Here is a 114,341-nt window from a genome sequence, read left to right on the forward strand (position 1 = left end):
CTCTCTCAGGTGGTGGTGGCGCTCTCTCAGGCGGCGACGCTCTCAGGTGGCAGCGCTCTCTCAGGCGGCGGCGCTCTCAGGCGGTGGCGCTCTCTCAGGTGGTGGCGGCGCTCTCTCAGGCGGCGGCGCTCTCTCAGGTGGTGGTGGCGCTCTCTCAGGCGGCGGCGGTGCTCTCTCAGGTGGCAGCGCTCTCTCAGGTGGCAGCGCTCTCTCAGGCGGCGGTGCTCTCTCAGGCGGCGGTGCTCTCTCAGGCGGCAGCATTCTCTCAGGTGGTGGCGGCGCTCTCTCAGGCGGCGGTGCTCTCTCAGGCGGCGGTGCTCTCTCAGGCGGCGGTGCTCTCTCAGGCGGCGGTGCTCTCTCTGGCGGCGGCATTTTCTCAGGTGGTGGCGCTCTCTCAGGTGGCGGCGCTCTCTCAGGCGGTGGCGCTCTCTCAGGTGGTGGCGGCGTTCTCTCAGGTGGTGGTGCTCTCTCAGGTGGCGGTGCTCTCTCAGGTGGCGGTGCTCTCTCAGGCGGCGGTGATCTCTCAGGCGGCGGCGCTCTCTCAGGTGGTGGCGGCGCTCTCTCAGGTGGTGGTGGCGCTCTCTCAGGCGGCAGCACTCTCTCAGGTGGTGGCGGCGCTCTCTCATGCGTCGGCGCTTTCTCAGGTGGTGGTGGCGCTCTCTCAGGCGGCAGCACTCTCTGAGGTGGTGGCGGCGGTCTCTCAGGTGGTGGCGGCGCTCTCTCAGGTGGCGGCACTCTCTCAGGTGGTGGTGGCGCTCTCTCAGGCGGCGACGCTCTCAGGTGGCAGCGCTCTCTCAGGCGGCGGCGCTCTCAGGCGGTGGCGCTCTCTCAGGTGGTGGCGGCGCTCTCTCAGGCGGCGGCGCTCTCTCAGGTGGTGGTGGCGCTCTCTCAGGCGGCGGCGGTGCTCTCTCAGGTGGCAGCGCTCTCTCAGGTGGCAGCGCTCTCTCAGGCGGCGGTGCTCTCTCAGGCGGCGGTGCTCTCTCAGGCGGCAGCATTCTCTCAGGTGGTGGCGGCGCTCTCTCAGGCGGCGGTGCTCTCTCAGGCGGCGGTGCTCTCTCAGGCGGCGGTGCTCTCTCTGGCGGCGGCATTTTCTCAGGTGGTGGCGCTCTCTCAGGTGGCGGCGCTCTCTCAGGCGGCGGCATTCTCTCAGGTGGTGGCGGCGCTCTCTCAGGTGGTGGCGGCGCTCTCTCAGGCGCCGGCGCTCTCTCAGGCGCCGGCGCTCTCTCAGGCGGCGGCGCTCTCTCAGGTGGCGGTGTTCTCTCAGGTGGCGGCGGTGCTCTCTCAGGCGGCGGCGCTCTCTCATGCGGCGGTGCTCTCTCAGGCGGCTGCGCTCTCTCAGGTGGCAGTGCTCTCTCAGGCGGCGGCGCTCTCAGGTGGTGGCTGCGCTCTCTCAGGTGGCGGCGCTCTCTCAGACGATGGCGGCGCTCTCTCAGGCGGCGGCGGTGCTCTCTCAGGTGGCAGCGCTCTCTCAGGCGGCGGTGCTCTCTCAGGCGGCGGTGCTCTCTCAGGCGGCAGCATTCTCTCAGGTGGTGGCGGCGCTCTCTCAGGCGGCGGTGCTCTCTCAGGCGGCGGTGCTCTCTCAGGCGGCGGTGCTCACTCAGGCGGCGGCATTCTCTCAGGTGGTGGCGGCGCTTTCTCAGGTGGTGGCGGCGCTCTCTCAGGCGGCGGCGCTCTCTCAGGCAGCGGCGCTCTCTCAGGCGGCGGCGCTCTCTCAGGCGGCGGTGCTCTCTCAGGTGGCGGCGGTGCTCTCTCAGGCGGCGGCGCTCTCTCATGCGGCGGTGCTCTCTCAGGCGGCTGCGCTCTCTCAGGTGGCAGTGCTCTCTCAGGCGGCGGCGCTCTCAGGTGGTGGCGGCGCTCTCTCAGGTGGCAGCGCTCTCTCAGGCGATGGCGGCGCTCTCTCAGGTGGCGGCGCTCTCTCATGCGGCGGCGCTCTCTCAGGTGGTGGTGGCGCGCTCTCATGCGGCGGCGCTCTCTCATGCGGCGGCGCTCTCTCAGGTGGTGGTGGCGCTCTCTCAGGTTGCGGTGCTCTCTCATGCGGCGGCGCTCTCTCATGCGGCGGCGCTCTCTCAGGTGGTGGCGGCGCTCTCTCATGCGGCGGCGCTCTCTCAGGTGGTGGTGGGGCTCTCTCAGGTGGCGGTGCTCTCTCATGCGGAGGCGCTCTCTCAGGTGGTGGCGGCGCTCTCTCAGGTGGCGGTGCTCTCTCATGCGGAGGCGCTCTCTCAGGTGGTTGCGGCGCTCTCTCAGGCGGCGGCGCTCTCTCAGGTGGTTGCGGCGCTCTCTCAGGCGGCGGTGCTCTTTCAGGCGGCGGCGCTCTCTCAGGCGGCGGCGCTCTCTCAGGTGGTGGCGGCGCCAACTCAGGTGGTGGAGCCCTGTGTACTACTGATGATCGTGTCGCTATAGTTACAGTTTCAACTTTGTTTCTGTGTTAAACTACGCTTTTCGACCATTATATCTTTGCAATAGCAGTTGCTAAACATTGTGACAATATCTCTTGAAACGGTCTTTCAATAGGGTTATTATTTTAAAGATAAGAGATGGGTCAAACCGAAGACATGTCCCGTGTGTGCAATGCCAATTATAATGTCGTTTTTCAGCTAAAGAAACACGTGCACAGCGTGGTGAAAAACCATGTTTAGTTGCAGTTACACTCTGCGTCCTGCATAAAAGCGCGGCGCTAATGATCTCATATAAGAACCTTGCTATCCTGGCTTCTAAAGCTGCTGCTGAGATCAAAGCTTTTCGTGCCTTCGACGGTTGAAACATACCAACGATCTTCAGGACTGAGGCTGGTCTTTTTTCACGGTTATCACGGATTTCACAATTTCCGTGAAATGTACCCATTTCTGTGTAATATGTAGTTCCCAGTGAAAAATCCCATTTCTGAAATAACAGTGTAAATGGGCTGCACATATTTTTATTAAAATAAATACAGCAAACGTTTGCCTTTAGTTATTGACACTCTACCTGTTACATTAAATCTCTTAACCTGGCAGCTGGTTTGGTTTGCTTCAACCAAAAAGACACTGCGTCACAGATCGGAACTATTTAATATCGCTCTGTCCAGGTCAGGACAAAAGGGGATCTTTCACGTGTCTGTTGTTATTTTTACATTTATTTATGTTTTTTTTATTTTTATTTTGTTTGAGAATTCACTGATGATGAAAATAGAATGTGTTTAAAAGATGGACATAAAAAACTAGATATTCTACAATTTAGTATTTCACGTTTTCAGGTAAGCATTTAAATATGTAGGAACTTTTGTTCTGTAATAACTGTATGACAATGCAATAAAATCTTTGCTGACCGATATTTGTGCTTGAGAATTGTGTGATTTTATCAAATTTAATTGTTTTTTTTTTTGTTTTTTTTTCTTACTGCTGTAGTGTGAACCTCTTGGCCAGGTCGTTATTGTAAATGAGAATTTGTTCTCAACTGACACACCTGGATAAATAAAGGTTAAATAAATTAAAAATGAAATCATGGGCATGGGGCTGAAGGTGTATAGATAATTAACAATACCGGTTGATATGCTGCTTGTAATTTCCAGATTTGAAAATGTTTAACAACCGGGCTAGTCAAACCCTTAGAACAGTGGTTTGCACCTTGCTAATAGCATTGCTGATATAATTAAAAATAATTCAAACATTCAGAATACATTCATATGTGTTGCACTATTTTGTTGTGTTTTTGCATTGCCACATTTAAGTTTAAAACGCCAGTTGAAAATCTTCAGCTAAATGTAATTTTTGTCAGCTAGTCAGATTAGCCAGTCACAATTTCTTCAAATCAGTCGTAAAACCTAAATTCAACTGTACCTGGGTAACATTCCGGCTTTTTTTTTTTTTTTAATATAGATATACCAATATAAGAAATGTATCTGAAGTAAAAGCAAAACATGGTTTCTGGTAATTTCTCTCTTTTCAATCTGGCATGTGTAATGTACAGTGTAATCTTGTGTGCTTGTATATCAGTGATCTCGGAGCTGCTGGTTTTATTCACCCAGGCAGATGTTGGGTTTATTTCTAGCAGAGAGCTGTGTCAGGGTTCTTAATCATCAATGTGGAAGAATAATATTGGAAATGTACAGGAAAATATGAAAATGATTTAACAAAAAATTATTTAAACATTATACTGCCTTGGAAAAACACAAAATAGTCCTGGGGCTGATGGGTCTATCAGATCTCTATGTCATTTTCTACATGATGTTTCATTGTTTTAGTATAGTATAAAAGATTCCTGGAGATCGGTCAATTTATCAAATAACCAAGTCCATGGGTGAATGTATAAAGCAACAAATAATATATTATATGTACAAATGTTAATTGGTTTAATACTACTACTACGACTACTACTACTACTACTAATAATAATAATAATAATAATAATAATAATAATAATAATAATAATAATAATAATAATAGCACGTAAAAATATACTTGTATAAAAATATTACAATTGAAATGCAACAGATTTCATCTCTAAATGATTGAATAAGCTTGACTTCAAAATTTTTTTTAACAAGGTCTTTTATTTAAATTATGTGAAATTATGTATTTGTGAAGGCAGCCTTATTCAGTCATTTATAGATGAAATCTGTTGTGGATCTGTAAAACTGCATTTACATTATGAGAGACAGAGATTATTATATAGGTACTGTAACGGTACAATGTGTTATTATTATTATTATTATTATTATTATTATTATTATTATTATTAGTTGTGATTAAGCAGTAACTTATACTAAACACTTCCCTGCTCATATACTGTTGTTATAACACGCATATTGTTCAGGTAGAAAGGAGCTGCTGTGTGTAGAAACAAACAACGATGCAGAAAGTTATCAGCAGTAACATTAGATTCTTACCATATTTTAAATGCTGAAAACAAAACTATGGCTGGAAAAATAAAAGTATATTGGGAAATATTCATATTTATATTTGGGGACATTTAATAAATACTATAATGTGATTTAAAAAAAGAAAATAGAATCAATGAAGTAAAGATTATTTCATCTTCCCTCGTATTGCTGATTTGAGAGAAATCAAACCTTAATACGAGCAGAAATATCTCTTTACACAACCTCGCCTACCTGACGTTTTATCTTTATATATTTACACTCTATTAACCAACATTTCCTCTGTCATTTTATAAACGGATCCAGCAGTATAATGTTTATTTATTTATTTATTTATTTATTTTTGTTTTCACATTTTCCTGTACATTTCCAATATTATTCTTCCACATTGATGATTATAGAACCCTGACACAGCTCTCTGCTAGAAATAAACCCAACATCTGCACCTGGGTGAATAAAACCAGCAGCTCCGAGATCACTGATATACAAGCACACAAGATTACACCGCACATTACACATGCGATATCTGAAGGATAGAATTACATAATTAGATGGATGTGTAAGATCCCTTAAAACATTTTTTTTAATCTCATCCAGCGTGTTAATTAAACTTGACGTTGTCCGTCATAAAATTAAACATCTATCTATCAATCACAAACACACACTGAATAACCAGGGCATAGGCAAACATGAGCAGAGGAGCCCTGTTTATTTCCGCTCCAGTACTGTATCTGATCACACGCTTTTGATTGATTTCAAAATGTTACCAATCAGACAAATCTCACTGGGATGCAACTCCATCAACAAAACAAATCAATACACAAAAGCGACAATTTGAGGAAGCAGCAGTGAGAAAATTACAGCAATACAAGATATACAAATGAACCCCATAAGACATCATGTAGACGGGTCGTGCGCCAGCACCGTGAAAAATAAGACTGTAAAACACTGACGTTTATAATAAAATTATCATTCACCATGTAAAATAATAATAATAATAATAATAATAATAATAATAATAATAATAATGATAATAAATACAACTTAATAATAGACCACTTAAATTACAGGGGCATCAGATATAATTCAGCTTAAACAAATTGGTCTCAATGTTACAATTCAATTTTTAACATTTTAAACTGCTGCAGTACAACTTGTTCTTCAGTTCAACAGCAGCACTGCCTGACTATTCTGATAGATTAACACACTATAATCTAGAAGTTACATCTTTGTGAAGTTGCAGGCTCACCATCAGACACAGCCGTGGCACCATGAAGTGTTATTTCTGCAATGCAACACAGCTGGAAATACACTGTGCTTGAGCAGGGACTTTCTTTACAGTGAAACAAATTCAACTTGCACAAAATATACTCAGTATTTTAGATCCCATTTTACTGCATAGAGAAGTTACTGTGTCCACATGAACACCAGTATCCCCTCACCTAGGCTGGGTTTAGGCAGGTTTGCAGGTGGAACCCAGCCTCCAGAATCTATACCTCTACAGTTCTATCCCAGTTAACAAACTCAATAAATCAATCAATAAAAACAGCCTTGAAAGGAAAGCATCCTAATGGGCAGTTGTACCCACCAAGTCACTCAGTCCCTGGACCACTGAACCGGACTCCCTGTCTCAGAATAAATAACCGACTTCATTAAAAAGCTGTAAAGAAATAACAGCGTGGAACTTACTGGCTGGTGAGTGCAGAAGCAGGACAGTGAGACAGAAGATGGGCATGCAGCTCTCCATTGTTGTAACCCGTCTACTCAAGCCTGATCTATGCCTGCAGGCTCAAATTGAAAATACCTGGAGACCCTAAGTTTTCAAACGTATCACGTGGACCCTGCATGCATGGAGACTGACTTTCAAACTTATCACGTGAACCCTGCATGCATGGAGACTGACTTTCAAAAACTATCACATGGACCCTGTGTGCACTGCAGGTGACAGTGATAATAAAGTCCTCCTCTTATTGTGATTTATGCCAACAGTGTATATTTGCAAGACGCACGACACACGCCTGACACCCCAAGCCTGCTACCCTTATAACTCCGCCTCTACAGTGACGCAATTTCCAAGCCCTCACGTTGATGCACTGATCCCGCACAGGTGAAGTCGTCAATGTCGTAACATGTAATATGCCCATTTTATTTATGTATTTCAAATAATGAATACATTGAAATTGCGTTCTAAATAAACCATTTAATCATCATTACATTTGTAAATGCAGTATTATTTAATGCGCTTACGTTTCCATATAATATATACAAAAGCAGGAATCGTTAACTATTTGCGGTATGATATGTATGTAAAAAAAAAAGACAAATCTGCAAGCATTGTTGGGAATGGTCTTGATGTCAGCGTATTTTAAAAATATTGTTTGATACTCTCTGATTAATATCCTGCCCTCTGCTTCTTTGAAAACTGTTCAATTATCCGTTTGTTTCTATTGCAACAATACTGTTAGAACGGAACCCTATGTACCACTGGATTTTGGAACAAGGTACGATGGTATCTGTGAAAGTACAATTGTATTGTATAACATAGTGTAGCGTTTCACGCAGGAAGCAGAACAGAAGGAGACAACACGCCGCTTTCAGGTTCAAAGCTTTATTTATGTTAACTCGAAGCACCCTACAAAACTCATTGCTCTAGCTGCAGCTTGCCCTGGAACAACACAATCAGCGTGCAACGCCCCCCTTTTATAACTTAGCTCCCCCCTTTATGCTAATCGGGTGCCGGAGTGAACAGCTATCCCATTGGTCCTCAGCTGCACACTGGGACCAATGGGCACACACAACCAACAGCCAATGACAGGGGCCAGAGCGCACCATGCGTGCAGGATAGCTCGCACAGCCACAGGGACAGAGCGAACCCACAACTACAGGTAATACGGAGGGGAAGGGGGGGGGGGAGGAGGACACAATACAGCGGTATTAACAGCATACAGACAGTGGAATCAAGAGGGAATACAGGACACAAACATAATACACGGATCGCTACATTACCCCCACCTTAGCCTTTTTGCCCCCAAAAAGTTCACAGGGCGCCATGCAGCATATGACCATGATCGGCAACCTCCACCCCTGAAACACAGACCCCCTCCCCGCATGTCCAGTTTTCCCTCTAAGGGCTTTGGTGGGTGGGCAGGCGGGCCGTGCTGTGAGGAAGGAAATCTGCTTTCCTCTGGCCTGAGTAACTCTCTGCACCCCAGTATCAGGGGCACCCTCAGGCAACAAGGGATCTCTCAGGCGGTGGCGCTCTCTCAGGCGGTGGCGCTCTCTCAGGTGCTGGCGGCATTCTCTCAGGTGGTGGTGCTCTCTCAGGTGGCGGTGCTCTCTCAGGCGGCGGTGATCTCTCAGGCGGCGGCGCTCTCTCAGGTGGTGGCGGCGCTCTCTCAGGTGGTGGTGGCGCTCTCTCAGGCGGCAGCACTCTCTCAGGTGGTGGCGGCGCTCTCTCATGCGTCGGCGCTTTCTCAGGTGGTGGTGGCGCTCTCTCAGGCGGCAGCACTCTCTGAGGTGGTGGCGGCGGTCTCTCAGGTGGTGGCGGCGCTCTCTCAGGTGGCGGCACTCTCTCAGGTGGTGGTGGCGCTCTCTCAGGCGGCGACGCTCTCAGGTGGCAGCGCTCTCTCAGGCGGCGGCGCTCTCAGGCGGTGGCGCTCTCTCAGGTGGTGGCGGCGCTCTCTCAGGCGGCGGCGCTCTCTCAGGTGGTGGTGGCGCTCTCTCAGGCGGCGGCGGTGCTCTCTCAGGTGGCAGCGCTCTCTCAGGTGGCAGCGCTCTCTCAGGCGGCGGTGCTCTCTCAGGCGGCGGTGCTCTCTCAGGCGGCAGCATTCTCTCAGGTGGTGGCGGCGCTCTCTCAGGCGGCGGTGCTCTCTCAGGCGGCGGTGCTCTCTCAGGCGGCGGTGCTCTCTCAGGCGGCGGTGCTCTCTCTGGCGGCGGCATTCTCTCAGGTGGTGGCGGCGCTCTCTCAGGTGGCAGCGCTCTCTCAGGCGGCGGCATTCTCTCAGGTGGTGGCGGCGCTCTCTCAGGTGGTGGCGGCGCTCTCTCAGGCGCCGGCGCTCTCTCAGGCGCCGGCGCTCTCTCAGGCGCCGGCGCTCTCTCAGGCGGCGGCGCTCTCTCAGGTGGCGGTGCTCTCTCAGGTGGCGGCGGTGCTCTCTCAGGCGGCGGCGCTCTCTCATGCGGCGGTGCTCTCTCAGGCGGCTGCGCTCTCTCAGGTGGCAGTGCTCTCTCAGGCGGCGGCGCTCTCAGGTGGTGGCTGCGCTCTCTCAGGTGGCGGCGCTCTCTCAGACGATGGCGGCGCTCTCTCAGGCGGCGGCGCTCTCTCAGGCGGCGGCGCTCTCTCAGGTGGTGGTGGCGCTCTCTCAGGCGGCGGCGGTGCTCTCTCAGGTGGCAGCGCTCTCTCAGGCGGCGGTGCTCTCTCAGGCGGCGGTGCTCTCTCAGGCGGCAGCATTCTCTCAGGTGGTGGCGGCGCTCTCTCAGGCGGCGGTGCTCTCTCAGGCGGCGGCGCTCTCTCAGGCGGCGGCATTCTCTCAGGTGGTGGCGGCGCTCTCTCAGGTGGCGGCGCTCTCTCAGGCGGCAGCATTCTCTCAGGTGGTGGCGGCGCTCTCTCAGGTGGTGGCGGCGCTCTCTCAGGCGGCGGCGCTCTCTCAGGCGGCGGCGCTCTCTCAGGCGGCGGCGCTCTCTCAGGCGGCGGCGCTCTCTCAGGTGGCGGTGCTCTCTCAGGTGGCGGCGGTGCTCTCTCAGGCGGCGGCGCTCTCTCATGCGGCGGTGCTCTCTCAGGCGGCTGCGCTCTCTCAGGTGGCAGTGCTCTCTCAGGCGGCGGCGCTCTCAGGTGGTGGTGGCGCTCTCTCAGGTGGCGGCGCTCTCTCAGGCGATGGCGGCGCTCTCTCAGGCGGCGGCGCTCTCTCATGCGGCGGCGCTCTCTCAGGTGGTGGTGGCGCGCTCTCATGCGGCGGCGCTCTCTCATGCGGCGGCGCTCTCTCAGGTGGTGGTGGCGCTCTCTCAGGTTGCGGTGCTCTCTCATGCGGCGGCGCTCTCTCAGGTGGTGGCGGCGCTCTCTCATGCGGCGGCGCTCTCTCAGGTGGCGGTGCTCTCTCAGGTGGTGGCGGCGCTCTCTCAGGCGGCGGTGCTCTCTCAGGTGGTGGTGGGGCTCTCTCAGGTGGCGGTGCTCTCTCATGCGGAGGCGCTCTCTCAGGTGGTGGCGGCGCTCTCTCAGGTGGCGGTGCTCTCTCATGCGGAGGCGCTCTCTCAGGTGGTTGCGGCGCTCTCTCAGGCGGCGGCGCTCTCTCAGGTGGTTGCGGCGCTCTCTCAGGCGGCGGTGCTCTTTCAGGCGGCGGCGCTCTCTCAGGCGGCGGCGCTCTCTCAGGTGGTGGCGGCGCTCTCTCAGGTGGCGGTACTCTCTCAGGTGGTGGCGGCGCTCTCTCAGGTGGTGGTGGGGCTCTCTCAGGTGGCGGTGCTCTCTCATGCGGAGGCGCTCTCTCAGGTGGTGGCGGCGCTCTCTCAGGCGGCGGTGCTCTCAGGCGGCGGCATTCTCTCAGGTGGTGGCGGCGCTCTCTCAGGTGGCGGTGCTCTCAGGTGGCGGCGGCGCTCTCTCAGGTGGCGGTGCTCTCTCAGGTGGCGGCGCTCTCTCAGGTGGCGGCGGCGCTCTCTCAGGTGGCGGTGCTCTCTCAGGTGGCGGCGCTCTCTCAGGTGGCGGTGCTCTCAGGTGGCGGCGGCGCTCTCTCAGGTGGCGGTGCTCTCAGGTGGCAGCGCTCTCTCAGGTGGCAGCGCTCTCTCAGGCGGCGGCGCTCTCTCAGGTGGTGGCGCTCTCTCAGGCAGCGGCACTCTCAGGCAGCGGCACTCTCAGGCGGCGGCACTCTCATGCGGAGGCGCTCTCTCAGGTGGCGGCGCTCTCTCAGGCGGCGGCGCTCTCTCAGGTGGCAGCGCTCTCTCAGGTGGCGGCGCTCGCTCAGGCGGTGGCGCTCTCTCAGGCGGCGGCACTCTCATGCGGCGGTGCTCTCTCAGGCGGCGGCACTCTCTCAGGTGGCAGCGCTCTCTCAGGTGGCAGCGCTCTCTCAGGTGGCAGCGCTCTCTCAGGTGGCGGCGCTCTCTCAGGCGGTGGCGCTCTCTCAGGCGGCGGCACTCTCTCAGGCGGCAGCACTCTCAGGTGGCAGCGCTCTCTCAGGCGGCGGCGCTTTCTCAGGTGGCGGCGCTCTCTCAGGCGGCGGTGCTCTCTCAGGTGGCGGTGCTCTCTCTGATTCCCTTTTCTCTTTTTAAAGGCGGTGATGATCTGAGGCTGGTGAATGGAAGCAGTCCCTGTGCTGGGAGAGTGGAGATTTTTCATGAGGGACGGTGGGGGACAGTTTGTAGTGCTGGGTGGGATATAGAGGATGCAGGAGTTGTGTGTAAACAGCTGGGCTCTGGATCTGCTCTATCAGCACCAATCGACGCTTACTTCGGAGCCGGTTCTGGAACCATCTGGCTGGCGCTTGTTTCCTGCAATGGCTCTGAATCTGCCCTGCGGGACTGTGGGTCATTGGGGTGGGGTGAGACCTTTTTCTGCACTCACGCCAGGGACATTGGAGTGATTTGTTCAGGTAAGAGACACACATTCCATCACAGAAACACTTACTCAATATACAGGGTTCAGACAAACAGGACCACCTGCCCTCTGTAGCACTCCTCCAATGTGCAGCTCATCACACTGATTTATGTGTCATGCAAATGAAATCCCAGACACATATTCAATAATACATAAAAGCATCTTCATGGGCAAGACATTAAATATGACAGACTAGAGACATGCTCGGTTGGCAGGTGCTTCTGTAATTAAAACAATCAACACAGATTACTGCTATTTCTGCCATTGTCTTCATCTCTGACACTGCGTATTTAAGATTAATCTCCTTCCAATTTTTTTTTATTTTTTTTGAAAAAATTGTGATCCAGTTTACAAATGTGTTGCACTTTGTGTGGATGTATTACAGGTTTTGAGATACATTTGTAATCTATCAATTTAGAAATCATCAGATTGTAGCAGTACTTAAAGGGTAAGTATCTTCAGGTTAACTTTCTAGTCTTCCTTTGATTGACAACCCCCTTCCCTTTGTATGATGCTTGCAATCATTCCGAGTCGTTCTCTTTGCAATCAGGAAACTCAAATACTACGATTATACAGTATAAATATGTGTGTAAACACCAGACTCTTTTCACTTTTCATCAGAATGATTATTTTCATCAGTAATTCTGTGACACTGTGAAGTGTCCCCTGTTTCACAATATTAATGTAAACTATGAATGTATGTGTTGTGTGTTTGTGGTGATGGGCTGGCAGGGATTGGGTTACCTTTTCCTATCCTTGCATGGAAATTGTCTCCCTAGTCAGGGCTGGATTAATGCGTAGGCAAAGTAGAACTTTACTCCCTGACACTGGCACTGTTTCAACACAGTCATTTTTTTTCTTGTCAGTGTAGGCAGGGCAGTCTCACTTGTGTTGCGTGCAAAATCACCACCTCGCTTGATTTTGATGACGTTATAGATGATTTTGTGTCTAAAAAAGCAGAAAAGAAGCCACTTTAAAGTGTATTTGGTGCTGCGGTGCCGATGCGGGGACCAGAATAGTCCTGTACTGGAGTTATAAAACACATCTAGCAAGCCAGGCCATGTAAACAAAGCAACCACTTCTACAGTAAAGCACGTATCAGCAGTGCAGTGTTTCGTATGCTGTTGTGTTTTTTACATTGGTATTCACTTGTTTTAGTAATTGTGTTCCCAAGTCTCTATGTTTGTGGGTGTGCTCTGTTTCCTGTCAGAATCCGCGTTTGCCTGGGAGAGGCGGGCGCTCAGGATATCAAATTTGCTTTCAATATGTTTAATTGAAACCAAACTTTGTTGTGGACCTGTGTTTCAGTTTTGGAACTTGCACATGTTAAAAAATATAAGTGTCACATTTTTAATGGGATGACAACGTGGATTAAAGCTGTCTACGGTCCCTGGTTCACATTCGACCTGGTGTCTCTTTTTGTTCAATACATTGGGAAACGTGGTTATCAAGCTCCTCTACAGGATTAGAAGTAGGCTTCAGGGTTTATTTTTTAATGTATTTAGCACACTGTCTTCAATGGGACTGTTTCTGTCAGGTTCACTCAGTCGTTCAGTTCAGAACATTGCGTGAAAGTTTCGTCAAAATGAATTCATCATAATGCAGCATAATTCACAGATTCTGATCAAAACCATGAATGCTATCCTAAACCCTTGTGAGAAAGGAACATTTTGCTCTACAAATTAAAAAAAAAATTGTAAAACAATACTGGTAAACCAGCCGTGCGTTCAATAGCAGAGCGCTCTCTAGTGGCGCCCTGTAACCTATGTTGGCAGTTATTGGACGGTCTGTTAGGAGCGAGCCGTTTCACAATAGCAGCCAATACATCGCGGTGTATTCAAACAGTTGCTTTAAGCGAGTTTTGCCATTTTTGTGTGTGTTTAGCATCTTGAGGCGCAAGTCATATTTGTCACGTTATAAATAGTCCATATTTCTTTTTCTAATACAATCGTCACATAATCAGTTTTAAAAAGCCAAAAATTACAACAAAAATATTACTTATCACACATGTGTTAATCACATAAAAACATATTTGAAAAATATTAATTTGCAGCCACCGCACTGATAATGCAGGCTACCCTTTTTGGACCTCCAGCGAGGCAGCTCTGAGCTTGACTCGCTACTGTTAGGCAGCGCTCTCAGCATGCAGGTCGTTCAATTAGAAAGCGCCACGTAACGCTCTGGAGATCTCTGCCTATTGAACGCACCCCTGATCTTAACAAATGGCACGTGTATGGGAGTAAGTGTAAACGTGTGTACATGTCTGCTGTTTGATGTTATTCATGTTAGAGGGTAGGGCCTACAAGTGTATGTTTGCCTAGAGTCCAGTGATGGGTTAATCTGGCCCTGTCCCTAGCTCCTTCCATTCCAGCCATGTAAGACTGCGGGACCCTGATTGGTTGACCAACCAATTATTCAATATGGTCATTGATTGAAGGCAGGTGAATATAAAAGGATAGTGTCCTCCTCATGCAGGTGAAGAAGTACACATGAGGCGAGTTGCTGGTCCCTAAATACAAAGTGCTGCAGTCTGTCTGTCTGCCTGCCTGCCTTAAAGAAATCTTTTATTTAAGTTTAATTTTGTTTATTTATTATCATTACAAAATAGTGGGGAAAGTGAAGCCTCGTGAAGCACTGAACTCTTTAAACCAGTGGTTTGGTGAAAAGCTCGCCGATCTGAATCTCATGAAGCTATTATGCTGTTTGCACATGTTAAACACAAAATAGTCCCGAGGCTGATGGGTCTATCAGATCTCTCTGTCATTTTTAACATGATACTTTATTTATCAAATAACCACGTCCATGATTAAATGTATGAAGTAATCAGAAAATGTATAAAGTTACCGGCTGCTGGATCGGTTTATAAAATGACAGAGGAAATGTGGGTTAATAGAGTGTAAATATATAAAGATAAAACGTCAGGTAGGCGAGGTTGTGTAAAGAGATATTTCTGCTCGTATTAAGGTTTGATTTCTCTCATATCAGCAATACGAGGGAAGATGAAATAATCTTTACTTCATTGATTCTATTTTCTTTTTTTAAAGTCACATTATATTATTTTTAAAATGTCCCCAAATATAAATATGAATATTTCCTAATATACTTTTATTTTTCCAGCCATAGTTTTGTTTTCAGCATTTAAAATATGGTAAGAATCTAATGTTACTGCTGATAACTTTCTGCATCGTTGTTTGTTTCTACACACAGCAGCTCCTTTCTACCTGAACAATATGCGTGTTATAACAACAGTATATAAGCAGGGAAGTGTTTAGTATAAGTTACTGCTTAATCACAACTAATAATAATAATAATAATAATAATAATAATAATAATAATAATAATAATAATAATAATAATAACACACATTGTACCGTTACAGAAAATTATACCTATTTAATAATCTGTCTCTCATAATGTAAATACAATTTCACAGATCCACAACAGATTGTATCTATAAATGACTGAATAAGGTTGACTTCGCAAATACATCATTTCACAAAATTAAAAATAACGTGCACGAGCAATAGCCAGGTGTCTTTGTTAATCGAGCCTGAAGAATAAAGTAGCCCGTGTCTTAAATTCGAGTACAGTATAGTGATGCGTGCATTAAAATCACCAACAAAAGACAAGACTACCTTTTTTACACAGAGAATTGTGAGGGTCTGGAACCAACTCCCCAGTAATGTTGTTGAAGCTGACACCCTGGGATCCTTCAAGAAGCTGCTTGATGAGATTCTGGGATCAATAAGCTACTAACAACCAAACGAGCAAGATGGGCTGAATGGCCTCCTCTCGTTTGTAAACTTTCTTATGTACTTCTTATGTTCTTATACAAACAAATAAAACATTTCATTTTATTACCTGTTCACCAGAAAACAGGGATTGTGACCCTTTTGTCTTCTCCAGATCCACACAACGTTGTGGTATCTGAACCCAGTATTATTATTTTTATTATTTATTTCTTAGCAGACGCCCTTATCCAGGGCGACTTACAATTGTTACAACATATCACATTATACATTATTTCACATTATACAGATATCACATTATTTTTACATACAATTACCCATTTATACAGATGGGTTTTTACTGGAGCAATCCAGGTAAAGTACCTTGCTCAAGGGTACAACAGCAGTGTCCCCCACTGCGGATTGAACCCACAACCCTCCTGTCAAGAGTCCAGAGCCCTAACCACTACTCCACACTGCTGCATTATAAAATGCATGTTTCAGGAAAACAATGTAGGATTCTCACATTGTTTCATTCTTCTTATGAACTGGAATATGATACTAGACAATGAATGATAACGTATAAGGGCAAGGGCAATTTATTTATTTACAGAGTTTCAACCTCTTTAAATAGATGTACAAATTACCCTCACTACTTTTTGTAATAGGCCGTTTTAACAGCTTGCCTGCAGGATCTTGGCAGAGGTTAGTGCTGCAATGTGTCCGCTAGGTGGCACCAAAACACTGTTCAAAGTTTTTACATTCCAAAGGTCAGACTAATACATCCTGTTTAGCTGCATTAATTGCTGCATTGATCAGTGAAAAAAGAGCAATAATTAGGCCTCCTTTGCATCCGATCAAAAACTTTTGTTATCCTCCTCACTCAACAGCTTCCTTATTAGAAAGTATCAGAACTCCGTCACATCTTTTTTCTGATATGGCAGGGCAGCTTGCTGATCTTGTCGAAACAACAATACGAATTCACTCCATTGTTAATATGAGCTAATCTTATATTGCTGCTCTTTCAACTAAGCTCAATGTCCTTTGGATAGGACAGGAAGTGTGTTGTTTGAATAAACAAAGACAGAAACTGACGTTTTAAATTACCAACCCCACACTGCTACTTGTCACTAATGACGGCTTTGCTCATTTCACATCTATAGACTACTGCACTGTGGCAGCATAAACTGTTCACTGCTCTGTATATACAGTATATAAAACAAGCATGACTACAAACAAAACAGGAATAGGCAGGGCTTCATATTGTTGCTTAATAATGGATCATCTAAAAGCCTTTCAGTCAGTATGTGATTGTAACACAATACAAAAATGAACCAGAGAGACAAGTGAATCAGACTTGTCAGGTGCCCAGAGTTTTATAATGAAGGAAATAAAGATGTTTAGGTGGCAGCCTTACTGACAGGATCCTTTATTGCTTTATTGAACTCTCTGATTCAAAATATGTCTTCTTGCTATCTTGCTACATCAATGGCATATTATTTACTTTTAATTTAATATATTTGAATTACCATGTCATGTTTGTTTGAGGTTCAGTGAAAGTACTAACTGAATAATAACACCGTGTAACAATTTTTTATTTTTTTTTTGGTTCCTGGGTAGTAAGTGTTATTTCCTAATTGCTTATGCCTCAAAAGTATAGAAAATGGCTATTATTCCCCACAAACTTTGCTTTTGTGACCAGGACAGTGATATTTTGAAATTTACCTATTTTCCAGAACATTCCAGATAGATTCAGTGCTGAGTAAACTTGGAGTAACTTCTAGAACTTTCTAGAACTTTCCAGTAATATAAATAGTAGTATAAATACAGGGGCCTTAAGCCCACCAGTTCAGTTTAGTTCCAGCTGCCTAAGTGGATACATATCTGCATTTTTCTGAGATGGCATCAAGAGGCTGCAAGCATCCGGCAGACGCATTTTGCTATGTCTGCGGCCAATTTATCAAGACAAGAGCGAAAAAGTACTCCGTGGAAGCATCTGCTAAGATGTGTGAGGCCTACAAGGCATATTTCGGCATGCCTGTCGGGGATCAAGACAAACCCTGGGCACCTCATTTCACCTGCGAGCACTGAAAAAAACTCTGGAAGGTAAGATGGACAATTGTTGCTCGGAATTTTATGTTATAAAATTTGTTAAAATTTTTTAAATTGTAAAAGTTTTTAAAATGTTTTACAATTTTCAATGCTATTGAAAAAATATATCATATATGAAAAATGTTGCGAGAATCTCTTACACATTAGTCATGGGTGAAATAAATGTATTTTTGTAGGATGGTACAGAGGGGAAAAGAGAGCCATGAAGTTCGCTATCCCAAGAATTTGGCGGGAACCCACTGACCACTCAAGCAACTGCTACTTCTGCATGGTGGACCCTTCCAAACGTCGGACTGGCAAGAATGCACCTGCTATCACGTATCTGGACCTTCCTTCATCCATCGCCCCGGTGCCACACTGCCATGAGCTCCCCGTACCCACTCCTCCAGAGAGAGCAGCCGTCTTTAGAAGAGAGCAGCAAGTCAGAGAGCGAGGAAGACGTTGTAGATCCAGATGACAATTTCAGAGGTGGAGCTGAGGAGAGAAACCCATACTACCCCAACCAAAAAGACCTCAATGACTTGATTAGAGAGCTTGGTCTCACCAAGTCCAATGCCGAGCTTTTGATGTCTAGGCTCAAGCAGTGGAACTTGTTGGATGAAAGTGTGCAAGTCGCAGATCAGAGGAAGCGTCACCAACTTTTTTCCAGCTTCTTCACCCGTCAAGATGGGCTCTGCTTCTGCCACAATGTGACCAGTCTGTTCGAGGCAATCAGAATCGCCTGTAACCAGAATGAGTGGTGCCTCTTCATTGACAGCTCATCCAGGAGCCTCAAAGCCGTGCTGCTCCATAATGTTAACAAATACCCGTCTCTTCCCCTGGCTCACTCGGTGCACCTCAAAGAGGATTACAACAGCATTAAGACCTTGCTGGACGCCTTGAAGTATGATGAGTACGGCTGGGAGGTCATAGGAGACTTCAAAATGGTGGCATTCCTGATGGGTCTCCAAGGCGGTTTCACCAAGTTTCCCTGCTATCTTTGCCTTTGGGACAGCAGGGACACCAAGGCGCACTACCACAGGCGGGACTGGCCACAGCGGACCGAGTTCTCTGTGGGGAGGAACAACATCAAGTGGGAGCCACTGGTTGACCCCCGGAAGGTGCTGATGCCACCACTGCACATCAAATTGGGCCTTATGAAACAATTTGTCAGAGCTCTAGATAAGGAGTCGGCAGCCTTCAAGTACCTTCAAGACTTCTTCCCTAAGCTGTCTGAGGCAAAGGTCAAAGCCGGTGTCTTCATCAGACCACAGATAAAGAAGATCCTGGAGTGCAATGAATTCCCCAAGAAGCTCACTAGTAAGGAGAAAACGGCTTGGAACAGCTTTGTCGCAGTGGTTCGGGGCTTCCTGGGCAATCACAAGGCCGAAAACTATGTGGAGCTGGTTGAGAGTCTGGTGAAGAACTACGGCACAATGGGCTGTAGGATGTCCCTCAAAGTCCATATCCTTGATGCTCATCTTGATAAATTCAAGGAGAACATGGGAGCGTACTCGGAGGAGCAAGGCGAGCGCTTCCACCAGGATATACTGGACTTTGAACGCCGCTACCAAGGACAGTATAACGAGAACATGATGGGAGACTACATTTGGGGGCTGATTCGTGAAAGTGATTTACAGTATAATCGTAAATCTCGAAAAACTACTCACTTCTAAATCTTTTGTAATCATTTTTGTATTACTTTAGTATAAATACATGTTAATTTGGATTAATATGTTGTTTTTTTTCTGACTTTATGTGAACGAAAAGACACAAATTCGCCCGTTTTCTCATTGGAAATAGGTAAATTTCAAAATATCGCTGTCCTGGTCACAAAACAAAGTTTGTGGGGAATAATAGCCATTTTCTATACTTTTGAGGCATAAGCAATTAGGAAATAACACTTACTACCCAGGAACAAACATTGTGTTACATAGTGTAATATTCAGATGTTTTCCAAGGTTTGCCCCCAGAGTCTAATGTCTGCAGTTTTGTGATTTCAGGACATAGAACAGTGCGGTTAAGTGGTGGCAGCGATCTCTGCTCTGGGAGAGTTGAAGTACAGCATGTAGAGACCTGGGGAACGGTCTGTGATGCTGACTTTGACTGGCAGGATGCAGAGGTTGTCTGTCAGGAGCTGAAGTGTGGAATTCCTAAAGAGGTGCTGGGAGGAGCCCCTTTTGGAGAGGGGCAGGGTAAGGTCTGGTCCGAGGAGATGCAGTGCCAGGGAAAGGAGTCCCACGTCAGTAGGTGTTTGACTTCAGCCAGCAAGAAGCAGAGCTGCACACACAGGAACGACGTGGGCCTTGTCTGTTTCGGTGAGTCTATAACTTTGTTTATTAACCCGGGGCCATAAACATTATGGGTGGATATCAAGCAAGTCATTTAGATAAATGTTTCAATGAGAATTCTGTATCAAAGTTTTTACAATGTGGGCTCTGTGATTTTGCTTTAGGAGGCTCAAGAGTAAAAGAAAGTAAGACATGCAAAGTGAGAACTTTTTTTAACCAGACAGCATGTTTATATTACCCCTGTACAGCCTCATTACATTGGTTATCAGTGTGTGAATGGCCTTGCTCTGCCTTATCTGTCTGAACTGCTCTCTCTTTACATCCCTATCCCACTTTGCATTCTCCTGACACAGGGCACTTGCAATTCCTTAGCAAAGGGAGAAGGATCCCAGGGTGTCAGCTTCAACAACATTACTGGGGAGTTGGTTCCAGACCCTCACAATTCTCTGTGTAAAAAAAGTGCCTCCTATTTTCTGTTCTGAATGCCCCTTTATCTAATCTCCATTTGTGACCCCTGGTCCTTATTTGTGACCCCTGGTCCTTATTTGTGACCCCTGTTTTACTGTGCTTCTTTTAAAACTGCACAAAGGAGACCTATACAACTAATGGAAGCTCACACCAGGACATATGGAAAGTAATAAATACAGGGAAGCTCAGGGTGCTGAATAGCGTTTGAAATGTTTCTCCCCTGGACAATGTTCATACGGGAATAGGTTTTGCAGCATTGTGAGAGGTAAATGCCTGCCTCAATTACATGGTAGACTATTTTTATAAATAAAATGCCATTTGAAACTGTAATAAACATCCTGTATATGTCCAATAAAATCTCAAGAAGCTTAGCATACCATAAAGAATTTTTATATACATTGGAAACAATAGAGTCAATTTTTTAAATAGAAATTGACCAGCTTGATACCACTAGCTGAATGCTGCTTCATTTTTGGCAAGCCTGTTGTTGATCATATACCCGAGGGTGTGAGGGATTGGGTTGTTCTAGATGAGAGTCACTCTTCAGAAGTCTGTAATTAAATAAATACTGGTGCATAACTATTAGAACTATCTACTATCAGTGGGGGACGGTCTGCGATCGCTATTGGGATCTACAGGACGCCACAGTTCTCTGCAAGCAGTTGAATTGTGGGTACGCTGTATCAGTCCCAGGGCAGGCCTGGTTTGGTCAAGGCAGCGGTGATGTACGGGCTGATATATTCGACTGTGATGGCAGTGAGACACACATATCAAATTGCTCCATCTCTGCATGGGGACGAGGTGCCTGCACTCATAGCAATGATGCAGGAGTGAATTGTTCAGGTGAGTAGTAATCACTCTAATGGGTGGAAGATTGAATAGGTAACTTAACATCCTATCTGCTAAACATATCTCGGTATTCTAGGTATTCAGATCTTCTACTGCCATCTGCTGGGATTGTAAATTAAATCAATTTACTGTTACAGTATTTTTTTATACCCATTAGTATTGATTAACTGTTCCCATATTTGGGGTGTATTAGATGTGTACAGTTTATGATATTTTATACATTATGTATGCATACAAATAAAGCAAACGGTCCCACATTTAAGCTTATATAGTTTGAAATGCTATTTATACTTTTAATTAAGTTTTCAATTATCCATGTTGGTTCTGAGTTCTAAAGCACTCAATACCATTATGCGTTTATTCATTTCTCTATAAAGCTAAATCTCTGAATAGCTTTGAGCTTGCTCCAGGTGGAAGAACAGACAGTGCCCAAACAACAGAATTACTCTGAAACCATGTTTATGTTTTAACTGATTCAACATACAAGATAACAAACTGTAGACTGATGTAGAAGCTGTAGATGCAGTAAATAATGGTGCTGTTCCTTCAGCTCTAACGTGTTTCATTCCCCCCTGCTTACTCTTATTATCTTCAGGTCCATTGCTACCAGCACAAGCAGGTCGAGTCGGGCCTCTACCAAGTAAATGCAACACCAGTTATGAAGGGACCACGCTCTGCTCAGGTTAGTGCAATTCAAACTCTTGTGTTAATAAGTTATTTCAATGTGACTATACTGACATTACTGCCATGGGTACAGTCTGTGACAAGGATACTTATCTGAAAATTGGCATGCATTATCATAGGGTTATTATTTATATTATTACTAACTGATTCTGTGCCTAAGCTGCAGTGATTGTGTTATTGATGTGTGCTTGTGATTCTGTCCCCCTAGATCACACGGCCCTCAGGCTGGTTGGGGGAGGAGGTGCCTGCGCTGGGAGGGTGGAGGTTTATCACAACGGCTCCTGGGGGACGGTCTGCGATGACTCCTGGGACCTGGCAGATGCTGAGGTGGTGTGTAAGCAGCTCCAGTGTGGGACGGCACTCAACGCCTCAGTGTCAGCCTCCTTCGGCCAGGGGACCGGACCCATCTGGCTGGACGAGCTGCGCTGTCAGGGGAACGAATCGACTCTGTGGGAGTGTGACTCAGGAGGGTGGGGGCAACACAACTGCAGACACAAGGAGGACGCGGGAGTCGTGTGTTCAGGTACAGGACTGTAATAACTCACTATACCTAACCAGCCCACTGCCAGCCCCCACAAAAATAAATGCAAAATTCTCATTTAGTATGCTGATGTATCAGTCACTACTGTGCCATCTTACTACTGTGACTCTTTCTATGTTACACATGACTCTGTGAATCACACCCTTACACTTCAATTCAATAACTGTACCAATAGAAAGCTGCAGCAAAGTAATCACACAAACAAAACTCATTTTGTGTCTTCATACATGCACAGGAAATGAAACTACAGGCTATGCTCATTAAAATTAAACATTTGCATTCACTGTATGCACATGTAATAATGTAAGTTTGACACACAAAGCGTCTCTCCTAGATACCCTCAAGTTTCTTCACAATTGAGTAAGCGCTTCTCCAGATAAATGTAAAATAGATGAAGACGGGTAATTGGTTTTAAAAGAAAGGGAAAAGGCCAGTTGGATAAGACTTTACCTTTCAGTTTAACAGCAGGATTTTGTAAGGTGTTAGTGAGATATGAAAGTTATGAAGGAAGCAATATAAATGAAAACATAAACACACAACAATGGTTTTAAAATGTTTTGCTTGAGCTGTTTGTATTTATTTATTGTCATTTCATTTGTGCTTATTTTGATTGCAATTTGTTTAACATTTCCAATAATTAAGAAATGTACCAAGGAGTATGTATGCTCGCCTCCACCGGGCAGGGGGTAGTTAATCCATTTCATGATTTCACTTTTACTGAAAATCTTTTAATGAAGCAGAAGTTTTGTAATCTGGAATGTCTACATGCATCTTGCTAACGTATTTCTATTGTTTGTGACGCAGAGTTCAAGAAGCTGAGACTGTCTCGGGGCTGTTCTGGACTGGCAGAGGTTTTCTACAATGGCACCTGGGGCAGCGTCTGCTATAACGGCATGGATAAAAACACAGTTAAGATGATATGCCGTGAGGTCAACTGTGGAGAGAGTTCTGAAATATCAATGCCACTTCCAGCATCTAGCACTGCGCGCAAGTGGCTTGTGTGAGACAGCAGGGAGGGGGTTAAATTCCCCCTGCAGGAAAATATGTGCTTAGGGACATTTTGGTTTGTTTTGTTTAATTGTTTAATTGTTTTATTAATTGTTATTATTAATCATTACCCGCACCTGGCTATTATTGAAAATTAGAGCCAGGTGCAGGGTTTATAAGGAGAGCAGTCAGCCCACTCTGGGTGGCTGCTGAAGAGGGTAGAAGCCTGACTGTGCTGGTGTGTGGGTACAGCAGTAATTTAAAAGGAAAAAGGTAGAGTGAAGCCTTTGTTTTGTGTGCTGTTCTGTTTATATTTGTTTTCAGGTAAACAGCTTAGCTGTCCTGTCTTTTAGTTTAGGTTCCTGTTTTGTTTTAGTTATTGCTCAAAGAAGAGCTAGGTGTTTGTTTTGTTTATTTTGCTTTTGTGTTTATTAAAAATTGCACAACCGCACTTTAAAATATCCATCCTGTGTGTGTTGGGTCGTGTTTTTAAAGAGACAACGAACTGCGGAGAGGGGCGATTCTTTTACACTTGATAATGTTGAATGCAGAGGGCATGACTACACCGTGGCAGTGTCCATTTTCATCCTGGGGTCAAAACGACTGCCTGAATGATGAGGTGGCTGAGATTGACTGCAAAGGTAAAGATCTCTCTCTGTTTTTCTTCTGCTGGTGACCTAATGGCTCAGCAGCTAAACAGCCACCCGAAAGACCACAGCTTTAAATCCTGTTCCAGTGATAACCGGAACATGCCTCCCCGAACACCAGCAATACAACGTGAAGTTGTGTTATTGGAGGCACTGCTCTTTCTAAGAGGGGTCTAGTTGATGTCTCCAACCCTAGAGCAGCAGATACTGAGCCCTGACCAAACTCACTGTAATACCCACCACACCGGAGAGTCCAGAGCAGGGCTGTGCTCAGCTACAGTGTTATTTGTTAATTGATTTAGTTATTTATTCAGGATTAATGCACTACGTATTCCAGCTTGTAAACCCATTGCTTCAGTATGAGTTTACAAGCTGAAACTTTAGAGATACAAGTTGGCATACTGCACCTGTGAGCTTCCCTGTGGACATGTCTCCACTATACTCCCCACCAAGAGACACAAAACATACCCATGCTTTAGCAATGTGAATAAAACACAATTTTTTTGTTTGTTTTTAGCAGTGGAAAAGAAGCTGACTGTCCCCAGCATACCCAAGACCTGCTCTGAAGACCTCACTCAGGAGCACTGCTCAGGTGGGTTCGTATTTCATTGACTTGACCCTTGAGAATTATTAGATTCATTCTAACTGATATCACACATAGAAATATGCAATTGTAAAAGTAATGCATACAATTAGTCATTTTACAGAGACATACTGTGTTAAGTACAGGTAGGGAAGGGTATCCAAACATGTCAAAGATGTCTTATTCCTACACAGTTGTGAATTGTTGCCTGTTTACCGTTCATCTGAGCCAAATTTGTAATTTTCTGCTGCAGTGCTGATTAAAATTGGCGATCTCATAGTTTCCAATAGTAAAGAGACTACAAAGCAGGTCAACTTATAACAGAACTTAAGGGAAAGGTATGTGTCTTTTTTTAAGTGAACAATGCATTCCTAGATGTGAATACCAAGCCTACCTCTAATAGTCACACAGCAGCCTCTGTGCTGAACTGATTCAGTAAGCCCTGCTGTTTTATTCCAGAGCCAGCAGAGCTGAGGCTAGCTGGAAGCTCAAGTCCCTGCTCCGGACGGGTGGATGTGTGGTTCAAGGGGTCTTGGGGGACAGTCTGCGGTGACTCCTGGGACCTGAAGGACGCCCAGGTGGTCTGCAGACAACTAGGCTGTAGGGCAGCGGAGAGCACAGGGGGGGGTGAGGCTACGTTTGGACAAAGGAACGGCACCATCTGGCTGGACGAGGTGAACTGCAGGGGCAGTGAGATGCACCTGTGGGACTGCCGGCACTCTCCACTGGGACACAATGACTGCGACCGAAGGGATAAACGAAGGGAGGACTCGGTTAGGGCTTTCCTATGTAAGCAATGTGAATACATATTGTGTTTTAATAATGGTCTGTGTTCCCTCTTTCAGCCTGTAATTCTGGGGATCTGGTTTGAAAATGGATTGTTTTGAAAGTTTATAGTAAAGTTTGGACTTGGAAAATATTCTGTAACCCAACTCTTGACAGTTCCCATTTGTAAATCATTTAGAGCGTGTTGTACAGAAAAAATACACATTTAAATGTGTATTTTATTATTTTAATATGTCTGTTCTGTTTTAATGTACCCTTTCTAAGTGTATAGTATTGCAGAGTGTTCAATGGCTTGAAGGCTGTATTAGCCTGTTTTTAAACAATAATCTCATTTAACATCTGACTGATGCCATGTGTTTATTGAAAATGTTTTCGTGCAATTGATTAAAAAAAAAAAAAAACTGATGTAAAAATAAGCAGACATGAGAAATGTGAATTAACAGATGTAGTTTTTAAAATTATTTCACATTGTGTTTTTTGTTTTTTTTTGTTTTTTTTTTTATATATAAAGACAGCCAAAACGTTTCAGACAAGGAAATATTTATTTTCTAAAGAAAACATACCAGAAACAGAAGCAGTTTCTTGGCAGACGATGTACTTGTTTCTACAACATATGAGGCTTGATCCATAAAATCTAGCAAGAGTCTAAGCAACTTTTAAAAGTTTGGGCACTTTTTTCAAACAGCTTGAAATTGGGAACTAAATTGTAAGTTCTGGACATTGATAAGATTGCTGCTGGCTTTTATAGTTCAGGCCCACTGTTAAATAAAGTAAAACAAGATATACGATCACATTGAAACGCATTGTACTTTCCTGTCTTCAGTATTGTTTGAAATTAATTTCATTGTAATGAATATATAGTACTTCTCCACACCCCCAAGGGGTTTCACCAAAGCTGGTGTTGCTAAAACTGGAAATCCCCCCCCCCAAAAGAGACATGTACAAGTAATAAGCTTTATACTTGTGTGTTACTCGGACAAATGGTCATCTTCATTACTGGTACCCAACTATACTTGTCAGAAAGCACACCCATGATGATTTCTAATGAAAATCCCACATTCCTGCTTATTAGAGCACAGTTTGCCTCGAGGAGAGGTAGCATCGCAGAGAATAAAAGCAGCCCAACGAAGCACTTTCATAGGGACACAAATGCCTGTGGACTGAGCGCTAGCAAGAACATTGTAATTGCAAAGCTCTCAAAGCTAGCATTGTTGTTACTTGCAATGCTCTTGGTCTCGGCCGTGCGAGATGACATCCTTCAATCGGGCAGTGATGCTGTGTTTTTTTTCACATTAGCATTCAAGACCGAAATCTTGTTTCTCTGAAGTAATTTTTTTTTTGTTTTTCTCTTGAAAAGGAATATTTTAGTTCCCGGGATCCAAAATGCCACTTCAAGAAGAAAGTTTGCATATAATTAATGCTGTTTCCATTTGTTAATGTAATGGCTACATGGTGATGGATGCAAAAAAGTCCATTTATTAATTTATTAATATGTCATGCGGCGACTGTCGTGTTAGGCTTCATGTGTTGCAAGCACTTAACCACTCTGTGTTTATCATTACTAATCTGGACACCAAGGCAGCCTCGCTATCTCTTTCTAATATCTGACTTGTACAATGGCTGCTGTAACGTTTACATTTCCTAAAATATACCTAAGAGCTCATCCATAGTAAAAGTGTGTATTCCATCTATATGTAAGGGTTTAGATTTTCATAAAGCTCACCTTTATATGTCCACATGTGTCAAACTATACTCAAAGAAAAAAGAAAAAAAAACGTTTTCATGTCTGCTTTGTCGAGGTAATTTAATTCATTATTTTGTGTCTTAAACATATTAAACACTCACCTGCTGTGTTTATAAAATACATCATTTAATACATGCGTTTTCCTAGGAATATAGCATATAAAATAAGATAAACAGGTGGGTCCTTGAGTTTAGATTTTGGTTGCCAACGTAGAGTGTTTTTTCTATGCTTTGATGTCCAGTAAGTCTTGTCAGAAACTGCATGGCGTCCTTGTGTTCTGCAGGCTTATGTAATTCAGTTTGTAGTTTGTGGATGGACGGTTATGACATGTCACCATACCTAAGAACATATTTAGCCTGTAGTGTGTTTAACATAGGAAGGGCCAGTGAATACTCAAGTTTGTATCTTTAAAGCTGCGCCCTAGATTCTTCAGTTGGTAATTCAGTGGGTCAGCCAGTTATGCCAGAGCTCCAGTAATAAAGTGTTCAACAAGAGAGGTTGTCTCATAAAATGTTCTGTCAGGGAAAGAGGTATCGGTGAAACTTGCTCAGTGAATGTACAGCTATGGTCAAAGGTTTTGCATCACCTAGAATTTTAGAACTGAGACTATATTGAAAACTACAAAGCGGTATGCAAGTCAATATGTCAACATAACATTATTCAGCAGGTTTCATTCGACTTTCTGAAGCAAAATGAGTTAATTTTATAGGATGATGCAAAACCTTTGGCCAGTTATTTTTTGTGACAGAGTGCAGCCTTTTTTTGCAGGCTGTTGCACGTATATAGTAACTTCAGTTAAAGGAACCTTGAATACATTCTCTGTGTATTACATTAACCATTTTTGCAACAAAAACACATGCCATCCACCAGATGATAAATTAGACTTTATTGTTTAAAAATAGAATACAGCCATCAAGCCATTGCACACTCTGCAAGAAATGCTATACGTTTAGAAATGGTACATTAAACAGAATAGATATATTCAAATAATAAAAAACAAACTAACATTTTAATATAGAAATCATTTTTTATCTGCACACCTAGCTCCAAATGAATTACAAACAGGTTAACTGTCAAGAGTTGGGCTACAGGAATTCTGTAAATCCAAACTTTACAATGGAATTTCAAAACAATTCATTTTCAAACCAGATCCCCTTTCAAACTGCACACCACCACAATTACAGTCTGAAAGAGGGAACACAGACCCCTATTAAAACACAATCTGTATTTAAAGACTATGGACTTTAAAGAAAAGAAAACCTGACCAGAAGAGACATTGCTAGAAAAAAACGGATACAAAATACACAGACAGCAGACTGCCAAGCGAATTTCCTTTACACATTCTAACCTTATAAAATTGTTGGATACATTTTGGAAATCTGTATCTACCTTCATAATTGTGAGGGGGGAGGAGGTTACACAAATACCATTGTTATAACAATGTGTTTCCCCAAAAGCCACCCAATGGCTATTAGTTACATTTCTGAACTCTTTGTTACTTTGTTAGTGGATTTTTTAAATTATATATATATATAATTTGAAATTGCTTTGCAACACTCATAATTTGATGATTTTATTTTTCTTAGGAAAATATAATTTCTTAGTTTCTTTCAAAGTTCAATTAGCATTCGAGTCTTGGTTTACTAATTTGATGCTTGTTTGTTACAAGATGCAATTTTGCAGCATAAAGGGAAACATTCATATTTGAAATGAAGCACTTTTATGAGAAGCCTGCTAAATATTCAGCCAATGGAGTTTCACATTGAAATCCCAGAGGAAGGCTGGAACTGCAGTGAAACTGTCTGGCAGGTTTACAGTTAATGGCGCTCTTACAGCTCTAGAACTCTAGGGGTCTCCAGCTGCCCCTCTATTCTCCTCCAGACACACTGCCAGCCTCACAGCGCCCCACCCTCTCCTGGAGACTCCTCCCCAACATCATCGTAGTCAGTCCTGTCAGGTGCAGCGGGTCCTTCTTCAGGGGGCAGTGCGGCCCCGGCACTCTCCTCTCCAGAGGGAGTGAGGGGAAAACCTGCCAAAGAGAGACACACACAATCAGGGATTGGTTGGGTTTACGCAGTGGGAGGGTTCACACAGATCTGGGGTCAGGGATTGGTTTAAGCAATGGGTGTGATTAGAGTGCCATGGGTGTTTTCTGAGAGATTCAGAACTTCTCAAACTCCACTGCCTGGTAGTGACACCTGCTGGAAGAGGTGGGAGTAGGGCAGTTACAGGCTCCCCCACAGCGTGCTGCTCCTGGGGCAGGTTATCTGAGGGGCCCTCCCAATCTCTCCCCACTGTAGACTCCAGTCCCCCTTACCTTGGATGGGGTTCCCCTCACTGTCCTCCACATCATAGTAGCCAGAGGGAAGTTTGTCGGAATGGAAACTCCCTAGGAACAGGAATCAAGGTTAGCTCTGGAGTTTGACCTGCTTTCAACCACAGCATATTAACTCCCTCCTATTGTCCACTAACAGTTACAGGGTTCAGAGTGCTAAATAAAACTGTTTAGATTAAGACTGATACATCAAATGTAGAAAAACTACTTGGCACTCTAGAATCAAACCCACTCTACTGCTCAACGGGCATGGCGGGGGATGTTGCACAGTCCTGGGACTTACCTGCACAAACAATATGCAGTGACTGAGGGTTTGACAAACGTGAGCTAAATTAGGAACCTGATTGAATACATTTACTTTCTCCAACACTGGGTTTGGTGCAGGGCTTCTCTACAGGGCTTGTCTTCAAGAACTCACCTGATAAATCTTCTGGGTTACTGTTCATAGGGACGGCATCGTCATAGTACCCCGGGGTCTCTCCTTCCAGAGAGGGCATCGATTCACCTAAAAGAGACAGAGAACAGCATTGGTGTTACAGACCAGAGAGAGCACTGCTTCACCTAAACCAGACAGAGAGCAGAATCGGTGATACAGGTGAGAGAATTGTTTCTTCATAGGTTTGTAACACAGCCCCCCCCTTTACCTGGGATGGGGTTCCCCTCACTGTCCTCCACATCATCATAGTCAGAGGGCAGCTCATCAGAAAGGAAACTCCCTGGAACAGGAGACAGGGTAAGTTCTGCCTTTTTTCACTCTGCAAATTCACCTGCTACTTGTTGCACACTGACTACTATTGTAGCTGTTGTTCAATGTTTGGATTACTTAATTCAGGATAGGAAATTAAACAGTGGTTTTGTGATCTACACCCTAAGTAACTACATATTATCTACTGTTTGCTGCTCTGGTCCAGTCTGTCTCGCACTCTTTGTAGTGCTTCCTGTGATGAGAGGTTTACAAGTCTGCTGCTTTGAGTCATGTTTGTGGATTGTGTGACAGTGTGATGTGTGTGTTGGCTCTTGTGTGACAGTGTGATGTGTGTGTTGGCTCTATCTTTCTCCACTCCCCCTCCCCTCTTACTCACCTCTTCTGGGTGCACCATAGGGTCTCTGTCTGGCCAGTTTGTACTCAATCTCCTCGTAAACGGCTTCATGGAAGGGGTCAAGCTCCTCCTTAGCAATCCCTATGGGAGGAAACAGGCTCTCATTCACAGTGACACAGCTCTGCACACACTGTACTGAACAGCACAGCCTTCAGTGATCCACAGTGCAAGAACACTGTTTCTTTTCTTTATTTAAAACTGCAATTTTAACAGCTCTTTAATTAATGACAGAACTTGTCAAGATTGTGTCCTCTGCTGCCCCTACTGCAGCAGGCTGGTATTGCACATGTGGGTCAATACAAGCTTTTTTCTCTAACCAGATCATTAGTAAAAGAAAATGATTTATAAATTGTCATCTGAGATGCACAGAACAATGATCGTTGCTATAAAGGATCTGGGTAGTGCATTTGTGTTGTCTGGAAAGCACTGCAGATTTAAAATGCCGGTGTAGGGCATTACTGAATACAATCCTAGAACAGCGCACTAGGACCTGAGTGTGTCACCTTCCTAAGCTCGCGTCTCTTTAAAGGGATTTGTTCCCTACCTCTCCTCAGCATCCTGTTGTGCTGCAGCTGCCTGGCTAACAGGACCAACACCACAAAGAGCAGAGCTCCCAGCACGATGCAGGCTATCACTGGGATGGTCATGTCTCTCTGTGGCTGCAGCCTGGATGGAGAGGCTTCTGTTGGAGAGGAAGACAGACAGACACTTCTGTAAACAGTTGGGTACTGTACTGTAAATGAAGCAAAAAAGCTGTATTCACATTGCTTACATAGGAAAGCCCTAACTGAGGTCTCCCTTCGTTTATCCACACGACTCCCAAATTCAGAACGCTACACAATAAGAAACATGTCCCCCTAGAGCTGTGCTTTTGTGTTTATGTGTATAAGAGAGTAGTGTCTGTGAAGTTTAAAAGGTGCTGCTTTTACCTGTTTTCAATGGAGAGCTGATAGTAAAACAAAATGAAATGACTGTTAATATTTGCAATGTAAGCAAGTACTCCCTGCCAAACACAACAGAGCATCTCCCCAGTACAGCTAATTCCCCATCTCCCCTGCTCAGATAACCCCCTCTCTCACCTGCACAGGTAACCCATGCGTCCTCTTTGTGGTCGCAGTCATTGTGTCTCAGTGGAGCATGCCGGCAGTCCCACAGGTGCATCTCGCTGCCCCTGCAGTTCACCTCGTCCAGCCAGATGGTGCCGTTCCCTTGTCCAAACGTAGCCTCACCCCCCCCTGTGCTCTCTGCTGCCCCACAGCCTAGTTGTCTGCAGACCACCTGGGCGTCCTTCAGGTCCCAGGAGTCATCGCAGACAGTCCCCCAAGACCCCTTGAACCACACCTCCACCCGTCCGGAGCAGGGACTTGAGCTTCCAGCTAGCCTCAGCTCTGCTGGCTCTGGAATAAAACAGCAGGGCTTACTGAATCAGTTCAGCACAGAGGCTGCTGTGTGACTATTAGAGGTAGGCTTGGTATTCACATCTAGGAATGCACTGTTCCATTGTTCCCTTAAAAAAAGACACATACCTTTCCCTTAAGTTCTGTTATCAGTTGTCCTGCTTTGTAGTCTCTTTACTATTGGAAACTATGAGATCGCTAATTTTAATCAGCACTGCAGCAGAAAATTACAAATTTGGCTCAAATGAACGGTAAACAGGTAACAATTCACAACTGTGTAGGAATAAGACATCTTTGATGTGTTTGGATACCCTTCCCTACCTGTACTTAACACAGTAGCCACTGTAAAATGACTAATTGTATGCATTACTTTTACAATTGGACATTTCTATGTGTGATATCAGTTAGAATGAATCTAATAATTCTCAAGGGTCAAGTCAATGAAATACGAACCCACCTGAGCAGTGCTCCTGAGTGAGGTCATCAGAGCAGGTCTTGGGTATGCTGGAGACAGTTGGTTTCTTTTCCACTGCTAAAAACAAACAAAATAAATGTGTTTTATTCACACTGCTAAAGCATGGGTATGTTTTGTCTCTTGGCGGTGAGTATAGTGGAGACATGTCCACAGGGAAGCTCACAGGTGCAGTATGCCAACTTGTATCTCTAAAGTTTCAGCTTGTAAACTCATACTGAAGCAATGAGTTTACTAGCTGGAATATATAGTGCATTAATCCTGAATAAATAACTAAATCAATTAACAAATACCACTGTAGCTGAGCACAGCCCTGCTCTGGCCTCTCCGGTGTGGTGGGTATTACAGTAAGTTTGGTCAGGGCTCAGTATCTGCTGCTCTAGGGTTGGAGACATCAACGAGACCCCTCTTAGAAAGAGCAGTGCCTCCAATAACACAACTTCACGTTGTATTGCTGGTGTTCGGGGAGGCATGTTCCGGTTATCACTGGAACAGGATTTAAAGCTGTGGTCTTTCGGGTGACTGTTTAGCTGCTGAGCCATTAGGTCACCAGCAGAAGAAAATCAGAGAGAGATCTTTACCTTTGCAGTCAATCTCAGCCACCTCATCATTCAGGCAGTTGTTTTCACCCCAGGGTGAAGATGGACACTGCCACAGTGTAGAGTCATGCCTTCTGCATTCAACATTATCAAGCCACTTGCGCGCAGTGCTAGATGCTGGAAGTGGCATTGATATTTCAGAACTCTCTCCACAGTTGACCTCACGGCATATCATCTTAACTGTGTTTTCATCCATGCCGTTATAGCAGACGCTGCCCCAGGTGCCATTGTAGAAAACCTCTGCCAGTCCAGAACAGCCCCGAGACAGTCTCAGCTTCTTGAACTCTGTGTCACAAACAATAGAAATACGTTAGCAAGATGCATGTAGACATTCCAGATTGTGAAATCATGAAATGGATTAACTACCCCCTGCCCGGTGGAGGCGAGCATACATACTCCTTGGTACATTTCTTAATTATTGAAAATGTTAAACAAATTGCAATCAAAATAAAAATACAAACAGCTTAAGTAAAACATTTTAAAACCATTGTTGTGCGTTTATGTTTTCATTTATATTGCTTCCTTCATAACTTTCAGTTCTCACTAACACCTTATAAAATCCTGCTGTTAAACTGAAAGGTAAAGTCTTATCCAAATGGCCTTTTCCCTTTCTTTTAAAACCAGTTACCCGTCTTCATCTATTTTACATTTATCTGGAGAAGCGCTTACTCAATTGTGAAGCAACTTGAGGGCATCTAGGAGAGTCACTTTGTGTGTCAAACTTACATTATTACATGTGCATGTGAACGTAAATGTTTATTTTTAATGAGCATCGCCTGTAGTTTCATTTCCTGTGCATGTATGAAGACACAAAATGAGTTTTGTTTGTGTGATTACTTTACTGCAGCTTTCTATTGGTACAGTTATTGAATTGAAGTGTAAGGGTATGATTCACAGAGTCATGTGTAACATAGAAAGAGTCACAGTAGTAAGATGGCACAGTAGTGACTGATACATCAGCATACTAAATGAGAATTTTGCATTTATTTTTGCAGGGGGGGCTGGTTAGGCATGGTGAGTTATTGAAGTCCTGTACCTGAACACACGACTCCCGCGTCCTCCTTGTGTCTGCAGTTGTGTTGCCCCCACCCTCCTGAGGCACACTCCCACAGAGTCGATTCGTTCCTCTGACAGCGCAGCTCATCCAGCCAGATGGGTCCGGTCCCCTGGCTGAAGGAGGCTGACACTGAGGCATTGAGTGCCGTCCCACACTGGAGCTGCTTACACACCACCTCAGCATCTGCCAGGTCCCAGGAGTCATCGCAGACCGTCCCCCAGGAGCCGTTGTGATAAACCTCCACCCTCCCAGCGCAGGCACCTCCTCCCCCAACCAGCCTGAGGGCCGTGTGATCTAGGGGGAAAAAATCAGAGTCAGTGACCAATACTCAATTCAATAATAGTGTGTTGTCATACTGACTGAATACCATGTGATCTAGAGGAGGGGTGTCAAATTCCAGTCTTCGAGGGCCGTAGAGTCTTCTGGTTTTCATTCCAACTTAAGCTCTCAATTAAAATAATTGATCTAATTATTTGATGAATTTGACACTTAATATTTTTCAAGGTTGTGGCAGGATGGCTTGCAGTGGTGAAGTGTGGTGACGTCATGGACCAGGAAGTAACTGAACCAAATCAATGGATGGGCGGGTGAAACTGAACGCAACGGCGTTCAGCTGATTTTATTAAATAAATAAACAAAACAAAAGATTTAAACAAACAAAACACAACAAAACAAAAGGGCACGTTGGCCAAACAAATAGAAATAAACAAATAAGCAGATACTTAGCAGTTGTTTCTCTTATTCGCCTCGCTCTCTCCGCTCCCCGTACTCTCCTCTGTACACTCTCTCCACAGCACGGACAGCTGCAGGTTCTTATACTCTGGCCGAGGGGTTAACTAGCTATTAATTATCTTATTACCCCTCGGCCACAGTCTGCACGCATTTAATAAGGATGCGTGACTGTCAGCTAGTTAAATAATCACTAGCTGATCAGTCATGCATCCTCACAAGGTTTTAAATATAAAAACAATAACAAAAGACGCGGCACTTTTATCTGCGCCGCAAACAAAAATACAAATAATAATAAATAAATACATAGGGGCGGGACACTCCGCCACACATGCCCCCCCTTGTGCGCAGCACACATGGCCTTTTCGGCCACCTCCCCCCTTAGTCCCTAAAGTCCCGGCTAGCAGTCCTGGCCCAGGAACAGGGGAAGCAAGGTGTCTCCGGGGGCGGCCATGGCGGGATGTCCTCCTCCCACCCCAACAACTGTAGCGTCCCAGTGGACCACGCACAGGCCGGCTCCTCCGGCCAAGGAAATTTTGTGGGTGGTCTCCAGACCTGCCCCCCCTTCTTCATGGCCGGCAGCTCCCCTCCGTGGGGCTTCGGCCACCCTTTCTCCTGCAGCGAAATTGCTGCGGGGGGAGCTGGTCTCCTGACCCCCCCCCCCCCCCCTTCTTCATGGCTGGCAGCTGCCCTTCATGGGGCTCCAGCCACAGTATTTCCTGCCGCGAAAGTGCGGCTGGGGGAGCTGGTCTTCTGACCTCCCTCCCCTTCTTCGTGGCCGGCAGCTGCCCTTCATGGAGCTCCAGCCACAGTATTTCCTGCCGCATGGCAGGACTGGTAGCGACCTCAGACAAAACAGGACCCTCGGAAGGCGACGGCAGCAGCAGCAGTAACGGACCCTCGGGAGGCGACGGCAGCATCAGCGGACCCTCGGGAGGTGACGGCAGCAGCAGCGGACCCTCGGGAGGCGACGGCAGCAGCAGCAGCGGACCCTCGGGAGGCGACGGCAGCAGCAGCGGACCCTCGGGAGGCGAACTCGGGAGGGGAGCCCCTGGCCATGGAGGCGGCAGCGAGAGCTCCACTTCTCCCTCGTACCCTGTAACTGGTGGCTCTCCAGGCGATGCAGAGCAACAGGCAGCCCCAGGCGATGCGGAGAAACAGGCAGCCCCAGGCGATGCGGAGAAACAGGCAGCCCCAGGCGATGTGGAGAAACAGGCAGCCCCAGGTGATGCGAAGCAGGCATCCTTGGGCGGTGCGAAGCAGGCATCCTTGGGCGGTGCGAAGCAGGCATCCTTGGGTGGTGCGAGACAGGGTAGGAGCAGTCCTTCCCATGACGGTGGAAGTGGAACCAGCAGGTATTCACCCTCTGCTGGTGGAGGTGGGAGGGGCAAGCAATCCTCCCACGGCGGTTGAGGCGGAACCAGCAGGTATTCACCCTCTGCTGGTGGAGGTGGGAGAGGCAAGCAGTCCTCCCACGGCGGTTGAGGCAGAACCAGCAGGCATTCACCCTCTGCTGGTGGAGGTGGCGGAGGCAGAGGCAGCTCCTGCTGCTCTGCTCCTGGCGATGGAGGTGGTGGAGGCAGCTCCCGCTGCTCTGCTCCTGCTGGTGGAAGCGGTGGAGGTGGCGGAGACAGAGGCAGCAGGTATTCTTCCTCTGCTGCTGAAGGCCTTGGCGCTAGATGCACGGGCTCCAACCCTCTGGGCGCTGGATGCACGGGCTCCCCCCTCTGGGCGCTGGATGCACGGGCTCCCCCCCCCGGGCGCTGGATGCACGGGCTTCCCCCCTCTGGGCGCTGGATGCACGGGCTCCCCCCTTCTGGGCGCTGGATGCACGGGCTCCCCCCCTCTGGGCGCTGGATGCACGGGCTCCCCCCCCCGGGCGCTGGATGCACGGGCTCCCCCCCTCTGGACGCTGGATGCACGGGCTCCCCCCCTCTGGACGCTGGATGCACGGGCTCCCCCCCTCTGGGCGCTGGATGCACGGGCTCCACCCCTCTGGGCGCTGGATGCACGGGCTCCCCCCTCTGGACGCTGGATGCACAGGCTCCCCCCCTCTGGGCGCTGGATGCACGCGCTCCCCCCCTCTGGGTGCTGGATGCACGGGCTCCCCCCCTCTGGGCGCTGGATGCTCGCGCTCCTCCCCTCTGGGCGCTGGATGCTCACGCTCCCCTCCTCTGGGCGCTGGATGCACGCGCTCCCCCCCTCTGGGCGCTGGATGCACGCGCTCCCCCCCTCTGGGCGCTGGATGCACGGGCTCCCCCCCTCTGGGCGCTGGATGCACGCGCTCCACCCCTCTGGGCGCTGGATGCACGCGCTCCCCCCCCTCTGGGTGCTGGATGCACGGGCTCCCCCCCTCTGGGCGCTGGATGCACGCGCTCCCCCCCTCTGGGTGCTGGATGCACGGGCTCCACCCCTCTGGGCGCTGGATGCTCGCGCTCCCCCCCTCTGGGCGCTGGATGCTCGCGCTCCCCCCCTCTGGGCGCTGGATGCTCGCGCTCCCCCCCTCTGGGCGCTGGATGCACGGGCTCCCCCCCTCTGGGCGCTGGATGCACGGGCTCCCCCCCTCTGGGCGCTGGATGCACGGGCTCCCCCCCTCTGGGCGCTGGATGCACGGGCTCCCCCCCTCTGGGCGCTGGATGCACGGGCTCCCCCCTTCTGGGCGCTGGATGCACGGGCTCCCCCCCTCTGGGCGCTGGATGCACGGGCTCCCCCCCTCTGGGCGCTGGATGCACGGGCTCCCCCCCTCTGGGCGCTGGATGCATGCGCTCCCCCCCTCTGGGCGCTGGATGCATGCGCTCCCCCCCTCTGGGCGCTGGATGCTCGCGCTCCCCCCTTCTGGGCGCTGGGTGCTCGTACTCCACCTCTTCGTATTGCGTGGGGCATATGGCCAACGTGTGCCCATATGCCCCACAGCCAGGGCACAACTCCGCCACGAGGTTCACAATATAAACCTCCCAGCCATCCTCCTGCTGTTGCATTTTTTTTTCTTCCCCAAAACACACAAAAAAAATACTTTTTGAAAAAAGAAAAAAAAAACTGTCCTTTTCCTTCCTGGTCCGGCTGTTGGAGGCGTTGTTTTGTCCCACGCAGGACACCATATGTGGCAGGATGGATTGCAGTGGTGAGGTGTGGTGACGTCACGGACCAGGAAGTAACTGAAACAAAACAATGGATGGGCGGGTGAAACTGAACGCAACGGCGTTCAGCTGATTTTATTAAATAAATAAACAAAACAAAAGATTTAAACAAACAAAACACAACAAAACAAAAGGGCACGTTGGCCAAACAAATAGAAATAAACAAATAAGCAGATACTTAGCAGTTGTTTCTCTTATTCGCCTCGCTCTCTCCGCTCCCCGTACTCTCCTCTGTACACTCTCTCCACAGCACGGACAGCTGCAGGTTCTTATACTCTGGCCGAGGGGTTAACTAGCTGTTAATTATCTTATTACCCCTCGGCCACAGTCTGCACGAGTTTAGTAAGGATGCGTGACTGTCAGCTAGTTAAATAATCACTAGCTGATCAGTCATGCATCCTCACAAGGTTTTAAATTATAAAAACAATAACAAATACGCGGCGCTTTGAACTGCGCCGCAAACAAAAATACAAATAATAATAAATAAATATATAGGGGCGGGACACTCCGCCACAAAGGTCTTTTACAGTTGTTGGTTTTAAAAATGCACTTGATTCAAGGTGCACTACCTATGAAACATTTTGAGGCCTGAAGAGTTAAATGTGTCCAGTTAATCAAATAATTAGACCAATTAAGTAATTGAGTGCTCGGGTGGAACGAAAGCCAGAAGACACTGCGGCCCTCCAGGAACTGAGTTTGACACCCCTGATCTAGAAGGACAGAATCAGTGATTATTATTATTCATTTCTAAGCAGACGCCCTTATCCAGGGCAATTTACAATTACATCACATTATTTTTTACATAAAATTAACCCTTGCTACAGTTGGGTTTTTACTGGAGCAATCTAGGTAAAGTACCTTGCTCAAGGGTACAGCAGCTGGGATTGAACCCACAACCCTCTGGTCACGAGTCCAGTGCCCTAACCACGTCTCCACACTGAATCAGAAGCATTAAGATCAACCCCTTTCATTATTCAGTCATGTTTCCAAAGAATTTATTGTGAGAGGAAGCTAATAACAAAAATAGATTTTAAGTAATCTAGCTACAAAAGGGCTTAATATAAAAGCTGAAACATACATGAGAAGTGTCCTTGTATTACAGGATGGACACCCCAATACATATGGGGATATTTTATTTATGAGATCATGTTTTTGAAATGCACTCACTGGAGCACAGCACAGCCGCACCGTTACTGGTATTGCAGCTGACTTGCTGTGGAAGGCTGCAGTTTATCAGTTGGGACTCGTCCCCGGTGCAGCGAATGCCTGTCAGGCACACATCACTGTCCCCTGTCCCGTATCGAGAGGAGTTAGAGACTTCCATTGCAGAGCCACAGTCCAGCTCTCTGCACACCACGGAAGCCTCTGTGATGCCCCAGGAGTCGTGGAGAACTCTCCCCCAGGTCCTGTTGTAGTAAACTTCCACCCGGCCTTCACAGCGACTCGGTCCGGCTGCCAACCGGACTCGACCTGCCTGTGCTGGGAGCAAAGGAGAGCGAGTAGAGTCCATGAACCACAAAACAGAGAGATTGCTATATATGGTACAGTATGTACAAAAACTAAATGGTTAAAATTGTTCACTTGGCAATGGAAGTTATAATGCAAGTTCATTCAGGAAAATGGAAGACCTACATTTCAATACAGAGAGTTAGTCAGTGTGATTGCAGTGTTATGATATTCAGATATGGGAATAGCGGACTGGAACTAGAAATGAGACATCAAAAAGGTTTTCTCTTATTGTGAAGTAAGATCTGAAAAGGCACACTTCATGGTCACACGAGAGGGGTTCCATCTGAATATAAATCAATAGACCTTTTCAGCATCTCTCATGAAGTGAATACTACTCACCAGTACAAATAACACCAGCATCATTCTCATGAGTGCAGTTACCTCGTCCGTATTCAGAGGCGGGGCACTTAAATAAGTCAGCCTCGCTGCCCTCACAGTTAAATTTATCAGCCCAGATTTGACCACTGCCTTGCCCAAAATGGGCCTGTCCAAGGACAGCTACAGCATATCCACATTTCAGCTGCTGACAGAGAACTGTGGCATCTTGCAGATCCCAATAGCGATCGCAGACCGTCCCCCAGACTCCTTCATGATGCAGCTCCACTCGGCCAGAACAGGAATCAGAGCCATTCACCAGCCTGTACTCTGAATAGCAAGTATACAGACAGTAAAGTTAGTGGAGTCGCACCCTATTACCTTTGCAGTGCATACATACCTGTTGCTAGTTGTAAAGCACTATCAGGTAATACATTAGTTCTTGATTCCTGATCATTGGAAATCTGTTTTACTAATCCGATCCTTGAGTCACATGTTCAGTGTATTTTTATTTAAAAATCAGTAATTTACATGACTGGTTTTTCAACTGAATAAAAATACAGAATTAGCTCAGTATACAAAAAATTTATGCAAGATGTGTTTTTCATTTCCTTAAGTGAAACGTTTGTCTTCTGGACTACAGTATTTTTAGCTTTATTCACTGTAGAGATGCCCTTTACAAGATAATGGGTTTTCATAACTGTGAAAGAGGATGTGGGTGTCAAGTCGTCACGTGACAGATGGAGAGGTACTCAAGATGTGACGCTGCAACGCCGCCCAGGCATTTATTTACAATGATTTTAGCTGTAGTTACAGGTAAGCGCCCCCATGGATTCAAACACGGGGTCGCTGGGGTCCTGGATCCAGGAGGGTCCGCTTCGACCCATGGCTCCCCTGGGTCCACCCCGGAACCCTCCCCGCTCCCCATGCCCAGCACTCTTAAATCAAATATCTATTAGAACATTTTTGAAGTTTGCTGGAAAGACCTAACAGAGAAACATAGAAGTGAGGGTAGTGCTATTTGTTTGCATTGTTAACAGGCTGTTCATCTATATTCGCCCTCCTTGTACTCACCAACACAGACAAGGCCCACATCGTTTGCATGTGTGCAGCTTGGCTGCTCCCTGGATGAGGTGGGGCAGACATGGAGCCCGGACTCATTTCCACTACACTGGATCTCCTCTGACCAGACCGGACCCTGCCCCTTACCGAAACGAGCGGCTCCCAGCACCTCTTGATGAATTCCACACTGCAGCTGCCGACAGACAACCTCTGCATCCTGCCGGTCAAAGCCAGCATCACAGACCGTGTTCCAGGCGCTCCCACGCAGTACTTCAACTCTCCCAGAGCAGAGATCGCTGCCACCACTGAGCCGCACTCCTTGACCTGGAATCATAAAACTGCAGATATTTAGACTCTGGTGCCAAAGCAACAACCTGTAAATGGTTTGCAGATTTAAATCTATGGTGAAGATCATTTTGCATGCAGTAAATGTGAAGCCTGTTTGAGATTCCATCATGCACAAGTGTATTCCTAAACCTTGTTAATTAGACAATTATAATTGCAGAAGTGTCAGGTTTTTGGTACTTGTGTCCTAGTTTATTTGTGTCTATTATTCACTTCATTTCTTAATTAGTAGTAGTTAGTTTCACTATTTCAGTAGTTGTGTATGTATTTATTTTTGATTTTCACAATTATTAGTCATGATTGTTGGTTTTGACTATTAGTTAATTGGCACGTCTGTGGAAATTGCATGTATATTAAAGCTGGCATGTTAGATGTTAGCTCCTTTTAGGGGACAGTAATTAAAGTTATAAATGGGATATACATTTGCATAAAATTATTTTAAAATACTACAGATAACAGTTGCATTTGTATTGTGTAATTAATTAGCTATCTACCTGCAAATATGCTTCATATATATATATATATATATATATATATCTATATATAAGTTACTGTTTTAAAGGTATCCCTGACTCATTGTTTTAAACTAGCAGTGTGGAGTAGTGGTTAGGGCGCTGGACTCTTGACAGGAGGGTCGTGGGTTCGATCCCAGGTGGGGGACACTGCCAAAACAAACTCGAATGTTTCGTTTTACTCAAAAGTTGCTGGAAAGCAGTCTAATTTTAAGTTTTAAATCGGCGTTTTGGTTTGTTTCAGTGGTTGCTATGGAACTCCTCCCGTTGCTATATGACGTGCGCAGGGGAAGAGAAGTTTCAAGCCGGGTCCACACCTGAGCGGTCAGTTGCGCAACCCAATTGCTCCCAATGCTGTGTCCAAGGTTCCCGCGTCTACAAGTTTAATTTTTTTATGATAACTGAGAGTAGTTTTTTTTTTTTTTTTTGGTTTTGACAGCTGAGTTGACACGTTTTTTTTTTCTTTTTCCCGTGTCTACAAGTTTAGAATTTTATTTATTTTATTTATTTATTGACAACTGAGGTGACAGTTTTTTTGGTCAGGTGGTAATGTGTCCAGTAATTAACAAGGAAGAGTTGGCTGTTATTTTTTCAGCTGTTGTTATTTTAAATGCCATACTCCCTAAAGAAAAAAAAAACAATGTTTCTTAAAAACTGGACGAAACCGTTTAATATTACCGCCGACATTTTTAAAATTGGAGCAGCTTCATGACAGGTATGCAAGCCCTTCAGTCAGCATTATAAGAACCAATCAGAGCTCTCGAATTGCCACGTGATCGTGATGTCTGCAGAAGTCGCTCAGGCGGTTGTTTGGAAAGTAGAGCCCGGCTCTACTGCAAGCAGCTGGTTCAAGTTGCAGGGACGTCCACATAAGCGACTCAGGTGTGGACCCAGCTGAACAGAATCAGCATGGCTACGCAGGGAGCTAGCAAGTGTTTGCAAACAAAAGGATGTTGAAACCTCGGAGAGTGAAGAAGATGACATTTTTAAAGAGACTTTAGAAGAAACATTATTTAACGCCGAAAATCCTAATCAATACGATCCAAACCACGTCAGTTTGACGTGTAGCCTTACCTTTTGTATCCTTGTATACAGCGAGATTACTTGACTTTCTGTCTTCAGTCGCAGAAGAAAGTATTGGCGTCCTTCAATTGAAACAATGGTATTCACTAATTTATTTAGTTTAATACATACTGTTAATTAAACTATACTTATTTAACAGTGATATGTTTTGAAGTTTATTGAACACTCGTGCATCCTAGCAAGTAATAGTAAAGATTGCAGGTACATTATTTGAGTTCAGACAGGGAGTGCCAATACTTATGTCTGTAACTCAGTAAGAGCCCCGATTGTGAAATATGATGGTATCTTGTTTTTATGAAGGTCCCTTTACTGTATTACTACCGTGTTAAATTGTACTCTTACCAACGCTTTTGTAAGGCAATCTCTATTTCGGTGTTTGGACTGCTATCTGACATCTTTCTACCCCTACACTACACCCTGCTGGAGGAAATTATTCTGATTCAGCAGTGTCCTCTACGCTATCTTAAGCTGCACTGTCATTTATGCTTTCATGATCTTTACAAGACTCTTGCAAGACCTGTTAAAAATAAAATAATTTATAATAGAGCTAACAATTAATCGCACACATTTGTAAAACTTGCTGCCATCTAGTGGAGTAATAAGGTTATGTATCATCTGGAAGCTGTGTTTTTATTTTTAAATACATACCCTTATTATTCCACTAGATGGCAGCATAAGACCACAAATAGCTGGGGGAATCATTATATATTCAGTACAGTACAACGTCGCATATCCGACCCCCTGTGGACTGGGGTATAGGCGGTATGTGAAAAAGTCGGGTTTGCGATCATCTATAGAAAAAGCATTTACACATCCATAAATAGGTTAGTGAACAAAAACAACACGCCAACTGCTTTAAACATGTGCACATGTTTTGCTTTAAAAGTTAACAAACATAAACGAGATTAATTAGGCTACAAATACACAGTGTTGCTATGCGGCTTGCTATAAACCATCTCCACGCAAAGCTTTTTTTTTAAAATTATTTTTAAAAACAAAACAAACGGTAAATGTACAGTGACCTGCAACTGATGGCCTCTTTCTTAACTCTAGAAGTCCCTGCCTCCCTGGTTCTGCTTTCTTAATATCTCTGTCACGGTATTTTGCACTCTTTCTTGATATTGCCAACAGCCGATAAGCAGCTCGGTTGAATATTGCTTCGGCTATTTTAAACAAACGTCCGGTAAGCTTTGCGTTTATGAAGCTTGCTTTGTTTAATTCAAATGCATTTAAATGCTACAACAGCACGCTGCCAATGTCTGCAAGCGTGCGCTCCATCATATAAACACATTGCACAAAAGAAAGCTTTCTCGACTGGTGTATTGAAACGTCACTGCTACACCCAGCTGACTGACACACGCACACAGCCCGCCTCTCTTAAAGGGGAACGCACCAAAAGGCTGATTGCTATGACGCTTTCTTTCTGTTTCCATCGCGGAAGCTGCATTTGCTGCCAATGCCATTACTCTCGCAGCCTACTTTTAATATTTATTTATTTAGCAAGGCGGTTAATTGATTAGGGCGGTTATATGACGGTTGGTTATGCTACGTCCCACTGTATAGTTTTAGACGGCTACTATCATTTGCGTGATTTATTTTAATTGCAAATATATATGCTGCCCGTTATTACAGTCTTGTTACAGGATTCATTAGTTTATCTGTAATGTAATCACAGTTTTACATATAGACTGCGCGTTCTCGTGGTTCTGGGCCAATTTGGTTTTCAGAGAACGTCCTAAATTCTTAGCCGATTTGGTTTTCAGGGGAAGGGGAAGTCCCAAATTCTGGGCCGATTTGCTTTTATAACGTCCTAAATTCTTAGCCGATTTGGTTTTCAGAGAACGTCCCAAATTCTGGGCTGCTGACACAGCCGGGTTTCTAAGTCATGCATGCTCAGTTTACCATAAAAAGATACACGAGAACTGAATCGTGAATTCTTTTAAGAGTAACCCTTAGTACACGAATCAAAGTTAATGTATTTTTTTACTCTCATTAAAACGTTATTTTTTTATGAAGAAACAGAAATAAAATGTAAATGTAAAAAAAACGTATTTCTTTATTACAATGAAGAAACTACATTGCACTGAAATAGACGAATATTCATGAAAGCAGTCGTTTTCCTTTATTAAAAACTAACATTCACACACATTTTTTGGGGGGTAATTACAATTATACTGTTTTAATGTATTGGCTGCTATTGTGAAACGGCTCGCTCCTAACAGACCGTCCAATAACTGCTACCATAGGTTACAGGGCGCCACTAGAGAGCGCTCTGCTATTGAACGCATGGCTGGTTTACCAAGTATTATTTTACAATTTTTTTTAGGATAGCATTCATGGTTTTGATCAGAATCTGTAAATTATGCTGCATTATGATGAATTCATTTTGACAAAACTTTCACGCAATGTTCTGAACTGAACGACTCAGCGAACCTGACAGAAACAGTCCCAGTGAAGACAGTGTGCTAAATACATTTAAAAATAAACCCTGAAGCCTACTTCTAATCCTGTAGAGGAGCTTGATAACCACGTTTCCTAATGTATTGAACAAAAAGAGACACCAGGTCGAATGTGAACCAGGGACTGTAGACATCTTTAATCCACGTTGTCGTCCCATTAAAAATGTGACACTTCTAATTTTTAACATGTGCAAGTTCCAAAACTGAAACACAGGTCCACAACAAAGTTTGGTTTCGATTAAACATATTGAAAGCAAATTTGATATCCTGAGTCCCCGCCTCTCCCAGGCAAACACGGATTCTGACAGGAAACAGACCACACCCACAAACATAGAGACTTGGGAACACAATTACTAAAACAAGTGAATACTAATGTAAAAAACACAACAGCATACGAACACTGCACTGCTGATACGTGCTTTACTGTAGAAGTGGTTGCTTTGTTTACATGGCCTGGCTTGCTAGATGTGTTTTATAACTCCAGTTCAGGACTATTCTGGTCCCCGCATCGGCACCGCAGCACCAAATACACTTTAAAGTGGCTTCTTTTCTTCTTTTTAAGACACAAAATCATCTATAACGTCATCAAAATCAAGCGAGGTGGTGATTTTGCACGCAACACAAGTGAGACTGCCCTGCCTACACTGACAAGAAAAGAAATGACTGTGTTGAAACAGTGCCAGTGTCAGGGAGTAAAGTTCTACTTTGCCTACGCATTAATCCAGCCCTGACTAGGGAGACAATTTCCATGCAAGGATAGGAAAAGGTAACCCAATCCCTGCCAGCCCATCACCACAAACACACAACACATACATTCATAGTTTACACTGATATTGTGAAACAGGGGACACTTCACAGTGTCACACAATTACTGATGAAAATAATAATTCTGATGAAAAGTCAAAAGAGTCTGGTGTTTACACACATATTTATACTGTCGTAGTATTTGAGTTTCCTGATTGCAAAGAGATCGACTCGGAATGATTGCAACCATCATACAAAGGGAAGGGGGCTGTCAATCAAAGGAAGACTAGAAACTTAACCTGAAGATACTTACCCTTTAAGTACAGCTACAATCCAATGATTTCTAAACTGATAGATTACAAATGTATCTCAAAACCTGTAATACATCCACACAAAGTGCAACACATTTGTAAACTGGATCACAAATTTTTCCAAAAAAAAAAATTTAAAAAAAAATTGGAAGGAAATTAATCTTAAATACGCAGTGTCAGAGATGAAGACAATGGCAGAAATAACAGTAATCTGTGTTGATTGTTTTAATTACAGAAGCACCTGCCAACCGAGCATGTCTCTAGTCTGTCATATTTAATGTCTTGCCCATGAAGATGCTTTTATGTATTATTGAATATGTGTCTGGGATTTCATTTGCATGACACATAAATCAGTGTGATGAGCTGCACATTGGAGGAGTGCTACAGAGGGCAGGTGGTCCTGTTTGTCTGACCCTGTATATTGAGTAAGTGTTTCTGTGATGGAATGTGTGTCTCTTACCTGAACAGATCACTCCAGCGTCCCAGGCGTGAGTGCAGCTAGAGGTCTTACCCCACCCCCATGAACTACAGTCCCTCAGGGCAGAGTGAGAGCTTCTGCAGTAAACTCCAGCCAGCCAGATGGTTCCAGAACCGGCTCCAAAGTGAGCATTGAATGGTGCTGATACAGCAGATCCACAGCCCAGCTGTTTACACACAACTCCTGCATCCACTATATCCCAACCATAACTACAAACTGTTCCCCACTGTCCCTCATGAAGAATCTCCACTCTCCCAGCACAGGGACTGCCTCCATTCACCAGCCTCAGATCATCACCGCCTTTAAAAAGAGAAAAGGGAATCAGAGAAGGGAGTCTGCACAGGCCCTGCCACAAGAGAACACAAGTTTATAATCACACACTGTTTACACTGCATGGAGTTGTATTATTCTCCATATCACAGATCTTCCCAGCAGTAAAACTCCTCTAAAATGATTTCCATTACACAAGAGTAGATGTTAAAACTTCATGCTGATTTGAACTCGGCTCTCGCCAAAATAAGCACCAACTAAGACGTAGCTTTACAGTAAACTAATGTGATCCATATGTGTCTCCATCCATTTGCGTTTCCTTCCATATGATGATGTAGATATCCTTCTGCCTGGTGTTGGTGGCTGAAGTGTAATTCTGGCTCCAGGGATCAGCTTATTTGCCTCCCTAGCGCATCAGCACACACAACGGCTGCGATGCTGGCTCCGGGGATCAACCACAGTGCGGCCTCCCCAGCGCATCAGCATGACAACCGTCTGGATTGAGCTTAGTAGGGTACATCTCTGGGGTCTTCAAGTGGGCACCTTCCATCCTTAGTGTTTCGTCGACTAGCCCACGACACCTCAAGAGGGCTCGACGGTGATTCTGGCATCCCAGCATCACCCCCCTCCGTCTCCCACTCAACTCAGCCCAGCTTACTTACCCGTACATGAGCGTTTCTTTCTTTCTGTTGTGCTTGAGATCCCCAGCCAGACTCTTTCCGTCTCAACCACAGCCAGTTGCTGCTCCTCTCTGCTTCTTCAGATAAGTTCTTCACTGTGCGACGCAACTCTTGGCCACTGAATCCGACGTCTCTGAGAAACCGGGTTGTAGAGTGTGCCACAAATCCTCGACAACCCACTTCCACTGGGTAAACCCGGACTCTCCATCCTCGCTGTTCTGCTTCAGTGGCTAGTTGAGCATACCGCAGATTCTTCCTCTCATACGCCTCATCTACAGCATCCTCCCATAGCACTGTTAACTCTACCAGGTGAACAAGGCGTGCTGATCAGGACTACAAGACAATATCTGGTCGAAGGTTAGTGGTGGCAATCTCCGGTGGAAAAATAAGCCGTTGACCAACATCTGCCAGCATTTTCCAGTCTCTAGCAGCTTCCAGTTGTCCTGGGCGAGGCTTGGTTTTAACACCTTTTCTTGGTGGTTGCTCTCCTGGACGGAGGAATGTTGTCTTTTGTGTGTAATGTTTTGATGGAACTGGTGGCAACTTATTGGTTATGTTACGCTTGTCTTCCAATGCTAAGGCCAAACATCACAGCACCTGGTCATGGCGCCAAGTAAACCGTCGGCTAAAAGCCACCTTACATCCTGTCAAAATGTGCCTTAATGTTGCAGGTGATGAACACAAAGGACATGAGGGATCCTCTCCTACCCAGAGGTTTAGGTTCTGTGGAGATGGGAGAACATCATATGTTGACCTGATGAGGAAACTGATCCTGCTCTGTTCCATTGACCATAGGTCTTGCCAGCCAATCTTGCGTTGTTCCACACTCTCCCATCTCATCCATTCTCTGTGCTTGGCCTGGGAAACGGCCTTTACACACCTCATCCTCTTCTGCTTTTGCATCTCGTTGACTACCAGCTTCCTCTGTTGAGCTGGGGCTGCCTTGTGCCATGTAGGACAAATAAATATGTGTGAAGAGCTGCACATTGGAGGAGTGCTACAGAGGGCAGGTGGTCCTGTTTGTCTGACCCCTGTATATTGAGTAAGTGTTTCTGTGATGGAATGTGTGTCTCTTACCTGAACAGATCACTCCAGCGTCCCAGGCGTGAGTGCAGCTAGAGGTCTTACCCCACCCCAATGAACTACAGACCCTCAGGGCAGAGTGAGAGCTTCTGCAGTAAACTCCAGCCAGCCAGATGGTTCCCGAATCGGCTCCAAAGTGAGCATTGATTGGTGCTGATACAGCAGATCCACAGCCCAGCTGTTTACACACAACTCCTGCATCCTCTATATCCCAACCATAACTACAAACTGTCCCCCACTGTCCCTCATGAAGAATCTCCACTCTCCCAGCACAGGGACTGCCTCCATTCACCAGCTTCAGATCACCACCGCCTTTGAAAAGAGAAAAGGGAATCAGAGAAGGGAGTCTGCACAGGCCCTGCCACAAGAGAACACGAGTTTATAATCACACACTGTTTACACTGCATGGAGTTGTATTATTCTCCATATCACAGAGCATACCAAGTAAACATCAGCAGTAAAACTCCTCTATATATATTTCATGTATAGAAATGTTTTCATGATGTTCACACGCTGCATAAGGCGTGTGCTAAGAAGGGTTTCCACCAAGTCTCTGAGATAACACTACAGCAGGTAAAGTACCTGACAAATATTAAACTTTTCTAGAAGCGTAGCACAACCCTGATAAGCATGCATACATCATATATAATTGTTCAAATACAAGCTTACTATTGTAGGAAATGTCATTGACATGTATTTGATGCTTCATATTTGGAACTCATAATTATGGTTCTGTTCGTTCTAGCAGTTTTATTTGTATATTTAGAAGCCTGTTCATAATATTTGAGAGACTCTTTATAGAGATACCTAGTTAATGTTCCGCCCAGGTGTTTAGCATCAATAATACAGCAATAAGGGCTGTTTCTGAGGACATTGTAGTGCTTAATGACACAGAGGTGTTACTCTTGGTCCAAAGAAGCAAAGTGAATGACAGAATAAAAGGCAGCAATGGTACAAGAAGCTCTACAATGCACAGAACAGCGATGTTATTACATCAACGTATTTCAAATTTTTATCAACGGCATGGGATTTTTTCAAAACTATTTATTAAACATCATGTCATTAGAATTACACAGCAGTGCGCATTACAAAATGCAGTGAGCAGTATTGTGTAGAATGAGTAACATCCTACGGCATTGCTTTTGAATGCTACACAATGTAAAGTGCAGAGCGCAATTACTGAGTAATGGAAACAGAAATACCAGACATCAACTTTCCATACCCATCTGTGTACAACATGCAAGTCAGCAGCTTTATTTATTCATTTCTTAATACATTCAAACGACACTATAATAAACACATAAATGATCTTCTCCACACATATATTCACAATGCAGGAGTATCAAGTTCTTCCAGACAATGTTAAGGATACATGGAATACATTTAAATTTCAAGTTTCAAATCGAGAGTTTCTTTTAGTTTTCTTTTTATAGAATAAACACGAGAGTCATGTTATAACAGCAATAAGCCACTCCTCGTGCCTCACAGCCCACCCAAGTGTGCAGTTATTAGGAACAGCACCAAACAACATGGAACACAACCAGAACACTATACAAGTGGAACGGAACACAACCAGAACACTATACAAGTGGAACGGAACACAACCATAACACTATACAAGTGGAACGGAACACAACCAGAACACTATACAAGTGGAACGGAACACAACCAGAACACTATACAAGTGGAACGGAACACAACCAGAACACTATACAAGTGGAACGGAACACAACCAGAACACTATACAAGTGGAACGGAACACTCCTCGTGCCTCTCAGTCCACCCAAGTGTGCAGTTATTAGGAACAGCACACAGTATATATGAAGATCAGATTATATATAAAATGGGTATGCTATCATACCAAAGTACATGGAATACAAGTGGAAAAAAAATACATTGATTTATTAAACTTTTTATTGCATTTTAATTATTTAGGAGGCAATAACCAAACACACAGTAAACCCTGTCTAATGCTGCCCCTCTACACACCAGCATTCTGTATCGGCATCATTTTTTAGGGTCCCAGAAAAAGAGATTTACCTGGTTTACCAACTACAGCATGATATAAAAGTAATTACTACATTTCACAGCAGCTCCCTCTATCAAGCAGCACCCTGTATTGGGCAGCACACTTTTCTGGTCCTATGCGATGCCGGGTTAGACAGGTTTCTCTAGACACTCTTGCAGGGCTTCTCAAACCCGGTCCTCTGGACCCGATGTGTCTTCTGGTTTTCATTCCAACTGAGCTCTCAATTACTTAACTACAAACGCTTAATTCAACTTATAATTTGTTAATTAGACCTTTTTAATTGTTCTCAGCTCCTAAAAAGTTGCAGAATTTAAGTTAACTTGAAATCTCCAGGTGTTTAAGAGCTGAACACAATTAAAAAGGCCTCATTAAGTGAATTATTAGTTCAATTAAGGGTTTAGTTAAGTAACTGAGATCTCGGAAGGAAGACTAGAAGACACTGGGATCCCGAGGAGCGGGTTTGAGAGCCCCTGCTCTATATGATGCGACGCATTCTGTAACAAAGCAATACTGAAAGAAACTAGAATTCAATAAGAAACATTTCGACTAGAAGTCTTTTTCAATGTCTTCAGTCCGAACAAAGAGTTCTAATCGAAAGGATCCTCATTTATTTATTTATTTATTTATTTATTTATTTATTGTATTTCTTAATTCAGCACTGTTGAGTGTTTAATAGCTGTGGATGGATCTCTGTAATATGTTTTACAAATGCTCCATTGCTGACTGACTGCTTGTTGTATGAAACACATTTCATATAAAGATATTTAGCTGAAATATTAATTGTTAATGTTTATAGATATAGATATTTCTTTTCAATTTTATTTCAATACTGGAATGTTCCAACTGTAGGATTTATTTTCTTCTTCAGACATTGTTTGAATGAAGTGCAGCAAAAAAAAAAACCCTTTTTGAGTGTTCGTGGAAACACAATGTACAATAATAATAATAATAATAATAATAATAATAATAATAATAATAATAATAATAATAATAATAATAATAGAATGCATTAAAAAAAAATCTGGGTGCTCCCGAGTGGCGCATCCAGTAAAAGCACTCGCTAGAGTGCAGGATGCGCGCTATAGCCTGGACGTCGCCGGTTCGAGTCCAGGCTATTCCACAGCCGGCCGTGGACGGGAGCTCCTCCCCGGGCGACGCTCAATTGGCCTGATTCTACCAGCAGTAAAATCAATAAAGAGATTCTGCAGTGAAAAAGCTTTTACTGCTTGAGCCACTAGGGGGCATGCTGCTCCTCATTAAAAAGTTTGTTTCGTGTCATGCAGGCTTCTGAATAGCAGGCTGTGGTTAGAGCCCTATTCTGACACACAGTGTGGTTTTGGCAGCATTTACAGATCCTGTACTCAGTAGGTATTCTGTGTTATGTACGGATTAGGAATTCGTATAGAAGTGGGGCAGTATAACTAATACTATTAAAACCTACAATACCAGCAGTGAGAAAACCAGAGGGCCCCGCTACACTTTTCACAGTTGCTAACAGACTCACTTTGATCTTCTTATAAGTTAAGTGCCCCTTCGGACCTGCCTCCTCAGCTCTGCATTGTTAGGAGAGTTGTACAGGCCTTTCAGCCAATCAGAGAGCTTTGCTTGCCAAAGCAATGTTATAATGGCACAGTATACCACTGGTAAATGCATTGTTTTTTTTGGAACATTACAGTATGTATGATAGTTAATATTATACATAGTACATGTCCCATTGGGAAATTGAGGTGTATCTTGTTACAACTGAAAGTACAGTTCACTATTGCTTTTCATTCATAGTTTAATGATTCCTATTATAATATTTGTATAAGGCTCTACAGGATCTTAATGAGCATTAAAGCACTCCATATACATCACCCAGCGCTGTACCTTCAATAGAACTAAAAGATCCCATTCTCAGCTCTCTGCATCTTCTCAAGCACTAATACTCTCATTACACTGTCTCCCTGTGCTGTTACTCTGTGCAGCAGTTATCAGCAGCTTCAGCACACAGACGACCACAGCTTCACGTCACACAGCTGCTTGTGAAGATGAGAGCTGTAAGCTCCCAATCTGTAGTGACAAGATCTAAGGAGAGGGGACTTACAGAACCTCAGAATTGCCTGCCTCTATACTTACCACCTGTTCTTACCCAAGATTTACCCCCATTTCTGCCAAATAGGAGCAGTCACCATGGCATAGACCAGATCAGATAAGTAATTTTTTCACAATTATTGCAATGTTAGCCTTGTTGCCAAAGAAGTAACAGAAACTACTGCCTATATAACCTGGTGTGTATCTTACATGTTGAAAGCATCCTACAGGACAGGCATGTCTGCCAATTCAATACAGCTTTTGATCCCGCCCCGGCCCTGTACAGACAAGGCTCTGCTGTGTGACGGACAGGGCATAGAGAAATAGGGATACAGAATTGGGTATTACAACGGCTTCATAAACTTAGCACTGCTCTGGAAATCCTAAGTTTCAATCACACAAAAACAGAAGACATCCCAGAAGAGATATGCAATGCAAGAGTATCGAAACCCAGGCCTTTAGGCAGAGTGAAGCCTGGCTGGGGTCTGAACCCAGAGCTCAGAGATAACTACTAAGTTCCTTGCTCTCTGCACACAGCTTTCTCAAGCTTTTCATAAATACAAATTTAAAAATATGTTTTTTTTTCTAACTTTTCAGATCTCTCCCCCTTTCCTCCGTATTGTGTGTTTCATCAATGCTGGGCAGTCTGGGAGGAAACAGTGATGTATTAGTGATATATATGGATAGCACTGAAAAGAGCCCTCTGATTTGTCAACACACCTGTTTGAAATCTTCCTGTTTTCTGTCTCAAAAAGGCCATGCTGAGTGTGATTGGTGGGGTGGGGGGCTGTGTTTCTGCTGGTGTTATGAGGCGTTGAGCACCCTCTCAGTTGCTGTGTTGGCTCAGGGGGGTAAGCACAGGTCTTGACTTCGCTCAGAGGAGGGTTCATCTGTCCTGATAACAATGGAGAGCTGCATGCCCATCTTCTGTCTCACTGTCCTGCTTCTGCACTCACCAGCCAGTAAGTTCCACGCTGTTATTTCTTTACAGCTTTTTAATGAAGTCGGTTATTTATTCTGAGACAGGGAGTCCGGTTCAGTGGTCCAGGGACTGAGTGACTTGGTGGGTAGAACTGCCCATTAGGATGCTTTCCTTTCAAGGCTGTTTTTATTGATTGATTTGTTGAGTTTGTTACCTGGGATAGAACTGTAGAGGTATAGATTCTGGAGGCTGGGTTCCACCTGCAAACCTGCCTAAACCCAGCCTAGGTGAGGGGATACTGGTGTTCAGATGGACACAGTAACTTCTCAATGCAGTAAAATGGGATCTAAAATACTGAGTATATATTGTGCAAGTTGAATTTGTTTCACTGTAAAGAAAGTCCCTGCTCAAGCACAGTGTATTTCCAGCTGTGTTGCATTGCAGAAATAACACTTCATGGTGCCACGGCTGTGTCTGCTGGTGAGCCTGCAACTTCACAAAGATGTAACTTCTAGATTATAGTGTGTTAATCTACCAGAATAGTCAGGCAGTGCTGCTGTTGAACTGAAGAACAAGTTGTACTGCAGCAGTTTAAAATGTTAAAAATTGAATTGTAACATTGAGAGCAATTTGTTTAAGCTGAATTGTATCTGATGCCCCTGTAATTGAAGTGGTCTATTATTAAGTTGTATTTATTATTATTATTATTATTATTATTATTATTATTATTATTATTATTTATTTTTATTTTTTTTATTATTTTTTTTTACATGGTGAATGATCATTTTATTATAAACTTCAGTGTTTTACAGTCTTATTATTCACGGTGCTGGCGCAGGACCCTTCTACATTATGTCTTATGTTGTTCATTTGTATATCTTGTATTGCTGCAATTTTCTCACTGCTGCTTCCTCAAATTGTCGCTTTTATGTATTGATTTGTTTTGTTGATGGAGTTGCATCCCAGTGAGATTTGTCTGATTGGTAACATTTTGAAATCAATCAAAACCGTGTGATGAGATACAGTCCTGGAGCGGAAAAAAACAGGGCTCCTCTGCTTATATTTGCCTATGCCCTGGTTATTCAGTGTGTGTTTGTGATTGATAAATAGATGTTTAGTTTTATGACGGACAACGTCAAGTTTAATTGACATGCTGGATGAGATAAAAAAAAATGTTTTAAAGGATCTTACACATCCATCTAATTACGTAATTCTCTCTTTCCAATCTGGCATGTGTAATGTGCAGTGTAATCTTGTGTGCTTGTATATCAGTGATCTCGGTGCTGCTGGTTTTATTCACCCAGGTGCAGATATTGGGTTTATTTCTAGCAGAGAGCTGTGTCAGGGTTCTTAATCATCAATGTGGAAGAATAATTTTGGAAATATACAGGAAAATATTTAAACGATTTAGCAAAAAGTTATTTAAACATTATACTGTCTTGATAAAACACGAAATAGTCCTGGAGCTGATGGGTCTATCAGATCTCTATGTCATTTTTAACATGATACTTTATTTATCAAATAACCACGTCCATGATTAAATGTATGAAGTAATCAGAAAATGTATAAAGTTACCGGCTGCTGGATCGGTTTATAAAATGACAGAGGAAATGTTGGTAAATAGAGTGTAAATATATAAAGATAAAACGTCAGGTAGGCGAGGTTGTGTAAAGAGATATTTCTGCTCGTATTAAGGTTTGATTTCTCTCAAATCAGCAATACGAGGGAAGATGAAATAATCTTTACTTCATTGATTCTATTTTCTTTCTTTAAAATCACGTTATAGTATTTTTAAAATGTCTCCAAAGATAAATATGAATATCTCCCAATACACTTTTTCCAGCCATAGTTTTGTTTTCAGTATTTAAAATATGGTAAGAATCTAATGTTACTGCTGATAACTTTCTGCATCGTTGTTTGTTTCTACACACAGCAGCTCCTTTCTACCTGAACAATATGCGTGTTATAACAACAGTATATGAGCAGGGAACTGTTTAGTATAAGTTACTGCTTAATCAAAACTAACAATAATAATAATAATAATAATAATAATAATAATAATAATAATAATAATAATAATAATAATAATAGCTTATAAATCTATAATAATCTCTGTCTCTCATAATGTAAATGCAGTTTTACAGATCCACAACAGATTGTTTCTTTAAATGACTGAATGAGGTTGACTTCACAAATACATAACTTCACATAATTTAAATTAAAATTAATTAATTAATTTAAAAAAAGAAAATAAAAGCCCTAGTTGAAAATCGCTTGCACGTCCAGGTGTCTTTCTTAATCAACCTCGAAGAATGCATTTTATTTTAATCGTAACTGCACGATTTTGTATTTGTAATATATGAAGTCAACCTTATTCAATCATTTATAGATGAAATCTGTTTTGCATCTGTAAAACGTGCATTTATATTATGAGAGACAGAGATTATTATACAGGTATATTTATCTGCTATTATTATTATTATTATTATTATTATTATTATTATTATTATTATTATTATTATTAAACTAATTAACATTTGTACATATAATATATACAGATATAAAAACTTCCCAGAAAACAGAATCTTTGCTTTTGCTTCAGGTACATTTCTTATACTGGTATATCTACATTAAAACATTGTGTGAAATGCTACCCAGGTACAGCTGAATTTAGGCTTTACGACTGACTTGAAGAAATTGTGACTGGCTAATCTGACTCGCTGATAAAAATACAATTTAGCAAGATTTTCAACTGACTTTTTCAACTTAAAAAATAAAACAGCAATACACATATGAATGTATTATGAATTATTTCAATTATTTTTTAAATTGTGTCAGCATAGTTACTGGCAGAGTCAAACCAGACATAATCTTATAGGTCTACTGCAGGGTTTAATGTTTAGATTTTTTTTCTTAATTCATTCTATTATTATTATTATTATTATTATTATTATTATTATTATTTCATGTTATGCTACATTGTGTTTCCTTGCTGACCCTGGGTGTGTCAGGGTATTACAGTGCAAATGCATTTAGGGGCAATAGGAAAAGTAAAATAGCGCAGTTTATTTTGAATGTTTATTTTCCTAAGAAAAGCAAAACACTCAAAAAGGCTTTTTTTTTTGCTGCACTTCATTCAAAAAATGTCTGAAGAAGAAAATAAATCCTACAGTTGGAACATTCCAGTATTGAAATAAAATAAAGAAATATACTATATCTATAAACATTAACAATTAATATTTCAGCTAAATATCTTTATATGAAATGTGTTTCATACAACAAGCAGTCAGTCAGCAATGGAGCATTTGTAAAACATATTACAGAGATTCATCCACAGCTATTAAACACTCAACAGTGCTGAATTAAGAAATACAATAAATAAATAAATAAATAAATAAATAAATGAGGATCCTTTCGATTAGAACTCTTTGTTTGGACTGAAGACATTGATAAAGACTTCTAGTCGAAACGTTTCTTATTGAATTCTAGTTTCTTTCAGTATTGCTTTGTTACAGAATGTGTATCATCATATAGTGCAGGGGCTCTCAAACCCGCTCCTCGGGACCCCAGTGTCTTCTAGTCTTCCTTCCGAGCTCTCAGTTACTTCACCAAACCCTTAATTGAACTAATAATTCACTTAATGAGGCCTTTTTAATTGTGTTCAGCTCTTAAACACCTGGAGATTTCAAGTTAACTTAAATTCTGCAACTTTTTAGGAGCTGAGAACAATTAAAAAGGTCTAATTAAGCAAATTATAGGTTGAATTAAGCGTTTGTAGTTAAGTGATTGAGAGCTCAGTTGGAATGAAAACCAGAAGACACATGGGGTCCAGAGGACCGGGTTTGAGAAGCCCAGCAAGTGTGTCTAGAGAAACCTGTCTAACCCGGCATCGCATAGGACCAGAAAAGTGTGCTGCCCAATACAGGGTGCTGCTTGATAGAGGGAGCTGCTGTGAAATGTAGTAATGTACCTGAAAAAGGTATAAATGACAAACTAAGTTAACACTTTGAAAATCTGTAGGAGTTCTGTTGATGTAGGACTATACCCTGAAATTCTAACTTTACAAAATTACTTTTATATCATGCAGTAGTTGGTAAACCAGGTAAATCTCTTTTTCTGGGACCCTAATAAATGATGCTGATACAGAATGCTGGTGTGTAGAGGGGCAGCATTAGACAGGGTTTACTGTGTGTTTGGTTATTGCCTCCTAAATAATTAAAATGCAATAACAAGTTTTAAAAAAATAATCAATGTATTATGTTCCACTTGTATAGTGTTCTGGTTGTGTTCCGTTCCACTTGTATAGTGTTCTGGTTGTGTTCCGTTCCACTTGTGTAGTGTTCTGGTTGTGTTCCGTTCCACTTGTATAGTGTTCTGGTTGTGTTCCGTTCCACTTGTATAGTGTTCTGGTTGTGTTCCGTTCCACTTGTATAGTGTTCTGGTTGTGTTCCGTTCCACTTGTATAGTGTTCTGGTTGTGTTCCGTTCCACTTGTATAGTGTTCTGGTTGTGTTCCGTTCCACTTGTATAGTGTTCTGGTTGTGTTCCATGTTGTTTGGTGCTGTTCCTAATAACTGCACACTTGGGTGGGCTGTGAGGCACGAGGAGTGGCTTATTGCTGTTATAACATGACCCTCGTGTTTATTCTATAAAAAGAAAACTAAAAGAAACTCTCGATTTGATACTTGAAATCTAAATGTATTCCATCTATCCTTAACATTGTCGGGAAGAACTTGATACTCCTGCATTGTGAATATATGTGTGGAGAAGATCATTTATGTGTTTATTATAGTGTCGTTTGAATGTATTAAGAAATGAATAAATAAAGCTGCTGACTTGCATGTTGTACACAGATGGGTATGGAAAGTTGATGTCTGGTATTTCTGTTTCCATTACTCAGTAATTGCGCTCTGCACTTTACATTGTGTAGCATTCAAAAGCAATGCTGTAGGATGTTACTCATTCTACACAATACTGCTCACTGCATTTTGTAATGCGCGCTGCTGTGTAATTCTAATGACATGATGTTTAATAAATAGTTTTGAAAATATCCCATACAGTTGATAACAATTAGAAATACGTTGATGTAACAACATCGCTGTTCTGGGCATTGTAGAGCTTCTTGTACCATTGCTGCCTTTTATTCTGTCATTCACTTTGCTTCTTTGGACCAACATTAACTAAACATTAAAGTTTAATATTTGTCAGGTACTTTACCTGCTGTAGTGTTATCTCAGAGACTTGGTGGAAACCCTTCTTAGCACACGCCTTATGCAGCGTGTGAACATCATGAAAACATTTCAATACATGAAATATATATAGAGGAGTTTTACTGCTGATGTTTACTTGGGAAGCTTTGTGATATGGAGAATAATACAACTCCATGCAGTGTAAACAGTGTGTGATTATAAACTCGTGTTCTCTTGTGGCAGGGCCTGTGCAGACTCCCTTCTCTGATTCCCTTTTCTCTTTTTAAAGGCGGTGATGATCTGAGGCTGGTGAATGGAGGCAGTCCCTGTGCTGGGAGAGTGGAGATTCTTCATGAGGGACAGTGGGGGACAGTTTGTAGTGCTGGCTGGGATATAGAGGATGCAGGAGTTGTGTGTAAACAGCTGGGCTGTGGATCTGCTGTATCAGCACCAATCGATGCTCACTTCGGAGTCGGTTCTGGAACCATCTGGCTGGCGCTTGTTTCCTGCTCTCACTCTGCCCTGCGGGACTGTGGGTCATTGGGGTGGGGTGAGACCTTTTTCTGCACTCACGCCTGGGACGCTGGAGTGATCTGTTCAGGTAAGAGACACACATTCCATCACAGAAACACTTACTCAATATACAGGGGTCAAACAAACAGGACCACCTGCCCTCTGTAGCACTCCTCCAATGTGCAGCTCATCACACTGATTTATGTGTCATGCAATAATACATAAAAGCACCTTCATGGGCAAGACATTAAATATGACAGACTAGAGACATGCTCGGGTGGCAGGTGTTTCTGTAATTAAAACAATCAACACAGATTACTGCTATTTCTGCCATTTTCTTCATGTCTGACACTGCGTACTTAAGATTAATTTCCTTCCAAATTTTTTTTTTTTTTTGAAAAATTTCTGATCCAGTTTACACATGTATTGCACTTTGTGTGGATGTATTTCAGGTTTTGAGATACATTTGTAATCTATCAATTTAGAAATCATTGGATTGTAGCAGTACTTAAAGGGTAAGTATCTTCAGGTTAAGTTTCTAGTCTTCCTTTGATTGACAGCCCCCTTCCCTTTGTATGATGGTTGCAATCATTCCGAGTCGTTCTCTTTGCAATCAGGAAACTCAAATACTACGATTATACAGTATAAATATGTGTGTAAACACCAAACTCTTTTGACTTTTCATCAGAATTATTATTTTCATCAGTAATTCTGTGACACTGTGAAGTGTCCCCTGTTTCACAATATTAATGTAAACTATGAATGTATGTGTTGTGTGTTTGTGGTGATGGGCTGGCAGGGATTGGGTTACCTTTTCCTATCCTTGCATGGAAATTGTCTCCCTAGTCAGGGCTGGATTAATGCGTAGGCAAAGTAGAACTTTACTCCCTGACACTGGCACTGTTTCAACACAGTCATTTTTTTTTTCTTGTCAGTAAAGCACGTATCAGCAGTGCAGTGTTTCGTATGCTGTTGTGTTTTTACATTAGTATTCACTTGTTTTAGTAATTGTGTTCCCAAGTCTCTATGTTTGTGGGTGTGGTCTGTAGCCTGTCAGAATCACCACCTGGATGTTGGTTACATCTTCCCGGTTCCTTATTCGCGGTGTACTTGACAAAGCGCCTGTCATTTTTCTGTGTGTTTTAACTCACTTACACATCTTGCTCAATTAATATATTGCCACTATTAAAAAAATAATCGCTCCTTCTTTAAAATAAAAAAAAAATGAAAATATTAATAACAAATTTGTATCAGCAGCATAGCGGTACCCTATATTACCCGCTTGTTTCACCCCATTTACCACCTTAGACGCCTTGCTCACAAAATATCGAGGTATCCCAAGATAGGTTATGACCCTGTGACAGGATTGACCGAGGTTTGAGACTCAGAGACAGTTTTAAAGTTCAAAAATAAAGTTTTAATAAACAAAAATACAAAATAAACCAGCACGAGGGCCAGACAAAAAGGTTTCAAACACAAAATACAAACACAAAACAAAAACTTACAAAATAAAGTTTCCAGGCTGGGCGTTGCCTTCACTGGAACAGAAAACACAGCACAAACAAAACACTCCTTCTCCTTCCAGAACTCTCTCTACAACTCTCTCTCCTAGCCAGGGCCTCTCCCCTGGCTTTTATCCCCTGTGGCTGGAGCCCAATTAATCAATAATTGCTAATTAGTCAATTAGGGCTCCAGCCACATTCTCACATGTTTTCCTGGCAGGGAGGAATTTTAACCCCCTCCCTGCCAGTCCCAACCATGATCATAAAGACGGGGCAGTCCCCAGTCACATATCCCCCCCCTTGTGCCAAGCACAACATGGCCTAAATGGCCACCTCCCCCCTCAGTCTCAGTCCCGGAAGAGGGGGAAGCACAGTGTCCATGGGGGTGGCCATGGTGGGACGTCCGGCACCACCCAATTCTTCGTGGCCGGCAGCTCCCTCTTCCGGGGCTCCGGCCACACACTATCTTGCCACGAAAGTGCCGCTGGGGGAGCTGGTCTCCTGACCTCCCTCCCCCTCTTCATGGCCAGCAACTCCCCTCCGTGGGGCTCCGGCCATAGTGTAGCGACCCCAGGCGAAGCAGGATCCCTGGCAACCCCAGGCGAAGCAGGATTCCCGAAGACCCCAAGCGACGGCAGCAGCAGCGGACCCTCGGGAGGCGACGGCAGCAGCAGCGGACCCTCGGGAGGCGACGGCAGCAGCAGCGGACCCTCGGGAGGCGACGGCAGCAGCAGTGGACCCTCGGGAGGCGACGGCAGCAGCAGCGGACCTTCGGGAGGCGGAGACGGGAACGGCGGCCCGGCTCCCTCTGGTGGCGGAGGCGGGAACGGCAGCCCAGCTCCCTCTGCTGGCGGAGGCGGGAACGGCAGCCCGGCTCCCTCTGCTGGCGGAGGCGGGAACGGCAACTCATCTCCCTCTGCTGGTGGAGGCGGGAACAACGGCTCGTCTCCCTCTAGTGGCGGAGGCGGGAACGGCGGCTCGTCTCCCTCTAGTGGCGGAGGCGGGAACAACGGCTTGTCTCCCTCTAGTGGCGGAGGCGGGAACAACAGCTCGTCTCCCTCTGCTGGCGGAGGCGGGAACAGCAACTCGTCTCCCTCTGCTGGCGGAGGCGGGAACAGCAACTCGTCTCCCTCTGCTGGCGGAGGCGGGAACAGCAACTCGTCTCCCACTGCTGGCGGAGGCGGAAACAACAGCAACTCGTCTCCCTCTGCTGGCGGAGGCGGGAACAGCAACTCGGCTCCCTCTGCTGGCGGAGGCGGGAACAGCAGCTCGTCTCCCTCTGCTGGCGGAGGCGGGAACAGCAGCTCGTCTCCCTCTGCTGGCGGAGGCGGGAACAGCAGCTCGTCTCCCTCTGCTGGCGGAGGCGGGAACAGCAGCTCGTCTCCCTCTGCTGGCGGAGGCGGGAACAGCAGCTCGTCCCCTTCTGGCTCTCGGGACGGCAGCTCCTCCCCTTCTGGCTCTCGGGACGGCAGCTCCTCCCCTTCTGGCTCTCGGGACGGCAGCTCCTCCCCTTCTGGCTCTCGGGACAGCGGCTCCTCCCCTTCTGGCTCTCGGGACAGCGGCTCACCCCTCTCTGGCTCTCGGGACGGCGGCTCCTCCCCTTCTGGCTCTCGGGACGACAGCTCCTCCCCTTCTGGCTCTCGGGACGACAGCTCCTCCTCTTCTGGCTCTCGGGACGGCGGCAGCAGGGGAACCAGCAGGCATGCTCCTTCTGCTGGTGACGGTGATGGAGGCAAAACCAGCAGGAACTCTCCCTCTGCTGGTGGATACCTGGACCGTGGACGTTGGGCCTTCCCCCTCTTGGGCTCTGGACGCACCGACTCCCCCCTCTTGGGCTCTGGACGCACCGACTCCTCCCTCTTGGGCGCAGGACGTTCGGGCTCCTCCCACTCAGGCGCAGGACGTTCGGGGTCCTCCCACTCAGGCGCAGGACGTTCGGGCTCCTCCCACTCAGGCGCAGGACGTTCGGGCTCCTCCCACTCAGGCGCAGGACGTTCGGGCTCCTCCCACTCAGGCGCAGGACGTTCGGGCTCCTCCCACTCCAGGTTTGTGTCCTGTAACACCTCCGGGCAGTGGTGCTCCTCATGCCCGTACTGCATGCACTGGGTGCACCACTCCTCTTCCTCCCATGTCTTCTCCCCTCTGTTTGCGTGGGGCAGATGGCCACTGTGTGCCCATATGCCCCACAGCCAGTGCACAACTCTGCCGCGAGACTTTTTAAAAACAACTCCCCGTCGTCATCTGCCTCCTCCTGGGCCAGGGCGTAGGGGCGTCCTGCCCAGTTGTGGCCATAGACTTCACCGCGCCCACACCAGTCTGCTGGTAGCACTTCTGGGCAGGATCTCCATCCATGGTCCAGCATCCCGCACCATGAGCACCAGGGGAAAAGACTGGCTGGGTCCTCCAGCTGGGGTGGCTGTTGTTGCAGCAGCCTACATTTCTTCGGCTGCTGCATCTCCTGCCTTTGCCGCTGTCTGCTCTTTTTCCCCATTTTCCCCCCCAAAACAAAAACTCCCAAAAAAGAAAGAAAAAAAAATTACTGCTCTGAGCCTCCAGGTGGCGCTATCCCACTTCTGAACACCAACTGTGACAGGATTGACCGAGGTTTGAGACTCAGAGACAGTTTTAAAGTTCAAAAATAAAGTTTTAATAAACACAAATACAAAATAAACCAGCACGAGGGCCAAACAAAAAGGTTTCAAACACAAAATACAAACACAAAACAAAAACTTACAAAATAAAGTTTCCAGGCTGGGCGTTGCCTTCACTGGAACAGAAAACACAGCACAAACAAAACACTCCTTCTCCTTCCAGAACTCTCTCTACAACTCTTTCTCCTAGCCAGGGCCTCTCCCCTGGCTTTTATCCCCTGTGGCTGGAGCCCAATTAATCAATAATTGCTAATTAGTCAATTAGGGCTCCAGCCACATTCTCACATGTTTTCCTGGCAGGGAGGAATTTTAACCCCCTCCCTGCCAGTCCCAACCATGATCATAAAGACGGGGCAGTCCCCCGTCACAGACCCCCTCTTTGCAAAAACACTAAAGATTTTAGTGAGCAAGCCGTACGCCACGAACAGCAGCACCCCAACATGTAGCCGATTATAACCAATACAGAAAGCATGGGGGCACGTCTTTTGATGCCCCATATACCCCCCTTAGACGGCTTGCACACTAAATATCGAGGTATCCCTAGATAGGGTATAACCCCCTCTTTGCAATAGTCAATAAAATATACAAACAAATAAAACATTTCATCATATTACCTGTTCACCAGAAAACAGGGATTGTGACCCTTTTGTCTTCTCCAGATCCACACAACGTTGTGGTATCTGAACCCAGTATAAAATGCATGTTTCAGGAAAACAGTGTAGGATTCTCACATTGTTTCATTCTTCTTATGAACTGGAATATGATACTAGACAATGAATGATAACATATAAGGGCAAAGGCAATTTATTTATTTACTGAGTTTCAACCTCATTAAATAGATGTACAAATAACCCTCACTACTTTTTGTAATAGGCTGTTTTAACAGCTTGTCTACAGGATCTTGGCAGAGGTTAGTGCTGCAATGTGTCCTCTAGGTGGCACCAAAACACTGTTCAAAGTTTTTACATTCCAAAGGTCAGGCTGCATCCTGTTTAGCTGCATTAATTGCTGCATTGATCAGTGAAAAAAAGACAATAATTAAGACTTCCTTTGTTTACGATTGAAACCTTTTGTTAATCTCCTCACTCAGCAGCTTCCTCATTAGCCTCCCTGTGTTCTTGAGTTTGAATAGGGTACAGAAAATGCCTCTGTGACAGTTTACTGACTTCAAGCACTTCCATTATCATCCAAATACTCCTAACATTTAGAAAGTATCAGAACTCCCTCACATCTTTTTGTGATATGGCAGGGCACCTTGCTGATCTTGTCAAAACCACAATATGAATTCACTCTATTGTTAATATGAGCTAATCTTATATTGCTGCTCTTTCAACTAAGCTCAATGTCCTTTGGATAGGACAGAAAGTGTGTTGCTTGAATAAACAAAGACAGAAACTGACGTTTTAAATTACCATCCCCACACTGCTACTTGTCACTAATGACGGTTTTGCTCATTTCACATCTACAGACTACTGCACTGTGGCAGCATAAACTGTTCACTGCTCTGTATATATATAAAACAAGCATGACTACAAACAAAACTGGAATAGGCAGGTCTTCATTTTGTTGCTTAAAAATGGATCATTTAAAAGCCTTTCAGTCAGTATGTGATTGTAACACAATACAAAAATGAACCAGAGAGATAAGTGAATCAGACTTGTCAGGTGCCCAGAGTTTTATAATGAAGGAAATAAAGATGTTTAGGTGGCAGCCTTACTGACAGGATCCTTTATTGCTTTCTTGAACTCTCTGATTCAAAATATGTTGTCTTGCTATCTTGCTACATCAATGGCATATTATTTACTTTTAATTTAATATATTTGAATTACCATGTCATGTTTGTATGAGGTTCGGTGAAAGAACTAACTGAATAATAATATTCACATGTTTTCCAAGGTGAAGTTTGTAATTATCTGTTAACTGTTGTTGCTTTGCTCCCAGAGTCTAATGTCTGCAGTTTTGTGATTTCAGGACATAGAGCAGTGCAGTTAAGTGGTGGCAGCGATCTCTGTTCTGGGAGAGTTGAAGTACAGCATGTAGAGACCTGGGGAACGGTCTGTGATGCTGACTTTGACTGGCAGGATGCAGAGGTTGTCTGTCGGGAGCTGAAGTGTGGAGTTCCTAAAGAGGTGCTGGGAGGAGCCCCTTTTGGAGAGGGGCAGGGTAAGGTCTGGTCTGAGGAGATGCAGTGCCAGGGAAAGGAGCCCCAGATCTATAAGTGTTTGACTTCACCCAGCAAGAAGCAGAGCTGCACACACAGGAACGATGTGGGCCTTGTCTGTTTCGGTGAGTCTATAACTTTGTTTATTAACCCGGGGCCATAAACATTATGGGCGGATATCAAGCAAGTCATTTAGACAAATGTTTCAATGAGAATTCTTTTTCAAAGTTGTTACAATGTGGGCTCTGTGTTTTTGCTTTAGGAGGCTCAAGTGTAAAAGAAAGTAAGACATGCAAACTGAAAACTTTTTTTAATCAGACAGCATGTTTATATTACCCCTGTACAGCCTCATTACATTGGTTATCAGTGTGTGAATGCATTGCTCTACCTTATCTGTCTGAACTGCTCTCTCTTTACATCCCTAGCCACACTTTGCATTCTCCTGACACAGGGCGCTTGCAATTCCTTAGCAAAGGGAGAAAGAGCCTTTTCCTATTATCCTCCTAACCTTTGGAACTCTCTGCTGGCCTCAGTCAGATTTCTCTTTAAACTGTTTTGTGAGTTGTGAGCTGCTCTGAGGAGTTGTCTTGGTGTTGCTGCTATTGTTATAAATTGAAAATATATATTGTTCTGTGCTTCTTTTAAAACTGCACAAAGGAGACCTATACAACTAATGGAAGCTCACACCAAAACAAATGGAAAGTAATAAATACAGGGAAGCTCAGGGTGCTGAATAGCGTTTGAAATGTTTCTCCCCTGGACAATGTTCATACGGGAATAGGTTTTGCAGCATTGCCAGTGGTAAATGCCTGCCTAAATTACATGGTAGACTATTTTTATAAATAAAATGCCATTTGAAACTGTAATAAACATCCTGTATCCATCCAATACAATTTCAAGAAGCTTAGCATACCATAAAGCATTTTTATATACATTGGATACAATTGAGCCATTACACTTCCTGTCCTATCCTAAGGACATTGAGCTTAGTTGAAAGAGCAGCAATATAAGATTAGCTCATATTAACAATAAAGTGAATTCGTATTGTGATTTCGACAAGATCAGCAAGGTGCCCTGCCAGATCACAAAAAAGATGTGAGGGAGTTCTGACATGCCCTGTCATGTCATTTTATAAACGGATCCAGCAGCTGGTAACTTTATACATTTTCTGATTACTTTATACATGTACCCATGGACGTGGTTAAACCACTGAACTCTTTAAACCACTGGTTTGGTGAAAGGCTCACCGATCCGAACCTCATGAAGCCAGTATGCTGTTTTACACATGTTAAACTTCATTGATAAACTCTATAGTCTTTGATCCTACTGTTCTAACAGTGTAGTAGTTGTTACGACAAAGTCTAACATGCAGATGATTTAATGCTTTGCATTTGCCAAGGTAAGAAGATAATAAGATTATGGAAGAAACTTTTTTTTTTTTTACCGCATTATAAGCGCTACATGTGTGCTGCAACCACAAAGAGAATTGGGCTGCTTTACAGTTGTTTAAAATGATTTTGTTTCCAAAAGCAGTGTGGTGTAGTGGTTAGGGCTCTGGACTCTTGACCGGAGGGTTGTGGGTTCAATCCCCAGTGGAGGACACTGCTGTTGTACCCTTGAGCAAGGTACTTTACCTAGATTGCTCCAGTAAAAACCCAACTGTATAAATGGGTAATTGTATGTAAAAATAATGTGGTATCTGTATAATGTGAAATAATGTATAATGTGATATCTTGTAACAATTGTAAGTCGCCCTGGATAAGGGCGTCTGCTAAGAAATAAATAATAATAATAATAATAATAAAAACTGTTAGCTTGTCGATGCATAGTGGTACCATCTGTAGTTTAAGTATATTCACTTCCTGTGGAGATCTGGGTTCAGTACCTATTTCATTATTATTATTCACTGTTTAACACACCGTGAAAGTTTATTTAACTTACAGAATGCAAAACACAAAACTAGATTTACCTTAATCATCAATGTGGAAGAATAATATTGTAAATGTACAGGAAAATATGAAAATGATTTAACCAAAAATTATGTAAACATTATACTGTCTTGGAAAATCACAAAATAGTCCTGAGGCTGATGGGTCTATCAGATCTCTATGTCATTTGTTAACATGATACTTCATTTATCAAATAACCACGTCCATGAGTAAATGTATGAAGTAATCAGAAAATGTATAAAGTTACCAACTGTTGGATCCGTTTATAAAATGACAGAGGAAATGTTGGTTAATAGAGTGTAAATATATAAAGATAAAACGTCAGGTAGGCGAGGTTGTGTAAAGAGATATTTCTGCTCGTATTAAGGTTTGATTTCTCTCAAATCAGCATTACGAGGGAAGATGAAATAATCTTTACTTCATTGATTCTATTTTCTTTTTTTAAGTCACATTATAGTATTTTTAAAATGTCCCCAAATATAAATATGAATATTTCCCAATACACCTTTATTTTTCCAGCCATAGTTTTGTTTTCAGTATTTAAAATATGGTAAGAATCTAATGTTACTGCTGATAACTTTCTGCATCGTTGTTTGTTTCTACACATAGCAGCTCCTTTCTACCTGAACAATATGCGTGTTATAACAACAGTATATGAGCAGGGAAGTGTTTAGTATAAGTTACTGCTTAATCAAAACTAATAATAATAATAATAATAATAATAATAATAATAATAATAGCAGCACACATTGTACCGTTACAGATAATTAAATAGGTATAATTATCTCTGTCTGTCATAATGTAAATACAATTTCACAGATCCACAACAGATTTTATCTAAGGTTGACTTCACAAATACATAATTTCACAATTTAAATAACAACAAAAAAAACAGTTAAAAATAATGTGCACGAGCAATAGCCAGGTGTCTTTGTTAATCGAGCTTGAAGAATTAAGTAGCCTGTGTCTTAAATTCGAGTACAGTATAGTGATGCGTGCATTAAAATCACAAACAAAAGACAAGACTACCTGAGTACACAAGCAGCAATGTGACTGACTGCCGAAAGCAACAACGTGACTTACTGCTGAGAAAAGATGAACCAAAACGTCACTGCCCGATCTCGAATCATCCATGATGTACAGGCAGCCATTTTCTAAGAAGCGTCATTATCTCCTTGAGGAATTCGAAGAGACGCTTTTACAATTTCAGCGTTTCGTTATTAGGCTCAGTTATAACAAACAGTACCAGCTTGGACAGACCGGAAATGCTGATCAGACCCCTGTATTTTCCGACATGCTAAGCAATACCTCAGTTCACAAATTGGGAGAAAAACATGTGTGAGTAATCACGAGTGGAAATGAGAAGCACCACATCACTGTAATTGTGTGTGATAGCAGACGGTCGCAAACTGCCTCCATATGCGTAATTGAGGTGGTGTCTTTGTAAATGTATATTTATTTGATGTTTTATTTTTTCCTCAATTTGAGGGTGGGAAATTTGGGCTGCATCTTAAATTCAAAAGAATACGCTATCTATATTACATCAACATACACACAATCTAGCCTGGCAAGTCTTCATTCCAGTTTTCACCTTTCCCTCACCTTTACAATTGAGTACCAATCAATGGCAATTAGTTTCCGCAGTGAGTGTTTTAAAAGCCGACTGGAAGCGGATTTTCCTCTCATCTGGAACGCTTCTGTTTTTACTGCCGTGTTGCTGTACCGAAGCCAGAAACTTAAATTGTCTTTCAGCTGTCCCTGAAGAATATCCTGTAACACAAAACTGAAACTGAGCTTTCTGAAAAAAAATGTACAAAATCTGCATACACAAATGTGTTTGAAACAATATCCACCACTGTGCAACCCCTGCACGCACACACCAACGAGATGGCATTGGCAGCAAATGCAGCTTCCGCGATGGAAACAGAAAGAAAGCGTCATAGCAATCAGCCTTTTGGTGCTCGTTTATGTTTGTTTACTTTTAAGGCAAAAAATGTCCACATGTTTAAAGCAGTTGGCGTGTTGTTTTTGTTTACTAACCAACGTTAGTGAACAAAACTAAATAATGTTTCTTCTAAAGTCTCTTAAATAAATAATGTTTCTTCTAAAGTCTCTTAAATAAATAATGTTTCTTCTAAAGTCTCTTTAAAAATGTCATCCTCCTCACTCTCCGAGGTTTCAACATCCTTTTGTTTGCAAACACTTGCTAGCTCCCTGCGTAGCCATGCTGCTTCTGTTCAGCTGGGTCCACACCTGAGTCGCTTATGTGGACTTCCCTGCAACTTGAACCAGCTGCTTCCAAGCAACCGCCTGAGCGACTTCTGTAGACATCGCGATCACGTGGCAATTCGAGAACTCTGATTGGTTCTTATAATGCTGACTGAACGGCTTGCATACCTGTCTTGAAGAAGCTCCAATTTTAAAAATGTCGGCGGTAAAATTAAACGGTTTCCTCCAGTTTTTAAGTGGAGTTGTTTTTTTTTTTCTTTAGGGAGTATGGCATTTAAAATAACAACAGCTGAAAAAATAATAACAGCCAACTTTTCCTCGTTAATTACTGGACACATTACGACCTGACCAAAAAACAGTGTCACCTCAGTTGTCAAAAAATAAATAAAATAAATACAATTCTAAACTTGTAGACACGGGAAAAACAAAAAAAAAAACCAAAAAAAAACGTGTCAACTCAGTTGTCAAAACCAAAAAAAAAACTACTCTCAGTTATCAACTTGACACCCAGAACCTCGTTCACAGTTATGAAAACCCATTATCTTGTAAAGGGCATCTCTACAGTGAATAAAGGTAAAAATATTGCAGTCCAGAAGACAAACGTTTCACCTAAGGAAATGAAAAACACATCTTGTATAAATTGTTTGTATACTGAGTTAATTCTTTATTTTATTCAGTTGAGAAACAAGTCTTGTAAATGACTGATTTTTAAATAAAAATACACTGAACATGTGACTCAAGGATCGGATTAGTAAAACAGATTTCCAATGATCAGGAATCAAGAACTAATGTATTACCTGATAGTGCTTTACAACTAGCAACAGGTATGTATGCACTGCAAAGGTAACAGGGAGCGACTCCACTAACTTCACTGTCTATATGCTTACTCCGCAGGGTACAGGCTGGTGAATGGCTCTGATTCCTGTTCTGGCCGAGTGGAGCTGCATCATGAAGGAGTCTGGTGGACAGTCTGCGATCGCTATTGGGATCTGCAAGATGCCACATTTCTCTGTCAGCAACTGAATTGTGGATATGCTGTAGCCATCCTTGGACAGGCCCATTTTGGGCAAGGCAGTGGTCAAATCTGGGCTGATAAATTTAACTGTGAGGGCAGCGAGGCAGACTTATTTAAGTGCCCCGTCTCTGAATACGGACGAGGTGACTGCACTCATGAGAATGATGCTGGTGTTATTTGTACTGGTGAATAGTGTTCACTTTATGAGAGATGCTGAAAAGGTCTATTGATTTATATTCAGATGGAACCCCCCTCGTGTGACCATGAAGTGCGCCTTTTCAGATCTTACTTCACAATAAGAGAAAACCTTTTTGATGTCTCGTTTCTAGTTCCAGTCCGCTATTCTCACATCTGAATATCATAACACTGCAATCACACTGACTAACTCTGTATCGAAATGTAGGGCTTCCATTTTCCTGAATGAACTTGCATTATAACTTCCATTGCCAAGTGAACAATTTTAACCATTTAGTTTTTTTCATACTGTACCATATATAGCAATCTCTCTGGTTTGTGGTTCATGCACTCTACTCTCTCTCCTTTGCTCCCAGCACAGGCAGGTCGAGTCCGGTTGGCAGCCGGGCCGAGTCGTTGTGAAGGCCGGGTGGAAGTTTACTACAACAGGACCTGGGGGAGAGTTCTCCACGACTCCTGGGGCATCACAGAGGCTTCCGTGGTGTGCAGGAGAGCTGGACTGTGGCTCTGCAATGGAAGTCTCTAACTCCTCTCGATACGGGACAGGGCATAGTGATGTGTGTCTCACAGGCATTCGCTGCACCGGGGACGAGTCCCATCTGATAAACTGCAGCCTTCCACAGCAAGTCAGCTGCAGTACCAGTAACGGTGCAGCAGTGCTGTGCTCCAGTGAGTGCATTTCAAAAACATGATCTCACAAATAAAATATCTCCATATGTATTGAGGTGTCCATCCTGTAATACAAGGACACTTCTCATTTATGTTTCAGCTTTTATAATAAGCCCTTTTGTAGCTAGACTGCTTCAAACCTCTCACAAGAACTTCTTTGGAAACAAGACTGAATGCTGAAAGGGGTTGATCTTAATGCTTCTGATTCATTATTGATCACTGATTCTGTCCCTCTAGATCACATGGTATTCAGGCTGTATGACGACACACTATTATTGAATTGATTATTGGTCACTGACTCTGATTCTTTCCCCCTAGATCACACGGCCCTCAGGCTGGTTGGGGGAGGAGGTGCCTGCGCTGGGAGGGTGGAGATTTATCACAACGGCTCCTGGGGGATGGTCTGCGATGACTCCTGGGACCTGGCAGATGCTGAGGTGGTGTGTAAGCAGCTCCAGTGTGGGACGGCAGTCAACGCCTCAGTGTCAGCCTCATTCGGCCAGGGGACCGGACCCATCTGGCTGGACGAGCTGCGCTGTCAGGGGAACGAATCGACTCTGTGGGGGTGTGCCTCAGGAGGGTGGGGGCAACACAACTGCAAACACAAGGAGGACGCGGGAGTCTTGTGTTCAGGTACAGGACTGCAATAACTCACCATGCCTAACCAGCCCACTGCCAGCCCCCACAAAAATAAATGCAAAATTCTCATTTAGTATGCTCATGTATCAGTCACTACTGTGCCATCTTACTACTGTGAATCTTTATATGTTACACATGACTCTGTGAATCATACCCTTACACTTCAATTCAATAACTGTACCAATAGAAACCTGCAGCAAAGTAATCACACGAACAACATGTTGTGTCTTCATACATGCACAGGAAATGAAACTACAGGCTATGCTCATTAAAATTAAACATTTCCATTCACTGTATTCACATGTAATAATGGAAGTTTGACACACAAAGTGACTGTCTTAGATAACGTCAAGTTGCTTCACAATTGAGTAAGCGCTTCTCTAGATAAATGTAAAATAGATGAAGACGGGTAATTGGTTTTAAAAGAAAGGGAAAAGGCCAGTTGGATAAGACTTTACCTTTCAGTTTAACAGCAGGATTTTGTAAGGTGTTAGTGAGATATGAAAGTTATGAAGGAAGCAATATAAATGAAAACATAAACGCACAACAATGGTTTTAAAATGTTTTACTTGAGCTGTTTGTATTTATTCATTCTGATTGCATTTGTGCTTATTTTGATTGCAATTTGTTTAACATTTCCAATAATTAAGAAATGTACCAAGGAGTATGTATGCTCGCCTCCACCGGGCAGGGGGTAGTTAATCCATTTCATGATTTCACTTTTACTGAAAATGTTTTAATGAAGCAGAAGTTTTGTAATCTGGAATGTCTACATGCATCTTGCTAACGTATTTCTATTGTTTGTGACACAGAGTTCAAGAAGCTGAGACTGTCTCGGGGCTGTTCTGGACTGGCAGAGGTTTTCTACAATGGCACCTGGGGCAGCGTCTGCTATAACGGCATGGATAAAAACACAGTTAAGATGATATGCCGTGAGGTCAACTGTGGAGAGAGTTCTGAAATATCAATGCCACTTCCAGCATCCAGCACTGCGCTCAAGTGGCTTGATAATGTTGAATGCAGAAGGCATGACTCTACACTGTGGCAGTGTCCATCTTCACCCTGGGGTCAAAACGAATGCTGGGACAATGAGGTGGCTGAGATTGACTGCAAAGGTAAAGATCTCTCTCTAATTTTCTTCTGCTGGTGACCTAATGGCTCAGCAGCTAAACAGCCACCCGAAAGACCACAGCTTTAAATCCTGTTCCAGTGATAACCGGAACATGCCTCCCCGAACACCAGCAATACAACGTGAAGTTGTGTTATTGGAGGCACTGCTCTTTCTAAGAGGGGTCTCGTTGACATCTCCAACCCTAGAGCAGCAGATACTGAGCCCTGACCAAACTTACTGTAATACCCACCACACTGGAGAGGCCAGAGCAGGGCTGTGCTCAGCTACAGTGGTATTTGTTAATTGATTTAGTTATTTATTCAGGATTAATGCACTACGTATTCCAGCTTGTAAACTCATTCCTTCAGTATGAGTTTACAAGATGAAACTTTAGGGATACAAGTTGGCATACTGCACCTGTGAGCTTCCCTGTGGACATGTCTCCACTGTACTCACCACCAAGAGACAAAACATACCCATGCTTTAGCAGTGTGAATAAAACACAATTTTTTTGTTTGTTTTTAACAGTGGAAAAGAAGTCGACTGTCTCCAGCATACCCAAGACCTGCTCTGAAGACCTCACTCAGGAGCACTGATCAGGTGGGTTCGTATTTCATTGACTTGACCCTTGAGAATTATTAGATTCATTCTAACTGATATCACACATAGAAATATCCAATTGTAAAAGTAATGCATACAATTAGTCATTTTACAGTGACATACTGTATTAAGTACAGGTAGGGAAGGGTATCCAAACATGTCAAAGATGTCTTATTCCTATACAATTGTGAATTGTTACCTGTTTACCGTTCATTTGAGCCAAATTTGTAATTTTCTGCTGCAGTGCTGATTAAAATTAGCAATCTCATAATTTCCAATAGTAAAGAGACTACAAAGCAGGACAACTTATAACAGACCTTAAGGGAAAGGTTTGTGTATTCTTTATAAGTGAACAATGGAACAATGCATTCCTAGATGTGAATACCAAGCCTACCTCTAATAGTCACACAGCAGCCTCTGAGCTGAACTGATTCAGTAAGCCCTGCTGTTTTATTCCAGAGCCAGCAGAGCTGAGGCTAGCTGGAAGCTCAAGTCCCTGCTCCGGACGGGTGGATGTGCGGTTCGAGGGGTCCTGGGGGACAGTCTGCGGTGACTCCTGGGACCTGAAGGACGCCCAGGTGGTGTGCAGACAACTAGGCTGTGGGGCAGCAGAGAGCGCAGGGGGGGGTGAGGCTACGTTTGGACAAGGGAACGGCATCATCTGGCTGGACAAGGTGAACTGCAGGGGCAGCGAGATGCATCTGTGGGACTGCCAGCACTCTCCACTGAGACACAATGACTGCGACCACAAAGAGGACGCATGGGTTACCTGTGCAGGTGAGAGAGGGGGTTATCTGAGCAGGGGAGATAGGGAATGAGCTGTACTGGGGAGATGCTCTGTTGTGTTAGACAGGGAGTACTTGCTTACATTGCAAATATTAACAGTCATTTCATTTTGTTTTACAGGTGTTCCAACTACTGTCAGCTCTCCATTAAAAACAGATAAAAGTAGCACCTTTTAAACTTCACAGACACTACTCTCTTATACACATAAACACAAAAGCACAGCTCTAGGGGGAAATGTTTCTTACTGTGTAGCGTTCTGAATTTGGGAGTCGTGTGGATAAAAGAAGGGAGGCCTCAGTTAGGGCTTTCCTATGTAAGTAATGTGAATACAGCTTTTTTGCTTTATTTACAGTACAGAACCCAACTGTTTACAGAAGTGTCTGTCTGTCCTCCTCTCCAACAGAAGTCTCTCCATCCAGGCTGCAGCCACAGACAGACATGACCATCCCAGTGATAGCCTGCATCGTGCTGAGAGCTCTGCTCTTTGTGGTGTTGGTCCTGTTAGCCGGGCAGCTGCAGCACAACAGGATGCTGAGGAGAGGTAGGGAACAAATCCCTTTAAAGAGACGCAAGCTCAGGAAGGTGACACACTCAGGTCCTAGTGCGCTGTTCTAGGATTGTATTCAGTAATGCCCTACACCGGCATTTTAAATCTGCAGTGCTTTCCAGACAACACAAATGCACTACCCAGATCCTTATAGCAGAGGTCATTGTTCTGTGAATCTCAGATGACAATTTATAAATCATTCTCTTTTATTAATGATCTGGTTAGAGAAAAAGCTTGTATTGACTCACATGTGCGATACCAGCCTGCTGCAGTAGGGGCAGCGGAGGACACAATCTTGACAAGTTCTGTCATTAATTAAAGAGCTGTTAAAATGGCAGTTTTAAATAAAGAAAAGAAATGGTGTTCTTGCACTGTGGATCACTGAAGGCTGTGCTGTTCAGTACAGTGTGTGCAGAGCTGTGTCACTGTGAATGAGAGCCTGTTTCCTCCCATAGGGATTGCTGAGGAGGAGCTTGACCCCTTCCATGAAGCCGTTTACGAGGAGATTGAGTACAAACTGGCCAGACAGGGAACCTATGATGCGTCCAGGAGAGGTGAGTAAGAGGGGAGGGGGAGTGGAGAAAGAGAGAGCCAACACACACATCACACTGCCACACAATCCACAAACATGACTCAAAGCAGCAGACTTGTAAACCTCTCATCACAGGAAACACTACAAAGAGTGGGAGACAGACAGGAACAGACCAGCAAACAGTGGATAATATGTAGTTACTTAGGGTGTAGATCACAAAACCACTGTTTAATTTCCTATCCTGAATTCAGTAATCCAAACATTGAACAACAGCTACAATAGTAGACCGTGTGCAACAAGTAGCAGGTAGTGAATTTGCAGAGTGAAAGCAGGCAGCACTAACCCTGTCTCCTGTTCCAGGGAGTTTCCTTTCCGATGAGCTGCCCTCCGACTACGATGATGTGGAGGACAGTGAGGGGAACCCCATCCCAGGTAAGGGGGGGGGGGGGGCTGTGTTACAAACCTATGAAGAAACAATTCTCTCACCTGTATCACCGATTCTGTTCTCTGTCTGGTTTAGGTGAAGCAGTGCTCTCTCTGGTCTGTAACACTAATGCTGTTCTCTGTCTCTTTTAGGTGAATCGATGCCCTCTCTGGAAGGACAGACCCCAGGGTACTATGACGATGCCGTCCCTATGAACAGTAACCCAGAAGATTTATCAGGTGAGTTCTTGCAGACAAGCCCTGTAGAGGAGCCCTGCACCAAACCCAGTCTTGGAGAAAGTAAATGTATTCAATCAGGTTCCTAATTTAGCTCACGTTTGTCAAACCCTCAGTAACTGCATATTGTTTGTACAGGTAAGTCCCAGGACTGTGCAACATCCCCCGCCATGCCCGTTGAGCAGTAGAGTGGGTTTGATTCTAGGGTGCCAAGTAGTTTTTCTGCATTTGATGGGTCAGGCTTAATGTTATGTAAACAGTTTTATTTAGCACTCTGAACCCTGTAACTCTGTTAGTGGACAATAGGAGGGAGTTAATATGCTGTGGGTGAAAGCAGGTCAAACTCCAGAGCTAACCATGATTCCTGTTCCTAGGGAGTTTCCATTCTGACGAACTTCCCTCTGGCTACTATGATGTGGAGGACAGTGAGGGGAACCCTATCCAAGGTAAGGGGGACTGGAGTCTACAGTGGTGAGGGATTGGGAGGGCCCCTCAGATATCCTGCCCCGCTTCAGCAAAGCACACCCTACTGCCCCAGGAGCAGCACGCTGTGGGGGAGCCTGTAACTGCCCCACTCCCACCTCTTCCAGCAGGTGTCACTACCAGGCAGTGGAGTTTGAGAAGTTCTGAATCTCTCAGAAACCACCCATGGCACTCTAATCACACCCATTGCTTAAACCAATCCCTGACCCCAGATCTGTGTGAACCCTCCCCTCTGTAAACCCAACCAATCCCTGATTTTGTGTGTCTCTCTTTGTCAGGTTTTCCCCTCACTCCCCCTGGAGAGGAGAGTGCCCGGGCCTCACTGCCCCCTGAAGAAGGACCTGCTGCACCTGAGAGGACTGACTACGATGATGTTGGGGAGGAGTCTCCAGGAGAGGGTGGGGCGCTGTGAGGCTGGCAGTGTGTCTGGAGGGGAATAGAGGGGCAGCTGGAGCCCCCTAGAGTTCTAGATCTGTAAGAGCGCCATCAACTGTAAACCTGCCAGACAGTTTCATTGCAGTTCCAGCCTTCCTCTGGGATTTCACTGTGAAACTCCATTGGCTGAAAATTTAGCAGGCTTCTCATAAAAGTGCTTCTTGTAAAAAATGAATGTTTCCCTTTATGTTGCAAAATTGCATCTTGTTACAAACAAGCATCAAATTAGGAAACCATGTCTCGAATGCTAATTGAACGTTGAAAGAAACTAAGAAATTATATTTTCCCAAGAAAAATAAATCATCAAATTATGATTGTTGCAAAGCAACATCAAAGATCAGTATTATATATATGTATATATTTTAAAAAATCACTGTTTCTGGCTACCAAAGTAACTGAAACCGTTCAAAATGTAACTAATAGCCATTGGGTGGGTTTTGGGGAAACACATTGTTATAACAATGGTTTTTGTGTGCACCCCCATCACAATTATGAAGGTATATACAGATTTCCAAATGTAAAGGAAATTCACTTGACAGTCTGCTGTCTGTGTATTTTGTATCCGTTTTTTCTAGCAATGTCTCTTCTGGTCAGATTTTCTTTTAAATCCAGTCCATAGTCTTTAAATACAGATTTTGTTTTAATAGGGGTCTGTGTTCCCTCTTTCAGCCTGTAATTGTGGTGTTGTGCAGTTTGAAAGGGGATCTGGTTTGAAAATGAATTGTTTTGAAATTCCATTGTAAAGTTTGGATTTACTGAATTCCTGTAGCCCAACTCTTGACAGTTACCCTGTTTGTAATTCATTTGGCGCTAGGTGTGCAGATAAAAAATGATTTCTATATTAAAATGTTAGTTTGTTTTTATTATTTGAATATCTATTCTGCTTTAATGTACCATTTCTAAACGTATAGCATTTCTTGCAGAGTGTGCAATGGCTTGACGGCTGTATTCTATTTTTAAACAATAAAGTCTAATTTAACATCTGGCGGATGGCATGTGTTTTTGTTGCAAACATGGTTAGTGTAATACACGGAGAATGTATTCAAGGTTCCTTTAACTGTACTTACTTACTATGTATGTGCAACTGCGGTCTTAATATGTTAAACACACTACAGGCTAAATATGTTCTTAGGTATGGTGACACGTCATAACCCTCGGTCTCTGGTCACGTGGGAAAGCAGTTTTGATCTCACTGGGAGACTAATCTTGTGAGATTAAGAGGAGGCAAGATTTCAATTAAAAAAATGTCAGATCTGAAGATGTAACAGCATTTCTAAATGCATACTATGATCTTTATTGCAATATAATTTATTAGTATACAGTTATTTGTAAACGAGCAGGAAACAGTGCAGACAAATGTTTCTCAAAGGGTTTTCTGTCCGGCTAGATGAATATTTGAATGCTTTTCAGTTATGATTACACAAAGATTTGAACAGAACAATGTAAAGTTGCTTTTTCTTTTTCCTGCGGCAAAGCAGGAGAAAAAACACTCTACGTTGGCAACCAAAATCTAAACTCAAGGAACCACCTGTTTATTTTATTTTATATGCTATATTCCTAGGAAAACGCATGTATTAAATTATGTATTTTATAAACACAGCAGGTGAGTGTTTAATATGTTTAAGACACAAAATAATGAATTACCTTGACAAAGCAGACATGAAAACGATAGGTTGCGGATGCAACCCCGGTTCCCTGAAAGAGAAAATAACCATCAAGGTATGGGACATTGCCGTCAGGCAGTAGGGATTGGCTGAGCTTTATGTCAAAGCTGCCGATAGGCCTCCGCGCAAGCTGCCGTGTAAGCCCGCCCCCCTGGGATCTTACTATACGCAGCGCGCGGAGAGTCACTTCCTCTTTTGCCCTTCAGGCCGTGAAGGCCTCCAGAGCGGCCTCGCGGCTTGATGGTTATTTTCTCTTTCAGGGAACCGGGGTTGCATCCGCAACCTATCGTTCCCTTTCAAGTCGAAAATAACCATCAAGGTATGGGAACAGTGTACCCAAGCCGTCGCGAGGGAGGATTCTCGGCAGTAGGACAGACTTACGTCATAACGCAACTGCGTAGGCAGTACATCTACACATATGCGGAGCTGCGCCTCAGCGTCTATGCTCGCAATGACACCTGTCCCAAGGTGGAATAATCACACCATATTGTCAACCACTCTAGACGTCCGCAACCTGAGGCGTCATAGAGTGCAACACAGATGCTCCAAATGACGGAGCAGAGGATTCCAGTACATTTAACCGGTAGAACCTCGTAAATGTATGCGGTGTAACCCAACTGGCTGCAGCGCAAATGTCAGACATCGGCACCCCTCTAAAGAGGGCCCAGGATGTTGCCATACCCCTAGTGGAATGTGCCTTCAACTGCCCTGGAGGCGGAAGGCCCATAGAATCATATGCTAACTGAATAGCATCCACTATCCAATGAGAAAGGCGTTGCTTAGACAACGGCTGACCCAAAGTTTTAGAACCATGGCATATGAACAGCTGTTCTGTTTGCCTCACAGTCTTTGTGCGATCAATATAACACCTCAATGCCCGCACAGGGCAGAGCATGTGTAACCGCTCTTCCTCTGGGGAAGAAAAAGGAGGAGGATGGAACGCCATCAACTCGACTGGTTGGTTCATGTGAAACGGGGATATGACCTTAGGTAAAAAGGCCGGATTTGGACGCATGGAGACCTTAGAACCGTCTCCTGCGAAACGAGTACATGATGGATGCACCGAGAGTGCATGTAACTCGCCCACACGTTTTGCTGATACCACTGACAGCAAAAACGCAGTCTTAATAGACACGAACTTCATATCCACACTGTGGAGAGGCTCGAACGGTGCCTTGGTAAGGGCTTCTAGCACCACATCAAGGCTCCATGACGGTAAACTGGTCGACCTTGGAGGCCGCAAGCGTCTTGCGCCCTTTAGGAACTGAGATGCCAGGAAATGGCAACCAGGCGATAACCCGTCAATGCGTACATGGGAAGCCGAAATAGCGGCCAAATACACTTTAAGTGTAGAGGGAGACTTACCCTCATCTAGCAGCTTCTGCAGAAACTGTAATATCACTGCCATAGGGCAGGAGACCGGGTCATGGCCCTCAGCCAGACACCAACTCTGAAACAATTGCCACTTATACGCATATTGCGACCGAGTAGAGGGCGCTCTCGCACTCTGGATGGTGGATATAACCGCCGTCGAAAGCCCTAAGGCTGACAGGCGCTCCCGCTCAGGGGCCAAGCCCATAGCTGCATGAGCTTGGGGTTCGGGTGCCATAGCCCTCCTTGGGCTTGGGACAACAGGTCCGCTCGCAGAGGGAGCTCCCTCGGGCGAATGTGCAACAACTGCACTAGACTCGGGAACCATATCCTCCGAGGCCACCAAGGAGCGATCAGGATCACTGTCGCTTGCTCTACCCTGACCTTCTCCAAGAAGGCGGGGAGCATCGAAATCGGTGGAAATGCGTACAGGAGCCCTGGCGGCCATTCGTGAGCCAGTGCATCGACTCCTAGGGGGCTGTCGAGGTCCTTCACCGAGAACCATAGGGGGCAGTGCGTGGTCTCTCGCGAAGCGAAGAGATCGACTTGCGCTGTGCCGAACCAGTCCCAAATGCGCTCCACCACCCGAGGGTGAAGACGCCATTCGCCTGCAAGAGGACCTCCTCTGGACAGGAGATCCGCTGCGTAATTGACTCTGCCCGGTAGGTGAACCGCCCGCAGAGAGGCTAAACGCGGTTGAGCCCAAAGCAACAGCCGTGTTACCAACCGGTGAAGACCGGGGGACCGCAAGCCGCCCTGGCGGTTGATATACGCCACTACCGTGGTGTTGTCTGACCGCACTAACACGTGCTTGCCTAGAAGCACTGGCAAGAAGTGCCGAAGGGCAAGGTCCACCGCTCTGAGTTCCAGAGCATTGATGTGGGCCGACCTCCAGGGTCCTGACCACACTCCGCGAGTCCCCGACCCGTTCCAGACTGCTCCCCAACCCTGGTTGGAAGCGTCGGTCGTAATAACCTCCCTTCGGAAGATGGGACCCAAGCGTATGCCCTGGCGGATGTTCGACGGAACTTTCCACCAGCGCAGTGCTTCCCAGCAGGTTCGGGATACCCTCAACCTGCGGTGTTTGTCTCTCCGCGGATGCAACGCGAAGGCATTGAACCAGGCCTGCAGAGGTCTCTGGTGTAGTAAGCCCAAAGGAAGGGCTTGCGAGGCGGCAGCCATCAACCCCAGCATGCGCTGACACAGCTCCATGCTGACTGTTTCTCTCAACCTGAATAGGGAGAGACACCGCTCCAGTGAGGCAACTCTTTGTGTCGACAGGGCCAACTGCTCCTTTGACTGCGCGCAGACGAGCCAGTCGTCCAGATAGTTCAGCAGTCGGATGCCTTGAGCCCGCAAGGGGGCTAAAATGGCGTCCATACACTTCGAAAAGGTTCGAGGAGCTAGAGACAGGCCGAATGGCAGGACACAAAACTCGTAGACCCTGCTCTGAAATGCGAAACGTAGGTACTTCCTGTGACCCGGACAGATGGGAACGTGAAAGTATGCATCTGTGAGGTCTACGGTGGTAAACCAGTCGCCTTGCCGGACAGACTGGACAATGTGCCTGTGCGTAAGCATCTTGAACGACAACACCCGTAGGTATTTGTTCAGTAGTCGCAGATCTAAAATAGGGCGGAGCCCGCCGTCCTTTTTTGGCACTAGGAAGTACTTGGAGTAGAACCCCTGGTCGGTCAGAGCAGGGTCTACTAGTTGAATGGCACGCTTCTTGAGCAATGCCTGTATTTCTGCATTTAGAGCTGAGGACTGAACCGAGTCCTTCACTGCAGTTACCACCACTCCCCTGAAGGGGGGGGGTTTAACCGGAATTGAAGGGTGTACCCGGTGAGTATAGTTTTGCGCACCCAGATGTCGTTGGTGCATTGTTGCCAGAACAGGAGCTGTGGAACAGTGTAGGGGTGGGTTAACGGCTGCCGGGGTTTCTCAGGGCTGCTTAGGCTGCGCTCGCTCACGAGGGGCCTGGCCAGAGCCACAAGGGCGTGGTCTGCTACCTCCTCTGGGGCGCCACCCTCCGCGCTGCGGTCTTGCAAACGCGGGTTGGCTGCGTGCTGAAACCCCCAAAGGGGCGGTTTTACTGCCCTGTGGGTGCGCTTGCTGCTGCGGCGGCGCCCTGCGCCATTGGCGCTCCTGCGGCCGCCTTGGCTGGAAAGGCTTGCTTGGCCACATCTTAGCCAACTGCTGCGACGCCTCACGCGCCTTGACGGAGCGTTGCAGCATCTCCTCCACCGCTGGGCCAAACGTGTGCCCCGGGGATATAGGAGCATCTAGCAACGGGGCCTTATCAGGCTCCTGTACCCTGGCCTGTGAGAGCCAGAGCTGCCTCCTTGCCACCACAAGGGAAGCAATGCTCCTGCCCTGTGCTCGCGCATTCAGCTGAGCCAGCTTAACCAAAAGCTGCGCAACTGCACCCAGCTCGGTTCTAAGTCCAACGGATGGGGACTCAGGCAGGTCGCGAATCAGCGCCGCCTGGTAGACTGTCAGGAGGCTGGCCACGTTAGACAGTCTAACTGCCTCTGTAGCCGCAGCATAACCCTTTTTTAGGTGGGCCTCCGTAGTCCTACACTGCCTGTTAGGGCAGGAAGGGTCCTTAGCCAGCCCCGATAATGTCGGCGCCTTTACTAGCGCGGCGAACGCGGCGCCCACTGGTGGAAAAGACGCTAACCCAGCTTTGCTCGCCCCGTGCATGGTGTAAGCCGAAGCCTTGCGAGAAGTCGCAGGGGCGGAGGCCGGAGCTCCCCAGGTGGACTGCACCTCCTTAATAAAATCCGGGAATGCCGGGAGCATCCTGGACTGAAGGGGCGGAGCCGATGGCAACTCAAATAGAGAGCGCCGTGTTGGCTCTAACGCAGGCCAGTCCACGCCCAAGTGACGGGCTGCCCTCTCCACCACTGACCAGATAGGGTCATTAGTATCCAGCATTTCAGGGTCGTCCTGCCCAGAGTGCTGGGATGCCACCTCAGGCTCTGTGTCTTCAAAGAGCGGGTCTGCGTCAGATGCGTCCCTTGAGACAGCATCGGCGTCCCACTCTACTTCCTGGGGCACTGGTGGAGGAACCATCGGCTGACTAGCGCTGGGTCCGGTTACCATCTCTGGGGCCCGAGGCGCCACATTCGCTAGGGTCATGAGGAGGGATTGTTGTCCCATCATGAGCTCCATAAACTGCGACATCTTGGAGGTGAGCTCAGCCACCCCAGATGTGTCCTGATAGCGCCTACCCCTTCGAGGGGAGCGAGAGTGCCTTCTCCGGCGAGGCGATCGAGATCTGGATCGAGACTCCCGACGGGGGCGAGCCCTGCGAGGGGAGGGACTGCGGGAACGTTCCCGAGCACGTCTAATTGGAGACCTCTGACCAGCTGTAAGCTGGGAAGATGGGCTCAGAGGGAGCTGAGACGTCGCCGGCAGCGACACGACAGATGATGGTGGGGCCGAGACGGTGTGGGACGAGCCCGAGGATGGGGAACGACCTCCAACCGCCTTCCTAGCTCTCTGGCGAAGGGTGCGTGTCTGAAACCCCGCACATAGCTGGCAGTATGCCCTGTCTGCCAGGGCAGATGCGGCATGGTCCGGCCCCAAGCATGCGACGCAGTCCTCATGAGGGTCGCTAGCAGGCAACTTGGCCTGACAGGTCACGGCAACGGTGGAACCCAGACATAGTAGAACGCCGAAGCGTCTAGTATTGACGCCAAGCACCAAGAGTGTGCGTCGAGCACTGTCGCGTTAAACGCGAGGTGCGCGCGTCGAACGTCGAAGCGTCGGACACCAGCGTCAAGCACCTGAAGTGCGTGCGTCGAGCGCCGAGGTGCGTGCATCGAGCGTCGAGGGTGCGTGCGTCGAGCACCGAGCGCCGAAGCGTCGAGCACCGAGGTGCGTGCGTCGAACGTCGAGGGTGCGCGCGTCGAGGCGTCGAAGCGTCGAGCGCCGAAGCGTCGAGCACCGAGCGTCGAGCGCCGAAGCGTCGAGCACCGAGCGTCGAGCGTCGAGCACCGAGCGTCGAGCGTCGAGCGCCGAGCGTCGAGCGCCGAACGTCGAGCGCCGAGGTGCGTGCGTCGAGGCGCCAAGCGCCGAGCACCGAGCGTCGAGCGCCTAAGCGTCGAGCGTCGAGCACCGAAGCACGGAGCACCGAGGTGCGTGCGTCGAGCGTCGAGGGTGCGTGCGTCGAGGCGCCAAGCGCCGAGCACCGAGCGTCGAGCGTCGAGCACCGAGCGCCGAGCATCGAGCGCCGAGCGTCGAGCGCCGAGCATCGAGCACCGAGGTGCGTGCGTCGAGCGTCGAGGGTGCGTGCGTCGAGGCGCCAAGCGCCGAGCACCGAGCGTCGAGCGTCGAGCACCGAGCGCCGAGCATCGAGCGTCGAGCACCGAGCGCCGAGCATCGAGCACCGAGGTGCGTGCGTCGAGCGTCGAGGGTGCGTGCGTCGAGGCGCCAAGCGCCGAGCACCGAGCGTCGAGCGTCGAGCACCGAGCGCCGAGCATCGAGCGTCGAGCACCGAGCGCCGAGCATCGAGCACCGAGGTGCGTGCGTCGAGCGTCGAGGGTGCGTGCGTCGAGGCGCCAAGCGCCGAGCACCGAGCGTCGAGCGTCGAGCACCGAGCGCCGAGCATCGAGCGCCGAGCGTCGAGCGCCGAGCATCGAGCACCGAGGTGCGTGCGTCGAGCGTCGAGGGTGCGTGCGTCGAGGCGCCAAGCACCGAGCGTCGAGCGTCGAGCACCGAGCGCCGAGCATCGAGCGTCGAGCACCGAGCGCCGAGCATCGAGCACCGAGGTGCGTGCGTCGAGCGTCGAGGGTGCGTGCGTCGAGGCGCCAAGCGCCGAGCACCGAGCGTCGAGCGTCGAGCACCGAGCGCCGAGCATCGAGCGTCGAGCACCGAGCGCCGAGCATCGAGCGCCGAGCGTCGAGCGCCGAGCATCGAGCGCCGAGGTGCGTGCGTCGAGGCGCCAAGCGCCGAGCACCGAGCATCGAGCGTCGAGCACCGAGCGCCGAGCATCGAGCGCCGAGCGTCGAGCGCCGAGCATCGAGCGCCGAGGTGCGTGCGTCGAGGCGCCAAGCGCCGAGCACCGAGCGTCGAGCGCCGAGCGTCGAGCGCCGAGCATCGAGCGCCGAGGTGCGTGCGTCGAGGCGCCAAGCGCCGAGCACCGAGCGTCGAGCGCCTAAGCGTCGAGCGTCGAGCACCGAAGCACGGAGCACCGAGGTGCGTGCGTCGAGCGTCAAGGGTGCGTGCGTCGAGGCGCCAAGCGCCGAGCACCGAGCGCCGAGCATCGAGTGCCGAGCACCGAGCGTCGAGCACCGAGCGTCGAAGCGTCGAGCACTGAGCCCCAAGTGCAGAAGCACTAAGCACCAAGCGCAGAAGCGCTGCACAAAGCGCCGAAGCGCTGCACCAAGCGCACAAGCGCTGACACCAAAAGCGCCGGAGCGCGAGCGCCGGAGCGCGAGCGCCGAAGCGCGAGTACCGAGCGTGGAACGCTAGCACGGACGCCTAAGCGTCAGCTGACCCGCCAAGCGGAGACGCTAAGTGCTGGTACGGCGTCTGATGCTGTGCAATACCTACCTGAAGGTGCTGGGGATTTTGCACGTTGGTGGTTGTCTTCCTCTGTATAGTGAAGGGAACTTTTTTTTTTTTTTTTTTGGACGCTGCAGAAGGTAAGAGGGTGTAGTGCAATACCACGTGGCGGGAACGCGCCGCGGGGGGGGAACACTGCAGAGCAGACTACACGCACACACACACGGTCTAGCCTAAGCTAGACCGAGGATGCAAAATGCGCGTGGGCCAAGGCCAACGCAACACGCGTCCGAAAGACAAAATATATACAATATATATAACAAATATATATATACACAATAAAATACAAAAACCCAACACAATAAATTATAAGAACAGAGGAAAGACGGGGAGACCACGAAGAAACGCGATGCCGAAGCAAAGCGAGAAGGAATATATAAAGTAAAACAATATATAATCCTAAATAATAATACAATAACAATAATAATAATAATAATAATAATAATAATAACTCCGGAGAGTATAACTGAAATAAACTCGGAGAAGGGGATAAACCAGCTTCTCAAGCCTAAGCTTTAGTGAGTACAATCAGTTAAATAGCTCTAAGTCCTACCGCTACTGAGGCTGAAGGCAAAAGAGGAAGTGACTCTCCGCGCGCTGCGTATAGTAAGCTCCCAGGGGGGCGGGCTTACACGGCAGCTTGCGCGGAGGCCTATCGGCAGCTTTGACATAAAGCTCAGCCAATCCCTACTGCCTGACGGCAATGTCCCATACCTTGATGGTTATTTTCGACTTGAAAGGGAACATGTTTTTCTTTTCTTTTGAGTATATCTTGACACACGTGGACATATTAAGGTGAGATTTATGAAAATCGAAAGCCTTACATATAGACGGAATACACACCTTTACTATAGACGAGCTCTTAAGTATATTTTAGGAAATGTAAACGTTACAGCAGCCATTGTACAAGTCAGATATTAGAAAGAGATAGCGAGGCTGCCTTGGTGTCCAGATTAGTAATGATAAACACAGAGTGGTTAAGTGCTTGCACACACATGAAGCCTAACGACAGTCACCGCATGACATATTAATAAATTAATGTCTTTTTTGCATTCATTACCGTGTCCCTATCACATTAATAAATGGAAACAGCATTAATTATATGCAAACTTTCTTCTTGAAGTGGCATTTTGGATCCCGGGAACTAAAATATTCCTTTTTATGAAAAAAAACGACTTCCATATACTTATTGAAAAAAATGACAAATTGAAAAATGTGACATTTTGAAATCTAACAGTACTACTATTTTTCCGGTAGACTTTATTTGCGATATCATTTTGTTTCTTTGATTACATGATGTTAAATAAAATATCGAAATGATGTTCATAAAGTTGTATTTTTTTTATTTTGAATTATGTCTCAACCCCCGAATTTGAGATGATGCAACACTTTTGGCTGTAGCTGTAGGTGTGTTGTGCCTCTCTGGAGCTGCATACAAAGGGTGGTTATACAATGTAACACTTGCAAGGGTGGTGGGTGAAGCCAAAACAAAAAAACACAGAGCAATGAAAATTGGACAACCAACGGTGGATCATAAGAGTGATTAGCGGCTGTCGAACATTTTCTAGCAAACTCTCTTTGAGGTACTTGGGTCTCCCGTCACACTGTAAGTGCAAAAAGCAAATTACTAATCATATAATTAAAAATACACCAAGATCTTTAATTTTACTCTTCTGTAAATTTCCACAGCAGTGCTAAGTCTATGAAGCCGTTGTAATACCCAATCCTGTATCCCTACTTCTCTATGCCTTGTCCGTCACACAGCAGAGCCTTGTCTGTACAGGGCCGGGGCGGGATCAAAAGCTTTATTGCATTTGCAGACATGGCTGTACTGTAGGATGCTTTCAACATGTAAGATACACACCAGGTTATATAGGCCAAACGTAAAACCAATCAAATCAGTTTTTTCTTTCTTAAAGTGCCAGTGGCCTAACCCTGTGAATTCTAATAAAACTGTCCCACTGGCATTTCCGCCCTACAATACACACTTCGGACTCCATTGTTTACCAGCACTGTAGATGACCTGAAAGTGTGATGTACCGCACCTGCCAGCAGGGGGGGCGCTACATCACAATTCCATACAAACAAGCTCACAAGTCAATTAATTCGAAGACATTCTTGTAATAAGTGTTAGTGTGCTGCTGTTCTATTTCTTTGAAATATTTTGGGGTTTTGAATTCCAGTGGTGTTGCTGGACAACACAATAAATAAAATAGGAGTTACAAAGTTACAAACCCCCTTTTCTGCCATGTATGGGCAGGATAGGGTTAATATAAGGTCAGCTGAATCAAACAGCTTTAAAGTAATGGCAAAACTGAGGTCTAGTGGCCCCCAAACCATTCTAAAGTCAAATATGAGCCTAGTTATTATGCTCATAAAGCTAAGGGGAACCCTCACATTGGTTTCTTTGACCCACTCCTATTGGATGAGTACCTCTTTGATAATGCACATTTTAAACATTTTGGAGAAAAGGTGATATTATAAATGTCCCCTCCCTGCTGACATTAAGACGGCCTGAGCAGTAGGTCTGAGCTGTGGAGAGCCCATTCCCTTTGTATAATGGGGGGGGAGAGGTGATGGCCAGAAAGGCATCCTCCCTTAGTGGAGCGCAGTTGGCTGCATAACTCCAGGCGGCTGTCCCTGTTGGTGGAAATGGGGGGTGAGGCTGGGGTCAGGACTGGTGGTATGTATACAGGCAGGTATGCTGTTTGGAGGAAATAATGAAGGTGCAAGCCCCTTTCACACTAACGCTCCTACCCGGGTCCCAACCTGGGTTCTGGCTACCCGGGTCACAATACCACGTACCCTGGGTCGGCAGCGACCCACCTCAGGATGTGGGTTGACGCACTTTGACCCGGGTTGAGCGAGACAAAATGCATGATGGCTGTTCGTAAGCCGACAAAGCAACAAACAGCCAAGCCTGCGTGAAGGTTTCACTTCCAGAAGCAACATTTCTGTTTATTCTGTTTAGCAATATTTTTGTTGATTGAGACACCCCATGAGCCAGATTGCATCAGGGATGAACATTTGGGTCGACGAGTCAATCCAGAGAAGCTTGGATGGAAGCTGCTTCTTGGGCATTGCGTGCATGCATTTACTTGCTTCTGTCACCCAGGTCGACCCTGCTTCTTCAAAAACCAGTGTGAAATCACGTAGCCCACCCGCGTGACACCAGGTCACAACCCGGACAGAGCATGCCAGTGTGAAAGAGGCTTTAATGTACTAGAGGAACAGCGATTGCAGACATCAATTTAACATACAACTGTGTATAAAACATGAAAGTAAGCATGTTTTTCTTTAAAGAAAAATAATAAAATAATAGTTATAAGCAAATAACTTTAAATGGCACCAGCCAACATAGCAGAATTTTATACTTCACTGTTCAATTCTGAGGTTCTGTAAGTCCCCTCTCCTTAGATGTTGTCACTACAGATTGGGAGCTTACAGCTCTCATCTTCACACTAGCCCGAGACCAAGAGCTGCGCCGACTCTGTGGTTTGTACAGAATCTGAAAAACAAGCAGCTGTGTGACGTGAAGCTGTGGTCGTCTGTGTGCTGAAGCTGCTGATAACTGCTGCACAGGGTAACAGCACAGGGAGACAGAGTAATGAGAGTATTAGTGCTTGACAAGATGCAGAGAGCTGAGAATGGGATCTTTTAGTTCTCATGAAGGTACAGTGCTGGGTGATGTATATGGAGTGCTTTAATGCTCATTAAGATCCTGTAGAGCCTTATACAAATATTATAATAGGAATCATTAAACTATGAATGAAAAGCAATGGGGAACTGTATTTTCAATGGTAACAAGATACACCTCAATTTCCCAATGGGAAATTTACTATGTATAATATTAACTATCATACATACTGTAATGTTCCAAAACATAATGCATTTACCAGTGGTATACTGTGCCATTATAACATTACTTAGGCAAACCAAGCTGTCTGATTGGCTGAAAGGCCTGTACAACTCTCCTAACAATGCAGAGCTGAGGAGGCAGGTCCGAAGGGGCGCCTAACCTATAAGAAGATAAAAGTGAGTCTGTTAACAACTGTGATAAGTGTAGCGGGGCCCTCTGGTTTTCTCACTGCTGGTATTGTAAGCTTTAATAGTATTAGTTATACTGCCACACTTCTATACAAATTCCTAATCCGTACATAACACAGAATACCTACTGAGTACAGGATCTGTAAATGCTGCCAAAACCACACTGTGTGTCAGAATAGGGCTCTAACCACAGCCAACTGTTCAGAAGTCATCGACTTGAAACAGAAACAGTGGCATGTAGCTATCGATAGTTTATTCATTTGATGTGGATTCTCATTACACTGTGCACTTGTAGTGGAGCATTTGCTATGTAGGGGAGTTAAGTTTCAGTCTTTAAATGTATTATTTGCATATGTGGCCCATTGCTGACAAGACTGAAGAAAGAAACGGCTGCAGCTGAGAGCACTTGCCAGAGGAAGCAGGAAAAACCTTCTTTACGTTTATTTTATATTTGTAAAAAAAAAAAATCTGAAAAATGAGGGAAACTTTCTTTTCAGCAAGCATTTTTGTTTTTTTTACAATGATTAAGAAGGCTTTAAAAAAATACATCTAGATTTTAAATGTTACTTAATAAAAATAAGGGTGATGTTAATCTGGTTTAAGAAGATATTTATAAAAATCTGAAAATGCGATTTTTTTTGTTAAACAGATTAATATCAGCCCCTGTGGTATCACACCTGCCCTGCTTTCCTTCACTTTCTCTGTCTCTCACTCCTGATATATTGAGATGTTGTGGTACTTTGCTTTGCAAAGCTTTTGATGTCAAAATTCTTGCAACCCTAACCTCGTTCACATCTAGGTTATTTTAGACGAGACCCACCACGGCGATGAGTTCAGAGATTGTTTGCGGAATAAATACTTCATTTGCACATTATTTTTGTATCATTTTGCAAAATGAACCCTTGACATCCCTTTCACTCATTTCTGGATGTTTGCATTGTTTAGACTTTGCAATATTCTTAAAGGACTCGGATGTAACGGTAAGGTCTTAAAGGAATTGGATGTGAGGAAACTAAACAAACAAAACATAGCAAGTGAGAAGGAAAGAAAAAAAAAGATAAAGCTGCAGAAATTTTAAAAAGTATTGATTTGCAGCGGAACATGTTCAGTAAAGCAAAAACTGAAAGTGATGCTTCAGTAAAGGCAAGTTATGTTGTATTGAGAGGGTGCTTTTGTAAAAGACCGCGGGCCCAATATTGATCAGAGGGCAAGGCACTAAAATGAAGGCACAGGTTGTTACAGACCACCCAGGTGACCCGCATTTCCCGGGTCAGAACCGCAGACCCAGACCAGCCACAGTCATTCACACTTGTGTGTAAGATCACTGTTTGGGCAAGGCAAAAAAATTGAAGTTTGTCATTAACAACATGTGATTGTATGTTCATTTTATTCATTGATGGGTTCTTAATTTGCCTAAGGGGTGATAAGTTGGAGCAAACAGGCACAATCAGACTTGTGTAATGTGATTCATGGGAGCCTGCAGAGTCTGCTGAATCTGTAGCAGCTGTGGCCTCCAGACTCGGGGGTTTCAATGTCAGCATTTTTACCTGATTTCTTTGTTCATCTTTCCTTTCCATTTATTACAATGAAAATACTGTCTCAAGAAATGGACTGTCAGTCAGTAATCTGGAACGCGGGAATACCTGTCCATGCCTGAATTTCGAGATCACTTTTTCCTTTAAAAGGCTTTACTGGACTTGCTGACCTCAGCACCATGTTACTGGAGCCTCAGCTGATGCACTATCCTTGCACTATTGCACTACAGTTAGGTCATTGTAGATACAAATGGTCTTAATCCTAAATTGTTTCTTCTTATCTCATAGTGCATTCTAGTAGTATTTGCACTTACTGTAAGCTACACTGAATTTAAATATTGTATTAGCACTGTAACCTTGCATTGCCAAATAAACTAATAATAATAATAATAATAATAACAATAATAATAATACCTCTGGTACTTTATGTATTTTCTCTTTACTGCTTTGTAATCAGTGACTTTTTAATTTTTTTCACTTCTCTATACAGGCAAAAATATAAACGCATTAGAGCCCTTCCAAGCACCACGTGATGTGGATGTGACAGACGCCTCTGTGAGAGATGCCATTTTAGAGGAGGAAGGCTGATAATTCTACCAGCAGTAAAATGAATAAAGAGATTCTGCAGTGAAAAAGCTTTTACTGCTTGAGCCACTAGGGGACATGCTGCTCCTCATTAAAAATTTTGTTTCGTGCCATGCGGGCTTCTGAATAGCTGGCTGTGGTTAGAGCCCTATTCTGACACACAGTGTGGTTTTGGCAGCATTTACAAATCCTGCACTCAGTAGGTATTCTGTGTTATGTACGGATTAGGAATTAGTATAGAAGTGGGGCAGTATAACTAATACTATTAAAGCCTACAATAGCAGCAGTGAGAAAACCAGAGGGCTCCGCTACACTTTTCACAGTTGCTAACAGATTCACTTTGAGCTTCTTATAGGTTAAGCGCCCCTTTGGACCTGCCTCCACTGCATTGTTAGGAGAGTTGTACAGGCCTTTCAGCCAATCAGAGAGCTTGGTTTGCCAAAGTAATGTTATAATGGCACAGTATACCACTGGTAAATGCATTGGTTTTTGGAACATTACAGTATGTATGATTGTTAATATTATACATAGTAAATTTCCCAATGGGAAATTGAGGTGTATCTTGTTACCATTGAAAATACAGTTCCCTAATGCTTTTCATTCATAGTTTAATGATTCCTATTATAATATTTGTATAAGGCTCTACAGGATCTTAATGAGCATTAAAGCACTCCATATACATCACCCAGCGCTGTACCTTCATGAGAACTAAAAGATCACATTCTCAGCTCTCTGCATCTTGTCAAGCACTAATACTCTTACACTGTCTCCCTGTGCTGTTACCCTGTGCAGCAGTTATCAGCAGCTTCAGCACACAGACGACCACAGCTTCACGTCACACAGCTGCTTGTGAAGATGAGAGCTGTAAGCTCCCAATCTGTAGTGACAAGATCTAAGGAGAGGGGACTTACAGAACCTCAGAATTGCCTGCCTCTATACTTCCCACCTGTTCTTACCCAAGATTTACCCCCATTTCTGCCAAATAGGAACAGTCACCATGGCGTAGACCAGATCAGATAAGTAATTTTTTCTTAATTATTGCAATGTCAGCCTTGGTACCAAACAAGTAACAGAAACTACTGCCTATATAACCTGGTGTGTATCTTACAGGTTGAAAGCATCCTACAGTACAGGCATGTCTGCAAATGCAATACAGCTTTTGATCCCGCCCCAGCCCTGTACAGACAAGGCTCTGCTGTGTGATGGACAGGGCATATAGAAGTAGGGATATAGCATTGGGTATTACAATGGCTTCATAAACTTAGCACTGCTGTGGAAATCCTAGGTTTCAATCACACAAAAACAGAAGACATCCCAGAAGAGATATGCAATGCAAGAGTATCGAAACCCAGGCCTTTAGGCAGAGTGAAGCCTGGCTGGGCTCCGAACCCAGAGCTCAGTGATAACTACTAAGTTCCTTGCTCTCTGCACCCAGCTTTCTCAAGCTTTTCATAAACACAAATTTAAAAAAAAAATGTTTTTTTTCTTTGTCTAACTTTCAGATCTCTCCCCCTTTCTTCCGTATCGTGTGTTTCATCACCTCTGGGCGGTCTGGGAGGAAACAGTGATGTATTAGCGATATATATGGATAGAACTGAAAAGAGCCCTCTGATTTGTAAACACACCTGTTTGAAATCTTCCTGTTTTCTGTCTCAAAAAGGCCATGCTGAGTGTGATTGGTGGGGTGGGGGGGGGGGCTGTGTTTCTGCTGGTGTTGTGGGGCGTTGAGCACCCTCTCAGTTGCTGTTTTGGCTCAGGGGGGGTAAGCACAGGTCTTGACTTCGCTCAGAGGAGGGTTCATCTGTCCTGATAACAATGGAGAGCTGCATGCCCATCTTCTGTCTCACTGTCCTGCTTCTGCACTCACCAGCCAGTAAGTTCCACGCTGTTATTTCTTTACAGCTTTTTAATGAAGTTGGTTATTTATTCTGAGACAGGGAGTCCGGTTCAGTGGTCCAGGGACTGAGTGACTTGGTGGGTACAACTGCCCATTAGGATGCTTTCCATTCAAGGCTGTTTTTATTGATTGATTTATTGAGTTTGTTAGCTGGGATAGAACTGTAGAGGTATAGATTCTGGAGGCTGGGTTCCACCTGCAAACCTGCCTAAACCCAGCCTAGGTGAGGGGATACTGGTGTTCAGGTGGACACAGTCACTTCTCAATGCAGTAAAATGGGATCTAAAATACTGAGTATATCTTGTGCAAGTTGAATCTGTTTCACTGTAAAGAAAGTCCCTGCTCAAGCACAGTGTATTTCCAACTGTGTTGCATTGCAGAAATAACACTTCATGGTGCCACGGCTGTGTCTGCTGGTGAGCCTGCAACTTCACAAAGATGTAACTTCTAGATTATAGTGTGTTAATCTACCAGAATAGTCAGGCAGTGCTGCTGTTGAACTGAAGAACAAGTTGTACTGCAGCAGTTTAAAATGTTAAAAATTGAATTGTAACATTGAGAGCGATTTGTTTAAGCTGAATTGTATCTGATGCCCCTGTAATTTAAGTGGTCTATTATTATTATTATTATTATTATTATTATTATTATTATTATTATTATTATTATTATTATTATTATTATTATTATTATTTTACATGGTGAATGATCATTTTATTATAAACTTCAGTGTTTTACAGTCTTATTATTCACGGTGCTGGCGCACGACCCGTCTACATTATTCCTTATGGTGTTCATTTGTATATCGTTGTATTGATGCAATTTTCTCACTGCTGCTTCCTCAAATTGTCGTTTTTGTGTATTGATTTGTTTTGTTGATGGAGTTGCATCCCAGTGAGATTTGTCTGATTGGTAACATTTTGAAATCTATCAAAAGCGTGTGATCAGATACAGTACTGGAGCGTGAAAAAAACAGGGCTCCTCTGCTCATGTTTGCCTATGCCCTGGTTATTCAGTGTGTGTTTGTGATTGATAGATAGATGTTTAATTTTATGACGGACAACGTCAAGTTTAATTGACACGCTGGATGAGATAAAAAAAAATGTTTTAAGGGATCTTACACATCCATCTAATTACGTAATTATCTCTTTCAAATCTGGCATGTGTAATGTGCAGTGTAATCTTGTGTGCTTGTATATCAGTGATCTCGGAGCTGCTGGTTTTATTCACCCAGGTGCAGATGTTGGGTTTATTTCTCGCAGAGAGCTGTGTCAGGGTTCTTAATCATCAATGTGGAAGAATAATATTGGAAATGTACAGGAAAATGTGAAAATGATTTAACAAAAAAAAAAAAAAAAAAACATTATGCTGATGGATCAGTTTATAAAAAATGACAGAGGAAATGTTGGTTAATAGAGTGTAAATATATAAAGATAAAACGTCAGGTAGGCGAGGTTGTGTAAAGAGATATTTCTGCTCGTATTAAGGTTTGATTTCTCTCAAATCAGCAATACGAGGGAAGATGAAATAATCTTTACTTCATTGATTCTATTTTCTTTTTTAAAAATCACATTATAGTATTTTTAAAATGTCCCCAAATATAAATATGAATATTCCCAATACACTTTTATTTTTCCAGCCATAGTTTTGTTTTTAGCATTTAAAATATGGTAAGAATCTAATGTTACTGCTGATAACTTTCTGCATCGTTGTTTGTTTCTACACACAGCAGCTCCTTTCTACCTGAACAATATGCGTGTTATAACAACAGTATATGAGCAGGGAAGTGTTTAGTATAAGATACTGCTTAATCAAAACTAATAATAATAATAATAATAATAATAATAATAATAATAATAATAATAATAATAATAATAATAGCACATATTGTACCGTTACTGAAAAATATACCTATTTAATAATCTCTGTCTCTCATAATGTAAATACAATTTCACAAATCCACAACAGATTGTATCGATAAATGACTGAATAAGGCTGACTTCACAAATACATAATTTCACATAATTTAAATAAACTACCTAGTTAAAAATAATGTGCACGTGCAATAGCCAGATGTCTTTGTTAATCGAGCTCGAAGAATGCATTCTATTTTAATCGTAACTGCACGATTTTGCATTTGTATATGTGATGTCCACCTTATTTATCCTTTTCCAAGGCAGTATAATGTTTAAATAATTTTTTGTTAAATCATTTTAATATTCTACTGTACATTTCCAATATTATTCTTCCACATTGATGATTAAGAACCCTGACACAGCTCTCTGCGAGAAATAAACCCAACATCTGCACCTGGGTGAATAAAACCAGCAGCTCCGAGATCACTGATATACAAGCACTCAAGATTACACTGAACAATACACATGCCAGATTTGAAAGAGAGAATTACGTAATTACCAGAAACCATATTTTTTGCTTTTGCTTCAGGTACATTTCTTATATTGGTACATCTATTTTAAAAAAAAATAGCGGGAATGTTACCCAGGTACAGTTGAATTTAGGTTTTACGACTGATTTGAAGAAATTGTGACTGGCTAATCCGACCAGCTGACAAAAATTAAATTTAGCTGATTTCATTTATAAATGACTGAATAAGGTTGACTTCACATATACATAATTTCACATAATTTCAATAATAAAATAAAATAAAATAAAATAAAAACCGTGCACGAGCAATTGTTAATCGAGCTCGAGGAAAGCATTCTATTTTAATCGTAACTGCACGATATTGTATTTGTAATATGTGAAGTCAACCTTATTCAATGATTTTATAGATGAAATCTGTTGTGGATCTGTAAAACTTCATTACAATATGAGAGACAGAGATTATTATACAGGTATATTGATCTGCTATTATTATTATTATTATTATTATTATTATTATTATTATTATTATTATTATTATTATTATTATTATTATTGAACTAATTAACATTTGTAATTATAATATATACAGATATAAAAACAGCAAACAGAATCTTTGCTTTTGCTTCAGGTACATTTCTTATACTGGTATATCTACATTAAAACATTGTGTGAAATGTTACCCAGGTACAGCTGAATTTAGGCTTTACAACTGACTTGAAGAAATTGTGACTGGCTAATCTGACTCGCTGATAAAAATACAATTTAGCAAGATTTTCAACTGACTTTTACAACTTAAAAAAAACAAACAAACACAACAATTATGAATTATTATAATTATTTTTAAATTGTGTCAGCGTAGGTACTGGCAAGGTCAAACCAGACATAACCTAATAGGTCTACTGCAGGGTTTAATGTTTAGATTTTTTTTCTTAATGTATTCTATTATTATTATTATTATTATTATTATTATTATTATTATTATTATTATTATTATTATTATTTCATGTTATGCTACATTGTGTTTCCTTGCTGACCCTGGGTGTGTCAGGGTATTACAGTGCAAATGCATTTAGGGGCAATAGGAAAAGTAAAATAGCGCAGTTTATTTTGAATGTTTATTTTCCTAAGAAAAGGTAAACACTCAAAAAGGCTTTTTGTTTTTTTTTGCTGCACTTCATTCAAACAATGTCTGAAGAAGAAAATAAATCCTACAGTTGGAACATTCCAGTATTGAAATAAAATAAAGAAATATACAATATCTATAAACACTAACAATTAATATTTCAGCTAAATATCTTTATATGAAATGTGTTTCATACAACAAGCAGTCAGTCAGCAATGGAGCATTTGTAAAACATATTACAGAGATTCATCCACAGCTATTAAACACTCAACAGTGCTGAATTAAGAAATACAATAAATAAATAAATAAATAAATAAATAAATAAATGAGGATCCTTTCGATTAGAACTCTTTGTTTGGACTGAAGACATTGATAAAGTCTTCTAGTCGAAACGTTTCTTATTGAATTCTAGTTTCTTTCAGTATTGCTTTGTTACAGAATGTGTAGCATCATATAGAGCAGGGGCTCTCAAACCCGCTCCTCGGGACCCCAGTGTCTTCTGGTCTTCCTTCTGAGCTCTCAGTTACTTAACTAAACCCTTAATTGAACTAAAAATTCACTCAATGAGGCCTTTTTAATTGTGTTCAGCTCTTAAACACCTGGAGATTTCAAGTTAACTTAAATTCTGCAACTTTTTAGAAAGGTCTAACAATTAAAAAGGTCTAATTAAGCAAATTATAAGTTGAATTAAGCGTTTGTAGTTAAGTAATTAAGAGCTCACTTGGAATGAAAACCAGAAGACACATGGGGTCCAGAGGACCGGGTTTGAGAAGCCCTGCAAGAGTGTCTAGAGAAACCTGTCTAACCCGGCATCGCATAGGACCAGAAAAGTGTGCTGCCCAATACAGTGTGCTGCTTGATAGAGGAAGCTGCTGTGAAATGTAGTAATGTACCTGAAAAAGGTATAAATGACAAACTAATTTAACACTTTGAAAAACTCTATTATAGTACATACAGTAGGAGTTCTGTTCAGGTACCCTGAAATTTTAACTTTACAAAATTACTTCTTTGTCTGGGACCCCAAAATGATGCCGATACATAATGCTGGTATGTAGAGGAGCAGCATTAGACAGGGTTTACTGTGTTTTTGGTTACTGTCTAAATGTAATAAATAAATAATTAAATAAATAAATAAAATGTAATAAAAAGTAAAAAAAAAAAAAAAAAAAAAAGTATTTTGTTCCACTTGTATAGTGTTCTGGTTTTGTTCCGTTCCACTTGTATAGTGTTCTGGTTGGGTTCCGTTCCACTTGTATAGTGTTCTGGTTGGGTTCCGTTCCACTTGTATAGTGTTCTGCATTGTGAATATATGTGTGGAGAAGATCATTTATGTGTTTATTATAGTGTCGTTTGAATGTATTAAGAAATGAATAAATAAAGCTGCTGACTTGCATGTTGTACACAGATGGGTATGGAAAGTTGATGTCTGGTATTTCTGTTTCCATTTCTCAGTAATTGCGCTCTGCACTTTACATTGTGTAGCATTCAAAAGCAATGCCATAGGATGTTACTCATTCTACACAATACTGCTCACTGCATTTTGTAATGTGCACTGCTGTGTAATTCTAATTACATGATGTTTAATAAATAGTTTTGAAAAAATCCCATACAGTTGATAACAATTAGAAATACGTTGATGTAACAACATCGCTGTTCTGGGCATTGTAGAGCTTCTTGTACCATTGCTGCCTTTTATTCTGTCATTCACTTTGCTTCTTTGGACCAAGAGTAACACCTCCGTGTCATTAAGCACTACAGTGTCCTCATTGAAACATTAACTAGGTATCTACAAAGAGTCTCTCAAATATTCTGAACAGGCTTCTAAATATACAAATAAAACTACTAGAACGAACAGAACCATAATTATGAGTTCCAAATATGAAGCATCAAATACATGTCAATGACATTTCCTACAATAGTAAGCTTGTATTTGAACAATTATATATGATGTATGCATGCTTATCAGGGTTGTGCTGCGTTTCCAGAAAAGTTTAATATTTGTCAGGTACTTTACCTGCTGTAGTGTTATCTCAGAGACTTGGTGGAAACCCTTCTTAGCACACGCCTTATGCAGCGTGTGAACATCATGAAAACATTTCTATACATGAAATATATATAGAGGAGTTTTACTGCTGATGTTTACTTGGAAAGCTTTGTGATCTGGAGAATAATCCAACTCCATGCAGTGTAAACAGTGTGTGATTATAAACTCGTGTTCTCTTGTGGCAGGGCCTGTGCAGACTCCCTTCTCTGATTCCCTTTTCTCTTTTTAAAGGCGGTGATGATCTGAGGCTGGTGAATGGAAGCAGTCCCTGTGCTGGGACAGTGGAGTTTCTTCATGAGGGACAGTGGGGGACAGTTTATAGTTATAAGTGGGATATACGTGGTGCTGGAGTTGTGTGTAAACAGCTGGGCTGTGGATCTGCTGTATCAGCACCAATCAGTTCTCACTTCGGAGCCGGCTCTGGAAGCATCTGGGTGTCTTTTGTTTCCTGCAATGGCTCTGAGTCTGCCCTGCAGGACTGTGGCTCATGGGAGCGGGGTGAGGACTATAGCTTAACACACGACAACGACGCTGGAGTGATCTGTTCAGGTAAATACTATGATTATACAGTATAAATATGTGTGTAAACACCAAACTCTTTTGACTTTTCATCAGAATGATTATTTTCATCAGTAATTCTGTGACACTGTGAAGTGTCCCCTGTTTCACAATATTAATGTAAACTATGAATGTATGTGTTGTGTGTTTGTGGTGATGGGCTGGCAGGGATTGGGTTACCTTTTCCTATCCTTGCATGGAAATTGTCTCCCTAGTCAGGGCTGGATTAATGCGTAGGCAAAGTAGAACTTTACTCACTGACACTGGCACTGTTTCAACACAGTCATTTTTTTCTTGTCAGTGTAGGCAGGGCAGTCTCACTTGTGTTGCGTGCAAAATCACCACCTCGCTTGATTTTGATGACGTTATAGATGATTTTGTGTCTTAAAAAGCAGAAAAGAAGCCACTTTAAAGTGTATTTGGTGCTGCGGTGCCGATGCGGGAACCAGAATAGTCCTGTACTGGAGTTATAAAACACATCTAGCAAGCCAGGCCATGTAAACAAAGCAACCACTTCTACAGTAAAGCACGTATCAGCAGTGCAGTGTTTCGTATGCTGTTGTGTTTTTTACATTAGTATTCACTTGTTTTAGTAATTGTGTTCCCAAGTCTCTATGTTTGTGGGTGTGGTCTGTTTCCTGTCAGAATCCGCGTTTGCCTGGGAGAGACGGGCGCTCAGGATATCAAATTTGCTTTCAATATGTTTAATCGAAACCAGACTTTGTCGTGGACCTGTGTTTCAGTTTTGGAACTTGTACATGTTAAAAATAGATGTGTCACATTTTTAATGGGACGACAACTTGGATCAAAGCTGTGTATGGTCCCTGGTTCACATTCGACCTGGTGTCTCTTTTTGTTCAATACATTGGGAAACATGGTTATGAAGCTCCTCTACAGGATTAGAAGTAGGCTTCAGGGTTTATTTTTAAATGTATTTAGCACACTGTCTTCACTGGGACTGACTCTGTCAGGTTCGCTCAGTCGTTCAGTTCAGAACATTGCGTGAACGTTTCGTCAAAATGAATTCATCATAATGTAGCATAATTCACAGATTCTGATAAAAACCATGAACGCTATCCTAAAACCTTGTGAGAAAAGGAAAGTTTGTTCTACAAATAATAAAAAAAAACATTATTAAACAATACTGGTAAACCAGCCGTGCGTTCAATAGCAGAGCGCTCTCTCGTGGTGCCCTGTAACTATGTTAGTATTCAAACAGTTGCTTTATTGCCACATTGTTGTGTGTGTGTGTGTCTATATATACTGTATATATATATATATATATATATATATATATATATATATATATATATATATATATATATATATATATATATATATATATATATATAATTACAACTTCTGTACTTTTGTAATGTAAAGTTACTGACACTTTTTTTTTTGGTTTAGCATCTTGTCATATCTGTCAAGTTATAAATAGTCCATATTTCTTTTTCTAATACAATCGTCACATAATCAGTTTTAAAAAGCTAAAAAATATTACTTATCTTCCCCAATCTTACCCGTCTTTTCCCTGCACCCCCTTATCTGCACTCGCTTCCCAGCTCAGCCGTCTTTCACACCAAACCTGCACCTCGATTGCCCTCCACACACATCCACACACAACATGCAACCCCTGCACGCACACACCACCATGCAACCCCTGCAGGCATACACCCACCGTGCAACCGCTGCATGCACACACCACCGTGCAACCCCTGCACGCACACACCACAATGCAACCCCTGCAGGCATACACCCACCTTGTAACCCCTGCATGCACACATCACCGTGCAACCCCTGCAGGCATACACCCACCGTGTAACCCTTGCATGCACACACCACCATGCAACCCCTGCAGGCATACACCCACCGTGCAACCGCTGCATGCACACACCACCGTGCAACTCCTGAACGCACACACCACTGTGCAACCCCTGCACGCACACACCACCGTGCAACCCCTGCACGCACACACTACCATGCAACCCCTGCACGCACACACTACAATGCAACCCCTGCAGGCATACACCCACCTTGTAACCCCTGCAAGCACACATCACTGTGCAACCCCTGCAGGCATACACCCACCGTGTAACCCCTGCAAGCACACACCACCATGCAACCCCTGCTCGCAATTAAAATAAATCACGCAAATGATTGTAGCCCTCTAAAACTATACAGTCAATTAACCGCCTTGCTAAATAAATAAATATTAAAAGTAGGCTGCGAAAGTAATGGCATTGGCAGCAAATGCAGCTTCCGCGATGGAAACAGAAAGAAAGCGTCATAGCAATCAGCTTTGTGGTGCGTTTCCCTTTAAGAGAGGCGGGCTGTGTGTGCGTGTCAGTCAGCTGGGTGTAGCAGTGACGTTTCAATACACCAGTCGAGAAAGCTTTCTTTTGTGCAATGTGTTTATATGATGGAGCGCACGCTTGCAGATATTGGCAGCGTGCTGTTGTAGCATTTAAATGCATTTGAATTAAACAAAAGCAAGCTTCATAAACGCAAAGCTTACCGGACGTTTGTTTAAAATAGCCGAAGCAATATTCAAACCGAGCTGCTTATCGGCTGTTGGCAATATCAAGAAAGAGCGCAAAGTACCGAGACAGAGATATTAAGAAAGCAGAACCAGGGAGGCAGGGACTTCTAGAGTTAAGAAAGAATTCATCAGTTGCAGGTTACTGTACATTTACTGTTTGTTTTATTTAAAAAAAAAAAAAAAAAAAAAAAAAAAGCTTGCGTCGAGATGGTTTATAGCAAACCGCATAGCAACACTGTGTATTTGTAGCCTGATTAATCTCGTTTGTGTTTGTTTACTTTTAAAGCAAAAAATGTCCGCATGTTTAAAGCAGTTGGCGTGTTGTTTTTGTTCACTAACCTATTTATGGATGTGTAAATGCTTTTTCTATAGATGATCGCAAACCCGACTTTTATACATACCGCCTATACCCCAGTCCACAGGGGTCGGATATGCGACGTGGTACTGTACTGAATATATAATGATTCCCCTAGCTATTTGTGGTCTTATGCTGCCATCTAGTGGAATAATAAGGGTATGTATTTTTTTTAAAAAACACAGCTTCCAGATAATAAATAACCTTATTACTCCGCTAGATGGCAGCAAGTTTTACAAATGTGTGCGATTAATTGTTAGTCCTATTATAAATTATTTTATTTTTAACAGGTCTTGCAAGAGTCTCGTAAAGATCACGAAAGCATAAATGACAGTGCAGCTAAAGATAGCGTAGAGGACACTGCTGAATCAGAACCATTTCCTCCAGCAGGGTGTAGTGTAGGGGTAGAAAGATGTCAGATAGCAGTCCAAACACCGAAATAGAGATTGCCTTACAAAAGCGTTGGTAAGAGTACAATTTAACACGGTAGTAATACAGAAAAGGGACTTTCATAAAAACAAGATACCATCATATTTCACAATCGGGGCTCTTACTGAGTTACAGACATAAGTATTGGCACTCCCTGTCTGAACTCAAATAATGTACCTACAATCTTTACTATTACTTGCTAGGATGCATGAGTGTTCAATAAACTTCAAAACATATCACTATTAAATAAGTATAGTTTAATTAACAGTATGTATTAAACTAAATAAATTAGTGAATACCATTGTTTCAATTGAAGGATGCCAATACTTTCTTCTGCGACTGAAGATAGAAAGTCTAGTAATCTCGCTGTATACAAGGATACAAAAGGTAAGGCTACACGTCAAACTGACGTGGTTTGGATCGTATTGATTAGGATTTTTGGCGTTAAATAATGTTTCTTCTAAAATCTCTTTAAAAATGTCATCCTCCTCACTCTCCGAGGTTTCAACATCTTTTTGTTTGCTAACACTTGCTAGCTCCCTGCGTAGCCATGCTGCTTCTGTTCAGCTGGGTCCACACCTGAGTCGCTTATGTGGACGTCCCTGCAACTTGAACCAGCTGCTTGCAGTAGAGCCGGGCTCTACTTTCCAAACAACCGCCTGAGCGACTTCTGTAGACATCGCGATCACGTGGCAATTCGAGAGCTCTGATTGGTTCTTATAATGCTGACTGAACGGCTTGCATATCCTGTCATGAAGAAGCGCTAATTTTAAAAATGTCGGCGGTAAAATTAAACGATTTCGTCCAGTTTTTAAGTGGCGTTGTTTTTTTCTTAAGGGAGTATGGCATTTAAAATAACAACAGTTGAAAAAATAATAACAGCCAACTCTTCCTCGTTAATTACTGCACACATTACGACCTGACCAGAAAAACAGTGTAACCTCAGTTGTCAAAAAAATAAATACAATTCTAAACTTGTAGACACGGGGAAAAGAAAAAAAAAAACGTGTCAACTCAGTTGTCAAAACCAAAAAAAAAAAAAAACTACTCTCAGTTATCATAAAAAAATTAAACTTCTAGACGCGGGAACCTTGGACACAGCAATTGCGCGATTTCGGGAGCAATTGGGTTGCGCAACTGAACGCTCAGGTGTGGACCCGGCTTTAAACTTCCCTTCCCCTGCGCACGTCATATAGCAACGGGAGGAGTTCCATAGCAACCACTGAAACAGGTTTCCTGTTTACCAAAACGCCGATTTAAAACTTAAAATTAGACTGCTTTCCAGCAACTTTTGAGTAAAACGAAACATTGGAGTTTGTTTTGCGTTCTCCAGATGCAGAGCTTGTGTTATAGAAACCCATTTCAGATAGAGCATGTTTCAGGATTAAAATAAAGGACACGGTTTCATTCGTTATAGAATCAGGAAGGAGACATTAAACAATGCATGTTAACATTTAGTACTTCCATACTGTTGTAAGGAACACTATTGGATACAAAGGTGTGGCTGTCAGCTGGAATGGCCTCAGGAGGGTGTTTGGTGCCACCACCTTTAAAAACCCGGTAAGGTCTTGTATAAAGGACCATCAGTGTCAATTATATTATTATTTATTTGTTAGCCAACGCCCTTTTCCAGGGCAACTTACAATTGTTAGCAGATATCACATTATTTTTACATACAATTCCCCATTTATACAGTTGGGTTTTTACTGGAGCAATCTAGGTAAAGTACCTTGCTCAAGGTTACAGCAGCAGGGTCCCCCACCTGGGATTGAACCCACAACCCTCCGGTCAAGAGTCCAGAGCCCTAACCACTACTCCACACTGCTGTATAGTTTAAAACAAGGGTCAGGGTTACATTTAAAACTTTTATATAAAAAAAAATTCAAGCATATATTTGCAGGTAGATAGCTAATTAATTACACAATACAAATACAACTGTTATCTGTAGTATTTTAAAATAATTTTATGCAAATGTATATCCCATTTATAACCTTAATTACTTTCCCCTAAAAGGAGCTAACATCTAACATGCCAGCTTTAATATACATGCAATTTCCACAGACGTGCTAATTAACTAATAGTCAAAACCAACAATCATGACTAATAATTGTGAAAATCAAAAATAAATACATACACAACTACTGAAATAGTGAAACTAACTACTACTAATTAAGAAATGAAGTGAATAATAGATACATAAATAAATTAGGACACAAGTACCAAAAACCTGACACTTCTGCAATTATAATTGTCTAATTAACAAGGTTTAGGAATACACTTGTGCATGATGGAATCTCAAACAGGCTTCACATTTACTGCATACAAAATTATCTTCACCATAGATTTAAATCTGCAAACCATTTACAGGTTGTTGCTTTGGCACCAGAGTCTAAATATCTGCAGTTTCATGATTCCAGGTCAAGGAGTGCGGCTCAGTGGTGGCAGCGATCTCTGCTCTGGGAGAGTTGAAGTACTGCGTGGGAGCGCCTGGAACACGGTCTGTGATGCTGGCTTTGACCGGCAGGATGCAGAGGTTGTCTGTCGGCAGCTGCAGTGTGGAATTCCTCAAAAGGTGCTGGGAGCTGCTCATTTCAAGGAGGGGAATGGTACACTTTGGTCGGAGGAGATCCAGTGCTTTGGAAACGAATCCCGGCTCTATGACTGTCACAGTACAGACACAAAGAAGCAGAGCTGCACACACAGGAACGACGTGGGCCTCGTCTGTTTCAGTGAGTCTTTATTCTTGTTTTATAATCAGGGGCCATAAACATTGTGGGCGGATAGCAAGCAAGTCATTTGGACAAATGTTTCAACGAGGATTCTTTATCAAAGTTTTTACAATGTGGGCTCTGTGATTTTGCTTTAGGAGGCTCAAGTGTAAAAGAAAGCAAGACATGCAAAGTGAGAACTTTTTTTAACCAGATAACATGTTTATATTATATGCATATGTCCAATGTAATCTCAAGAAGCTTACCATGCCATAAAGCATTTTTATATATATTGGATACAATGGGGCCATTTTTTTAAATAGAAATTGACCAACTTGATACCGCTAGCTGAATGCTGCTTCATTTTTGGCAAGCTTGTTTTTGATCATATACCCGGGGGTGTGAGGGATTGGGTTGTTCTAGATGAGTGTCACTCTTCAGAAGTCTGTAATTAAATGAATACTGATGCATAACTATTAGAAAGCTAAAGAAATGCATGCCCATCAATCATGCCCTTGCAGCCAATATTACAAGAACATAGCAACCCTTTTGTGATTGATAGCTAGAGTAAAGCAAACCCCATGTCCTGGTTCTCTGCTTGTGCTGTGCCCTGCTCACACTCTGCTGCCCTGTGTGCAGGGTACACTGAGTACAGGCTGTTGGGTGGCCCGGACTCCTGTTCTGGTCGAGTGGAGCTGCAGTACGATGGTCAGTGGGGGACGGTCTGCGATCGCTATTGGGATCTACAGGACGCCACAGTTCTCTGCAAGCAGTTGAATTGTGGGTACGCTGTATCAGTCCCGGGGCAGGCCTGGTTTGGTGAAGGCAGCGGTGATGTACGGGCTGATATATTCGACTGTGATGGCAGTGAGACACACATATCAAATTGCTCCATCTCTGCATGGGGACGAGGTGCCTGCACTCATAGCAATGATGCAGGAGTGAATTGTTCAGGTGAGTAGTAATCACTCTAATGGGTGGAAGATTGAATAGGTAACTTAACATCCTATCTGCTAAACATATCTCAGTATTCTAGGTATTCAGATCTTCTACTGCCATCTGGTGGGATTGTAAATTAAATCAGTTTACTGTTGCAGTATTTTTTTTATACCCATTAGTATTGATTAACTGTTCCCATATTTGGGGTGTATTAGATGTGTACAGTTTATGATATTTTATACATTATGTATGCATACAAATAAAGCAAACGGTCTCACATTTAAGCTTATATAGTTTGAAATGCTATTTATACTTTTAATTAAGTTTTCAATTATCCATGTTGGTTCTGAGTTCTAAAGCACAAATACCATTATGAGTTTATTCATTTCTCTATAAAGCTAAATCTCTGAATAGCTTTGAGCTTGCTCCAGGTGGAAGAACAGACAGTGCCCAAACAACAGAATTACTCTGAAACCATGTTTATGTTTTAACTGATTCAACATACAAGATAACAAACTGTAGACTGATGTAGAAGCTGTAGATGCAGTAAATAATGGTGCTGTTCCTTCAGCTCTGACGTGTTTCATTCCCCCCCTGCTCACTCTTATTATCTTCAGGTCCATTGCTACCAGCACAAGCAGGTCGAGTCGGGCCTCTACCAAGTAAATGCAACACCAGTAATGAAGGGACCACGCTCTGCTCAGGTTAGTGCAATTCAAACTCTTGTGTTAATAAGTTATTTCAATGTGACTATACTGACATTACTGCCATGGGTACAGTCTGTGACAAGGATTCTTATCTGAAAATCGGCATGCATTATCATAGGGTTATTATTTATATTATTACTAACTGATTCTGTGCCTAAGCTGCAGTGATTGTGTTATTGAGGTGTGCTTGTGATTCTGTCCCCCTAGATCACACGGCCCTCAGGCTGGTTGGGGGAGGAGGTGCCTGCGCTGGGAGGGTGGAGGTTTATCACAACGGCTCCTGGGGGACGGTCTGCGATGACTCCTGGGACCTGGCAGATGCTGAGGTGGTGTGTAAGCAGCTCCAGTGTGGGACGGCACTCAATGCCTCAGTGTCAGCCTCCTTCGGCCAGGGGACCGGACCCATCTGGCTGGACGAGCTGCGCTGTCAGGGGAACGAATCGACTCTGTGGGAGTGTGCCTCAGGAGGGTGGGGGCAATACAACTGCAGACACAAGGAGGACGCGGGAGTCGTGTGTTCAGGTACAGGACTGTAATAACTCACTATACCTAACCAGCCCACTGCCAGCCCCCACAAAAATAAATGCAAAATTCTCATTTAGTATGCTCATGTATCAGTCACTACTGTGCCATCTTACTACTGTGACTCTTCTATGTTACACATGACTCTGTGAATCACACCCTTACACTTCAATTCAATAACTGTACCAATAGAAAGCTGCAGCAAAGTAATCACACAAACAAAACTCATTTTGTGTCTTCATACATGCACAGGAAATGAAACTACAGGCTATGCTCATTAAAATTAAACATTTGCATTCACTGTATGCACATGTAATAATGTAGGTTTGACACACAAAGTGACTCTGCTAGATACCCTCAAGTTTCTTCACAATTGAGTAAGCGCTTCTCCAGATAAATGTAAAATAGATGAAGACGGGTAATTGGTTTTAAAAGAAAGGGAAAAGGCCAGTTGGATAAGACTTTACCTTTTAGTTTAACAGCAGGATTTTGTAAGGTGTTAGTGAGATATGAAAGTTATGAAGGAAGCAATATAAATGAAAACATAAACACACAACAATGGTTTTAAAATGTTTTGCTTGAGCTGTTTGTATTTATTTATTGTGATTGCATTTGTGCTTATTTTGATTGCAATTTGTTTAACATTTCCAATAATTAAGAAATGTACCAAGGAGTATGTATGCTCGCCTCCACCGGGCAGGGGGCAGTTAATCCATTTCATGATTTCACTTTTACTGAAAATCTTTTAATGAAGCAGACGTTTTTTAATCTGGAATGTCTACATGCATCTTGCTAACGCATTTCTATTGTTTGTGACGCAGAGTTCAAGAAGCTGAGACTGTCTCGGGGCTGTTCTGGACTGGCAGAGGTTTTTTACAATGGCACCTGGGGCAGCGTCTGCTATAACGGCATGGATGAAAACACAGTTAAGATGATATGCCGTGAGGTCAACTGTGGAGAGAGTTCTGAAATATCAATACCACTTCCAGCATCTAGCACTGCGCGCAAGTGACTTGTGTGAGACAGCAGGGAGGGGGTTAAATTCCCCCTGCAGGAAAACATGTGCATAGGCACATTTTGGTTTGTTTTGTTTAATTGTTTAATTGTTTTGTTAATTGTTTTATTATTAATCATTACCCGCACCTGGCTATTATTGAAAATTAGAGCCAGGTGCAGGGTTTATAAGGAGAGCAGTCAGCCCACTCTGGGTGGCTGCTGAAGAGGGTAGAAGCCTGACTGTGCTGGTGTGTGGGTACAGCCGTAATTTAAAAGGAAAAAGGTAGAGTGAAGCCTTTGTTTTGTGTGCTGTTCTGTTTATATTTGTTACAGGTAAACAGCTTAGCTGTCCTGTCTTTTAGTTTAGGTTCCTGTTTTGTTTTAGTTATTGCTCAAAGAAGAGCTAGGTCTTTGTTTTGTTTATTTTGCTTTTGTGTTTATTAAAAATTGCACAACCGCACTTTAAAAAATCAATTCGTGTGTGTTGGGTCATGTTTTAAAGAGACAACGAACTGCGGAGAGGGGCGATTCTTTTACACTTGATAATGTTGAATGCAGAGGGCATGACTACACTGTGGCAGTGTCCATTTTCATCCTGGGGTCAAAACGACTGCCTGAATGATGAGGTGGCTGAGATTGACTGCAAAGGTAAAGATCTCTCTCTGTTTTTCTTCTGCTGGTGACCAAATGGCTCAGCAGCTAAACAGCCACCCGAAAGACCACAGCTTTAAATCCTGTTCCAGTGATAACCGGAACATGCCTCCCCGAACACCAGCAATACAACGTGAAGTTGTGTTATTGGAGGCACTGCTCTTTCTAAGAGGGGTCTAGTTGATGTCTCCAACCCTAGAGCAGCAGATACTGAGCCCTGACCAAACTCACTGTAATACCCACCACACTGGAGAGGCCAGAGCAGGGCTGTGCTCAGCTACAGTGTTATTTGTTAATTGATTTAGTTATTTATTCAGGATTAATGCACTACATATTCCAGCTTGTAAACTCATTCCTTCAGTATGAGTTTACAAGCTGAAACTTTAGAGATACAAGTTGGCATACTGCACCTGTGAGCTTCACTGTGGACATGTCTCCACTATACTCAACACCAAGAGACACAAAACATACCCATGCTTTAGCAGTGTGAATAAAACACAATTTTTTTGTTTGTTTTTAACAGTGGAAAAGAAGCCAACTGTCTCCAGCATACCAGAGACCTGCTCTGAAGACCTCACTCAGGAGCACTGCTCAGGTGGGTTCATATTTCATTGACTTGACCCTTGAATTATTAGATTCATTCTGACTGATATCACACATAGAAATATCCAATTGTAAAAGTAATACATACAATTAGTTATTTTACAGTGGCATACTGTGTTAAGTACAGGTAGGGAAGGGTATCCAAACACGTCAAAGATGTCTTATTCCTACACAGTTGTGAATTGTTGCCTGTTTACCGTTCATTTGAGCCAAATTTGTAATTTTCTGCTGCAGTGATGATTAAAATTGGTGATCTCATAGTTTCCAATAGTAAGGAGACTACAAAGCAGAACAACTTATAACAGACTTTAAGGGAAAGGTATGTGTCTATTTTTTTTTTTTTTTTTTTTAAGTGAACAATGGAACAATGCATTCCTAGATGTGAATACCAAGCCTACCTCTATAGTCACACAGCAGCCTCTGGGCTGAACTGATTCAGTAAGCCCTGCTGTTTTATTCCAGAGCCAGCAGAGCTGAGGCTAGCTGGAAGCTCAAGTCCCTGCTCCGGACGGGTGGAGATGCGGTTCGAGGGGTCCTGGGGGGACAGTCTGCGGTGACTCCTGGGACCTGAAGGATGCCCAGGTGGTCTGCAGACAACTAGGCTGTGGGGCAGCGGAGAGCACAGGGGAGGTGAGGCTACGTTTGAACAAGGGAACGGCACCATCTGGCTGGACGAGGTGAACTGCAGGGGCAGCGAGATGCACCTGTGGGACTGCGACCGAAGGGATAAACGAAGGGAGGACTCGGTTAGGGCTTTCCTATGTAAGCAATGTGAATACAGATTGTGTTTTAATAAGGGTCTGTGTTCCCTCTTTCAGCCTGTAATTGTGGTGGTGTGCAGTGTTAAAAGGGATCTGGTTTCAAAGTGGATTGTTTTGAAAGTCTATAGTAAAGTTTGGACTTGGAAAATATTCTGTAACCCAACTCTTGACATTTACCATTTGTAAATCATTTAGAGTTATACAGAAATACACATTTAAATATTTATTTTATAATTAGTATGTCTCCTGTTTTAATGTACCCTTTCTAAGTGTATAGTATTTCTTACGGAGTGTGCAATGGCTTGAAGGCTGTATTAGTCTGTTTTTAAACAATAAAATCTTATTTAACATCTGACTGATGCCATGTGTTTATTGAAAATGTTTTCATGCAATTGATTAAAAAAACTGATGTAAAAATAAGCAGACATGAGAAATGTGAATTAACAGATTTTTTTAATTATTTCACATTGTCGTTTTTTTTTTTTATAAAGACAGCCAAAACGTTTCAGACAAGGAAATATTTATTTTCTAAAGAAAACATACCAGAAACAGAAGCAGTTTCTTGGCAGACGATGTACTTGTTTCTACAACATATGAGGCTTGATCCATAAAATCTAGCAAGAGTCTAAGCAACTTTTAAAAAGTTTGGGCACATTTTTCAAACAGCTTGAAATTGGGAACGAAATCGTAAATTCTGGACATTGATAAGATTGCTGCTGGCTTTTATAGTTCAGGACCACTGTTAAATAAAGTAAAAGAAAGTATAAAGTAAAACAAGATATAAGATCACATTGAAACGCATTGTACTTTCCTGCCTTCTTCAGTATCGTTTGAAATTAATTTCATTGTAATGAATATATAGTACTTCTCCACACCCCCAAGGGGTTTCACCAAAGCTGGCGTTGCTAAAACTGGAAATCCCCCCCCCCCCCCCAAAAAGAAACATGTACAAGTAATAAGCTTTATACTTGTGTGTTACTCAGACAAATGGTCATCTTCATTACTGGTACTCAACTATACTTGTTACAAAGAACACCCATGATGATTTCTAATGAAAATCCCACATTCCTGCTTATTAAGAGCACAGTTTGCCTCGAGGAAAGGTAGCATCGCAGAGAATAAAAGCAGCCCAACGAAGCACTTTCACAGGGACACAAACGCCTGTGGACTGAGCGCTAGCAAGAACATTGTAATTGCAAAGCTCTCAAAGCTGGCATTGTTGTTACTTGCAATGCTCTTGGTTTCGGCCGTGCGAGATGACATCCTTCAATCGGTCAACGATGTTGTGTTTTTTTTCACATTAGTATTCAAACCCGATTTGAAATCTTGTTTCTCTTAAGTCGTTTTTTTTTTTTAAAGGAATATTTTAGTTCCAGGGATCCAAAATGCCACTTCAAGAAGAAAGTTTGCATATTATTAATGCTGTTTCAATTTGTTAATGTAATGGCTACACAGTGATTGATGCAAAAAAGACCATTTATTAATTTATTAATATGTCATGCGGCGACTGTCGTGTTAGGCTTCATGTGTGTGCAAGCACTTAACCACTCTGTGTTTATCATTACTAATCTGGACACCAAGGCAGCCTCGCTATCTCTTTCTAATATCTGACTTGTACAATGGCTCCTGTAACGTTTACATTTCCTAAAATATACCTAAGAGCTCATCCATAGTAAAAGTGTGTATTCCATCTATATGTAAGGCTTTAGATTTTCGTAAAGCTCACCTTTATATGTCCACGTGTGTCAAACTATACTCAAAAGAAAAATAAAATACATGTTTTCATGTCTGCTTTGTCAAGGTAATTTAAGTCATTATTTTGTGTCTTAAACATTTTAAACTCTCACCTGCTGTGTTTATAAAATACATCATTTAATACATGCGTTTTCCTAGGATTATAGCTGTGACAGGCTGACTGCAGGGAGGAACTTAGACCAGAGAGAGAGAGAAAAACACAGACAGACGGTGGTGATGAGAAGCTGAGTGCAAATGGTAGCACTCAGCGTTTATTAAACAAAATAAGAGAATACAAAAAACAGGACACGGCACTCTACGCCAAAATAAACAGGTAAACAAAAACGAACAGACACTTAACAAACGGTGCACGGAGACAAACAAACACGGTGAGTGAAAACACTTACTATTATTTTTATTATTCTTTCCGTTTATTTTAACTCTCCTCTCTCTCCCGTTCTCCACTCACGAACACCCAACCCCGAGTGAGAGCTACGTGTCTCTATATATACTGTTGTGCTGGGATTCAATTACTAATTAATTATTCACTTGAATCCCAGCACGTGAATTCATTACGTGCAACCCCGTGCTCACATATTATTACATACTTTAAATGCACGTGAACGTGCAATCCCGTGCCTAAATATAAATCTACATTTTTAAATCACACGTGAAACACAGACCCGTTTATATCCCGTGTACCAATCTATACACCAACATTAACACACGCACCATACAACACATAACACACAAATGCACACAGGGGCGGGGCACATTGCCACAATAGCATATAAAATAAGATAAATGGATGGGTCCTTTTGTTTAGTTTTTGGTTGCCAGCGTAGAGTGTTTTTTCTCCTGCATTGCTGCAGGAAAAACAAAATGCAGCTTTACATTGTTCTGTTCAAATCTTTGTGTAATCATAACTGAAAAGCATTCAAATATTCATCTAGCCGGACAGAAAACCCTTTTGTTAAAATGAAAAAAACAAACGTGATATCAGAAACAGTAGCTTGTGGATATTAAAAAAACAAACAAAACCAAAAAAAATGGTCTGCATCTTTTCCTGTTCCTTTACAAATAACTGTAAATTATTAATAAATTATATTGCAATAAAGATCATAGTGTGCATTTAGTTGCCTCTGTAAAGCGCAGTTTCTCAGTCTCCCAGCGAGATCAAAACAGCTTTCCCACGTGACCAGAGACCGACAGTTAGA

At 43.9% G+C, this 114,341-nt stretch overlaps 4 protein-coding genes and 1 pseudogene across 4 annotated transcripts; 4 read left to right on the top strand and 1 right to left on the bottom strand.

Annotated features, from left to right (window-relative positions):
- The first annotated feature begins 21,606 nt into the window (after window positions 1-21,606).
- Window positions 21,607-23,088, top strand: LOC131706907 (scavenger receptor cysteine-rich type 1 protein M130-like). The gene is made up of 3 exons (XM_059008854.1): window positions 21,607-21,610; window positions 21,752-22,066; window positions 22,889-23,088. The coding sequence occupies exons 1-3, from the start codon at window positions 21,607-21,609 to the stop codon at window positions 23,086-23,088; spliced, it is 519 nt and encodes a 172-aa protein (XP_058864837.1).
- A 202-nt stretch (window positions 23,089-23,290) lies between these two features.
- LOC131706942 (antigen WC1.1-like) lies at window positions 23,291-26,003 on the top strand. Its single transcript, XM_059008898.1, has 4 exons — window positions 23,291-23,344; window positions 23,567-23,712; window positions 24,236-24,310; window positions 24,761-26,003. Exons 2-4 carry the CDS (start codon window positions 23,610-23,612, stop codon window positions 25,186-25,188), a joined length of 606 nt encoding a protein of 201 aa, XP_058864881.1. The 5' UTR covers window positions 23,291-23,344; window positions 23,567-23,609; the 3' UTR covers window positions 25,189-26,003.
- Window positions 26,004-28,726: 2,723 nt separating this feature from the next.
- On the bottom strand, window positions 28,727-41,013 carry LOC131706908 (antigen WC1.1-like). Its single transcript, XM_059008855.1, has 13 exons — window positions 40,556-41,013; window positions 39,506-39,811; window positions 38,825-39,136; window positions 33,771-34,085; window positions 32,717-33,019; window positions 32,121-32,195; window positions 31,346-31,663; window positions 30,811-30,948; window positions 30,249-30,347; window positions 29,832-29,882; window positions 29,585-29,671; window positions 29,149-29,220; window positions 28,727-28,860 (listed from the first exon to the last, which is right to left on the bottom strand). Exons 1-13 carry the CDS (start codon window positions 40,998-41,000, stop codon window positions 28,727-28,729), a joined length of 2,655 nt encoding a protein of 884 aa, XP_058864838.1. The 5' UTR covers window positions 41,001-41,013.
- A 5,504-nt stretch (window positions 41,014-46,517) lies between these two features.
- LOC131706909 (scavenger receptor cysteine-rich type 1 protein M130-like) lies at window positions 46,518-73,950 on the top strand (annotated as a pseudogene).
- A 19,986-nt stretch (window positions 73,951-93,936) lies between these two features.
- On the top strand, window positions 93,937-111,740 carry LOC131706911 (scavenger receptor cysteine-rich type 1 protein M130-like). The gene is made up of 10 exons (XM_059008856.1): window positions 93,937-94,046; window positions 99,851-100,168; window positions 105,921-106,232; window positions 106,851-107,165; window positions 107,768-107,854; window positions 108,065-108,379; window positions 109,201-109,658; window positions 109,878-110,023; window positions 110,550-110,621; window positions 111,092-111,740. The coding sequence occupies exons 1-7, from the start codon at window positions 93,989-93,991 to the stop codon at window positions 109,389-109,391; spliced, it is 1,596 nt and encodes a 531-aa protein (XP_058864839.1). The 5' UTR covers window positions 93,937-93,988; the 3' UTR covers window positions 109,392-109,658; window positions 109,878-110,023; window positions 110,550-110,621; window positions 111,092-111,740.
- The last annotated feature ends 2,601 nt before the right edge of the window (window positions 111,741-114,341 follow it).

This window comes from Acipenser ruthenus, chromosome 38 (genome assembly GCF_902713425.1).
Source record: "Acipenser ruthenus chromosome 38, fAciRut3.2 maternal haplotype, whole genome shotgun sequence".
Taxonomy (NCBI): domain Eukaryota; kingdom Metazoa; phylum Chordata; class Actinopteri; order Acipenseriformes; family Acipenseridae; genus Acipenser; species Acipenser ruthenus.

Coding starts and splice junctions, on each gene's coding strand:
- LOC131706907 (XM_059008854.1), top strand. Junction 22,067..22,888: donor CGCGGGAGTCGTGTGTTCAG/GTACAGGACTGT, acceptor TTTGTGACGCAG/AGTTCAAGAAGCTGAGACTG.
- LOC131706942 (XM_059008898.1), top strand. CDS start 23,610: ATGTTGAATGCAGAGGGCATGACTACACCGTGGCAGTGTCCATTTTCA. Junction 23,713..24,235: donor GGCTGAGATTGACTGCAAAG/GTAAAGATCTCT, acceptor GTTTGTTTTTAG/CAGTGGAAAAGAAGCTGACT. Junction 24,311..24,760: donor CACTCAGGAGCACTGCTCAG/GTGGGTTCGTAT, acceptor GTTTTATTCCAG/AGCCAGCAGAGCTGAGGCTA.
- LOC131706908 (XM_059008855.1), bottom strand. CDS start 41,000: ATGATGGAATCTCAAACAGGCTTCACATTTACTGCATGCAAAATGATC. Junction 30,949..31,345: donor CGCATGGGTTACCTGTGCAG/GTGAGAGAGGGG, acceptor CCTCTCCAACAG/AAGCCTCTCCATCCAGGCTG. Junction 30,348..30,810: donor CAACAGGATGCTGAGGAGAG/GTAGGGAACAAA, acceptor TTCCTCCCATAG/GGATTGCTAAGGAGGAGCTT.
- LOC131706911 (XM_059008856.1), top strand. CDS start 93,989: ATGGAGAGCTGCATGCCCATCTTCTGTCTCACTGTCCTGCTTCTGCAC. Junction 100,169..105,920: donor CGCTGGAGTGATCTGTTCAG/GTAAATACTATG, acceptor TCATGATTCCAG/GTCAAGGAGTGCGGCTCAGT. Junction 108,380..109,200: donor CGCGGGAGTCGTGTGTTCAG/GTACAGGACTGT, acceptor TTTGTGACGCAG/AGTTCAAGAAGCTGAGACTG.